The sequence below is a fragment of the Podarcis erhardii genome, assembly GCF_964252035.2.
Source record: "Podarcis erhardii genome assembly, chromosome: 3".
Taxonomy (NCBI): Eukaryota; Metazoa; Chordata; class Lepidosauria; order Squamata; family Lacertidae; genus Podarcis; species Podarcis erhardii.
In genome coordinates this window covers 99,666,175-99,769,007 of record NC_138507.1, presented here as the reverse complement: position 1 = coordinate 99,769,007, position 102,833 = coordinate 99,666,175, and the positions used below count along the sequence as shown (strand labels likewise).

At 40.2% G+C, this 102,833-nt stretch overlaps 1 protein-coding gene and 1 long non-coding RNA gene across 8 annotated transcripts; one reads left to right on the top strand and one right to left on the bottom strand.

The window, feature by feature from the left end:
• Positions 1-1,921: 1,921 nt before the first annotated feature.
• LOC309338050 lies at positions 1,922-14,655 on the bottom strand. The gene is made up of 3 exons (XR_014154629.1): positions 14,518-14,655; positions 9,095-9,231; positions 1,922-2,509 (listed from the first exon to the last, which is right to left on the bottom strand). It is a non-coding gene; the product is annotated as an uncharacterized lncRNA (long non-coding RNA).
• Positions 14,656-14,850: 195 nt separating this feature from the next.
• On the top strand, positions 14,851-88,960 carry SYT14 (synaptotagmin 14; the record flags this gene model as incomplete). 7 transcript variants are annotated; one of them, XM_081854665.1, is made up of 10 exons in its annotated part: positions 14,921-15,187; positions 20,393-20,440; positions 27,373-27,455; positions 34,751-34,915; positions 35,805-36,628; positions 37,787-38,005; positions 73,921-74,189; positions 76,424-76,873; positions 83,584-83,773; positions 88,136-88,960. In XM_081854665.1, the coding sequence occupies 6 exons, from the start codon at positions 35,944-35,946 to the stop codon at positions 88,447-88,449; spliced, it is 2,127 nt and encodes a 708-aa protein (XP_081710791.1). In that variant the 3' UTR covers positions 88,450-88,960. The 7 variants fall into 7 exon arrangements, 6 of the variants coding, with proteins under 6 accessions (XP_081710792.1, XP_081710794.1, XP_081710793.1 ...); XM_081854669.1 differs by lacking the exon at positions 35,805-36,628 and adding an exon at positions 86,902-86,958 and having other exon boundaries at positions 14,934-15,187; XM_081854666.1 differs by lacking the exons at positions 27,373-27,455; positions 35,805-36,628 and adding an exon at positions 86,902-86,958 and having other exon boundaries at positions 14,851-15,187.
• Between the last annotated feature and the right edge of the window lie 13,873 nt (positions 88,961-102,833).

Here is a 102,833-nt window from a genome sequence, read left to right as displayed (position 1 = left end):
GTTTCTTTTCTCTCTTATTACTATTTTTTCATTGACTTTTCCCAACTGCAAATGCTAGTTTCCCCCCAGAATGTCACAGGTGTGATGCCATGAGTAAAATGTCCCCAGATGATCCAAGGGCCTTTTGTGATTGGTGTTTTATTTAAGGTGTATTCTGCAACATGTTCTTCACAATAATAGGAGCCATAGAGCAACGGAAGTAGAACAAAAATAGAAAGTTGTGGGATTTCAGCAGGAAGCTATGAGATATGCACTCATTGGAAATACAGCTGTGTAACCACCCCAAAATCTTTTACAGGTGCAAACAGTATTGAAAGTGGGATTGCGTGTAAATGCCAAGATAGCGTCATGAACACAAATCATTATTAATACACAATAAAAAGAATGTTTGGAGGGTCCCTATGTGAACTGGATTTGATTTTAAATGTGATTCGAATTGTATTTTAAACTAATTGTTTGATTTTGTGTTTTTAATGTATTTTATATATTTGGTGTTAGCCGCCCTGAGCCCGGTCTTGGCCGGGGAGGGTGGGTATAAATAAAATCATCATCATCATCTTACAGATCTATACGGGGACAGGTGGTATTTCAGATAACCGAGTCCTGAGTTTTCAGGGCTTTATATATTAGAAGAAGAAGAAGAAGAAGAGTTTGGATTTGGTATCCCGCTTTATCACTACCCTAAGGAGTCTCAAAGCGGCTAACAATCTCCTTTCCCTTCCTCCCCCACAACAAACACTCTGTGAGGTGAGTGGGGCTGAGAGACTTCAGAGAAGTGTGACTAGCCCAAGGTCACCCAGCAGCTGCATGTGGAGGAGCGGGGACGCGAACCCGGTTCCCCAGATTACGAGTCTACTGCTCTTAACCACTACACCACACTGGCTACTTATTAGAAATAAGTAGCCAATCGGCAGCCAGCACAGTTCCCTCAACACAGGTGTAATATGTGCACACCCAGGTAGTGCACTCAGCAACCTGGTTGCAGTGTTCTGTACCATCAATAATTTCTGGATTAATCTCAAGGGAACCACCATGATAGTGCATTACTGCTGTCCATTTATGAGATTATGGACTCATGAATCACAGTTGCCTTCACAGGTATCTGAAGAAGTGTGCATGCACACGAAAGCTCATACCAAGAACTGACTTAGTTGGTCTTTAAGGTGCTACTGGAAGGAATTTGTTTTGTTTTGACTATGGCAGACCAACACGGCTACCTATCTGTACACAGTTGCCAAGATATACTTGTCATTTTCCATTGGTAAGAGCAGTAGCTTTTAGGGGAAAAATAAGGAAAAGGAGACTTGGATTTTCCAGCTTTGGGGCTGAAATGTTTGGGAACATTTCCGAGTTATAATTTTGGTAAGTGGGCTCAAGTTTCAGAGAAAAGGATTCAAGAAAGCAGTTTGGGCAATTTTCGAACTGAGTTGGATAGGAAAAGAGTGGGCAGTTAAGTGGTGGAAAGAGTAAGATCTGTTTAGTACATATGTAAGTACTAAAGTACAATGGCTCGATTATTTCGGATGTGTATGAGTCTTTAAAGATGTGGAAAATTCATGCAGAATGGTTGAAAGCTGAAACTATGAGGAATATTAAAACAGAACCATTTTAGGATTAAGTATTTTAAACCACAGTTGGAAAAATTGCAAATACATAAAGTTGTCTGGTACTTTAAAAGATCAGATACCCAACAGAATATTTTAAAGATACATAACAGAATTGAATATGGATTGTGGGGCATCTGATAGAGATTTAGCATCGGGTGAATAATCTTGAAGGAGAGAAACCATGGTTACCAGAGGTGAGGCAAGCTTCTTTAAGTCTGAAGTGTGGATTGGAAATGCACACAAAAAAATTATATTTTTTTTTGATACAGGGAAAATACTTTGGAATGTGTGGCATAAGCCTTGGATTGTCCAGCTTTTTGCACATTGAGAAACCATAGTTTCTAGTTGTGAACCAGCAGCTAGACCTAGTAAACTGACAACAAGGTGAAGGAAAGGTAACCACAGACAGCAAACAGTAAGAAAATGTTGGAATGTCCCATCATCTACAGTTAGGTTAGTAAATATTATTACACTTTTGGCTCTTGCTTTCCCATGAACAAAGAAGGAAAGATGCAGCACTGAAAGGACAGTGAGGTTTATACAAAATAAGATAAAGTTAGCCTACATGAAAAGGAGGGAATTTCTCCATGTAAATGGAAGAGGGTTTGGTCATAGTTCTATAGGTTGCACTTCCAATCACTTGCTTTATTAATCAGTATTGATTGTAGCACACACAGACACAGACATATTGGTATATACACACAAACTGTATTAGTTGTCTTCTTCGTCCCTGAGCTTCCCAGTTAATTTTGCCATTTCGGCATAGTCCATCAACTTGATTTGCCATTCTTCTTTGGCCGGGGTTGTTTCTTCCATCTCTGGGCTAGCAGCATCCAAGCGGCCATTGTAGCATACATGAACAGGTTTCTTCTGATCTTTTGGGATCTTGGTACCTATAATTCCTTATTAAAAATGCTTCTGATTTTTAAGGAAAGGTTAATTTAAACATTTTTTTTCCATTTCATTATATATCATTTCCCTTTTTTTATTACATTACAATTCCACCACTTATGATAAAAGGTACCCCTTTTTTCTTTGCATTTCCAGCATATATTGGTACTTATTCTATACAGTTTTGCTAATTTTACTGGGGTTAAGTACCACCAAGACATCATTTTCATATATAGTTTTCTTTCAATGAAGAACATACTATAAATTTCAGATCTGTTTTTCATAGCCTCTCCCAAGCTGTCATTTGTATATTATGCCCAACATCTTTTGCCCACTGTATCATCCTACTCTGATTATTGATAATACCCTCACAAACCCACATTACCGTTCTTAGGTGACATTAGTTAGGAGATTCAGAGTAATCTCAACATGTGGAATTTGTATTATCTTTCGATGTAAGTTTATCCTTCTCTCTCTCTTTTCTTTCTCTTTCTTTATTGTTGAATGTGTGTGTGTGTGTGTGTGTGTGTGTTTTTAATAACAGTTTAAGTTTTTGGTGTCTTTTTTTTTTAAAAAAAACTTAAATAAATACCTGTTCCATTGACTGAAATGGGACTGTTTTCACTTACACCACTTATTTTGCAAATTTATCATTATATCCTTACTGGAGCTGTTCCCCAGCTTCACTCAGTTCTCTTGTACAGTACTGGCAAGTCACACTGGCATAAAGGGTTCCATCAGCGGTAGTCTGCTGCTGGCACAACAGTACACACACAGATGAAAAGAACAAAATCCTTGTCCTTTGGTTTTCTGGCAATTGTTCACAAAGCAAAAAACAAGCCATGGTACTTTTTCTTTCTTACAGATTAGCAATAACTACTTACCTAGGAATCAGCTCCATTTAGTACACTTGGTTGCAAGTATATTTAGGAATGTGTTGCTTGTCTCTCTAAGTTCTGCTATATGCATGAAAAACTAAACCCTGTAATGATTTCAGTTCTCCCAGTGTCAGCCCAATGGCACAAGCTACAACACTCATGGAGCAGAGGGCTATCAAGGCTGCTAGCTATGACGGCTATGCTCTACCTCAACAATCGGAAGCAGTGATTTTTGGGAATAATGGGAGGGAAGAGTGCTCTTGAGCACATGTTCTGCTCCCTGGTTCCCCAAAGGCATCTGGTTGGTCACTGTGAGAACAGGATACTGGACTAGATGGGCCATTGGCCTGACCCAGCAGGCTATTCTTATGTTCTTACATTAACAGGGAGGAAACAGTAGGCTCAAGGGAGCCCCAGGGTTTGCATGAATATTTCAAATCTAGGGCGGGGGAATATGCCAGGAAGGGAGGGCATAAAATGAAATATTCTGGAAGAAGGTATGGTTGGTTGGCTGGAACCCTGAAGAGCAGGAGCCCTGTGTTTCTTTGCAAGTCCCACTTGTTTTCTGTTTACTCCTGGTTTGCATTTTGTATATATATAAAAAATGAGAAGGTCTGTTCTGTGTTTCCCCCTACGAAAACGTTAATCTATCTAATGACTTTGCTGGCATTCCATATGTCATGCAAAAAGAAAAAGAAGGAAGGAAAAGGACACAGTGTTTAGGCGTTTATGCCCTAATGCCAGAAGTCTCAAAAGCCAAGATGTGGGATCTTGGAGTGCTTGGTACTCAAAGTGAACGTAGATATAATGGGAATATCAGAATCTTGGTGGGATGAATATAAATGGTGGGACATTTATTTATTGAATTGATACTCCACCCTTCCTCCCCAAGGAGTCTATGGTGGATATAAAATATGTTGAAAGGGAAGTGTGTGTGTTGATCTACATAGAAGGGAAGCAAAGATATTCCACTGGCTCTGCTGAGACACCAGCTGCCTTTTGCTCTCTCTCTGGGGCCGGGGGCTTACTTTAGGCAGCCCATGGCACAGTCTGACTGATGCCCATCACCTCCAAACCCTGCCAATTCTCCTCTTTATAACAGCAACACCACTGCCCCTCTTCTTCCACCCTGCTCCCTCTCTTACACATAGAGTTGTTGTTGTTGTTTAGTCGTTTAGTCGTGTCCGACTCTTCATGACCCCATGGACCAGAACACGCCAGGCACTTCTGTCTTCCACTGCCTCCCGCAGTTTGGTCAAACTCATGCTGGTAGCTTCGAGAACACTATCCAACCATCTCATCCTCTGTCGTCCCCTTCTCCTTGTGCCCTCCATCTTTCCTAACTTCAGGGTCTTTTCCAGGGAGTCTTCTCTTCTCATGAGATGGCCAAAGTATTGGAGCCTCAGCTTCATGATCTGTCCTTCCAGTGAGCAATCAGGGCTGATTTCCTTCAGAATGGAGAGGTTTGATCTTATTGCAGTCTATGGGACTCTCAAGAGTCTCCTCCAGCACCATAATTCAAAAGCATCAATTCTTCAGCGATCAGCCTTCTTTATGGTCCAGAGCAGACAAATGGACAAACCATTCCCCAAAATATAGGGTAGATAAAGATACATGAAAATGGCATAATTTCTTCCATCCTTTTATAATACTAGAACCAGGATCATACACTACCCCAAACTGTTTGTCAGTAGATGGCAGTTCTTTATACTATACATAATTCACTTATGGAATTTGCTACTGCAAGATGAGGTGATGGTAATCACCTGAGATGGTTTTTGAAAAACATAAGAAAAAATCCAAAGGGATACTTCTAACAGCATGTATTAATAATGGTGCCTAAATGGAAACCTCATGTTTTAAAACAGTGTATCTCTGAATAGTAGTCACAAACAGGCAAATGTCAGGAGAGGGTTTTCTCAGCATGCTATCTCGCTTGGTGTTCCAGAGTCTATGCCACTGTTGGAAATAGGGTGCTGGATTGGTGGACCTTGAAATAATCCAGCTCATTTGGTTTCCTTCCACACTTCTGTAGATAAATGAGGTAGAATGACCATCAAAATACTCACTGTCAGTATTCTTACAAAGTTGTTGATATAACAACAGCTCCCAAAATATATTTAGTTTGATGAAATTATGATGTAGGCATTCTCATTATCCAAAGTACAGTCTAGATACTTAATGTGATTTCCAGTTACATCTTCAAATCAGTTAAAAAGATGTGATTTTACAAATAATAATAATGTTTGATATGATCATGTGAGACTCAGTGGTTTTAAACTAATTACTGCTAACTTCACCCTTAAGAACAGGATGCTTGAAATAAAACAAAGCAAGCACAAGAACATCAATGAACAGAACTGTTTTCTGGAAAATTGTGTGGCTAAGGTGTTTCTTACCAAAAATTCTGCAGGTGTAATAATTACTTGATTGCTGTTTTGTTCAGGGGGAAAAAAGATGGAATGTGTTTGTTAATGGAAAAATGCCTCTAGAAAACATGCAAAGTTTTTGTGTCTCTGTTATATGCTCAGTGGGACACTCACCCACAGTATTCCCACCATCCAAGGTTTTGCTATTTTTCCTTTTCATGCTGAAATAGAGTTGAAATGAGATGGAAATGGAGCCCAATGGGAAGCCTTTACTTTTAAGCACCTTTCACTCTCCTATAGAGCTACGACAATATCCTTCCTCCTACAACATCTGTACTGCGTTCAACAGTCGTGATAATTTCTCAGTTTCAAGTGTACACAATGAACTTTTGGGAACTGTATATAAATATAACTTAAATATTGGGAAAGCTTTGGTTTCAGCTGTGCTCAATAATAAAACATAGGAAATGTTATTTAGTGAAAAGGATCATCTTATGGATTTTTTTAAGTATGAAGAAATATATTTTAAAAGGGCAAGCTCCCAAACATGAGCACTTTTGAAGTGACAGAAAACAGTACTCACTGAAAATAATCTATTCTCATTTGCGAACACAATTGTTAATGCCACTCTAGTTGCATCCTTGAAAATAACACAGAACAGAAAGGAACAGAAACAGTGGAAATGATTTTTCTGTTTCCGGGCAACTATTGTAGTGTAGGAGTTCCTTATCAGGAATTCAGCAGATGAAATTAGTTTTTAAAACCTTTTTTATAAAAGGGCAAGCTCTCAAACATCAGGGGTTTCAAAGAGCTATGGAAATAAAACTTCTTTAAAGAAATCAATACACATTTGTTAATCCAATTCTGTCATAAATCTTACTGCCTAAATTATGCCCATGTACCATTAGACTGATGACTCCTCTGTGAGCTTTTGGAAGGGTAAATAATCACATCTTAAAAGCAAGTTTTGTCACAACTGCTAACAGCAGATTCATTTCACACCTGTTGATCTGTGATAAAATAATTCTCAGTGAAACTATCTTTATTTGTTTGTTTTTATATTATGTATTTATTAAATCTATATACTGCCCTTAATTACATGATCACAGGGTAGTGTACAACACAAAAACACAAAATGAAGACACAAGCATTTATTTATTTATTAAATTTAATATTTCTTCTTCTGTTGAGACTGCTATTTAAAGATGGATCCAACTTAACTAAATGAGGAGTGCTTAACAATATTGCGGAGGCAGTTTTAGGTACAATGGGTACAGATTCAAGGCTCTGCCACATATATCTAATGGTACGAAAGAAATGAGACTAAAATATTTATTTTTAAAAAATAAAGAATTGTATAATTGTATAAAGAATTGTGCACAAAGATAAGGATAATGGGATTAAGAAAGCCAATTCATTTAGCCCTACAAAGAAGGTGTTCTGAGAAATCCATAGGGGTGAGGGAGTTCAGACAGTTTATATTTTCCCCCTCCTTTTCCTTCATGTATTTCTCACCCATTGGGTAAGGGAACACGGGAAAGTTGGCCTCAGCATGGATTTGAGGGTGTGGGTGCTTTCTTCCCCTCCTTCAACCCTGTGACCATCGTGTAGCTGGTCTTTGGCTCGGGGATGAACATAGCAAAGCATACCCTGAATCCAAGCTGCTATAGATGTATTCAGAAATAAAGGGTAGTGCTTTAACAAGTTCTGCTCATTTAACCCCATATCAATTATGGGGACTTTTGTAAGACTGAAGAGAGGCAAATAGCAGACACTATTTATTTCTTTTAGAAAAATCTTTATTGATTTTTAATTTCAGTTAACGTTCCTTATTCATTTCTGAAGCAAAGCAGAAGGCTGCAATAATACTTACGGAAAACAGAAGGACAGATGTTGCGAGAGGCTTGCGCCCCTTTTCCTTTGCTTATTTAACTGTCACTGCAACTAACTTCTATGGAAGTGTGTACACTACTGTTACTGTTCCCTTTTCATTGATGGTATGTGATCATGTGCATGGGGCTTCTCTCTTTTTGGCTTGCTTTATATCTTTTCTCCAATATTAGGACAATACTCACAACACCATTCATATATTACAAGATATTCTGTTCATGGGGGCGGGGGACACAAAGTCTCTCTCAACAGCACCGCTCACCAGCCCTCTTTCTTTACTGCTTTCCCTTTTAAACTTATGTAACTAAATCCTATAGGTTCATCAATCCACTCATTTCATTTTTGTACTCAGCATTATGATACTGAACTGTTTTGTTATGATGGATACAATAAATTCAATATGTGGATAAAGTTTCTCTGTTTATAAAATGGAACCAGACGAATGAAGTGTGTGTTCAATGTAACTGAATTCTGTGCTGAGTTTCAGTGAGGACCATTTTGGAATAGTAATGAATAGCCATGATGTGCTGATTTTGCCAGTGTGGTATAGTGGTTAAGAGCGGTAGACTCATAATCTGGGGAACCGGGTTTGATTCCCTGCTCCTCCACATGCAGCTGCTGGGTGACCTTGGGCTAGTCACACTTCTTTGAAGTCTCTCAGCCCCACTCACCTCACAGTGTTTGTTGTGGGGGAGGAAGGGAAAGGAGAATGTTAGCCGCTTTGACACTCCTTCGGGTAGTGATAAAGCAGGATATCAAATCCAAACTCTTCTTCTTCTTCTAAAACAACCTTTGAATCTTAAATGGTATCCAGATTTTTATTGAACAAGCTAGTACGTTCAGTTGTTTAAAAGAGGATTCTTGAATAAAAAAATCAATGTATCAAAATATTATTTCAGTTTACCTTTATAGGAGTGGGAACAATCAATAACTCACCTGTTTCTGTGATTTATGTACAAAGAAATGATCCTAGCCCCTTCTCCATCAAAATCAGATGGTATTTTCAGCTCATTGAAATGATGTAATTTCCAATGATACTTTTAATATCCCAGTGCCCGGTCCCCTTGGACAGTGATTTTCACACTAAGGTGTCCTCTCCAAATGCAGGTCAACAGGGCTCTGACTTAGGGATCACATATGACAGTCTGAGGGACAGCACACACCACACAGAAGAGGATTTGATATCAGTGTGTGCCTTTGAGGCCAGGGGTTCAAATTACTAAAGTTAAGTATAACCTTAAGGAGTCCCACAACCACAGTAAGTGGCCAGTGGCCTTCACTCCCATATAAATTCAGAGCAGAGGGGGAAAACACACCTAGAGGCCACAAAGAGAGACAGTGCATAAGAAGAGCTTGCTTGATCAGACCAATGGCCAATATGGGGAGCCATAAACAGCTCTAAGCCAAGCACAGCAGGCACATGTCTCTAAAGTAGGGTTCTGACCTTTAGCATTCTTACCAGCTTTCTCCAGAGGCAGGCGTAGCCTGAAGGTACATTAGGAATTTGTAGATCTCAGAGTGATTTGCAGTACATCAGAAAGGGTCTCAAAGTACCAATTGTTTAGCAAACGGCTCTCACTCTCCAAAATAAGACTGCTGAAATAAAGAAAGCTAGTGGGTATGAGTCAGGAGTGAACATGAGAGAACTGAGCTAAAACCTGGGACTGAAAGCTAATTACTGGGCTAAGCATGTGCTCAGAAGCAGCCCGTTCCTAACTTCTGTGTATATCTACATCCTGAGCCATGATTTTGCACCTGGCTCTGGTTGGTGGTCCTTAGGATCTAGTAAAAAACCCAAAATGGATCCTGCAGGCCTGACATCTGCCTCAGTAGCCTTTGCTCTCAGCTAAATTCAGATTATTGTCTAAGCAACCTGTCTTGGTTGCTAAATTTGCTGGGAGCTCTCCAAGGTCCTGAAAGACTCAACCTCAACCTGCTGTTTGAATTCTGACTTCTGGGATCTTACATCTGTTGCTTTCTACCAGGTCTCTGGAGTGAGATGATTCATGCTCCAGCAGGAGCTGCTCCACAGGCTCTCAGTCTAGCTAATCCAAGTCAGGACTATGTCTAGCATCTATATTTCTGGCCAGTTCTTACTTTTCTAACTGAATATATCAAGTTCATATTTATTGCTTTGTAAGGTAAAGGTAAAGGAAAAGAACCCTGGACAGTTAAATCCAGTCAAAGACGACTGACTATGGGGTGCGGTGCTTATCACGCTTCAGGCCAAGGGAGGCGGTGTTTGTCCACAGACAGCTTTCCGGGTCATGTGGCCAGCATGCCTAAACCGCTTCTGGCGCAGCGGAACACTGTGACGGACATCAGAGTGCACGGAAATGCCAATTGCTATGTAGACTAGAAGTGTCAACCAGTTATCTGTGTAAACCTAGCAGACACATATGCCATTTAAAATGTAGTTGGCCTTCAGGTAGTGATAATTTCCTTTTGTGTCAACAAAAGATGCAAATCCATCAAATGAGAAACAGTTTGCATGATATACTAATTAAGGTGGACATTAGCTTCATTGGAACAGAAAGCATATGGTATTGGTGCCAAAATTTTGCAAAGATGTAAACATAGTTCTCAAATCAATTAAGGTCATCATACTGCTTTATAATTATCTCAACTTGCCCTTCATCTGCTGGATTAAGAAAATCCCTGAGAAGAAAATCACAGACTTTTGCTTGAACACCCTCTGAGTATCTTTATCAGTATTTGCTACTATTACTAATGAATCTTTTTTGTAAACTGCATTAAGGGTGTTTTTTGTGGGTTTTGTTTTTTGTTTTTACAACTAAGCAATGTATAAACTTTATGAAATAACTATATAATGAATGAGATTGTTAACATTCCCATTAACCAGTATTTTATATCAATTTGGCACTGTGGTGTAAACCACAGAGCCTAGGGCTTGCTGATTAGAAGGTCGGTGGTTTGAATCCCTGCGACAGGGTGAGCTCCCGTTGCTCAGTCCCAGCTCCTGTCAACCTAGCAGTTCGAAAGCATGTCAAAGTGCAAGTAGATAAATAGGTACCACTCTGACGGGAAGGTAAACAGCGTTTCCGTGCGCTGCTGTGGTTCGCCAGAAGTGGCTTTGTCATGCTGGCCACATGACCTGGAAGCTGTACGCCGGCTCCCTCGGTCAGTAAAGCAAGATGAGCGCAGCAACCCCAGTCTTCCACGACTGGACCTAACGGTCAGGGGTCCCTTTACCCTTTATTTTTAATCCAGCTGTGAATGTGTGTGTGTGTGAGAGAGAGCACGCAAAAGGACCAAGAAATTAGCTCCCAAATTTGGTTTATTATTACTGTCTTTTTCTGCTTTATTATTTTGTTGTGTCTGTCAGGTGAATATAAAATACAGGTGAAGACAAACATATGATTTTAAATGTTGGAAGAGAGGTTTGAACACAAATCACTAAAATGCAGAGAATGTGTGTTGGGACCACTTTCACTTTCAAATGTTTGGTGTACATAGGAGTAAAAGAGCAGAAAGAATAAAGAAATGACAAAATGAAAGGGAGCAGCAAAAGGGAAGGGATGGTAAGGAAATCTAATAAGAGACTTGAAGAAGAATGTTGCTGGAGGGCATTTGATGCAAAACAAGCTATGAGTAAGCAGCCACCAAGCATGGGGGGGGGGGGCGGGAATCAGTCAACATCCTGAGCTTTAATAACTGAATACAGTGGTACCTCGGGTTAAGTACTTAATTCGTTCCAGAGGTCCATACTTAACCTGAGACTGTTCTTAACCTGAAGCACCACTTTAGCTAATGGGGCCTCCTGCTGCTGCTGCGCTGCCGGAGCACAATTTCTGCTCTCATCCTGAAGCAAAGTTCTTAACCTGAAGCAATATTTCTGGGTTAACCGAGTCTGTAACCTGAAGCGTATGTAACCTGAGGTACCACTGTACAGAACTGTACTTGAGTTTTAGCTCAGCACCTTCATTGCTATATATTCTTATAATGGTGCTATGGCTCCTTCTGATAGCCCTGCCACTGTCATGGTAATGCCATTACATATTTATCCTAAAACCTTTTGCTCTTTTGGGCTTTCTACAGGTGAAAGACAACGTAAATGAAGTGTAGACAATGCAGTTCAAGTTCTGCAGAGCTCTCTTGTTATAGAAGCTTCCATTGCTTGCTTTTTGGAGTCAAGCTAAAACATTTTTAATATCCTGATGAAGTAAAATGTTATTTGACCTTGACATAATAAATTGTGAATTTCATTTTATTATGCATTGTCTTCAATATTTTTATGTGTATTAATTGTTGTACGCCTCACTGTTCTTTTATAATGGCCTATAAATGTTTAGTACAAATATATATATACTAATAAAAACTGGTCCAGAAATGAGTTTTCAGAAGACAGAGGAAAAGACATAGAAAACCAGACATATTCAAAATAAGGAAAAAAACAGATTAAAGAGAATCTGGATTTTTAAAAAGGTATAGATGAAAGGAGCTGATAGGAAGCATTAACTACAGCCACCCATAGTACTGGCACACTGAGTACCTGCTTCATCTGAATATCTCTGCCAACTTACACTCTTCTTGACCTGAAGCCACCCCTTTAATTCTAACACTGGAACACTTTCGTGACTAAGCAGCCTGCTAATTGGAATTAAGTGGCACGGGAAAATGGGCACAGGGATAACATTTTCAGTCTCCCATTTGTCTTACAAGTCATAGAAATGTTAACTTATCTACCTCTAGGGTGGCTCATTATTATTATTTATTAATTTGTTAGTTGTCTAATACTGACAGTCTCTATGAGCCATAGAACAAATCTAAAGCATGCAAAACACACAAATAGCATAACATTAAAAAGCACACCAGCCTCTAAAAAGAAAAATAAGTATTCTCAACAATTCTTCTATATGATTGAAATCCCCTCCATTAATTTTGTTGAGCTAAGATAAATTCATTTTAAACCCTCCAGGTATCAGTCATACATTCTGATGACAAGGTGGCAAGGTGGTTCAGCAGCAACCAAATGTTGGCAGAAGATAGCTTGTTGTTAGTTTCTGGTAGACCCCTAGCACCTGCTGGTTGTTTGGATTCTTTCAAATAACGGTGGAGTAAATCTGGCACTTCCCCCCCTTAATATAAGTACTGCCTACTTGTATCATATACCATAGATTAACTTTGCCTTAATTGTAAACACCCACTCTTGCTTTGTGTAAATAAAGGCTTATATTCCATCTTTCCACTATTTAGGCATTCAGTTCTGCATTGAATTTAATAAAATAAGGTTGTCAATCCCAGGAAATGCACCCATACTTGTAAAGTGACATGCAGATTAATGACACTAACAAAAGACCACAGAGGACAAACACCAACCCACCATCTTTGTATAGCCTCTGGCACATTTCTCTCATGTTATAGAAGCTTACATTGAATTAAGATGGGATTTAAATTGGTCATCAATTTTTCATTTTACACAGCAAGGATTCTGGGATGAAGCAGCAATGGCTCTGCCCTAAATAAAGACTGGCTTGTAACCCAGATCTTAAATGGGATTAAAGTTAGTTGTAACAAATTTACATCATGACTGACTTTAGTCCTATTGAATTTCTTGGGCTGCAACCCTAACCCTACTTATCTGGGAGTTAGTGCCATTGAGTTCCATAGGACTTACTTCTGAATAAGCCATGGTGTAATTCTATACAGTCATACCTTGGGTTACAGACGCTTCAGGTTGCATTTTTTCAGGTTATGGACCACCAAAACCCGGAAGTACCAGAATGGGTTACTTCTGGGTTTCGGTGGTCGCGCATGCGCAGAAAAGCTAAATCGTGCTTTGCGCATGTGCAGAACCGCTGAATTGCAACCCGCATGTGCACAGACAAGTGTTGTGAACGCTGCGGGTTGCAAACGTGCATCCCGCATGGACCACGTTCGCAACCCAAACGTTCACTGTATTTGAAAGTAATATGAAGACATATATGTATTTGAATGTACAATTTCTGTACCCCTGTATATGTTCCTGTAGCTCAGGATAACATTTCATACACTTGAAGACTTATTTATTTATTGCATTTATATCCTGCCCTTTTCTCCAGGCAGCTCACATACATGGTTCTCCCAAATCTTCACGTAATCCCCACAACAACCCTGTGAGGTAGGTGAGGCTGGAAGGCAGTGGCTGGCCCAACGTCACCCAGTGAACTTCAAAGCTGAGTGGCGATATGAAGTCCTAGTGTGACACTCTAACCACTACACCACGAAAACCTACGGTGTAAGAAATCTGTTAAGTCTTCATGCAGAGGCAAATTTAGGGGGCTGTGGCCGGTTTGGTTGCACTGGGTGCAAAGCCTTGTAGGCTATGATTTACAATGGAGCATGAGAGGCATAGGGTGCCACTGAAATCTAACACATCAAGACCCGCCACTGCTTTGCGGTTGCCACAAGTGCCCTTGCTCTGCTCAGGGTCGGCCCAAGACATTTTGGCACCTGAGGCAGACCTCGAAATGGCGCTCTTCTCCCCACCCAGGAAGACTGAGCAGTAGCAAACTTTGGGCTCTCAAATTTCAACAGCACCCTGCGTGGCACTAAAATTTGGCACCCACCCACCTCTGGCGCTCTGTTCTACATCATTGTTGTAGACCCTCTCTGGTACCCAGTACAGCCCAACCGGTTGTGCTACCCGGTGGAGCCCATGGGTGCAGCCAGGATTTTTTGGGGGGAGGCTTTTTATGGGGGTCAGAACCTCAGATTTGTATTGATAGGGGGGCACTTGCCCCCCTGCCCCCCCCCCCCGCTACGCACATGCTCTGGAATACGGGAATATCTACATCAGAAACAAGGCAGGGGGGTGAAAGATAGATCGACATGAGGATCTGCTGCTCGGGTGGATCCTGCTACCTGAGGCAGTCGCCTCACCTTGCCGGCCCTGGCTCCGCTTGCGACGCTGAACTAATGCAGCAACCCCCTCAGGAAGCTGGATGCGCGCGACTCTCCTTAGATAGATTGCCTCAAGCGCGTCTCTTTTCACATAAGGCCTTTTTATCCGGCGACGCCCGCGGCGGGTGAGGCAGGGAAACAACACCCAAGCACCCCACCTCCTCCTTCACACCCACGCCCGGCCTCCGAGAGAGGCTGAACAGCGAGGCTTGGCTCGCGTTGGGAGGCTGCAGCAGCAGCAGCGGCGTCGGCGGCCTCGCCGCGCGGTTTGACTGACAGCGGGAGAATGTGGGACGACCGTTGGTCCGCGAGATGGTGTCAACTGCCGCGCCGCGCGCCGGCAGAAACAGAAGACGAAGAAAAAGCCACCGCCGCACTTTCGAATCTGGGCGCGCGGAGCTGGGAGGGAGGAGGAGTTGGAGGGGGGGAGGAGGAGTCACGCGCAGGTCCACAGCCCTGGCACGCTCCGCTCTGTTTAACAGCCCCCCCTCCCTCCTCCTCCTCCTGCCGCTGCCTCCTCCTTCCCCCCCACCCTCGGGCGCTTCCCTTCCCCATCGCCGCTGTTCCTTCCCGGCTCTACCCGACAGCGTGTGCCTCCTACGTGCGTTCCACTTGGTACGGCCCACCTGGAAGATCATGGCGATTGATGGTAAGTAGGCCAATAACGGGCTCCTCTCCTCTCGAATAACCCCCCCCCCTCCTTCCCCCTACCTGGGCAGCGGGCGCGGGGAGCGAGGGGGAGGGGCGAGCAACGGCGCTGTGGTGCCGGGGGGTGGTGGTCGGGGGGGGGGGCGGCGCGCGCGGGCTGCCTGCCCCTGAGGAGAGGCGGCGGAATAAACAAACGCATAAATTAAAAGAATGAGAATTTAAAAACAAAACAAAACCCAAGGCAGAGTGGCGGGCGCGGGGGAATGATGCTGAGTGGGCTTTCCCCCAAAGTGAGCGGCGGGGGCGAAGGGGCGCTCGGGGCGGCTCTTCCCCCGCCCTGTGGTGCCAGGCGCTGCCTCAGCTCGACCCCCGGCAGCGGCGGCCGTTTGCTCCCCGTGGAGTCGAGGCTTTTTTTGTGGGCGCCGAAGACGAGAGGCAGCCGCCTCCGCAAACCCACGCCGATATAATGGTGGGGGTCCTGTATCGTCTGTTTACATGGTGTAGGTAGACTCTACCTCTGTAGACTCTCTTCGCTGACATGTAAAAATTTAGTCCCCCTCAGGAATAGTAGTTGCCACACCGTTATTGACCCGTTTTACTTAGAAGTTGTGTCTGTCTTAGCCCCCCCCCCCCCGCCCGCCCTGTGCCACAGGCAGCAGCAGCTCCTGGAAGGCGAAAAGGTGCCTCAAGAAGAAGTGGGGCGGAAGAAACCCGCTTTCTTTTTCTCACTTCGCCAAACGCCTTCTGGCAAGCCTTTAATAAGTGCCGGAGAGAAATAAAAACAGCCTCGCAAAGGCTGCCGTCACGCAGCTGGGTTTCAGGGGGGCTGCAAACAAGCAGGGTTCAACGTCCCCCCCCCCTTTCCCGCCGCCTGACCCATCTCCTAGAGATGCTGCCCTCAGCCTTGGATACAGCTGGTTGCGTGGAGTGTTTCCAAGTCTGTTGCGCTTTCTGCATCATTTGAATAAGAGGAGGGGGTAAATATATATATATATATATATATATATATATATACACACATTCAAATGATGCAGAAAGAGCAACAGACTTGGGTAGACTTCAGGCGGACTTTTTAATCAGCTGCTTCACAACTAAAAGTCTGCAAACAAAAAAGAGAGAGGGAGAGAGGAGCTTCTCTTTCCCCACTTCCCAAGGAAGGCAGTCATCGGTCTTTCTGAACTCCATTCTTTTCAAATATACCTTTTAAATTTTGTAGAGTGTGGGAGTATTCAGTGCATTTGGTTGACACTGCAGGAGGTGGGGGGGGGAATTCATTGCCGCTGATGAGATGGAAAATGTTCTTATTAATATCATGTTCAATTCTTAGAGAGAGGTAAGGATTTAACACTGCTAATGTCCGTTTACTTGTACTCTCTACATAAAACTAAAGTTTGTTTGAAAATCATGTCTTCTTTTCCAGTTTTCCTTACTTCTATTCTTTGAGAATAGTTGGTTTCATTCATTTGACATGCACATTTATCTAGTTTGTGTACTGGCAGTCTGATCCAATGCATGCTTCCTTGAAAATAAGTCACAGTTGCTTCAGCAAGTTTTGTTGTTGTTTAGTAGTTTAGTCGTGTCTGACTCTTCGTGACCCCATGGACCAGAGCACGCCAGGCACTCCTGTCTTTCACTGCCTCCCGCAGTTTGGCCAAACTCATGCTGGTAGCTTCAAGAACACTGTCATTATGCATCGGATCTTAGTCTGAATCAGTCCTTTCCCATGTAAGGTATATAAATGCAGACAATTATGGCAGAAAATAATCCATATGTCATCATTTATGGCAAGATTTGTTCCTTTTAAGCTTTAAGCATTGCGAGTGGTAATAGGTGTGATTATGTTCTTGGAAGTGCACATTGGGAAACAATATTTCACAGTTATTCAGTTGAATTACATACTAAGGTGGAATCTACACAAATATAAAAAAGCTGTGAAAATGCTGTTTTAAAAAACGTTTTGAAAAATACATTGAATTTTGCATAGCTCAGTGTCATCATCTAGTATTACATTTGTATATTGTACCTTACACTTCATTTAAAACATTTTATTTGCATCTGAATGGACAGAGTAATTTTCTGCCTAGCCAACTAGCTTGTGTCTGTTTTATAGTCTTGAAAAGTGTGTAACAACACATGACATTAATAGAGTAGTGCAATCTTTGTTGATCATTTCCAACTATGCTGTCTGGTGTTTTGGCCTGTCTTAGAAGACAGTTATTTGTCTTGATCAAATTAATTAGTAGTCATTGCCATCTTTATTATCCTTGTTTGTTTATCTTGTAGACATTGATTTACTTTTTTAAAGAAAAAATGAGGGAGATTACCATGCAAATATCTGAATATGTCTTATATCTGAAACTATTTTAATTATTTTTTCCAGTTCACCACATTTAATAACAAGAGAACACATATATTATCTATTAAATTTATATCCTGCATCTTCTTCCAGAGGTGCCTAACACTTAATATTGTTGGGTGTTTTATTGTCACTTTTTATTGATATATATCTTGCCTTCATTAAAGTGCACTTTTCAGAGCCAAAGTTACTAAATATACTTGTATATATTTGTTAAAACTCCTAAATGGAAAATGCATTCTTAAAGTGTTGAGAAGATCCTGTAATGGTAGAGAATGGTTCTAGATGTTAATTTTGTTACGTAGAATACAAGAGAAATATCAGGGATGGGACCTTCTGAGTCCCTGAGCCCAACCATTCTATGCCTGAACTGAGACTTAAGAGTTCTTCTTGGCACTTTTTCTCCTGTTTTCATGGTACAGTAGCCTCTGCAGATGGAGCAATGGTTATTACTATGGTCCGTCAATTCAAAACATGGATTGCGATTCTGCTTTACAAAACATGGTTCATCATTTCAGACATCATGTCAAACTATAGTTAAGCTTTGTAAAGCATTGTTTGCCAGGTGATGCTGGGATACATTCCTAACACATGGGATGGTAACTCCTTCATTGTGGAATAGGCAGGGTCCTTGTAAGTCTTCTGCCTCTTCCTTGTAGGGAGGAGCCATCCTGCCCTCCAGACCAGAGCTTTGATTAGGCTGGGTCTGACCTAAGCTCTGAAGAGTTCTGTCAGAAATACTTTCAAGTTGCTATGGGTGTTTTGGGGTTTGTCTTTCCTTTCACCTTCTGTTGCTTCTAAATCTTTTTCCTTGGTCTTCTGTCTCCATGTTGCTTTCTGTTTTATTGTCAGTGTTTGCATTTTGTTGGTTGAAATCTCATTTTTTCTTGTTTTTCACTTCATCTCCCCCCCCCTCTATCTTTGGAGGGCGAGTTACACATAGTTTTCATTGAGGGATATGTTTTGTTAGCCCTGGGGTTGCTGTTATCTACCAAGCAATCCTGTGATGTGAGTGTCTTCAAGCACAGAGCTTTTGCAGGTCTTGCTTCCAAAGTTGTCGGAAAGGCATTTTGTTTGTGGCTCTTGTGCTATCTCCCTTACAATCCAAAAGGATGCAGTTGGTCCAGTGAGAGCAAGTCCCACACCCTCTATAACCCAGCACAATTGCCTGGGTCAGTAATGCTTTTAGCAGCATAACATTTCTGCTTAACCTTGGTGTGGTTTTGTAATTATGCTTGTCATAATCCAGAGCATTAAAAAAAAGGTCCATGGTGCAAATTTGATTGAATAGTAGTGGAAATAGTGAGGTACTGTAAATTCAGAAATTCAGAAGTATATGCTGTAGGTTCGTTCACCGTACATCGATGAAGGGATTTACTTTACATACAGTGAAAAAACTTTCTTACACAATTTCTTGAAATATTGTTGAATCTCTGACTGCTAAAGACTTAATAAATAAACCTGACTGGTGGGACTGAGGATCACATTTTGTAGTAATTATATAGTATAATATTGTTGCATGCCACCCCAGTCTCCAAGCTGTGCAATATTCCAGGGGTTCTGGGCACTTTCCCAGGGTTTATGTTTCCTTTTGGAAATGAGGCACAGTGGAGACTGTGGTGTCTTTATGATATATGGTTCATTTACACATACAGTGGTACCTTGGTTCGCATATGTTTTGGATTACAAACACGTCAAACCCGTAAATGCGTGTCCCAGTTTGCAACCTTTTTTTTTTTTTGGATTACAACCCATTTTTTTGGATTACGAACAAATTTTGGAGGCCCCATTGGCGAAAGCACGCCAATGGGTTACAACCTGTTTTGGTTTACAAACGGACCTCTGGAACGGATTTTGGTTGTAAACCTGAGCCTACAATGTAGGGGTTCCCAGCATTAATACCCCAAAAGGATCTTGTTTCTCCCATAGCCGCAGCCTTAGATTCAAATAGAAATCAAACATTGCTCTCAAATGTATCTCTGCCTCTCTCTCCAGCTTGCTGCTTTATTTCTAGATCATATTGCCCTCTCAACTCTCTTCCAAACTCTGGCTTGTCTCTTGAGTGAGGGCCCCCTACCCATTTGCCATCTCACACCAAGCTCCTTAATCACCTCATCAGACAGCTAACTTGGCTTGGTTAGCTTTTAACACTTGGTGGATCCAGGGATTAGAAGGTTCTGGCACATATCTCAACACCACAAACTCCTAGCAATATAGTCTTGCATAGTATAGTATTACAGGTATCCACAAATCTATTTGCCAGCGACGAGTACACACAGCAGCCCACAGGCTCGTTTTCCATTGCAATTTTTAAGCAGGTAAGAAATAGCAGGAGTCCCTTCCCATCAGCATAAGAAAGACTGCTGCTGTTTCTTATTTTACCCATATGCTGCCAAAATGTGAGATGACCCTGCATCTCAAGAAATGGGAAGTGACGTGTCAGGCACTAGTAAGGGCTGGCTAGTAAGCCAAACCAACATTTTTGGACACTTAAGTATTGTAAATGTACAGATGGCTTATGACTGGGTTACTTGCTCTGGCGAACAACTCATTTTCATTAGCTTGAAATTTCATTCTGTCCAGTAAAGTACTCTGTATAACTGCAAAGCTTACATACTTAAGTATCAAGGTAAATTGCTCCAATATGAGTTATAATTATAATTTAGATATTTTGAATCTACTGTTGTCTATAGAGGATAGAATAAAAAACTAATAACCCCCATTTGATACTGTAAGTAAGTTTGAAGCTCTTTCAAATAATTAAAAATACCATTGGATGATTATTAAGCATGCCTAAGATAAGTTTATATATTGCATTGTTTCCCCACTTAACTCTCTTTCTATGGACAGGTGGTGAAAGACCCTGTGGCGTACATGAACTAATTTGCATTAGAAAAGGTAAGCAACTTCTTTGAATACTTTTAATTATGTAAACATTTTTTAAAATAGTGGAACAGCCTAGAAGAGTTAAGGAAAGAGCAATCCAGACCCTTATGTGCAGCTCTCCTCAGCTTAGCTGGTCTCCCACTGGCTGCTGAATGTGGGGGCAGCACACAGCCCTGGAATGGGGCATTCCAAGGTTGTGAAGAGGCTGGTGCTGAGCTGGCCCAAGATCTGCTGCCTCACGACTGTTGTATGTCAGCATTGGACCTAGCCATTGTGCTAGCTGGTAGGTGGCATAGCAATCAGGTCTGAATTGGGCCCAATTGTCCTGTCTCCTACTCTGCTGTTACTGCCATGAGTGTTAGGACTATGGATGCAGTGGTTGTTCCTTTACTCTGCAATCAGATTTCCAGGAAGTTGCTTCAAATTCAATCTAGTTGTGCTTAAGAATCATTTCTATATTTTTGCATGTAGTAAAGCCTATTTCAGGCCAACTATTCTCCTGCTGTCTTCATGTGAGAAATGCTTGCTACAGAGCAATTTGTATAGCCACTGTAGTGTAGTGGACAGAATCTTAGATTTGGCCTGGGAAGACCTTGGTTCAAATCTCCTTCTTCATGAAGTGCTGCTGGCAAAAATTTGGGTGAAAGATGACTGGTGGGCCATTTCAAAAGAATTGAAAGGCAAGACCTGGTCCAGAGATGGACAGTTTGTCACACCTCTCTTTAAGGAAGGACATAATACAAATGTGATAGAATAATAAAATAATTGATTTACGAATTGTAGGCTCATCTAGTCCAACCCCCTGCAATGCAGGAATCTCAATGAATAAATGGAACTTTAATTAAGCTCTTTTAAGCATGCCAAAGCACTAAAGTTGTCCAGTGGAAATTATTTTATTCTTTTCTTCTTCTTGCATGGCAAACTCCCATTCAGTATCACAATCTGCATTTGAAATTTTCAGTTTCAAAAGAGGCTTGCAATGCAGCATGGAAAATTGCTGTTCCAGAAACACAAGTCAAAAGTTTATTTTACTGCATAGCCATAGTTGTATGGTTCTTTGGATCCAGGCTATAGGCTATATGTGTCAAATCTTAATTGTACTGAAAGTTATTTATTTTACTTATATAATTCATTTATAGACCACTTACTGTCAGTAGATCTCAAAGTGGTTTACATTTAAAAAGTCCAAGTACATATGTATTCAGTAAGTCCATTCTCCTTTCAAGTTTAAATTAAAGTACTTGGAAAATATAATCTATTCAAAATATATGATTGATTTTGGTGTAATACATTTTACAGCTAACAATTTGAATATAAGTCTGGCATATCAATAAGAGCAGCATAGTAACATCCCTTAAATGCCTGAATAAATACAGGTTTATCTCAGCACCAAAGTGTTGTCAGAGTAGTATCAGACAAACATGGAATCATCACAAAACTTTGCAAAGAAGAATTTATTAGGAGTGAACCCTTCCTTATATACCTTGGCTGCTAATTAATTTACACCATGATACTATTTGTGGGTAAGGGACGCGGGTGGCGCTGTGGGTAAAACCTCAGCGCCTAGGACTTGCCGATCGCATGGTCGGCGGTTCGAATCCCTGCGGCGGGGTGAGCTCCCGTCGTTCGGTCCCAGCTCCTGCCCACCTAGCAGTTCGAAAGCACCCTTAAGTGCAAGTAGATAAATAGGGACCGCTTTATAGCGGGAAGGTAAACGGCGTTTCCATGTGCTGCTCTGGTGCCGGTTCGCCAGAGCAGCTTCGTCACGCTGGCCACGTGACCCGGAAGTGTCTGCGGACAGCGCTGGCTCCCGGCCTCTAGAGTGAGATGAGCGCACAACCCTAGAGTCTGTCAAGACTGGCCCGTACAGGCAGAGGTACCTTTACCTTTACCTTACTATTTGTGGGCCACAAGCATTCAGATGGCATCTTATGCCTATCTCATGTTCAGGCCTTTTAGTTTTCTGTTTTTCTTAGCAACAGAAGTGTGCTTATGGGGGCTGTTTTGCAAAATGTTTTGTAGAGATAACCCAATGCTCCACTGCACTGGAAACATTGTTCCTTTTGTTGGTCTATCACCACCTCTGACACTTGAAAGGGGTAAAGCTAATCTGCAAAGAGGCCTAAATTCCAATAACCTGTAGGATATAGAGAGAGTTTTGAAACTATTCCAGACACTCCTGCCCCTGTTTAAATAATTAAGACTGAATGGATGTGAGGAAACATATTTTTATCATTGTTGTAAGTTGCCCTGAGCATTGAGAATAGGAAGTAAAATGGTTAAATAAATATTTTAAGCATTAGCAAAATAACTTTGTCATCACCAGTTTGTTTTTTAGAAGGTATGAAACTAGATATGTTTTTTTCCTTTAGTCTGTTATTATCATAATGCTTGTGTTTTGAAAGCCATTTACTAGCTCTTTAATAAATCAAGATTATATAACCCAATGAAACTAGATAGGTACTTGGCTATGGTAGATTGAATTTCCATTGGTAACAATCAACTGAAATATTGTCTGGTGATTTCCAGCTTAAAAATGTTGCATAGTGTAGCTTTCTCCACTCATTTCCATATGACATATTGTTTTATTAGACAACTCTTAAAGAAGTAGTAGTAGAAGTAGTAGTAGTAGTAATAATAATAATAATAATTCTATCTTGCCCATCTGACTGAGTTGCCCCAACCACTCTGGACAGCTTCCAACATAGAATAAAAACACAGCTGTACATAAATACAGAACTAATTTTGTTATGTATTAATAGCAAAAATGCCATATCCTCCAAAGTATCTTAACAAATGAAAGTAGGGTCACACTTCTAATCTTTCATGTCTGTCATGTCCCTGCTTAAATGCCCTTAAAACAAACAAACAAACAAACAAACAAACAAACACGGTTGTAACCTTATGGCATAAACTGGGAATTGCTCTACCCACTTGAACATTTTGGTTACCCCCTTTTTAATCTCTCCCCGCCTGCCCCTAGTTCTACATAACTTTTTGAGATGGCATGCCCAGAACAATACAGTGTTACCTTGGTTCTCAAACTTAATCCATTCCAGAAGTCCATTCCAAAACCAAAGTGTTCCAAAACCAAGGCAAGCTTTCCCATAGCAAGTAATGCAAAATGGATTCACCTGTTCCAGACTTTTAAAAACAACCTATGAAACAGCAATTTAACATGAATTTTACTATCTAATGAGACTATTAGTCCATAAAATGAAAGCAATAATCAATGTAAGGTAAAGGTAAAGGGACCCCTGACCATTAGGTACTGTTGCGGAAGACTCCAGGGTTGTGGTGCTCATTTCACTTTATTGGCCATGGGAGCTGGCATACAGCTTCCAGGTCATGTGGCCAGCATGACTAAGCCGCTTCTGGCAAACCAGAGCAGCACACGGTATCAATGTACTGTACTATAAAATAAATAAGACAGTATTGTAGATGATAAAAATTAAAATTATTTTTTCTCCTTACCTGCACTGATGATAGTCATTGTTTGGATGGGATACTTTTATCCATTTCCACAGTCACACAGTCAACCAATAAGTAGCTGAATTCGGTTCCACACAGTCACAAAAACAAATTAACCAAATAAGCCTCAAAAACAAAAACGCAAAATAAATAGCAAAAACAAAAGCTCCAAACTTAATCTGCTCTGGAAGTCTGTTTGACTTCCAAAATGTTTGAAAACCAAGGCACAGCTTCTGATTGGTGCAGACCCCCCCGGAAACAATAGCCAACAGCCACATCGGATGTTTTGCTTCTGAAAAACGTTAGAAAACCAGAACACTTACTTCTGGGTTTTCGGCGTTTGGGAACCAAGGCATTTGAGAACCAAGGTACCACTGTACATAGTACTGTACTTCAAAGCTTGGACACACCATATATTTGTATTTTAATTATGTGTTGCTGGAAGTTTTATTTTTGATTCCTTCCCTAATAATAGCTATCATGGGATTTACTTTTTTCACAGCTGCAGCATCCTGGTCAGTTGTTTTCATTGAGCTATCCACCACAACCTTATTTGTTGGTCAGTCAGTGCCAGCTCAGACTCCAAAGTTGCCTTGTAAAGTTAGGATTTTTTTACAATGAAATGTATCACTTTGCTGTTACTTACACTGAAACACACTTTATGTTATTTATTTAACAAGTTTCCCTCCCATTTAAACAACAAAAACCTCTTTTGTTTTTAAGTTTTACATAAAGCAATACAAAAATTCATTAAAACACCAATAAAACAGTAGGCAGAGTAAGATGTATCAAAATATAAGTAAAAGTCTGTAGTTTTACAACAACTAGATGTAATAAAATTATATGTCTAGTAGGTTTACCTAAGCAAAAAAGTTTTTAGCAGTTACCAGAAACTACAGTGAGGTTTTCATCATTAGATGGCACTTGTTGAGTGGGTAAGATAATTTTGCCTTTTTATTGCCTGTTGAGCCAGTTAGGAGAGCTCTTTTTGGAGTTTTTTTGCTTTTTTTTTACAATTCTGAATAATTTGGTGTCATCAGCAAACTACCATCTTATTGCTTATGCCTAGCTCCAGATAATTAATGAATAATTTAAAAAGTTCTTGTTCCAATACAGTTCCTTGCCTCCCTCATTGTGAAAACCATCCATTTGTGCTTTGACCTCTTATCCACTGGCTTCTAAGTTTACTTTGGTGAAGGAATTAGTCAAACATTTTTTGAAAGCAGAAGGATAAAATGTGCTCGTTGTCACTGTCAAGGAACTCTGAACAGAATAGTGAGGCAGACTTATTTCTGCAGAAAGCACATGAGATTTTTCCAGCAAAACTTGTTCTTCTCAGCCCTTGGTAATTTTATCTTTAGGAATATTTTCAGTGTATTTAGAATATACTTTAAGCTAACAAGTGTGTAATTTTTTTGGTGCCCCCACATCCTTTAAAAAAAAGTTATTATACTGGGCGCTTTCCAGTTCTCAAGGATGGAGACTGCTTTTATTTCAAGATCAGCAATTTCACATTTGTGTTTTTAAAGAACTCGTGGATGGGATACCATTAGAATCTGCTAATTTTTAAGTTGCCAAGGTTTTGAAAACTAGCAATACAATTTTAAATTGCCTTCCAATCTAAAGGAACTAAATGTAAGGAATGTAGGACAGATACAATCTGATCACAGTTGCTTAGAGCAGTAAGTAACTATGCTATTCTGTTATGAACAATTTAGTGACAAAGCGGCATTACTGGAGGCCCATATAGGAGGAAATGGCAGAAACTGAGCTTTGTAACCACTAGGGACCATTGGGGCAAAACCACCACAGGACTAATAAAATCACAATTAGCACATCAATCTGAAACTCAGTATTCAAATTTTGAAGATGATGACGACCCACTTCCTTGATCCTTGACCCTTGACCCTAAATTCCTTGATCTGAACTTGTCAATGCAAAAGAAATTGAGGACATTAATATTGTGCCCTTCAGACCCTCATATTTCACCCTTCATACGTTCCCCACCAGTCTTCCCAGCAGGCCATATTCAGGATTTCTCCACGTCAGAGAAAAAAGTACTATGATGCAAAGGGGTAAGAGATACATTATGTTTACCTATGGCACTCTTAAGTGTCTGCTACTGAATCACATGGGTGTAGAACAGCACATAGAGGAACACATTTAAATCTCTTTGGAACAACACGTAATTGTTCTTCATTAGTGATTCAATCTCAGCTTGTGGATATAAATTTTGTAGGTATATTTTATTCAAGTTGGCTCATCTTGAAGAGACAGTTCATCTTCAGTCATTTCTGATGGGATGCAGCTGTAAGGTCCAGTGTAATCATAATGGCTAGCTGTCCTTGATCTAAACTCTTCAGCAGATCAGCCATGCCCATAGAAAGTTTGAGGTTACAGAATTAAAAAAATTGGGGATAGTAGGTCAGTGCACCTGGAATACGGCTTGGAGGCACCTATAATTAAGGGGTTAAAAGAGATCAGATTTGTGTACTAGTTATTGCCATGACTATGTGCTAGCTAGGGCTGGAATAGCTGCTGTTCCTTCTGAGGTGGTGATTCAGAAGTGGGAGAAAATTTGGCAAGGCTCATGCAGTGACCGCTCCCCATGTGTTTCCTCCTTGTACGTGCGGAAGAGCTAAATATACATGCCACCTCTGGCAAATTATTGTGGGTCCACTTGGGTCTTAGACCAACTTACCTGGGAGTAAGTCCCACCGAACTCGATGACATCATAACTGAAGTAACATATATGAGTGCATAATGCCCTTCCTCCCAATAAGACCACTAAGTTCAGGGTCTAAAATTACCTAGCTGCACCACTGGCACAGTTCCTTCCTGAAATAGACCATTCCTTAAATTGGCGCTTATGCCCTCTCAGTGTTCCCTTCCTCTCCCCCTTCTGCAAGCCTAGAAAGCCTTACTTTATAGTTTGTGTACATCAAATGAATTTTATATGGACTAGAGAAAATGATTATAACCACAATCCTGTAACTCTCACCAGTAAGCCAATACCAAGGAAATCAGTGGGTTTACTCAGAACTGAGTAGACATGTAGAAAATTGTGCTGTGTGAAGGCAGTCTTGATTGCGGTGCACACTTAGCCGAAGTAAGCCTCACTGAATACAATAAAACTTACTTTGAGGTAAAAATGCATAAGATTGTGCTGTAAATTCAGACTTCCACTTGTTTTGTGTTTATTTAACAGTAACCTTATTAATTAAAAAAAAAAAAATGAACTCCTAATTTATTTTCATTGAATTATATTTTTAGTTTTTATCCCATCACTATATCATATACTTTATAATACATATTTCAAAATGTATATTAAGGTTTTGTGAAAGTCTTAATTGCTTGATGGACTCAAATTTTATATTACAAAAAGGGCTAATTTTTGTCTAAATCTTTGTTAAACTTACGGACTTTGAAGCAAAAAAGTAATTCAATTTCTTCCCCTCCCCCTTTTCATCTAGTTTATAGACCATCTGCTGGGTGTAGTTAGAGCATATGAAAGTGCGAAGGATGATAGAGAACGAGACAAGCAGCTTTGACATAGGTAACATGTCTCAAAAGAAAAAAAGCAAAGTAATCAACATTTCCCATTGAATTTGTGGTTCAGATATATTAAAAGAGTAAAGATGACTAGGATTTCTTAGTTTTAAACTATGGATAAAATCTTTTCTGTGAAACCAAAATTATATAGCGTAAAGTAAGTTAGATATTGACTGTATCGGAATATTGCAGTAAACCTGCTGTTTTCCTAGCACAAATAGGAGCAACAAACCACAGTCCCTGGATTAGAGTTATGTCTGAGCTAGCAACTGTGGTTTGATTTGCTTCACACGAATTACAATCTAAAACCAAAATTCATTTTTGGCTTTCTGAACACGACTTGTTCAAGAAAAACAAACCGCCGTCTTTGGGTTGGATGTAATGCTAAGCCAGGGATAACGGTTTATTGCTTTTGTTTGTACTAGAGCAGGATCAGATTTGGAATGATCTGTGTCTTATGTGCAAAGAGGACCAATGTGTGTATAACTATAATATAAAAATTCAGTTTTTGGAAATATAATGAATAATTACAATATTTAGTGCTTCAGCAAAATTTGAGGGTAATGTTTTTGAAAGCACTGAACTTCACGGAGCTCAATATATAAAAAGTTCAACAGTGGGGAAAAAGCTTGCTCCTTTCTTGAAGGTTAAGGAATATGTCAGAGACACTTTAGTACAGTAGTACCTTGGTTGTTGAACTTAATCCATTCTGGGAGTCCATTTGACTCCCGAAACGGTTTGAAAACCAAGGTGCGGCTTCCGATTGGCTGCAGGAGCTTCCTGCACCCAACTGGAAGCTACGGAAGCTGCGTTGGATGTTCAGCTTCCAAAAAACGTTTGCAAACTGGAATACTCACTTCCGGGTTTGCGGTATTCAGGAGCTGATATGTTTGACAACTAAGCCGTTTGACAACCAAAGTACCACTGTAACAGCATTTCAACTTGGAGGATCCTTTTAAGCCTGTCATAATTTGTGGTGTGGCTTGTTTGCTTCCATTTTGTGGCTATTTTCATAAAACCTGTAATTTGTCCTGCTAATGTGGTAAGGGAATTGCTTCATTGGGTCACATTGAATACAAGTAATATTTGTTTACAGGAGTCTTCTGAAATCAGTGGATAATGTGGTTACTTCTCACTCTAGCACTAGTATTGTGGTGTTGATGTAGGTGTAATCATATAATCAAACTGTCCCATGTAGTTCCTAGAAATAGACACTACTGGTGTCGCATGTGAGTCATCTATGCAGAACCTCTCTCACATTTCAGTGGTTGGTTACATATAAATTGGTCCTGAGTTATGAATGAGGCTGAATGTAATCTAGAATGCATCAGACGAATACCTTAGAGATGTTGAATAATGTAGAGCATGACTGTTCCTGCTCAATGCAGGTATTCCATTCCCCAGGGTTCTGTGGTTAAGCAGTAGCAATGAAATGTTTCTTTAAATATTTTCATTGTTTTGTGGTCACAGTTTATTTGTTTAGCTAGAGATTTAGGTTGGACGTAATCAATCTGTCATTAAAGTTATTTTACTTAATTTATGTGATGCAATTATGTGCATTTGCATCTCACTAAAATAAATACAATAAATTCATGTAATTGCATCAGCTTGCTGATTTCTAGAGAGATAATTTACTATTTATTGTAATCCATTGATCATAAATAAGGATAATAATAACAAAAAAGGACAAATCCTAAATTTAGAAATGATGAGCCATTAGATGAGCTTGTTGCATGGGTCAGTGCTCATTACTTTTTATAAATCTAAAATTATGTTTATCTTCATAAAACAGGAAAGTATGATCCATCTTAAATGAAGCACTTTGAAGGCCTGTTCATTTCAGTTGGAGTTAAGCACTTGCTCAGTTCCCTCCCTTTGAAATTAATAGGATTTAAATATGTTGAGCTGTATCTGGATTCTACCCAATATTTGAGTACAGTAAGCAATCAAAGTTACTATCTGTGGTACTTATTTAGTGGGAACAGAACATTCAAAGTGTAGGTTTTGCACTTTGTAATCTAGTTGACCTATAGTGCCATCTAATGGCTAATTTATGAAATACGTTAAAAAATTCCCACGAAAACCATGGTCTAATGAATACTGTGCAAAATAATACAGTGGTACCTCGGGTTACATACGCTTCAGGTTACATACGCTTCAGGTTACAGACTCCGCTAACCCAGAAATATTTAAATAAATATTTAAATAAATACCCTTTGTTTAATGAGGATCTTTAGAAGCAGCTAAGATAAGAACTTTGCTTCAGGATGAGAACAGAAATTGCGTGGTGGCAGCAGCGGGAGGCCCCATTAGCTAAAGTGGTGAATCAGGTTAAGAACAGTTTCAGGTTAAGAACAGACCTCCGGAATGAATTAAGTACTTAACCCGAGGTACCACTGTACTCTATATGGGTTGTTTTTGGCCATCATAGAAACCATTTAGATCAGTGGACTTAAGTTAGTAAAGACAAGCTTATTTCTGTTGATTCTGGGATGGCTGTTCTGAGGATGAGTTAACCAGATAAAGCCTATTTTTCATTGCAAATTATATTTAATAGATTTTCGCATCTGGTTCCCTGAGCTTAAGTGAGCACAGAAGTGAAAAAAATACTTTTAGCTGTGTGTACACTGAAATTACAGTTGCAGTGTAATGTTTGGAGTTTTCACCTGCTGTCTCAGAACTAATACCTATAAGAATGTGGGAATAGCCTTTTTAAAGTGAGCAGTATTAATTGACAATAATCTGAAGTTTTTAATTATTAAAAACTTTATTTTTTCTATGGGACAGTGGATGTCACTGCTAATGTGAACTACTAAACTATGGTTGTCATAAAGAAGCTCTCCCTGCCATGTTTTTAAACATGTGTTTTTAAACATGTGTTTTAAACGTAGAAGCCCAGATTACCCATGAGCTCAGAAGGCTGCAGAAATTGTAGTAGCCCCATACTCATCTCTCACAGGTTGAGGTGTGGGCTAATATAAAGTGTATCAGTAAGCCAGCATACTAGGATAGTTGGCTTATGTGCCTTCACCTGCTGTCACCACTGCCTGGTCAGTTAAGGACTTCATAAAAAGAAGAGAAAGGAGCTGAAGTGGGGAGTTGATGGGGAGGGTTCTTTGGGGACCAAAGAGGGCTGACTAGAAGGAGGAATATTTTCTGAGCCTTGGTTTATTTCTGAATCAGTTAAGGCAGTGGCCCACTTGCACATCTCTGCTGTGGACTTCTGTTTGTCTGCTTGCTGTGAGCAAGTAACATTAGCTTCTAGGAATATGCCTCTTCCATTGAAACGGACTGCTTTCTTGTGCCATAGTTTCAGTGATATCAGTGCTACCCCTTTAACACTGGGGCTGGTCTCTGGGATAACATTATGGCAGATAATGATTCTGTCTCTGTCTTAAATGGTCACTAGCCTATTAAGCCAAGAAAGCAAACAAAGAGGTACACATACAGTGGTACCTCAAGTTACATACGTTTCAGGTTACATATGCTTCAGGTTACACACTTCGCTAACCCAGAAATAGTGCTTCAGGATAAGAACAGAAATCGTGCTCCGGCGGCCCGGCGGCAGCAGGAGGCCCCATTAGCTAAAGTGGTGCTTCAGGTTAAGAACAGTTTCAGGTTAAGAACGGACCTCTGGAACGAATTAAGTACTTAACCAGAGGTACCACCGTATTGCCAATAGTGACTTTGTTTTTTTTTGTTGCGGCATGTATCCAGTTGGTAAATGGAGCAAAGGTTGGTTAAATACCCTTTGTTTAATGAGGATCTTTAGAAGCAGCTAAGATAAGAACTTTTTAGTACTCCTTTGTTATATGCCTATTTTAAACTTTTTAAATTCTATACTATTGTGAAAGAAATGTATTTACAGTAGTTATAGTGAATTAATTATTATACAAATTAAATACCAATACTGTATTTGATACCTTAACACTGTAAAAACAGCATAACGTTTAATACTAAGCAGTATTCAACTAAATAATTCCACAAGCAGAATGAGTTCCATTTGTGCAAAGGGACTTAACTCCTCCTTACATCCCATGCCATTCCCAAATCTGCTCTCGAGTTCTGGGGTAACCCCCAAAACAGATTTAGGGAACACGCAGGTGAGAAGAGAGAGGGTGAACATTCCCCTGTGCAAGGAGAAATCCTTGCTCTAATGGAACACTCCCCTTAATGCTACTTTGAATACAGCCCATTGAATTGTGTTTTTAAAAATAAGAGTATGTTCATTGACCATCATGGGGTTTCAGATCAAGTACCAGTTTGGCTTGTACACAAGGCAGATACTATTCCATTGACCACATTAATAATTAAACTGTCTTGACATGCAGTAAGATAAATATATAGTTTCATACACTATTGGAGCAATTGAACAGCCAACACTTTATGTAAGTAAAAAAAGAAGTTTATAAATGCTTTTTTAAAGTAATTACCCTTCCTTAAAATTAAAGTTATTTGTTTTGGTTTAATGCTTGTGATACTGCTACTCTTCAAAAATACTTTTCCAGTATGTTTGAAATTACTTTTGGAAAGAGATAAAAACAAATTTAAATATACAACCTATGTTGATTTTTGTGACATAGAAAACAAAAGTCCTAATATAATGACATTTAATTTATGGTAAGCTGCCAAATACTAATTTTGTTAGCGTAATTTATAACCTTTGAATTCATTGCTAGTATTTACAGTACATTACGATATTAATTTCAGTGAATTTCTTTCACCTGGTATTGAAATATAATAATGTTCCTTGAATTACTTTAGTTCATTAGATAGAACTTACATTCTTTTTGTCATTGTGCATCTGCTATGTTGAATAAAACTGTTCAGCCTCATAAAAACAGTTCTAGGATAGTCTTTACAAAATCTGTTGTATTTTGAAAGTTGTAATACTTTTCAAGAAGCAATTAATATTATTGTGGGTCATTAATTAAGATATAACTTTAGCAATATTTTTAATGGAGTGCATCCTCTGCATAATTGTGTTACATTCCTTATATTTAATTTTATGAGAGTTACTATTACTATCTGTCCATAAAATAATTGTGCTTAATAATTAATTTAAGAGAATTAAATGCTTAATGTTAAACAGTGGAATGCAAACAGCATAGTATACTGTACTGTACATAATCTCTCATGGGGTTATAGAAATATTGGTTACAGGTTTAAGAAAACTATCAGAATAGTCATGTCTTTCACATGTGATAAAATCAGGCTGCTTATAGTCCTAAAGATGGGTTCATGTATGCAAATTGATACAAGATAGATAATTCCAAATACTTGCATTTGGTGTTAAGGTAGATGAATAATTAATTAGTCTAGCTGAAGCTAAGGTATCATTCTTTCGTAAGGTATTAATTGCTGTATTCTCTTAACCTCAGAAAATGACCTTAGATCTATAATTGATATTATCATATTAAACACTAAATTTAACATTAAGCTAATAAGCAAACCAGCTATGCTCAGTGGCTGAAAAAACTGTCCTATTGGGACAGTGCCCTTGCAGAAGAACTATACAGGCAGGAGTAATTTCTGCAATAAAATGGGGCTAGTCACAAATACAAGAATATGTAGTTAATCGCTTCCATTTTGACTTTTACTTTTTAAAAGCCCTAATAACTATTTTATGCATTTGGGTTCTAACAGACTCCAAAGATTATGAAATATGTACCCTTTTGCAATAAAAGGGTTTGAATTCAATTGTTCTGTGATCTTTCAGTGCTGTTCACATGATTATGTTGTTGTTTTAATTGATTATTTCTGTGCTGTGGCATTAAAAGTAAATGGGGGCAAATGAAACACTGCATGCTTGAAGGCATTGGCCACAACTTGATAAAAAGTCTATTGAAACAGCAAGTATTTTTCATAAATTTGATGCAGCACTTAAAGCAAGGCATTGTTAACAATTTAGAGATGAAAACAGGGCTGCATGCCAGTGGCAGGCATAGCTAAAGTGAATGTGGAAGTACACAAGTTGGTGTGGCCAGCCCAGATTCACAGTCTCTTGCAGTCACAGACTTGCAGACATACAAAAATGCATGCAAATCCCTCTACAGTGGTTGCTCTGTACTACAAGCACGAATCCTTAATGAAACTTCATACAATAAAATTAGAATTGTGTTTCTAGACTCAGAGGGTGTTGGATGGCCACTAGTCAATCTGGAGGCCAGCAAAGAGAACAGGAAGCTAGAGTGAGAAAGCAGTGGCTTCAAAACCAGGTCCAGATTACTGACAGGTGTGGGATCCAATCAACACATTAAACATGGCTGTCAATTTGTTAGCTGACCAAATTGTCAATTTGTTACCTGACCAAGATTTTTACTATATATCTGTAGTGGACATGAGAAAGCATGTGTTGAATTCATTCACAATGACAGGTTCCACATAGATCTCCATGTGTGGTAACTGTTTATTTGCAGCAATAAATAAATAAATAAATCCTGGTTATAATCCAAAAGGATGTGATTTTAAACTTTGATTTAAACATTATGTTCATTAATGGGCCACATTGCTTTTATGAAATACAAAAGTAAACACAATTCATAAAAGTAGACATAAAATTGCTGTCATATTCAGCAAAGCCATGTAGAATTCACAGTTGGCAGGACGGGGATATAGAATCATAGAATCATAGAGTTGGAAGAGACCACAAGGGCCATCGAGTCCAACCCCCTGCCAAGCAGGAAACACCATCAGAGCACTCCTGACATATGGTTGTCAAGCCTCTGCTTAAAGACCATATACACACATTGGTCTTGACAGTAGATCTGTGATTGATGACTTGATTGAAAGTAGGCTGAAAAATTATATTGTAATAAAATGATGGCAGTTAATATTTATTTATTAAGGGTTTTATTTTATTCTTTTAACTCTACAAGGAAAATATACAAACAATATGATAATATAATAAATGTTAGTATATAACTTATATGGCAAATAAATAAAACAAGGTAAACGAGTTAAATAAAACATTCAAAGCGCCAGCAGTTGAATTCTATTCTATAAACTCTGTTGAGCCTAAAATAAAACCATCTTGGCCTGATGCCTAAAAACTAACACAAAAAAAACCAAAGCAACTTCCCTGGGTATGGAGTTCTACAGACTTGTTACCACCACTGAAAAGGCAGTGTGCCCATGCAACCACTTGAATGAAGGGGAATATGAAACTAGGCCTCGTGTTTCATCTTCTCCCTATTATGTACTTGCATGGAAGTTTGGGTCTGGGTGTGATTTACTAACAATCTAGTTTAATGAAATGTGTTGGCTTTCCATTCTGGTCATTGTTTGTGTTTTTTCTAGTATCTCCTGAGGCAGTTGGATTTCTGTCAGCAGTTGGACTGTTTATTATCCTGTTGTTGATTCTTTTTCTATATATTAACAAGAAGATGTGTTTTGAGAATGTTGGAGGTTTCCCAGACCTCAATTCACGATACAATGCCAGAAAAAATTCACAGGACAAACTTTGTAAGTATCATATTCTATGGTCTATGGCTTTGAAAGACAGCAAACCCCTGGTGTAATATCATATGAATAATGTTATGTAGGCATAAAAGTTTGACTTGAATAAAATAAATATCTTATATAGTCCAAAATACTTTTACTAATCCATCTGTAGTACTTAGTCAGAATTTAATAGCTTTGGGGTCTGTTGAATGTTGTGTAAGGGGTTGACATTTTAGATAGTAGAAAGAAACAAATGGTTTTATATTTCCCAATATGCTTAATAAGAATAATTAGATCACAGCTTTATATACCAGGAAACCATATTTTCTCAATTATGAGGGAAAAAATCTTAGATATTTCTGAATCTCAAAAGTGGTAGGACGAACCTCTTTTATTTGCAGTGTATCATTCATTAAAAGTTAGAGGGAAAACACACAATAATCATATTTGAACTGAATTATATTCCATGACCGCAGTTCAACATAGAACTTAGACTGCATAAACTTGTTGATTTTACTGGGGTTGTATGCTTATATTTGTACAGAATTTGTACAGACTGTTGGTCATGGGTACAGAATTATTGTGGTCTGGGTGAATACAATGTTAAGAATGTAGTCCAATGTTAAGAATTATGTTTTATGGTTTCTTAATAACCGATACAATGTGGGGTATATGCTAGTGTTTTGAAACAATGTAGTATATCTGTCTTTATAATATATTATTTAAATACGTTTAAACTTTTTCTTTGCAGGTGTAGAGTAAATTCAACAATTTACATATAATATTTAAAATGTCTGGTTATGTTATACAATACAACATACAACACAACATAAAAAACAGAATAGATTTTTATCAATTCATTTTGGCTTCGTGTAGTAGAAAACACTTGCTCCTATTTATTGCTTTTAAGGTAACAGAATTCAGAGAATGACTAATCTGCAGAGTCCACAATTTAAAGGATAGGGTTTAGGATACTTGAAAAAAATACAGTAGCAATGCATTTGAGGAATAACGTATTTTCAAAGCAATAATGTACTAACAATCAAAACATGGCATTTTTCAAAAACTTTCAACAAAATCTGAGCCTTCCTTCTATGTCTTCTCTGGTTGACACACTCAGTAATGCAGTAGATGATCTAACCAGTGCTGTTGGAGATGTCAGCTATACAGTAGCTGACTCAGTTACAGAACAGGTAACAAGTATGATCAACAGCCTCCGGACAGATGATACTGCTACTGCCCAAGAAGATAAATCTATAGTAGATAAAGAGGAAAATAAAGAGAAAGAAGACTTGAAAAATATTACCTTTCCAAAAAATACTAGGCAGAACTGCAATACATATAGAACAGATGAGTCCCTTAATAAAGAACTAAATCAAGAATTGCATGCTGTAGTAGAACAAAATGAGGGCCCGTTGCATAAAAAAGCAAAACAAAGATCACCAGGACTTGACTTCAAAGACACCAAAGAAGTGCACAGTTTTGATTCCAGGAATTCAGAAAAAAATGAAGAGCAAACTCCAGAATTGCAGAAGTTAAAGTCTAAAAAAGCTCATGGGGTTCATGAAGTAAAAGAAAAGAAATGCAAACCATTTTCGGATGGCCACAGACAGTCTGTAACAAAGCAGGAAGAAAATGCACCATCTATTCTTTCAAAAGAAAGTAAAAAGGAAAAGGCTAAGCAATCAGAATGTTTTTCAAAAGAAGTGAGTAGTAAGAAGACACCAGAAAAAGGTGAGGTGTCTTATATCATACTTTATCCATGTGGCCTTTCCTGGATCTTTTACTACATACTTCTTTTCCCAACTGTTTTTTAGATTTCATTCATAATGATCTTTAAAACAGTCTCCTTAGTAGAAGCTCTTTGTGATATGTATATTATTTTCTCTGAAATTTGCTTTATCTAATTTTATTCATACTCCTTGAAAACTGGTTACATATTTTATTTCCTGATTAATGCTACTAACTTTTGAATAGTGATTAATCAACTTTTTTAAAAAAAATTCTTTCTGTTCCCTTAAATTTTGCTACATCTTTCAATGGATTGCACTGGATAACAAGAATATTTTGTACATGATTCTTGAATTCTATATTTATATGCGTTTTTTTACTTGGTGCTTCAGGACATAGTGTGCAGATGTTGTTTTATTATAAGAAATAATATCTGGGAACCTAACATATTATAAGCTACATATAGCTTTTCATGAGGAGTAATACTAAAAGAGAGAAAACTAACATACAAATCATGAAGTGGTAATGCAACAAGTCTAAAATATATATATCTAAAATAAATAAATATAATTGAAAATATATTTTCTCTAAAATCAGTCAATATATAAATGATAAAATAGGCTATTTCACATCTCTAATAATTGAAGGAAAACAGACATCTAAAGCTACTGCTAGCGAAACCATGAAGGTATCCCAAACTTTGCAGTTATACACGAAAACAAATGCTGACATAAATGTATCTATCTAACAAGAAGGATAAACCCCCTATATCAAGTTACAGAAGAGCTTTCTGAATCCACTAAGGGTGATAGGGCAAAGAGGGAAGACAAAACAAAATGAAATGCTTGGGGGGGGGGGCATCTTCCCCATGGGATGCATGTATTTAGGAAACAACCTTGGTTCATCCCTTTAAAAGCCTGCTTATTTCAGGCTAAAATAAATATTTCCAGGAATAACAGAAAGAAAAAATAATTATGTTAGGGATAATACATTTATTGTGAAGTTTGAGCTCTTGCCTAAACTGGGTTAAAATGTGAACTATATTACCTTCTGTTTAGGAAAAAAATGTATTAACAGTTAAATGTTTACCCATTATAATTTTAGCACTCTCCTTTATGGTGCCATCTGTTATCATTCCCCCCTCCTTTTTTTCCAAAATAGACAACTCATACATAAATAAAGATCAGCATGGTTCATCATCTGAAAGTGAAGATGAGGCACTGGGTAAATATCACGAAGCCTTATCCAGAACACAAAGTTCAAGGCCACCAGCAGGCGATAACAGACAACAGAAAAACTATATTTGGGAAACCAGACAAAAATATAGCCCTCTGTCTGCAGAGTATGATGGGTACAGTAGTGAAGCCTCAATAGATGAAGGTATGACATTATTTACAATAGTTTTTACTTCATCTTATTTCACATTCATCAAAAAACACCATAGGATAAAGATACAGCAGTTGCAAGATATTATCTGTAAAGGTGCCAGTAAAATCTAAAACCCTGACTGAAATAGTTAGGGATTTAGGGGGAAAGACTGGATTTCTTTTATTGATCTTTTACCTTCTGAGTGCTTAGTGCTTTCCAAGCATTTCCCCTATATTCATATGGGAAACGTTTAACGAAAAGCATAGCAGTTTACAATTTATTGTTATGTATGGAAAAGTTTGTAAACATTTCCTGATAATAAATTGCCTTTGGTATATGGTGGTTTTAGGGTGACTAGATGAAAAGGACAGGGCTCTGTGCCTTTAATAGCTATGTAAAAGAGGAGTTTTCAGCATGTGTTACTTGTCATACAAGCAACACCATCCCAAATTTACCTCCTCTGTGCAGGTCTTAAAGGTGCGCTCCTCTTTTTCATCTGGTCACCCTGGTTTGTACTGACTCTGTTCATAAATGAGATTGTTAAGAACTCACTGTTGTTGTGAGATAAAGGTACATATTCTAGCCCCATTCTTACTGGGATACCAGATAAGACATCCTCTGAGACTTCTATACCAGGTAGATGGTAGAAAACTCACATTTTGAGAACTCTGGTGATGATCTGGTTCAGTTGTGTAACCATAGCAGAATTTATTTACAGAGTTTTACATATATGTGTCAGTTTATTTAAGGACCTATTCTGAGACAGAAAAAAGTTAGTTGGGTAAATTAGGAAGAAACACATAATACTGATGACCTGTTGGCACATAATGTCTGTAAATCACCTTGGAAGATGATTCATAAATGTATTCATCATCATTACCATACTATAATGTCCAAGGGAAAGCCCAGAGTGTCTAAGGTACCATACCATGTGTGACGCTTATCTTTTCTGTCTTAGATGACTTCTAATAAGGTAGTGGAATTCTGGTGTGTGCTCAGAGTTTTGGTCAGGAAATCATCATCAAGTGATTCATCATCAACAATGGACATATAATTTTGGATTGGGGACTAGTTAAAAGGGAGATATACTCTGTCTCTGAGATAATAAAAGTAGGGCATAAGTTTATTTGAATAGTCTTTTGTTTTGTCTTTCATCTGAAAGTCTCAGCTTCTCAACCAATAATGTTGTACATCCACTGTTGGATGAAATATGTATTTGACTGCCAGTTGCTGAGAATCACTAGCAGGGATAGTGCGGTTGTGCTCAAGTGTTTCTTGCAGGCTTCCCATAGGCATCTGGTTGGTCACTGTGAGAACAGGATGGAACAGATGGGTCATTGGCTGATCCAAAAGGCTTTTTCTTATATTAATTAATATTTCCTGCTTCGTTAGGGCATATTGTGTCAACTACTAATTAATGAAGTGTTTTCATAAGATATTTTTTGTAAATCCACATTTCCCTAACAAAGAGTCTTACCAACTTTGGCCTTGCCAAAAATTAGAAAATGTTTGGGTGATGTTAACGAAATGCTTTTTCTTTCCACCTTTGAGATAGTTCCTTCTGCTTTTTCTTAAGGTAACTTAAGTGTTTTGCGACCCTTTGGGGGCAGGCATTACTTCTTCCCTTTCTAAAGTGGCAAATAAATTTAAGCTCATTTTTCATCATAGTAGAATAGTGGCAAGTCTTTAGTCAGCTTGTCCTTGTCCTCAGGCTTCCAGTCTAAAAGATACAATAAAAAATAAAAAATAGATTGAGATAGAAGAGGGGGGAAAGCAAACCCAGGCACTGATGTTTAATTACAAAGAGTTCAAGGAAAAGAGGGATCCAAAGTTGCTGGTCTTTCAGCCAAGTCAATGGAGTGACTTGCTTCTTTCTGCTGTCACTTGATGTAATGGCTGCTGCCCATTGACAGTTGATTGGGGGAAGAGCCTGGTTATTTCTCTACAGACTGATGGTGAGACACTGCCTCCCTCATCTCCCTTTGATGTAGCCTCACTTTTAGGTAGATCATTGTCTTATGTTCAGTCAAGTTCCTAGCATGCTTTAATGATGTTACGACTATCATTGATCCTATTAGAACTTTAGCAGATTTTGACATGATGTAGTGTTGGTGCTATGGCTGGAATCCTTATGATTTTTCATAAGACAGTGAAATAGGACATTGCTGAGTTGATCTGCTCATTCCTGGAAGATCAAGGATGAATGCCTACTCAGTACCTCTCTGGCTTCATGTGAAGTTCTCTAAGGTTTCATAGTATTTCCTCTTCCCCCTCACACTTGCCTATTCACTATATAGAGCCGGGGTCAGCAAACTTTTTCAGCAGGGGGCTGGTCCACTGTCCCTCAGACCTTGTGAGGGCCGGACTATATTTTGGGGAGGGAAAATGAACGAATTCTTATGCCCCACAAATAACCCAGCGATGCATTTTAAATAAAAGCACACATTCTACTTATGTCAAAACACCAGGCAGGCCCCACAAATATCCCAGGGATGCATTTTAAATAAAAGGACACACTCTACTTGTGTAAAAACACACTGATTCCTGGACCGTCCACAGGCCGGATTTAGAAGGTGTTTGGGCCGGATGCGGCCCTTGGGCCTTAGTTTGCCTACCCATGATATAGAGGCTGTATTGAAATAAATGGCAATTTGCAGTTAGAAGTATAGTGGTGCCTTGCAAGACGAAATTAATTTGTTCCGCAAGTTTTTTCTTCTTGCGAGTTTTTCATCTTGCGAAGCACGGTTTCCCATAGGAATGCATTGAAAATCAATTAATGCGTTCCTAGGGAGACCGCCTTCAGACCAGACTGTCCCCGGACCTCTTCTGAGGGCTGGCGGGGGGAGAAGGACTTTTCTCCCCACCGCCAGCCTTCAGAACAGCCTTCTGAAGGCTGGCGGTGGGAAGAAAAGCCCTTCTCCCGCCGCCAGCCTTCAGAAGAGTTCCTGCAGGGCTGCCTAGGCTGCGGATAGCAGCCTGCTGTCCGGCGCGAGGGGCGCTCTGAAGCAGTCCATGGGACTCTCAAGAGTCTCCTCCAGCACCATAATTCAAAAGCATCAATTCTTCGGCAATCAGCCTTCTTTATGGTCCAGCTCTCACTTCCATACATCACTACTGGGAAAACCATAGCTTTAACTATGCGGACCTTTGTTGGCAAGGTGATGTCTCTGCTTTTTAAGATGCTGTCTAGGTTTGTCATTGCTTTTCTCCCAAGAAGCAGGCATCTTTTAATTTCGTGACTGCTGTCACCATCTGCAGTGATCATGGAGCCCAAGAAAGTAAAATCTCTCACTGCCTCCATTTCTTCCCCTTCTATTTGCCAGGAGGTAATGGGACCAGTGGCCATGATCTTCGTTTTTTTGATGTTGAGCTTCAGACCATATTTTGCGCTCTCCTCTTTCACCCTCATTAAAAGGTTCTTTAATTCCTCCTCACTTTCTGCCATCAAGGTTGTGTCATCTACATATCTGAGGTTGTTGATATTTCTTCCGGCAATCTTAATTCTGGCTTGGGATTCATCCAGCCCAGCCTTTCACATGGTGAATTCTGCAAATAAGTTAAATAAACAGGGAGACAATATACAGCCTTGCCGTACTCCTTTCCTAATTTTGAACCAATCAGTTGTTCCATATCCAGTTCTAACTGTAGCTTCTTGTCCCACATAGAGATTTCTCAGGAGACAGATGAGGTGATCAGGCACTCCCATTTCTTTAAGAACTTGCCATAGTTTGCTGTGGGCAACACAGTCAAAGGCTTTTGCATAGTCAATGAAGCAGAAGTAGATGTTTTTCTGGAACTCTCACTAAAAATTGGCTCACACTATCAGTCTATTGCTTGTGCAATGTCACTTCAGGTATCCGAACTCACCTGTGATCTCAGCATTTCAGTCAAAACAAAAAAGGAGTCATGATCTTACATGACTTTGCAGCTTTAATGTTAACAGTGCTGAAGTACATGGACCATTTAAACACAAGTTGTCAGTCAGGGTATTGTTAGAACTGACTCTTATTGTTAGAACTGACTCTTATACTAGAAGCATCAGTACATATTCTCCTAAAATGTATGAACATATTTAGGCTATTTCTAAATTATTTCCGTTTAAGAAACTTTTGAAATATTACTACAATATCACAAATAAATTTACTTTGAATGCAGGAAAACATAATGAATGACGTTCACAGTTGCATCAGATTCGTGATGGAGAAAAATCTGCGCGGCATAGGACTATAGTGGCTGAGAAAGCAGGAACCAGCAGGCCAAAAAGAAGGCTAACAAGCGCTGCCGGCCTGTATAACTTTTAAAGAACTTTTAAAAAAAGTTTCTATCTCAGATTAGAAGTGATGGACCTCAAGGGACATTTTAAACGTTCAACATAAATTATATTGAAACATATTTAGGTTTTAGAAACATATCACTGCAACCTTAATACTGAAGTTTTAAATAGATAACAATCTGTGTAACTTTATATAAAACACATATGTAAAATAATAGAGAACTATTTTTCTTGTTTACCAAGAAATGTACTTAAGGATGGTGCTGGATGAGAAATAAATAAATTACTCCCTTGGGCAAGGATATTGATTTGGATCATTGAGCCTGAAACTCTAAAGCTAAGTAAAGGATCTCCTCAAAGAGTTCTCCAGAATGTAAAAAGAAAAACAGAAATAATACAGGGGATATGCTTGCATTGTGAAAATAAGACAAGATGTGGTGAATTGCATTCACATCTGCTATAGTGCATGGGGCAGCAGCAGTTCACAGCCCTGCTCCTATTTTGCCATTTCATACTATTTCCTGTCAGGAGCATCAGATTTCTACTTTTTTGTATCAGTTTATTATTTTTAAATTTGTTTTTTTAATTTCAAGTAACAAACATACCCATACAAAGAAAACAGAGCATAGTATTTGTATAGAAAAGAAAAGAAAAATAGTGGATGCTGGTTGTCGTTTTAGATGTTCCAAGAAAGGCAATCAAATTAAAGTGTCTCTCCATAAGATTCCATGAGTCAATGGAGGGTGAAAAGCAGATTTGATTGTCTTAAAAGTATTTAAAAGGATACAATGTTGTATGGACGGTGTGTGTCTTTCCCCACCAATCAATATTCCATTTGTGAAATGATTGATTTGTCCATATGCACAATGTCCCATTGGTAGCCAGTATCCCAGTGTTGATGAAAACTGCAGTTTCCACCTTGGAAACCTTTGTGCTGAGTTTGAAATCAGCACAGTTATACCCATCGCACCAAAAACCAGATGAAGTCACACCAAAGTCACATTTCAGACCAACATCTTGATTCAAAATGGTGGCTGGATGCCCAACACCAATGAAAACCAGTGCCCTAGTCTCAGAAACCCTTGTTCCAAGTTTGACAACAGTATCTCACGAGGTGGCCAAAGAAATGGAAAAGCCATCTTTCAAAATATATACAGTGGTACCTTGGGTTACAGACGCTTCAGATTACAGATGCTTCAGGTTACAGACTCCGCTAACCCAGAAATAGTACCACGGGTTAAGAACTTTGCTTCAGGATGAGAACAGAAATTGCCTGGTGGTGGCAGCGGGAGGCCCCATTAGCTAAAGTGGTACCTCAGATTAAGAACAGTTTCAGGTTAAGAATGGACCTCCAGAACAAATTAAGTTTTTAACCCAAGGTACCACTGTGGTAGGTTCTCATATCCCAAAATAGTACTTAATAGTAAATAGTATTTTTAGCTAATAGAAAGAATTAGGAAGATTATTATTCATTGTGAGTTTATATATATAGTTTTATACCTATGAGAATTCTGCCTAAACCACACTGAATTGTTTGAAGTCACCTTGAGGAATGAAAGGAATATTTTCTTAACTGCACCAGTATTAACATGATTGATAGGATCTGATCCACTGGCAGAATCACAGCTTTGGAGTAAGGAGTACACTGGACCCTGCATGGTACTCATTGCCTCTGAGATAGGGAGAAACACACTCAGCTTCAGGCACCAGATTCTACTATACCTTCCTTCATCCCTGACAATGGCAAGTCCAACATCTAGAATGCCAGAGGTTTTCTGTTCCTACCCTAGACTCCACTGCTCTGTCATACAGCCTAGAGATGACCTCTTTAGGATACACTGCTATCTATAGCTTCTGCTTCAACTCCCATGCAAGGTCAGTATAAGCATAACTGATATGTAGTAGTGCATAAAGTTTTTTTGTGTTTTCTACTTGCAGCTATTTTTTTAAAGGGCATATGACCTACAGATTTGAAATCTGTATAATTTTTGTTACTCTAGTGGCAGGATTCAGAGGGACCTGCGAAGATTACTGTTTTAGAAAGTATGATGAGATTTCAATACCGCAAATGCTCAATTTTATATATTCAACTGTGAATGCAACCTATTTAAATTTTATTATAGAAAATAGTTAAGTTGGGCTTGATCTGTCTCTGCTGGGGTAACTTGCATGCTTTGGAAAATTGGTGCAGGAAGAAAAGTGCCCAGCAAACCCCAACTAAAGATAAAGATTCACTGCTTTGCAATGAATGCCTACCTACCCTGAACACAGATCTGGATTGTTTCACTATATTATTGAGCTTATCTTCTACAAGCTGGGTAGCGTAACCTCACTGCTGCTACAGCAAGCTCACCGGGATTTTCTCTAAACCTCAGGGATTGAACCTTTCTGGATTTTATATTGGAGCACATAGGGTTATTGTTTTCGTTTTCGTTTTTTTGTTTTTTTGCATGCAAAGTGTGTGCTCTGCCACTGAGCTTTGTCCTTTCCTAAGGATATCTGCTAAATAATGGATTTTAAGGAATGAAATTTTATGGAGCACTTTCCATCTGAATTGAATTTTACACATCAATCACTGCCAGTCAGTGCCTTAACATTTGGCACATACATATACCGTGTGGAGAAAAAAAGATTCCTTTGATTGAAACAGAGTTACCACTCCTAGGATAATTTCATTAGGAACAGATGTGTGCATAATACAAAAAATATATATTATAGTACAAGATGGATATGATACACACAAATGGCTGTGTGTATATGGATAGATACCGTAGATAAGGGTGTGGGTGTGTAATATCATGCCTTAATGGTCTGTGTGGTAACTAGATGCATATCATGGGTTTGTACCCTCTCTCCGACTATTGATTGATATGATTGATTGATTGATTGATTGATTGAATTTAACTACCCACGTACAGCACATAGAATGCAAGTTATCTAATTCACAGTTCCCAAAATAATATGCAGTCCTTTTGAGGAATTATATTAATTTTTTTAACTTCATTGCTGCTGATTTAAATTAAAATTATGGGAATCTTTGTATTGAAGAGCAGACTGGTATTTTCCTACCTCATTGAATACTGTAAAAAGCACAGTTTTGTAAAGTCATGTTTCACCATAGTCTGAAAAAAAAGACTACAAGTTTAGCTGGCCAAACCAATCAGAAAGCTTGCGTCATTATACTAGGTTGAACTATAGTAATAGTTATGCTAGTAAAACAAAGTACTATGTACCAGTGCATTGTACTGATATTTTTCTGGTGTTCCCTGGCAGGCATACCAGCTCAAGATACACTTGTTTCATGATTATTAGTTTAAAATACCCAGAAACAAATATGGGCTGCTTTAGGATTATTCTTTTCACCTCTAGGTGGCCATATTAATCTTTTTTCTTTTCTTTTTTTAGCATGATGACTTACCAATATGGGAAGATCAAGCTATGATTAAACATGTTTCGACATGCAATATTTCCTATAATCTTTCTCTTATTTCTCATTTTACATTTTATATAAATAATGAAGTACATATATAAAACTTAAAATATTACAAGAATGACAAGCAGATATGGCACTTCAAGATACTATTATTCTCCTTTTAGAATAAATAGCTCTGAATCTAATAAATTTGCACTTCTATGCAATGCAGTTCTCCAGCCAAGTAACATGTAGAAAAATACATAAACTAGTGTAAGATATGCATATAAATGTATATATTATTGAAAACAAATACAAAAATGCATGTTGTTCAGGAAAATTGCATACAAACATGTATATTAGGAGAAATTCGCACTCAAATGCTGATGAATTTTAATGAGGACTTTAAAAAAATAATTTGCAAACAGATGTGAATATGTGAAGAACTGAGTTTAAGGTTGGAATAACTGAAAGAAACAGAAATGGACATATTTGTGCATCCCTACTGGCTACTCAAGAAAAATTAAAACAACTGCATAGGCTTGTTGGCATAGAACCAGTCTTCAAGAGACACCTGAAAGTCAAAAGCGCGAATGCCTGCTGAATCTTCTGGAAGAAATTCCCTTCGTTGTTCTAGTGCTTTGTCTTTCAGTTTTCATGAGCTAGTGGTTTTCAAATGTTATGCTTTCAGGGTATGTCAGTTTGTCTGTTGAGGGATCTGGTGCACTGCAGAGGATTCTGGGTTTTATTCTAGGATATACTGTACATAAATCAGAAGTGTTCGGTCATAGCATTTAAATGCCTTGTGTTCTCCCCCCCCCCCAACCCTCTACTGCATATAACACCAATGTCTCACAACAAATGTAACTGAAGAACCTGAAGAAAGAAACAATGTGTGTGCTTTTGAAAATGAGGGGAAATTATTAGTTTTTTAAAGAAGAAAAGGAGTGTGTAGCAGCTCCCAGTATTTAAAGAGCCCCACCCCTTTTACATCATTAACCTATGAAACTAGAAAAGAGCAAAAAATATCAGTGTTTGGTCCAGATTCTAGGTACTGCATCCTCATTAAAGTAGACTGTATGGATGATTCACTAAATGATTGTAGGATGATGTGTGTACCTGAGCTTACAGCCTCAAATTCTCTTTATCTTATATGCTGCTTTATTACAAAAATGGTGACTAGACTACTGATCCTAAACTGAATAGTTAGTTGCCCAACCACCCCCTCCAGAACCCACCGCTCTCAACTGACTCTCAACTGCCTTGCATTCAAACTCCTTTCAGATCCTCATCCAGTCATCACTCACCACCAGAATTCCACAATCTCTCTTTCCCCCTCCCTCCCTCCTCAACCTTCCCATAATAATTCTGATACAATTACCTTAATAACCCTATTACATTCAATATTTTATCCACACTGCTCCCTATAACCATACTGTTAGAAGCACTTGAGCTTCCCATTCCTGGTACCTAGGAAATGGGGGTGAGCAAAATGCAGGTTCTTCATCCCTGTTCTAAAAAGCAGATGTCTTCCCTCAAATGATCCTGGGAATTGTACTTTGTTAGGGGTTATGGGGATTGTAGGTCTGTGAGAAGGAAGCCACAAAGGCAGGAATCCTTTCTGGGGAAGTCAAGTACTTTAAAGGCGCATTGGATGCTCTTTAAAACATAGCATCATAGAATTGTAGAGTTGGAAGGGACCCCGAGGGTCCAACCCCCTACAATGAAGGAATCTCAACTAGATGATCCATGGCCGATGGCCCCCCAAGCGTTGCTTTAAAATGTCCAAGGAAGGGGAGTCACTGCTTCAGGTCCTAAGGACCTCTGGAGCAGGTGAAAATAAACTTGTTCCATCCTCCATGTGACAGCCCTTTAGACTTTTATTGAAAGGGCTGCGTGGTGTGGATTTCATATCAGTATTACAAGAGTGTAAGCAACACATTTCTCTCTCCCCTATCCCCACACCATGCAGAATTGCAATGGTAACCAGAAGGTTGGAACAAAATAAAAAAATTTCTTCCAGTAGCACCTTAAAGACCAACTAAGTTAGTTCTAGGTAGAGTTTTAGTTCTAGGCAGAAGGTTGGAGTTTGCAGCCCAGCCAAGGCTGGCTGTGGGCAGGATCCTTGCATTGCCGGGGGTTGGACTAGATGACCCTTGGGATCTCTTCCAACTCTGCCATGCTATGATTATATCAAGCAGCTAAAGGAACAAAAAGATGCTTTTGAAACATTAAGGAATCATAGGACACTCTCCCCACCAGTGGCTTCCAGCAAGAGCTTGGATCTTTCTTAGGAGAGAGGCAGTCCAGAACAAGGTGGGAAAGGCTCAGAGTTCAGGTAGGTGGAAATGCCAATTGAGTGCCCTATACTATAGGAATGCTTCCTTCCTGTGTCCCCCACCCTCATGCGCCAGACTGGTGCTAGCATGGCTGGGAGCCAGGCACTGCTGATTCCTCCATTTTCTTTGCAGGGAGGGAGCCTTTCCCCAACATATACTTTGTTCTGGCCAAATCCCTGGAGAGACGTGATGACCCTCAGGTACTGGGGCAGAGGGAAGGAAGGGGTCCTTGTGGAACACATTTGGGGAGTCTGTGGCTTCCAGCAAGTGCTTTTCAGAAGCATTGCTCTCTCCAACAGGTGAGGCTGAGCATAACCATCATGGCTAGTTGCCTTTGATAGGCCTCTCCTCCATGCAATTGTCTAGCCTTCTTTGAAAGCCATCCCATCCAAGATGCTCTTGTGGTGCATCTGATTCTCCTATGCTTCCTTGCTCCTGCAAGGAGATGACTATTATGAAATCCTTTGGTTAACATCTATCTGGGCTGGAAAATATTAAAGAATCAGAGGTCTGGTGAGCTTCCCTTGAAGCACAACTGATCAAAGGCAGATCTGTTAGCATCTTGATAAAGATGTTCAAACGACAAAGGATGCTATCATACCCCTCAAGCGTCTCAGAAAAAGCTCCCAAGCTGATGGAGAAGAGAGCAGTTAAGTGCCCAGTGGGGCTCCAGGTTGCTGTTTCTGGATCCCACTGCAGCCCTTCCAAGTTGCGAAAGAAATCAATGTCACAACAGTTTTTTCCTTGCACCTCCTCCCCATGATCCCATGTGGGGCATTCTCAGACATATGCCGTGTCTGAACCAGCAGAGCAATCAAGGACCCAGTCAGAAAAGGAGTGTGCACAGTCATACCAGAAATAATCAAAATACCTAAACAGGTACTAGACGTTACCCCAGAACTGGCCCTACTGAACACCTTCCAAGATAACAATGCCCACTCACAATAGAAAGTGCTCATAACCCACTGACAGCATATGATTCAATATGGCTAACTTAATCCGACAACCCCCTTACCCACACACAAGCAAATCCCACTGCAGCCAGCCAAAGATGATCCACCACATATAACAAGCGAATAGAAAGAGAACTTCCCCAAGTGACACTGACAGAAAACCCCCAAGCATACAGTAAATATAAGAACTTCAGCTTTGCCACCCCAGTCCCTCTCTCCTGCCCCTGCCCCCTTCCAGGGCTGGATTTAGATGAAGAGAGGCCCTAGGCTACTCCACTTGTGAGGCCCTTTGCAATCCCCCACCCTCACAACTACAAGAAAATGGAAGAGTGTTATAAACAAAATTGAAGCCAAGGATGATGATGGGTATTTACAATTCTGCAATTCACAATTTCTCCTCTAAAGTACATCAGAGAACTTCATCAAAATTTGTTTTTCTAAGTTTGTCACTTTCATTGTACAGAATGCTCAGTGTGGACAATCTCTCTTGAGACATCGAGGACCTTAATTCATTTTCAGTTCTTTTGAGTCTTGAAAAACTCCTCTCTCCCGAGCAGTTAGTGACCATAAAGCTAAGAAATAGTCGCAGCTGATTTTTTTCCTTGTATATAATTTGATAAAGGTCTGTATGAGACAGAGTGCTCTGTCGTAAGCCTATAGCTATGTCTCACAGGTAAAAGTGCAGAAGTTCATCGGTAAGTTTCAGGTCTCTATCTTCTGGGTATGCTTCCATTAACAGTTCAACACCTTGCTGAATTTCTTGCTTAGATGTTATCAGAATAGCAAGAATGGGAAAACAGTTGTGCAACATCACTGTATACAGTACTTCTTTTAAAATTGGCTTCAAATGCATAAGGGATTTTATCCTAAACTTATCTCTTGAAGAAAGTGCATCTTAAGGCATCAGGTGCACTTCTGTCATTTCTTTGCTGTCCCCTCACTCTTTGTCTTCTTGTTTTGTAGTTAACATTTGGCAAGGTGGCTTTTGTTTGTTTCTCAAGCTCTTCAAAATCTCTTTAAAAAATCCAGAAGTGAACTGCACAAACTTGCACAAGAACTCAATAACAGGTCTGATTTCTGAAGGGCTTTGCTGACCTTGTGAAAATGACCTAGCACATGGATTTATATCTCTAAGATTCTGCAGATTTTGGCTGTGAACTAGGGCCCCACAAATATTTTCCAAGTTGGTCACTAGAGTTTCAAATTGGGACCCACTGGCTGGCCCCGAGTCTCATAGTTGCTGGGCTCGAGTTACCCTGCCCTCGCATGAAGTCTTGAGTTTGCAATTTTGGGAGAGGGGAGTCTGCCCCCTGGGGGGGGGCTGGGGAGCCCCTCTAGATTTAGAGGCCCTAGGTTTCAGCCTACTTGGCCTATACATAAATCCGGCACTGCTTGTGTAACCTCATGGTGCATCCTGGAACTTAAAAATCTATGACCCATGGTGTGTTGGAAGATCAGTAGTAATGCGGGAAAGCTATATTTCAGGAATTTTCTCTTCTGCTACTCATGTTCTCATTGACATCCTCTTAATAAGCTTCTGAGGAGTATCACAGGCCACTAGAACACAGTTTGCAATTCACTGCTCTTGTCTTGCAATCTGTGTTGTCCCTACCATCCCAAGAGGCCATCTCATCAACCAGTAATCTAGTTAATTAGATTCTCGAGTTTTCATTTTGAGTTCATTTATTTATTTAATAATTTTATGACTCATCTTTTAGGGCAAAAATGCTCCTAAGGTAGTTTTCAAACAATTAAAACAAGAATGATAATATTTTGATAGGTAGACAGACAAAGCCAATTTTAGGGAGAGGCTTCCAAAAATGTAGAGCCATCACTTTCTCTGATATCTCCTAATCTAATTAACTTTCATTGCAGGCCAGAGAGCAGGACCCATGCAGATTCATATGGGTGTAGGTAGTCTAAATACAATTCTCATTTAATTTCACATAAGCATAACTGTTCCAGACATAATCATGGCTCGACTATAGCTTGCTGCTGTGGATCTAGCTAAGTGTTCAACAAACTAATTTACAAGCAAATTAGCAAATTTACTATTTAGGTGAATTTGCACATGATGTTTTGGTTAGTTTTCTTTGGAACTCTTAAGGGAAATCATTAGTACATATCTTCTATAGCCTTTCTCAAAGGGTACATTAGTGCTCATCCACACTTCCTTCTGCACCATGCTTTGCATGGAAAACCTGTTTGCTGTTTGCTCCAGTTCAACAGTAAAATACAGGTTTTCTCAGGGAATGCACTGGGTCAAAAAATTCCACCCTGCTGTGACACAGAGCTTTAAAGCCCAGACCTGTGCCTAGAAATATGGCACAAAAGGAAGGCTGGATTAGCCCTTAGTATAGCCTTTTTTGAATTAGCTTTTTTGAGGGTGGTAGAAACAACATCAACAACAGCAACAACAACAATAATGGCAATTAAATAACATCTTTGCCTTTTCAGCAACAGCCCTTTCAGCCGTATCAGTATTACATAGAGTCTAACATAGAAGTGGGCCTGCTTAGAAAAGATTTTATTTTTAATAGTGAAAATAAAAGAGTGCAGGGGAAGATGTGAAATGCTTTTTAAAGCTGCTTTCATGAGAGTTTTATTTTATTTTTTTAAAGCAGGCTGACAAAAAGGAACAAACTGAAGCATTTTTGATAACCTAGTGTCTTGTTTCTTTCCAGATGCCTTTCTCCCTCCAAACAATTCAGCATCAGATTCTTCCAGCTACAAGCTGCCAAGTTAAAAGCAATAACAGACTGTAGGCTCCTGGAAAAGGCTGATGTTTGTAATGTGTTTATAGTTAGTGAACATTAAAATTTTCCTACCATACTGTGGGTGCAAACCCACCTTCTATCCAAGTCACTGGCAAAAATCCCATTGATTGTAATTGATCTGAAGGTTTTGAAGATAGGGTTACATGTTGAATTGTGCTGCGTCCAAGCGGTTTGTCATAATGTATGCTGTTGTGGGGAGATTAAAGACTGCATCAGCTTGCATGCATTCTGTGGTGAAGGATGGTTATGTCTGAAATCATTTCCCCTCCTTTCTCTTTTACTATTAAGTGAACAACACGACTGGAGTTAGTACTTCTGTTTAACTCTGCATGTTGCTGCCTAATACTACTTATTCAAGGAGAAGAGGACACGTGCCCGTTAAATCCTTAAGATACCAGAAATAATTTTAGGTTTATCGGCTAGTGTTGTAGTGTTTTGCAGTGATTTAGCTGTTCACAGGATCAGGTGTACCCTAGTGATGAGGCATGATCCCAGTTGTTTATTGGCAAGGATTTGCAAGTAAAACATGGTGTGTGTCTGTGTAGTTTATCGAGTAAAATTGCTCAAAGAACATTCTTCTAAAGGAGGAATGGCTGCCAAACATCTAGAAAACCTGATTTCACACCCACAACTTTTACTGGATTTGTCATGGATGCTGGCCTTGTGAGGCACAGTACTCCTCCATAACCATAAGATCCATGGTTATGGTTCCTATTTAAGGAAGGACTGTAGCCCAGTAGTAGAGCATATGCAGCCTCCCAGAGAGGCTTTGCTGTAGCCAGTTTTTATCAAGCAGAGAAAAACAGGGTTGAGGAAGGGAGAATTTGAGGTTCAGCAACTGCTAGATCCAGGGCACTGTTGGAGCAGAAGGAGTGTCCTCCCCTTATCTTTTCCCTGTATGTGGCCTTTAAAAAATGTTTCAATGTAATAGAAAACAAGTATCCCACCCCAGATTGGCATACTACCCACATTCCAGAATGAGTTGAAATGACATCTGATCAAGATGCAACAACAGAATGCCACATTTTTTGCCTTGTCTTCTAAGGAGGTATTGATGGTGAACCTTTTTTATGGAGGTTGGGAGAAGGTTTCCAAGGGCAGGATTCCCCCTCATAGGTAGAGAAATTAATTTTACTAGTTCTGCTATTATGCGATTTTGAAGAATGTTCTACTGTTTTAATATTTTGGTTTTGATGCACAGTTGTTTTAATTTATTGTTTTAATTATTCTCTGCTCCAGAGCCCTTTGGGGTTAAGAAGTGTGAGCTACAAACAAAACATCTCAAATAAGAAGAAATTTTAAAAATTGCATTGTTGAAAAATATGCACATATTAAAAATAAGAAAATACAAAGAATAAACATTTAGCACAACAAACTTGCATATCAATGGGCATACATAAGCATAATAAAAGAACATTGCTGTTTTGATATAATTATCATAAAGAAGAACAGAATTGTCAGCGCTTTTACATAAAATATAATTCTAAAATACTCAAGGCATGATGCACCAAGTAGTGATGGGGACCTGGTACCTTCCAGATAAAGATGGAAACCAACTTCCATCAGCCTCAGCCAGCATGATCCTTGGCCAGAGATAGTGGGAGCTCCAACCCAAGATTACAGATTTCCTACCCCTGTCATAAAAAAATCTTTTTTACCCAAGTTTATCTTTATAACTAACTTGATACACTTTTTGCCTTGCACAGAATTATCAAAAAATAGGATTTTGGTATGATACGTGTGCTCCTGCCAACCTAGCAGTTCGAAAGCACGTCAAAGTGCAAGTAGATAAATAGGTGGGAAGGTAAGTGGCGTTTCCGTGTGCTGCTCTGGTTCGCTAGAAGCGGCTTAGTCATGCTGGCTACATGACCCGGAAGCTGTACGCTGGCTCCCTCGGCCAATAAAGCAAGATGAGTGTCGTAACCACAGAGTTGTCCACAACTGGACCTAATGGTCAGGGGTCCCTTTACCTTTATGATACATGTGATGAGCATATAATGGGTTTGGATTTTGTTTTAATTTGTTTTGTTGTCACTTAAACTTATGTAAGCTGCCCTGGGAACTCTTAAAGAGTGGGTTATAAATCCCTAAAATCAATCAATCAATCAATCAATCAATCAATCATAAAGAGGCGGTGGAGTTTGTTGTGGTGTCTTTTGAGGGTGATTTGAAGGAAAAGGCAATTTGCAGGATGCAAAATGGGTGGGAACTCTTCCAGGTATAGAGAACCATATTGTAGAAAGACAGTATTGGGAGAACGGAGCAAAGCTTGTATGTAGGTAGCTAGGACTGCTTCATTCAATCCCCCTACCCTGCCAACCCACCAGTCTGTGGCTTGAAGTCTAAGAAGGAAAGGAAAATAAAGTCCTTAAGATGACCTTGAGTTTATGTACTTGGAAAATATCAGAGACACAAACATTTCCAATGAGTGATATTCAATAAGTAGGAAACTGTCTGATCCTTCATCTGTCTTTATATCTATTTCTATAGAGGCGATATACCACTATATTGGTAGTAATGGTAGAGATATCCAAACCTTTTTTTAAAAAAAAAAAATCCAGGGAACCAGAATAACACCCATTCAGTCTTTCAAATCTCAACAGCTGTTACCCATGTGCATTTCACTCATATATCCCCAGCAGCAGCAGAAAATGGCTTGCAGGTGCTAGATTTGGGGCCTGTGAAAGGTTTTTGGCTTAGCAGGAATTGAACTAACACAAAGATGATTATGTGGGAGTAGGTTACCAAACCTTCCCTCCATGTCATGTTTGCTTCCAAAGTGATTGCCGGGGTTTAATGGGTACACTGAGGTGGGATGTTTCCAATGATCTCTATCTCCACTTGCACCCATTGTTTTGTTTTGTCTTCTAAGATGTATGGGATTATGTGGCGCACATGGTTGGCGATGTATTGAGATCTCCTTCTGAGGAGGGGAGATGCAGAAACTTGGAGTTTGTTCGTGGCTTTTTGTATGAGAAGATAAATGAGTGTAGTTTTTTCTGCCACTTGGGGATCAAAACTGGGAGGATTTCTGAAAGCCTTATTTAGACATTCAGTGCCAACTGGAACTGATCACACAAGGCTAACCCACCTGCTTAATCTGAGTTCTCATCCACACGATGGAAACCTTATGCATGTAGAAAGGGACTCCTTCAAACTGATGCCAATCACTTTGGATGGAAAAGTCTGACTGGTGCATGTGCCATCTTTGAGTTATGTTCCTGCTGGTCCCTTCATGTGTTTCGTACCCACGGGTACTGAGCACTTAAAGTTGCAATTACTCTCTGCTCATTAAAGAGTAAATAAGTGCGTCTGGCTTGCATACATTACCTGGGGAGAGCAGCATTGGCCTAGGGAGGAATCATGTAATTAGCCCTATCCAAAGATTGGTTCCCAAAAGTTCAGACCCTAAAACAATTCATTTTTCTTATTCCTCCCTCCTTTGCTGGAAAGAGAATTCAGTATGAAAAATAATTTCTGAGGAACTTAAAATCTTGCTCACTAAATTTTGTCGTAATAGAAGGTATTACACTACTGTTGCTCTTGGATTAACTCCCCCCACCCCAATGGACTTACATGGCTGCCTGCAGTTTTAGATGCATCACGTGACCTTTCTCCTTCTATATAAAAATAATTATGTAAATATTTTTTTCTCACGTATCTGGTTTACATATTTTCAGAATTGTGGATTCTCACTTTACATTTGGTCTGTGAGTTTGTGCTCATATATATTGTCGTCTACTACTTTGACCTGATTTTACTTGTAGATGAAGCATTATAATTGTACATTCTCAGAACAGTTTTTTTACGTGGATCAGTACCTTCTTCCTTCAGCTCAAAGTTATTTGATTTTTGTCTTTAGCTAGCTTGCTCATCTGCTTTGAAAACCAACAGGTTGTTTTTTGCTAACAGAAAAGAAAGTATTATCTGGAAGCATTTCCTTTATTGTTACATGACCAGATACATATTTAGAAATAAGTTACAGTACTGAGACTTTAATTCTAAATTTACGTAGTGTCATGGCTTTACACACCATGTTTGGCATTCATATCCTGTTTCCTCACAGATATTCAGTCTCATGGTTCAACAACGGTAGGTGAGATGCCATTTGTGCAATTAACAATTGTGTGGATGTTGTGTTGTATTAAATTTGTATACTGCCCTTCATCTGTAGATTCAGGGCTATTCACAACATAAAATTACAATATAAAAAACACAAAATGCATAACAAAAACAAACACAAACAAACCAACAACCCCCTCTCCCTTCCACAAACACATTTCAGCCAAAAGGTTGAAGGGAAACATTATTGTCTGGTGCCTAAAGATATATACAGTGGAACTTCGGGTTGCGAACGTAATCTGTGCGGGAGGCACGTCTGCAACCCGCAGTGCCACGTCTGTGCACGCGCATGAGACGCTTCTGCGCATGCGCAAAGCACAATTTAGTGTTTCTGCACATGCGCAAGCACCGAAACCCAGAAGTAACCCGTTCCGGTACTTCCAGGTTTCAGCGCATCAGTAACCTGAAAATGCGTAACCCGAAGTGTCTGTAAACCAAGGTACCACTGTAATGTGTATAATGAAGACAACAGCTGAACTTCCCTGTGGAGAGTATTCTGCAAAAGGGGAGCCACTGCAGAAAAGGCCTGTTCTTGTGTTGCAACCCTCCAGAACCTCTCATGGAGGAGGCATATGAAGAAGGGCCTCAGAGGATGAATGTGGGATTTGGGTCAGTCCATATGGGGAAAGGCAGCCTTTGAGCCTTTAACCCTTCCCCCCACAAATAGAAATCCAATAGAAATAACAGGCATGATCAAGACTGGGACTACAGCAAGTGCTAAAGCCCTGCGTCCTATCCCCTTGCTAGCCAGGGTCCTGGTCCAGATCGGACCCTTCTTGTGCTAACTATTTAAAACAGCAACACTGACACAGTTGCTAATGGCATCTTGTCTAATTTACCCTCGGGGACACCGAAATAGTTTGCTGAGATTGATACAATAGTTTCTGGGCCATCTTCCTCTTGTCTTTGCAAAGGCCTTTCTCAGCAGTTCCAGCATGTTGCCTTTTTCCATGGCTTGTATAGAAATGTTTTCAGAAACCTTCTAAAACCTATTTTTCCTTTCCATTTTGTGAGCTAGTTTATATTTTTAGTATTTAGAGTTTATTGACTTGGTTTTACAGTCTTCAGGTTAATTTTGTTTTGTAGTAGTTCATCCTTCTACCAGTAGTTTACAAATGCACTATTATATGGATGCCGCACATTAATAGCATTCCTTTGCAAAATGCATCAATTTGTCAGATAAAGGAAGAAATTAGCTACACTTTCTTCATGTTAAAAGTCACACCCTATCTAATTTAGAGGCATCTTTGACTAGAAGTTGCAAGCCTTAGGATACTGATTTGAATTATGCATGACTGTCTGGTTTGCAGTTCCATTAGCCTGCTGTTTGGATAATGTAAACATGCTCTGAATTTTAAGTATACTATATGAGTGGCAGGTTAAAAATAGAGCTAATAAGAGTACATATTTGGAAGATGTGAATCTCAGAACAGAAGGCTGATCACTCCCAGCAACTTGAATTAGGATGGAAACACATGACCTGCAGCATGGTGATGCTAACAGCAAGGGGAGATGACCATCTGTGGCCTTTGCCATGTGGTAAGCGAACATAATCACTACTGGAAATACACTGATGGAGCTTGTTAATACTGCCAGAGGTATGTAAAGCTAAACTTACTCACATACCGTATTTTTCGCTCTATAACACGCACCTGACCATAACACGCACATAGTTTTTAGAGGAGGAAAACAAGAAAAAAATATTCTAAATGAAACAGTGGATATATGATTTTTGTGGTTCATGCTGTGGTCACAGACATGTGATCTGACGGTGAGTTTGGGGTAGCCCAATGCAAAAATCCTGAGGATCCATGTGGATCCATGCTTTGTAACCACGTTTTTGCGCCATTGCGACCCCATGAAACAGTGGGTGCGTGTGTGTTTTGGTGCAGGCTGTAGCCATGGATATGCTATGTGATCTGATGGTGAATTTGGGGTGACCTAGTGCAAAAATCCTGAGGATCCATGTGGATCCGTGCTTTGTAACCACGTTTTAAGTGGGGAGGGAAGGAAAAGAACTCAAGGGACAAGGAGCTCGCGTGGGGGGTGTGGAGAAGGATGCTGCTGATAATGCAGGAGAGGCTCCTCTCCAGCTTTGCTCCTTTAGAACAAGCAGGCTCTGCGTCTCTCCCTCCTCCCCGGCAAGGAAACCATGATAGTAACCACTCTGAGACAAATCAAGAAAAATTGCGACCAACACTCTCCCCCAACAAGCGCAGTGAGGTCAAAACACACACACACGCAGAGAGGGAACTGGCCCTAAAGTCGCAGGGCGCTGGGGGAGTGAAGGGGAAGCAAGAGAAGGAGAAGGAGCCCTCACACACAGAGACACACAGAGTGTCAATTCTAAAGTCGGAGGGACAGCGCAGGGAGAGTGACGGGAAGCAGGAGGAGGAGAAGGAGCCCTCTCTCTCTCTCACACACACACACACAGACACAGAGTGTCAATTCTAAAGTCGGAGGGACAGCGCAGGGAGAGTGAAGGGAAGCAGGAGGAGGAGAAGGAGCCCTCTCTCTCACACACACAGACACAGAGTGTCAATTCTAAAGTCGGAGGGACAGCGCAGGGAGAGTGAAGGGAAGCAGGAGGAGGAGAAGGAGCCCTCTCTCTCACACACACAGACACAGAGTGTCAATTCTAAAGTCGGAGGGAGAGTGCAGGGGCGCAGGGAGAGCGAAGGGGAAGCAGGAGGAGGAGAACTATAGCTCAAGCACACACACACACAGCCCCTACAGTGGCTAATCCAAAATCGGACAGCAAAAAACTGCAGGCAGGGACAGAGAGTACGGTTTTTTTTAAAAGCAGCCAACCCCGCTCTGCTTCTCTCCCTCCTCCCGGCTAGGCTGGCTGAAAAGCTTCGCTGCTACTTAGCAGCTCTGTGGGGAGGAGAGAGGAACATAGAGGACGGGTTTTTTTAAAGCAGCCAAGCCCGCTCTGCTTCTCTCCCTCCTCCTGGCTCGGCTCGCTGACAGGAGCCGCTTACACCCGCTTTGCTGTTTCAAAGCAAGCCACGGACTGCTCACAACTGCAGCAGATTCCCCCGCCATCTGTAGGCATTCGCTCCATAACACGCACAGACATTTCCCCTTACTTTCTAGGAGGAAAAATCTGCGTGTTATGGAGCGAAATTTACGGTAGTTTGAGACTACAGGTAGTCATGGTTCTGGGCCTGAGAACAGGAAGTGAAAGAGAGAACACCACTTACTACCTACAACTTTTAAATGGACTATCTCCCAACATTTAATCAGTTGTCTACAGCCCCTCCTGGACAATAATTGTAAATAATGAAGTCAAAAGGCCAAGGGGATTCAATAATAGATCTGTTGCTGATGAATAGCCATTATAGTGAGGATAGACCTACTACCCAAGGCCTCAGATGGAGAGAATGTGTATCCATGTACAGTGGTGCCCCGCAAGATGGGTTTTCCGTTTTGGAGGCGCTTCGCAAAACGAATTTCCCTATGGGCTTGCTTCGCAAGACGAAAATGTCTTGTGAGTTCCTGCGGGTTCCCCCCCTTTTTCTAAGCTGCTAAGCCGCTTATCAGCTGATCCGCTAAGCCGATAAGCCTCTAAAAGCCTCTAAAAGCCGCTAAGCCGCTAATAGCGCTAAGCCGTCAATGGGCTTGCTTCGCAAGACGAAAAAACCGCTAGACGAAGAGACTCGCGGAACGGATTAATTCCGTCTTGCGAGGCACCACTGTACACAGGTGGGGAGGGTGATTTATTTGCTGAAATTTGTCACAAATACTTTATAGTGCAACCATAGCCATATCTATTGAAGTCCTGTTAAGGGTTAGCATTTCAACCATAGATGGCAATTCTATAAATACTTACCTGGGACTATGCCAATTGGACTTGCTACTCAGGTGCTAAGGACACGCCTACAAATTTATTTTGATTAGCAGGCCACACTTCAAATGTGAATTTAGAAACTTTTTGGTAGTCTATAATTTTTTCTAGTACTGATTTTTTATGAGGTGGATTAATATAAACTTAGGGCTTTCACTGAAGTATAATTTGCCATACTTTTGCCTCGAACCTGGATTTGGTTATCTGATGGTCTGAATTTACCTAAGTTAGCGTGATGACAGGAGAAATCAGTTACAACTGTGCAACGTATTTCTCAGACTTCTTAGTTTGTATAAAATCACTCTGTCTAATAGCAAACTCAGGTGTCAGTGCAAACAGGAAAGAATCTGAAACGGAGACACTGAGGCGAGGCAGAAGCAGCATTTTTGGAGGGAATCCTAAAGTTTGCAAAAATACAAAAAAAAACCTAAGGAGATGCTCCTTCTTAGAGACTGAAGACTGAGCTGAGGGTCAGTTGTTAAAGGAAAGTGAAAGACTTAGGAGGAAAGAAGAATGGATTGCTTTTCTTGAGCTCCTTACAGCTAATAAAATCCTGGAAGAAGGCATGGCAGGCTTGCCGGAGTGTGGCGATATATTACTACTACAAGGTGCCACTTGTTGCATCTAATAGCAAACCCAGGTTGTTGAGTGATGCCAACAGGATTGGAGCCCAAATGGCCACGGAGAAATGAGAGGGCTGTATTGGAGTGCTTGAATGAACCACAACCCAGTGAGGACTGAGCATGCTTAGTGACTTCCAGGAGCCACAGAATGTTGAGTGTCAGCTGGAAAGGAAAACAGAAAATGGGGGTGGGATGAATTGTCCTGCCTGGGCAGTTTACAGTTTATAATACCCTGTCCATCTGATTAACTTTGAACAGGAGCACTTCTGTTAAGGGATGAAGAGGACACACTGCAACATTTTGTTGCATGTCTCACTTGTTACTCCAGATAATATTTATAGGGTTTTTTTTGCCTCAAGTGTGTTGAATTGAGACCCAGCATCACAATTATATGTGTATCAACCTGTGCCCTTGTATGATGTCCAGTTACACTGATTTTGCAGAAGTATGTACAGTGGTGCCCCGCAAGACGAATGCCTCGTAAGACGGAAAACCCGCTAGACGAAAGGGTTTTCCGTTTTGGAGGTGCTTCGCAAAACGAATTTGCTATGGGCTTGCTTCGCAAGACAAAAATGTCTTGCAAGTTCCTGCGGGGGTTTTTTCCTTTCCCCCCCCTTTTTCTAAGCCGCTAAGCGGCTTATCAGCTGATCCGCTAAGCGGCTTATCAGCTGATCCGCTAAGCTGCTAAGCCGCTTAACAGCTGATCTGCTAAGCCGCTTATCAGCTGATCCGCTAAGCCGCTAAGCCGCTTATCAGCGGAGCCGCTAATAGCGCTAATCCGCTAAGCCGCTAATGGGCTTGCTTCGCAAGACGAAAAAACTGCAAGACGAAGAGACTCGCGGAACGGATTCTTTTTGTCTTGCGAGGCACCACTGCAGTTGGTTTCAGGGTTGACTAGCAATTTTTAATAAGGGGATTTGACTTCCGTAGAGAGTGTCAGGAGCTGGAGTCAGGCGTAGGTCAGCAATAAAATAATAGAGCACCCGATGTCAGTGAAGTTAACTTTTTATTCAAGGAAACAAAACAGCTCAGTCCTAGTGGTCACAGCAACCCTTGCCCCAATGAAGCAGTTGTGAGGACTGAAGGTCTCTGCCTTTCCACTGCCCTCTAAAGCTTCTTCCCCGGTTCCTTCCCCAGCAGCCATCATCTTGTTTCTCATTTCTGCATTCTCTTCATTTCTTTGTTCTGGGAAAGGGGAGAGGAGGGGGAGCTGGTCACAGCAGGAGGGGGAAACTCCCTGGATTCTTCTGCAGCCTGCCTTATCTCTTGTCTCCTGGGCCCCCTCTAGGGCTGTGCAATAAATCACCACACCCTTGAATATTGAAATATCATTTTGATAAGTGTTTCAACAAGGCAGGTGGACACTTAACAGCTTCCTGGGAGTAGCTCAGCTGAACTGATACTTTAGTTACTTTGCAGATAATTTGCAGGCCCGGTGTTGCCAGCTTTGCATGCTCTCTCCCTCCTAACCGATAAGAAATTAAGATAGTGTTGGTGCTGACCTTTAAAGCCCTAAACAGCCTCGGTCCTGTAAACTTGAAGGAACATCTCCACCCCCATCATCCCGCCTGGACACTGAGGTCCAGTGCCGAGGGCCTTCTGGCGGTTCACTCGCTGTGAGAAGTGAGGGTATAGGGAATCAGGCATAGGGCCTTCTCGGTAGTGGCACCTGCCCTGTGGAATGCCCTCCCAGCAGATGTCAAGGCAATAAACAACTATTTTACTTTCAAAAGACAACTGAAGGTGGTCCTTTTTAGGGAAGTTTTTAATGTCTGACGCTGTATTGTTTTTAATATTCAGTTGGAGGCCGCCCAGAGTGGCTGGGGAGGCCCGGCCAGATGGGTGGGGTAATAATAATAATAATAATAATAATAATAATAATAATAATAATAATATCATCAAGATAAACCCTCACACAAACCAGCAAACTCTTTCAGCTTCACAAGTATCTTTCCATTTAGAGCTCTGCTAACTATGCAGAGCCTGCTAACAATCCAGAAAGAGCCCCCCCATGACTCGACAAGAAAGAACGTAAACAAAGAACTGGAAAGAACTTATTTCTTTTTTCTTTTAGAAAAAAGAGGGGGAAGAGTTTTTATTTTCATTTTCTGAAGGTGTTTATGCTGTTTTCCCCCCATAAATAGTTTCCCTCCATATCAAAAGGGAAGGTTTTATTTATTTATTTAAAGGAGACTTATCTTTTTGCTTAATTGCTTGCTTGCCCTACCTCCCTTTGATAAAAAGGGAGAGATTAGTGGGATGGGGCCTTTGCGGGGGCCCTTCTGGGGGGACATGGAGGGGAGAAGATTTATCTGGCCGCCTTATGCTGAAATGGGAGGTTTGGTGTTTCGCAGTAAGCAGTACAAGCAAATGTATGTCTACTCACAAGCAAGCCCTCCTGAATTCAATGAGGGTTCCTCCCAGGAAAGTAGAAGTAAGTTTAGTTGAACTCAGTGGGGCTTATGCATGCATAGAACCCGCTTAGACCTCTGAGTGGGGAAGCAGATGCAACTTGACTAGTAAATCACTTAAACAACTCTTAAATTAGTTGAAAATATATTAAATATATTATATGGAAGTTATTTAATATTTTTATTAAATTTACTAGTTTACATTTTAAGGCCCTCCACCACCACAGGGAGCCTCGTCAAGGCCCTCAGTTGCTGTGGGGAAGCGTGGCACACCCAATGCCACTGTGGGGTGGTACGGCAGGATCCTCTGCTGTCATGAGGGCGTCTTCAAGGCCCTCTGCTGCTGTGGGGAGTTATGGCGGGACCCTTTGCCATCGGAGGGAGGCCTGGCAAGGCTCTCGGCTGCCGTAGGTATATATTGTGATATATCAAGATATCATGATATTCAGCTGGTGATATCGTGATGTTGAAAATTAGATATCGCCCAACCCTACCCCCCTCCTCTCCTGCCTCTGAGTCTGCACTGCTCTCTGCCACAGTCTCTTCCTGCTCACTAAATCCTGATACCTCTTCAGCTTCCAGCACAACCTCCTCTCATTCGGCTCCCTCTTCTCCCTCCGACCACTCATTGTTGTCCCACCACCAATCCCCAGGCTCTAAGATTGCCCAGGAACCTCGAATATGCTCCCTTAAGTTAAAAGAAAGGCAGGTTATAGTTAAAAATATAAGAAATGAGTCCCTAAATTTGGTCCACTGAATAATTTTTGAAATGTCTCACAATGCCCCATGAGCTCAGGGCCAAAGCTGAATGTCAGCTGTTCTTTCCTTGAGAACTTGTGTTATTTCTGAAACTCTCATATCATCGCTACTCATTGCAGCAGCGTTAGAAACTGAAACCCTAACCTTTTTTTTGGACACTTTTTTCTTTTTCTTGGAATGCAGTCAGCTGGGTTAAGTAACTCCTCCCCCCCCCCTGAAAATTAATCTACGAATTCATTTCATTTAGAACTCAAGTGTATACAGTATTGTGCAGCTTGTTTCTAAGGGTGGGGGTGAGAACCTCAAGGAACAGTACCAAGAGATTAGAAATTCATCCTATATAGATGGCTCAGATTCCTACTGTGTCAGTTTTCTGGTGTTTGATAAGACACACAAAGCAGTTGCAAGAGAAAGCATGTCGTTGGTATCCATGGCGACGCCAAAGATACTTTGGAACTCTGGGGGATAGACTGTGCCACAGTAATGGGTCGCATTATGAGGGCAAAATGCATAAAAGGCTCAGACATATGCTTGTAATTAATTGCCATAAATAGCTTAAAACAAAACGTAATGGTTTGTTTTGCTGGTAGAAATCACTAACCTTTGAGATTTTAAAGATATGTTTGAACTGATTTTTTTAAATAAAAACCTTGTTGTCCTAAAAAAGTGCATGGTACCTTGAATACTAATATATTTGTGAAATCATGTGCCAGCCATGAGAGAGTACATGCTGATAAAAGCTTCTATAAATCTCATATGTCCAAAGGTTTTAGATGGTGCATTTCAGTTTTAATTCCCCAGTCCATCATGCAATTTCTTATGATGACTTTGGACTGTAAAGCATTGCCCATATGGTGCATTGTGTAAGGAATTACTCAAAGGTATGTTTAATATATGCCTTTCTTTCCAAGAGAATGATGTAACAGACATTGTTGAAAATGATAATTCAGGTTAGACTAGAAATCCTTTTTTTTTAAAGGACATGTCTTGAATTTATTTATAGGAACAGCAATTGCAATGTAATATTTGTCCAAGCACGAGGATGCAGGGGGATTCAACATGCAACATTTTAAGATAGGAAAAACAGAATAATTATTTAGAGAAAATGTTTTAATTTGAAAGGGGGGGGGGGAGGCTAAACTTTTAGCAAAATAATCCTGTTTGCAAGGAACCCATCTTTGTGTATTACAGTGCAATTCACCACATTATTTCTTCTTGGTTGCTATAGAAACTAATTCTGGTGCAGCTGTGATCGCCTATCAAAATTCTAACATTACCCTATGTTACAATACACATTTCTTACTTCAAAGTAAATTGCAATATGGTGTCTGGTTAAACCATGTACTTCATCATTCAAGAATTGTTGAATGGCCAAAATGATAATGCAATTATGTTTCTGAAAACTGTCCCTGCCTACTTTTTTTTGCAACTTTGTACAAGAAAACAAGAGTGCTTACTTATGGTTGTTTTTAACTGAAATTCAGGCAGTTCGGGGAAGCACATGACACTTTGCGAGCCCAATCTTTGTTTCATTTCATGGTCATACATTGTTCAGCCACAATTGTTTCTAATGGGAGTTAATTTGAAAGTATTTGATTATGCTGCGACTTCTATTCTGGTTTATAATTCTATAAACAAACCAGCCTTCTATGATGACAGTTTAAAACAGCTGCTTTGGTGAAGTGGGACAAGTACCATAACAGTGGTATACATGCTATGAAAACTTGAAACAAAATAATCTTACTGTGAGCATTATATTCAAACCATTTTCTTTTAGAATCTTAGAGCTGGAGAGTTGGAAGATACACCAAAGGTCATCTAGTCCAACCCCCTGCATTGCAGGAATAACTGCTTTCAAGGTAGGGGGCAGTCAGCATCCCTACCGACGTCCTCTGATAAACATTTTAAGATAAGTGGATTTTGCATAGAGCCATGAAAAAAATTTATTCCTGTTATTGAAGCCTTAATAAAAAAATAATTCCAGGCAAGGGAACTTTATAGCAGGGTTGGCTGTTGAATTCATGGAAGTCTAATGAGATTTGCAAAAAAGTTATTTACCTTCTGATGCAACCTATCTTATGATGATAGGAAGGAGAAGGAAGGGAAGCATGGGCAAATAGGAAAAGAATCTGCGATTATTTCAATTGCATGTGCTTAAGGGCTAACTGCATATTGCATTTAAAATGTTACTAGCCATCATATTGTGAGTTTTTTAAAACATATACTGCCGGGCACAGAGAGGTGGTGGTCAACATGTGGGTAGGGAAGGTTTTTTTTTTTAAAAAAAATGGTTAATGGTCCCCCCCCCCAAGTTTTATATTTAGATCATATTTTCATCATTCAATAATTCTCATAGAGTTCCCCACCCAGGTTTCCGTGGCAGTTCAGATGCATCTGATTTAGCTACATATCTATTAATTTATCCATTCTATTTTTACCCCCTTCCATATCATTGTTGTTATCAACTGTTGATCATAACATTCCAAGTGGGTAGGGAAGGTTTCAAACCTTCCCTCGCCAGCTGTGATCTTGGTAAAAAAAATCCCCTCCCAAGCACAGTGATTCACAATAGGGAAAAACTCCCACTGGTACCTAGCCAATTCATGCTTAATTCATGCAAAATCTATATTACTAATGTTTTGATTGGGTAGGGGAAAGAGATGAAAAATGAAACTAAATGATAATTCTTTTCTGGTGCAGGTGCAGCATCTGTTCACGGAGCAGTCCCCACAGGGCTCAGTCAAGCTCCATTTCTCCTCCTCTAGGCAGTGCATGGGAATATTATGGGGCCTTTCCTCCCTTATCCCCATCCAGTCTTCCCTTGTGTGAGTTTTTTCGTCTATGAGACATGTGCAGGTTGCATACAGCCATGATAAAACACTGGATGGAGATATGGAAGGCATGCATAGCTCTTTGTTCCCCATAATCTTAAGGTGGGCATACGTGGGAGGTTGCGTGTGAAACAAAACAGTTTTGCTGAGATGAAACGGCTCATAGACTAGATCAGGGGTCAGCAAACTTTTTCAAAAAAAAAACCTTTTTTTTTTTTACTCGCTGCGGGACGACGACGACTGAGGAGGAGGCGGAGCTGGCCCCGCAGCATTAAGCTGCTAAACACGCCCCCCGGAGACACCTGGTTGGCTGCCTCCGGTGGGCGTGGGCACCAGCCAGGTGAGGAGGGGCGGGGGCTACGGCCCCCGGCCAGGAGGTGGAGCTTGGGCTCCCGCCCACAACCACTCCCCTCTCTTCCAGGGAGGAGAGTCTTTCCCCATAATCTTAAGGTGGGCATACGTGGGAGGTTGCGTGTGAAACAAAACAGTTTTGCTGAGATGAAACGGCTCATAGACTAGATCAGGGGTCAGCAAACTTTTTCAGCAGGGGGCCAGTCCACTGTCCCTCAGACCTTGTGGGGGGCCGGAATATATTTTTTGTGGGGGGGGGGAATGAACGAATTCCTGTGCCCCACAAATAACCCAGAGATGCATTTTAAATAAAAGCACACATTCTACTCACGTAAAAACACGCTGATTCCCGGACCATCCGCGGGCTGGATTTAGAAGGCGATTGGGCTGGATCTGGCCCCCAGGCCTTAGTTTGCCTACCCATGGACTAGATGCTACATTTCTTGTTCTTAACCGTAAACTGCCTTGAGTCCCGTCAGGAAAAAAGGCGGGGTATAAATAAATATACTATTATAATAAGAAGAAGATGTTAGCTACATATCTTTGCATTTAGGTACCTTGTTTTCCATTTGGAGACCGGGGTTCAAATCCCTGTTCAGCCATGAGGCTGTGTAATTTTGGGCTGGTCATAATCTCTTGGCTCTCGCACAGGGTTGTTGTGAGGAAATAGCATACGCTTCAACATTTCTCCGATGAAAATAGGGACACCCCATTCCATAATGATAATTTTACTATTTATACACCACACATCTTACTCTGCTGCCCTAGCCACTCTGGGCAGCTTCCAACATATATAAAAACATTTTTTTAATAAAAAAAACTTCCCTGAACAGGATTGCCTTCAGACAGCTGGGGGGGGGGATGTGTCGAATAATTCCATACCTGCCAACATTTCTCCAATGAAAATAGAAACCAGGGTGGCTTTTCTAAATCATCTACATCCCTGGAAAATAGGGAAAGTTGGAGGGTCACTAGCTGAGAGAACGCTTTTCACAGTTTCTATAATGCTTTTTACTATTTTAAGAATGCTTTTACTACTACTACTACTACTATTACTACTATTATTGACATCTTTGCCAGCTTGGTCTACTTCAGGAGGAAGAGTGGGATATGAGTTAACTGAATGAATGAATGAATGAATGAATGATGGGCAGCGGGAGAGCTTTGTATGTCACCTTGAGCTCCTTGCAGGAAATATCAGATATAAATGTAACAAATAAATAAAGTGTAGCTTGGGAGAAGGGGCTTAACCATTTGTCCTCCACTATGCCCCCACTCGTAGAAAAGCAAATGACAGTCCTCCACCCCTCTGCTGTGCAAATCGTAAATCTGAATCGGGACCAAAGTGTAGGAGTTAAATGCAAATCTCCCTATTTATAGGTTTTAAATTCATACACTTAAAATCACCGATACATAGGTGTTGTAATATATAAACCCCCTAATATCTTTTTTTCTGATTTGCTATTAAATAATTTCCACACCTTCAAAACAGTGCCCAGTTAATACATGGTTTTAAAGGATTGGCTGTACACTTTTTTCCCTATTCTACTGTGCTGGCATCGAGGGCAAGAATTATTATTTTCTTACTTGCTTTTTATTGACTAAGCCGTCCCAACATGCAACGATTTTCCCCGCGTAGAAGAAATCAAAGTGGTCTTTGTTTGTATCCCTGTAAGAAAACATTGGAATGTTTTAATCGTGTTTTTTGTTTTCCAGATAAGTCATTTAGCTTCTGAATAGATCTTCAATAAACCATTTTCAGTTTTGGAATTATCATACAAACATTTTGCAGCTGTAGCTGTCAGATTTGTTAGTAATTAGCTACTTATCTGCTACCTTCAAATGGGTTGTTTAACAAGCTGTATAAAACAGTAATTTCAAATTAGGTATCTAAAATGTTACATTTTATGCCCATGAAAATGTTGAGTGTGTAAACTAATAACTGTAAATAGTAAATACATCAGCATTCTTTTGAAATATGTTTTTACAACTTCCATTGTGACACTATTGACTGTAACATGGTAAAACCAGCACTTGAGAGTAGATTGTTCAGTACTTGTGTCTCCCCACAGTCAGATTGTCTTCTGATGATTAGCTTTCCATTAGGAAGGAACTCACTCTGGTTCTTGAATTGGCATAATAATGTTTTCTCATGTTGGTGATAAAGCAGTTTGGGTCGAGCAATTTGGGTCGAGCAATTCTGAGCGGAAGCATCCTCCTGCAGGATCGGGAGAAGATTAAATCTCTGCCCACATCTCCTTCATCCACAAGCAGTGAGGAACCTATGGCCTTCCAGTTGTTGTGGAATTCCCAACCCCCATCAGCCCCAACCAGCATGGCCAAAGATCAGGATGATGGCAGTTGTAGTCCAGCAATGTCTGGAGGTCCACTGGTTCCCAAACCCTGACTTAGACGCACAGCCTGCCCAGGCTACATTGGGTTAAAATAAATAGTGCTCAGCTGAAAGTTAGCTTCAGCAATGTTTGACGCCTTTTTGTTTTGACAGAAGCCTCTCACATAATGATTAAATTGTGTTGTTCCAAGGAGAAATTCTGGGGAAATAAAATGGTAGTCGCAGGGAAGAGAGCTGGTACTAGGAAGTTTCCCTTCTCCCCATTTCACTACTTCTCCCACCTCCCCACATTTCTTAGAAAGAGAGAAAAGAATCATGGGTTTGGTTGTAACGTTGCTTGCCATGGAGTGACAGCAGAGAAAACAATGGGGGGGATGTTCGGTGGGGGGGGGGGACAGGCATGTTAAAGGAGGCTTTGGAAACATTGGGTCTAGGCACTCCTGTGTCTCCAATCCTAGAACAGGGGGAACAGATACCCCAGGTGTGCTGCATGGAAGCAATGGCATGGATTTAATTTTTTAAAATGTAGCAGGGAACCAATGAAAAGGAGGAAGAACCCAAACCACTGCTTTCGGCCGTACTGACACAAGCCCAATGGGGCTTTGGATTAGGTGGTTTGCTCGCCTTCGCTTCTCCTTTCCTTTTGGATTGTTCTGCCCAGCAAACAGTTAAAGGGAATAGGTTGTGTAGGTAGCAAACGAGAACTGGGTTGTCTGATTGATGCTTATTTCAGCTTTTGAGCAAGACAGCTGAGCTGTCTTCAAGTGAATGTAAGTGCCACTCCCCGCTCCTTTTTTCTTCCCTCCTTGTTCATTCATTCTGTCAGACTGCCTTTTTCTTCTGCTCCTTTCTAGTACAGAGCTGATTACCGATCGAAAATCTTGTTATGACACATTTCTTTAATAGGTTCTTTAATAGGAGTTTCTTGCTTTTCAGTGGGATTCTGGGGGTGTTATTTTCTAAACTGAATTTTAGTTTATTTCGTTAAGCACAAGAGAAACAAAACTTGCTGTGCTATTTATTGCTTTTGGGCTCCAATGTCAGCATGGTTCACCAAAATATGGTGGCATTTGTGTGGTATGGTGACAAAGTATAGTAACTTAGTGGAGGCAGGGGCTGGCCAAAAGGACACAGTGCAGGTATGTGCTAGCCAAATAGTCAATGGTGCCCAGCATGGGTGTGCGTTATGCTTGCATTCAGCATAACTCCCGGACCCAGCCAGCTCAGGGTTAGTGCTTGTTTTACTGCTCCCTGCTCTCATCAAAGCTGCCTGGTGCCATGACTGCAGTATTCATGCAGAGGTTGGGTGGCCATCTGTCATGGATGCTTTAGTTGGGATTCCTGCATTGCAGGAGGTTGGACCAGATGACCTTTGGGATTTCTTCCAACTCTACAATTCTGTGATTTTATGGTCTGATGAAACCACCCCATGTTTTTCCTACACATCTAGCAGAGCAACCCACAAGTGCCATCTCCTTTCCTCCATTTTGTCACCCAGCACTAACTACACGTACATAGCATGATTAACAAATTTACTATTGTTGCCATTACTGACAACAGTAATAATAATTTATAAAGCACCTGCAGCTTTTTAACCATTCTCAAAAGTTTTTTTAAAAAACAACAACAATCAGAGTTCCTGCGTGCAAACATATTGTCTAATCAACGTGATGCAAAAGGAAATAAGATTGGGGAGAAAAGAGGGGAGCAAGCCCACTTGGGCCCTAGTTTTTGGAGTTACTTAATTTTTCTTATGATACCAGCTAGAATGGAGACAGTCCAGGGAGAGGAGGAGCCAAAGCAGGCTTCCTCAACCTCGGCCCTCCAGATATTTTTTGGCCTACAACTCCCATGATCCCTAGCTAGCAGGACCAGTGGTCAGGGATGATGGGAACTGTAGTCTCAAAACATCTGGAGGGCTGAGGTTGAGGAAGCCTGAACCAAAGAGAAGTTCATTTCTCAGATGAGCTGATGGGGTGAGCCTCTCCTTTCTCAACCTTAGTAGCACCAAAGGGTTTCAGCAGTAGATGAAAACCCAAGGGAGAGGAGGATGCGAATGGCAACTGTGAATTTTCACTGCATTATAATGCGTTTGAATGCGCGTTCCCTGAGTTCAGCTTGCTTTCAGAATTTAGGAATGTCCAAAGTAGCAATTTATTTGGAAATGAAATCAAAATGATTTGTCTTCCTCCCAAACAACCCAGTAATCTACTCGTAAGGTATATTTATTTTCTCGCTGCACAAGTTACCCTTCATGTTTAATATATGTTGTTTCCATTTTGGTAGGCAGGTGGTATAAGCCGAGATTCCTCTGTAGCAGGATGCTGAGACAACCCACTTCATTGTGAAATAACAATGTTTGCGTACGCTCGTGTAATCTCTCTGTTTTAAAAGGGGGGGGGGAGCGCCCCAGGTCTTCATTAAACATTTATTATTTATCTTCTATACTCTCTTTGCGGTGCAGGGTTATTTGGAGAGATGAACTTTTCCCAGCTCAAAAATATTAAAACATGAAAATTCCATTTGCGCTCATCGGAGTAGCATAGCAGAAACCTCTGTGGGTATTTAATCATTCAAAATAAAGGGTTTTCTTTAATTTTTAAACATGTATTTCATTTTATGTTTTATTTAAATTGTTTTAACATTTGCCGAGAAGCCCCTGAAGTACTAAAACTTTTGAAACTTAGGTTAGCTTAAAAATAAACATGAATAATCCTGCATGTGGAGGAATGACAGGAGAGAGGGAGGGAGGGAGGGAGGGAGAGAGAGAGAGAGAGAGAGAGAGAGAGAGAGAGAGATGCAAGTATGTTGCTGAGAAAGAAACCATTACAAAGCATTACTTGCAAAAATTATCAAGCTATACAAGGAAGCTGGAATTGGGTTGCTCATTGATAACAATAGGCCTTTTTCTGAATATTATGAATATTTAAAGGAGCTCATGAGAAGCTCAAAGCTAATGTGCAAAACCAGATTTTGGTAGAGCAGTTCTCTGGCTAGGGATTTTGAACCTCAGAGATAAGGCAGCAGTTTCCAGATGTTAATGAGGCAGACAGTGTAGGCATGGTTCGGGGAAACCAAATATAGAACAAGAAGAGTTGAGATGATGAAGACCTGTGGGAAACTGCAAGGCACGCAATGCAAAAGAACTTTACTAGCAAATGCTGTATTTTTGTGAGTAAGTAGCATGTAAGGCAAGGGACCAAACTTGCAACTGAAACGAAAAAGTTGAATGTTTCAAAGGAGAGAAAAAAAGAAGGAATAAGATGGAGCTTACAGCTGAAACAGTAATGGTTGCAGTTAATATGGATTCAATTTGTTTCCTTCTACAGGAAATTTGCAACCCACTTAAATTGGTTAGTAGCATTAATCACTTCTCTGCTTCTTTCCTGACTCCAAAATGCACCTTTCTTTTCTTCATTATCTTATCCAGCTTTTAGAAGCATCCCATATACTCATACACTTTACTTCAAACTTTACTTCATATAAATCCTTGTTAATGGAAAACACTAATTTGTTTCTGTTTTGTCTTATGCAAACGCAGTGTGTTCATAGGTTCTACTTGACTATTTCTTCTGTATGTACTTTCCATCTGTCTTGAAATATATTAGGGCTGTTATTCTTCTTCATTTCTTAAAGTTATTTAATTAATTGTTTGAGGTTTACAGTGCAATCTTATACGTATCTGTTCAGAAGTAATCCCTACTGACTTCAATGGGACTTACTACCAGGTAAGTGGGTATAAGATTGCAGCCTTCATTAAGTAATTAATCAGTTTTAAAGTTCATATGAATAAGACCCTTTTTGGGGTGGGGGTGGGGAGTGCCTCCACAGAACACACAGTCTTAGATGTGGAGGGATCCTGTGTCATAGAAAAAGAAGTTGGAATCTTCTTTTAAGAGATGCCATACGTCCAGAAGGGTAGATTATGGCAAATTTTCTTTTAAAGAACTCAACAACTTTGCCAACTGTTGTGTCTGGACTTTCACTTTTTAAAATATGGCAACCCGATTCTAAGATGCTGTTGACCCTGTGCCCTTTTTATATGTGTTAATATTTAACACAATGTATTTCCCTATTAATTGGGGGTGCCTTTTGATCAATTAAAAAGCTTTTAAAGTGATAACTGTTTAATCAGCTAAATGGTGCAGCCCCCTAATAATATTTAAAATATACTACAGTACTTGCAAAGTTAAAATAAAGATCCATTTAAAAGAACTTGGCTATATGTTTTGGAAAACGTAGCCGCAGCATTTGACACTCTTGATGGTCTTTGCAGGATCAGGACTGGGACTGAATACAGAATCAGAACTGTAGGTGAGCTCTTAGACTCAGAACCAGGAGATGAACTCAACTATAGCAGTCAAGCAATCACATGCCTCATAGTGACAGACTCATGGTTATGATTCAAGTATCAAGCTAGGAAAGTTAGGCAAGGAAAGAAGCCGCAAGAATTGTCAGAATCTTATCAAGGACAGAAGATCACACCTAGGAAGTACTTTTTATGAGAAGGCACAGGTGGCAATTTGAGTTAGAATTTAACCCGGTGCAACCCAGTGCTGCATTGTTGGATAGCAGATGAGGCAAAAACTGTGAGGATATTGAAGTTGGGTCATTTTGGAAGTTCAGAATAACCAGGGCAGGGCAAAAGAGTATCTGGAGCCTGCCGTGGGGCAGGAGTGGTAAGAGAGCATACCTAGAGATGAGGGATACAGTCCCTTCTAAATGCACCAAGCTCAGCACATAACTCTTTGGATCCGGGCCACCATGTTTGAATTCCTTGTAAAGCACCACCTTGCTAAACAAATGATGTTTTTCTCTTCCAGCCACATTTCTTACAGAATGAAAGCCTATGATAACTGTTATTTATTCCTAGCAAACTGCATTCAGAGAATGAGACAAACACCTCCTCTTGATGAATTGCAGCCCCCACCGTACCAAGATGATAGCGGCTCCCCGCATCTCTCATGCACGCCCTCCGAAGTTGGTGACAGCAAATGTGAATTCTCTCAGTGTAGCAACAGTCCGAGATGCTCATATAAATGCCCAAGCGAAGGGAGCACTGGGCATGAAATAGAAAGCTTCCATAACAAAGGATATGAAGAAGATGTACCCAGTGACAGCACTGCAGTCCTTAGCCCAGAGGTAAACACACGCTTTCCCAATTGTACTAAAATTATTGAGGATATAATGAAGCAGCATTGGTCCGGTACATTACAGATCAGTCGGGCCTTGAAAGATGGCTTTCCCCATTGACCCATACATGCACCACCTGAGACACAGGCAGAGAACTCTTTAAGCTCCTCCAGGTGGCGCTGTGCGTTAAACCACAGAGCCTAGGACTTGCCGATCAGAAGGTCGGCGGTTCGAATCCCCACGACGGGGTGAGCTTCCGTTGCTCGGTCCCTGCTCCTGCCAACCTAGCAGTTGGAAAGCACATCAAAGTGCAAGTAGATAAATAGGTACCACTCCGGTGGGAAGGTAAACGGCGTTTCCATGTGCTGCTCTGGTTCGCCAGAAGCGGTTTAGTCATGCTGGCCACGGCATGACCCAGAAGCTGTACGGTAGCTTCCTCAGCCAATAAAGCGAGATGAGTGCCGCAACCCCAGAGTTGGCCACGGCATGACCCAGAAGCTGTACGGTAGCTCCCTCGGCCAATAAAGCGAGATGAGTGCCGCAACCCCAGAGTTGGCCACGGCTGGGCCTAACGGTCAGGGGTCCCTTTACCTTTTACCTACTGAGCATGAAAACTGAGACAATGTGGTAATGCTTCTTGTTTGCCTGGACAGAGGATCAAGGAGTGTGTGTGAGAGAGTATGTGGAAACTAGCCTACTGTAAGAAGGTAAAAACCACCTTTCCCTCTGGTCCCACTCATCACTTCCCTGTGGCCCCCGGAAACTTGCCCAGAAGAAAAGGTGGCCCCCAGGCTGAAAAACACTCCCCAATTCTGATATATGAGAAGACTACCTCAGGGCCTGAAGTTAACTTCTCCTTCCCCATCCCTGCCCCTGAGCCGTTCTTCCACCAAGTACCCTGTGGGAAGAATAGCCATGACTTTTTACTATCCTCAGTAAAATATTACGTACTTTAAAAAAGTAATTTAATGTCACTAATAAGCCTCCGTGGAAGGATTTGTATCCTGAAAGGTGGGAAAGAAGTAATTGCAACAAATAAATATATAAATGTAAGTCTATTATAGTTAGACTTGCTAACTTTTCAGTGGAATTCTTTGACTGGAATCTTAATGTTTGGTACACAGATAACACCACCGTCATCCACCACAACCATAATTATTAGCAGATTTGGCTACACATGTGAATCTCATTCTTACTTATAATTAATAATGTGCTTGGATAGTTTAAATGTACAGAATGCAATTAGGAAGGTGTTTTATTTTTAATTGAGTCTTTCTTCTCACATACCAAATGTCACTTTGACTGGTCATTTGACCAGTCTGGTTGCAGGGTTTTGGTTTTCTTTTTAGTAAAGCACAGGGTGAAATAGGTGGGAAAAGGCTGTGGTGTCAGCATATTAGCACCCTCATGCAGGGATTACTTATTTGCCCCTTCCTTAAAATAAATCTGGCACTCTGAAAAATCACCAGGTGTTTTGAAACAGCTATTATTATTATTATTAATCACCAATGGAAGTTCTTTCCCCCAGTAGACATAGCAGGTGCAGAAGGCCTAATCCTGAAAGTGACTATAGTAGGGGGAAAGGAGTTAGCTTACCCACCCTGATCCAGATCAGACCTGCACATGCTTTTAACTTTTAAAATGCCATGCCCGCAATTGATAATGTCATGAACGGCATCTCCTAGTCTTACCTTTAAAAGCACGATTTCTACAGCCCCTGCTTCTATGTATCAGGCTGCACAATCCAAAAATTGTCACTTATTTCTATGTTTTATTTCTGTTTTATTCATTTTTATGCAAACATTTCAAAATGGTTTATTATGTCATTGATGAATTAAATCGTCATTTAATTCTCCAGCTCCTCCCGACCCTTTCAACATTGTCCTAGCCAGTTCTCCCAGCTGTTTCCAAACACTTTGACCTTCTTGCTATGAACCTTTTATTCTTGCTTTTCTTTCTTCTGATTGGCTCTTTTCACAAGCAGTAAAAGAAGCCCTCTCATTTTTTGTTTGACTGCCTGACAGCATGCTGTCCTTCCTTGAATATTCAAATACCTTGTGTGTGAAATGAACGAAAACATCATACTCAGTCACTGAGGACAAGGATTTTAATTTTAACAATTTATGTAAAGACACATACTCGCGAAATCACTTTTAACAAAGTGTATCACAGAGTGTATCGATACAGTTATAGATTCTAAATGGGCGTGAATGTATGTAAAACCTCTGCTCCGTTTCATTTAGGATCTGTCAGCTCGAGGATCATCATCACAGCTCCCTAAATCTTTTGATCCTGAACCAGAAGCTAAGTATGGCACCCTGGATGTGACTTTTGACTACGACTCGCAGGAACAGAGGCTTCTGATAACAGTGACAGCTGTCACAGACATTCCAAATTATAGCAGGACAAGTGGAAGTTTATGGCAAGTACACCTGGTTCTTCTTCCTATCAAGAAGCAGAGAGCAAAGACCAGCATCCAGCGGGGTCCATGCCCTGTCTTCACTGAGACATTTAAATTTAATCATATTGAGTCTGAGATGATTGGGAATTATGCAGTGCGCTTTAGACTGTACAGTATACGCCGTGTAAAAAGAGAGAGGATTTTGGGAGAAAAGATATTTTACTTAACCAAATTAAATCTTCAAGGGAAGATGTCGGTACCAGTGACATTGGAGCCAGCGTACCCTATTTCCGTGAGTATTAAATCATGCAGAAAAGTGTACAACCAAGGATTCTGATTAGAACAGTTATATGTGCCACAAAGAAATATACTTCTCTACAGCAGGAAAATCGTTACAGCGGGGCGATGAGTAGTTGGTTTATTTAATGAAATTCACTCACCCCTTCTTTTCTGGTGGGGAAGGAGAGCATCCATTTTGGAGTTCACCTCAGGAGCCGAAATGTCTTGGACTAGCCCTGGTAGTAGCCCTAAAACTTTGTAATACCCTCCCAGCAAAGGTCCATGTAGCATTACCATTATTCAGTTTTTGTCATATGCTAAAGACACACCTCTTTATCTTGGCCTTTGAGGTGTGTGTGTGTGTGTGTGTGTGTGTGTGTGTGTGCGTGTGTGTAAACTACCTGAAAATAGTAAATTAATTAATATTTTTTAAAAAGATGGATGCTATTAATTGTGCTTTGAACTGTATTGCTTTTGCTGTTGCGTGTCAGCCAAGATTCCTCTGTAACAGGATGCTAGCAGAAATACTGGAAGGTTTACTCCATTGGAGACCAAGACAGAAAGAAATGTGAGATCTCTGATAGTTGTTTCTGTAATAATTATCATCTGAGGGGGTGTTTTCAGGAAACGTTAAATCTGAGCTAATTAATCCAGCTCAATGTGTGCACATCATTTTATCCTACAATGTAACATAAACAACATGGCTCTCATTTGTGTAATACAAGATGAGTATTACTAAGTTGGGGAATGTGTGAGCTCTCTGAAATAATGTAAGTGGCCTGTCTGTACAGGTCCACAATGAACAACTGTTGCTCAAGTCTAGGTTTGAAAATCTGGTGGTACTAGAGATAAACATGGGTAGGGGGACAGAGGGGTGAAAAAAGAAGAAACAGAATGATTCGGCTTCCTAAGCTCCAGTTAGTTTTCCCTGCATTTACTACACAGTTTCCTCTGGGTTCCTCAGATATGTGTTTATTGTATCACCTTGTGAGAAGTATGGCAGGATTCTGCCAAATGGCTTGAATCACCTCGTGTCAGTTGTAGGCAGCACTAAACCAAATCTTTCCCAACTGAATTTGCAATGAGACAGGGGAGCATCATATGCTACATTCAAGAAACATCTGTCTGCCGTCAAAAGACTTGAAGGACAATGGAGCTATCTATCGCTTACAGGTCATATAGGGACGCAGGTAGCGCTGTGGGTTAAACCACAGAGCCTAGGACTTACTGATCAGAAGGTCGCGGTTCGAATCCCTGCCACGGGGTGAGCTCCTATTGCTCGGTCCCTGCTCCTGCCAACCTAGCAGTTTGAAAGCACGTCAAAGTGCAAGTAGATAAATAGATACCGTTCCGGCGGGAAGGTAAACGGCGTTTCTATGCGCTGCTCTGGTTCGCCAGAAGCGGCTTAATCATGCTGGCCACATGACCTGGAAGCTGTATGCCGGCTCCCTCAGCCAATAAAGCGAGATGAGTGCCGCAACCCCAGAGTCGGCCACAACTGGACCTAATGGTCAGGGGTCCCTTTACCTTTACAGGTCATATGCTTTCTTTACAGAATGGATTCCTCAAAGAATAGTGGATCTACACACACACACACACACACACACACACACATACCCACACAGGCAATATTCTCTGAGGGATATTCTATAAAGCTTGCGGAAAAAAATCATGAGGTGGCTGCCATTATTTTGCTAATGGGCTGTTCTTTCAGAGTACTCACAGCCATGAATTAACATTTAAGACCATGAATTTTAGTGGGCTTAATCAGTAGCAGTGTGTGTTGTGGCCTCCTGTGACTGGCATTTCTGCGGCTTACCTGGACAAGGCAGGGCAACAGTGAGGTTAGGGCTACATGGTTGCACTGGTGGGACTGTGGCCTGTTCCCACCCCTGTCCAAGTAAGCAGCAGTGATGCCAGTGTCATGCTACTACTGACCTTATGTGTGGTTAACTCTATGCTAGGTTGTGATTTTTGACTTGGGATCCCTTTATCGGGGATGCCTGAGGAAGTTGCTCTTTGTGAATTCTGATAGAAACTGAGCTGACCCACACACACCTCCCAAGCTATTATGCAGATTGGAACCTAGTTATTCTTTAGATTTAGCACTCCTCTGAATTTTCTGCTGCAGTTTTTCACTCCAAAATATGTAAAGTATCTGAGGTGAAATACATTTATAAATGCATATTTAGAGATAAAATATGTTCAAAAAGTATTTATTTAAATTTGACTTTTAAAATCTTGTAGACTAATGCAGAAACACAATTAAATGGATTTATGAAAGAACATTGCTTGAAAGAGGCATAAACCAGAAATAGACTGATATGTGCCTGCTTACCCTTTAATCAAATGTTTGAAAAGTTTTTATGGCTACATAGCTGTGAAGTATGTTTGTCAGTGAAAGATGCCTTGCATATGACACTATTAGACCCTAATGTAGACTATAAAAAGGGTATCTAGGCAATAATTTTAATGCTCTGTCACAGCACATTCCAAACAAATTAAATAATCTATCTTCTCATTTTTACCCACTAAGATGTACTGCATAATTTTTATTATAAAACTTATAAAGACACTGCATTGTGCATCAAATGAGAAAAGTGGCACAAGGGTGCCATTCTTACCTTGCCAAATGTCTGTTGAGGAAGTTGGAACACTGATTTGCCAAAACATATAAATTCTGTTTTGTCATTTCATTTTGAGAGTATATTATTCACAGTAGCTTAAGTTTGGGAACAAAGCTGATCTGTGAATAGTGTGATACTTTTGTTCTCAGAATAATTTGCCTATGCATATATTTCACGTGTTATTTATGATTTGCAGAAGGAAATTTGATATAACTTTATAGACTCTGTAGTAATAAATTACAGCTGTATGTAATAATTTTTAAAGATTTGAGTCTCTTGATTATACCCAGTGAAGGAATTATGTTTTTCATTTGATTTTACTTTAATCAGTGTTTTTTGCCCAAGACAGAAGGAGATTTTTAATAGTGCATCTACCAGTTTGCCCTCTTGAGATTGAAAAAAACAAATTAGAAGCAAAGGCCTTTGAGAAGTTGTCTTTTAACCAATTCTTCTAAAACTCTGATTAGGTGCTTCATGCAATTCTATAGAGTCTATGCCAGGGGTCAGCAAACTTTTTCAGCAGACCTTGTGAGGGGCCGGACTATATGGGGGGGCGGGGGAATGAACAAATTCCTATGCCCCACAAATAACCCAGAGATGCATTTTAAATAAAAGGACACATTCTACTCATGTAAAAACACGCTGATTCCTGGACCACAGGCTGGATTGAGAAGGCAATTGGGACGGATCCAGCCCCGAGGCCTTAGTTTAGCTATCCATGGTCTATGCAGAATTAAGAACCAATGAGTTCTGTGTGGCTTTCTCCTAGATAAATGGATATAGGATTGTAGAAGAGCAGAGCAATCCTCTGCACTGGAGTGAATTCAGACGAGGCTTCCAACTGCATGTGACTGAACTATAGGCATGTGGAAGCTACCACTGGCAGTGTCAGCTGCAGCTTGTGTGTGCCTCACAAACAAGGCTTTTTAGGGGTGAGGAGTGGAGAGTTTTGGGTTGGCAAAGGAACCACTGATCCTAAGCCAGTCCATTGACAGGCCCAATCCAGGTCTCTCTGCTGTGTCAACCTGGAGCTGGTCCAGAATGGTATTTTCGTGCCACCCACCTTCTGCTCTGATTGTCATGATTTCCAGTTGTACCCTCCAGGAGTTTGGATTGTTCCCTTAATAAAACAACAGTCTATTTTATCATTTTTTACTGTACCACTAGAATGGCATGTGTCTTTTACTGTACCACTAGAATGGCAAGATTTTTCATAAATCAATAAAAGAGCTTGGCTCTAAATTTTATTCAAACTAGATCTCACCCCCTCATCTTAAATAGAAGCTATACTGTGATTAAAATAATAATCACAAATATTCTGATTACATATATGGTCCAATGGGGCTTTCGGTCCCACCTGCCTTAATGGACGCAGCCCCCACGACAGCGGGGGATCGCCAGCAAATGAAAAACAAGGATAACAGAGGGTAAATCACCCTTGCAAATTCCCTCCAGGGACAGGGGGAATGGGCTTCACTCTTAGTTTGACTCGGTATCTGGCTCTTGCTCCGGTATGAGACAGCAGACCTTTAATCTTAATTTAGCAGCTTGCTTTTCTGTCTCTAACCATGAGTCAACCTGGGAAGCATGTAGAATTGTAGAAATAAAGTAAGTTACCCTTTCAGTGCAAAAACAGGAACATTCCTGTTCAAGATAACCTTTTCTAAGAAGCCAGAAGCTTTTCTTTTAGGAATCCTAGGTGCAAAGATTCCAAATGACCAGAAGAGACTATTTATGTATGTGACTACAGCTGCCCGGACTTTGTTAGGTCAAAGGTGGAAAGAAAATACAACCCCTACCAAGAAAGAATGGCTAGTAGATTCTTTAACATATTGTGCATGCCTACTTCTTCCACTGGAAAAAATGGAGATGTTCTAAATGTGTGCCAGAGATGATAGTTGCATATAAGACAATCCTAGCTTGAGGCACATTCACTTGATACCTGATTCCTGAGAAGGCAGGAGGACACCTCATTGTAGCACTTCTCCACCCCATTAAAGCCTCACACCAGTGTTGAAAAGAGGATATCCTGAGTCACCAAGAAGCCCCATGCTGACGTTTCCAAAAAGTAGAAAAGATCCTTGAACAATCTGGTCCAAATATATTCTTGCTATCTTGGGTAGTTGCCCTCACCTTGGTATTAACCCTGGAAGAGAACATCTGCTTCACACATCCTCTGATACCCAGTTGCACCTGAAGTAGAGGTGACAGAGTGTAGAAGATAAAAGTGGCATCTGGAAAGAAGTGAGAAATAAGAAAGTATATTTACATGGGACACAGGTGTGTTTCTTGGTAGCCAAGAGAAGGCACAAGGAGATGGAGGTCAGGCTATAACTACCTTACCCTTCTTGTCAGAGGTCCAGCTTAACAGGAGTTGCAGGTCTCCAGGGCCCTTACTATTGTTTGAAAAAGAGTTGTTTAGTGAACTTTCCTCAAAAGCAGAGGTGTCTGTTAGGAGAGAAATCCAAGTGGGAAGAGAGGTCTCAGATTTCCTAGTTTTCATGCATGGGATGTGGTTGCTGCCAGAAGAGGTGCCTACAAATGTCTACCACATAGCAAAGATGGACCGACATCTGATATCTTACATCCTGGCTACATTGTTTACTGTCCACTACATTATTTACTGTCCCAAACAAAGGCAAATACAGGGCAGCCATTTTGAGTAGCCAGTGTGGTGTAGTGGTTAAGAGCAGTAGATTCGTAATCTGGTGAACCAGGTTCGCGTCTCCGCCCCTCCACATGCAGCTGCTGGGTGACCTTGGGCTAGTCACACTTCTGTGAAGTCTCTCAGCCCCACTCACCTCACAGTGTTTGTTGTGGGGGAGGAAGGGAAAGGAGAATGTTAGCCGCTTTGAGAATCCTTCGGGTAGTGATAAAGTGGGATATTAAATCCAAACTACTCCTCCTCCTCCTCCTCCTCCTCCTCCTCCTCCTCCTCCTCCTCTTCTTCTTAGCAGCAAACACATGCTTGCAATTGCTTTCTGGAAAAGATTCCTAATTTATATGAACACGAACCAGGGTTTTGAAAAGGCAGGTCCCTGGTGGAGAGTTGTCTCTTCAGTTGAGATGCAATACACCTACATACACATTTCAAAAACATAATTTTACATTTGTGCCTGTGCTTGCTTCCTTGAGTGTTAGATTTGTGCTTGCAGCGATATTTCGTTTACACAATGTGGGGTTATTGGAGAACATTTGCCGGTATCTTGCCGAGTCATTTGAATTGCTTGCTGCTTTGTTGCACCCAACTGATTTGTAGAAGGTTGCACTTGGCTTTCCACCACACTGAGTGTCGCTGATAGACCCTTGCCTGCAGTTATGGGAAACCTGCAGAAACATACCTTTGATTTCCAGCAACCAGATTTATCATACTGCGTTTCTGACTTAAGGCAAGGTAATTCCGGTTCTTTGGGCTGGGATGGTAATGTAATCCTGGCTTAGAATGTATGTGATGAGATTTAATTGTTTTCTGGGGTGGGTGAATTGAGCATCGAATTTCACAGCTTGATATTTTGCCTCGGCTTTGCTCTGAACATGGGGGCCCCTGGAATCTTGCCTTGCTGCATTCTCCTACAGCTGTTATAGAAAGATAGAGGAAACAGCTTCCTGACATTGATCTCTCTGGTAGAAAGTGATCGGGGCTGGTCCTTGGTTTAATGTTGTATGAATGGTGCAGGGACACTGTGTGTCTCTCTGCAGGCGTTGAGCATGGGAATTCATTCTTAGACCAAGAGGGTAGTGAAAACCTTTCTGTGCATGGACTTTCCCTCCTGACCCATAGTTTATCACATGTAGCTCTGTTCGAAGTGCAAAACTGAGCATTTTCCAGCACTTTGAGAACTTGTTATTCCTATTTGTGATACTGGTTCTGTTGGCATAGAAGGTGGCCTTCTTTATATTTTGAGGAAGGTTATATTTCACTCTTATATGTATTGTTCTTTCAGATCCACACCCCCATTTTTTATTTTCATTAAGCTGTCATGTGCTGTTAAGATCAAGTTAGAGTCAAAATCTAGGGAGATATAAATATTGGGAATGGGTTCTTCAGTATCTTGGCTGCATAAAATGCTTGCAAACGCTTTGCTTTTGCTTCTAGGGCTGCGACTCCCAAATGAGCATGTCAGAAATGTCCTGCAGTGAAAGTACCTCCTCCTGTCAGTCTCTGGCACATGGCTCAGCTCCAGAAATCCTCATTGGACTGCTTTATAATGCCACAACTGGAAGACTAGCAGCAGAAGTGATAAAAGGCAGCCACTTCAAAAACCTGGCAGCAAACAGACCACCCAGTGAGTGGAATATATTTTTTTTATCCTAATACTTCTGCACTTGGGGGGATTTCACTGGTGGGGACTTCAATCCTATCATTTAGCTTTATCCAGTCAAACTGAAATACTGCAATCATCAGTTAATCTGTTTCATGTTTTATATTTCCAGTCATTGGGGAAATGGCAGAAATCTAAAATTCAAAATATTAGTTGTGATTTGACAAGATCCTTTTAATTTTTCATGACTGGCTGACTAATAAATTGCCTTTATCATAATGATTCATTGCTAAACTATTAATGCCTCACATCACAGAGCCAATATAAAAAGTTATAATGTATTTTAAAAGTGTGTGCCAATGAATGTTTATGTAAATGTGTTGATGCTACTGCGGTTAAGGATCCTCTTGTAAGAGTTTATCAGTCTGTGAGAGTTTAACTGATACCGACATGTATAATTTAGATTTTATATTCTCATAGTATAATATGATTTATATAATATTTATTCCTGATACCAGATATGAAGAAATGTTGCACACTCTAGAGATAGACAGATAGGAAGACAGTCATACAGTTTGTTCTTGGCTTCCTGCTTCTTCTTTGTATGTGGTACTCAAACAACAAACCTGAGTTCAGACATAATGCTAAGCCAAACCATGGGGTAGCATTGGGTTGGACAGCAGTAGCAAGACCAGGAAGGAGCAAAGTGGCTGTGATTTCTGCTGTGAGTACCCGTGCACTTGAACAGTCATGCTGAGCCATGGTTTGGCTTGCTGTTATGGATAAACTGGGCAAATAAGGGTGCAATCCTAAGAAATTGCAGGCCTCTCACTCCATGGGTGGAGAGGGAGATCTGCAGGCAGAGGAAATCTACCCCAGAGGGAACTTCTGTAACTGGAAGTCTCTTCTGCATCCAGTGTTTCTGCTGTGTTGGTAAGGGAAAGGGGGCATGTCAGGGAAGAATGAAAGAGACATTGGATCCACATGATCTCCCATGCCCCTGGCATGCCCCCAACAATAGATGAAAAGTATGTCTTGGAACTTCCACATATCTTCTCTGCAGTGGCCTGGCCCCCACATACCAACCTAGTCATCACAAGACTGTCAAGGCTCTGTTCTTCCACTGTCCCCACTTTCCTGCCCCCACTAGACTGCTCCACCCCGTAGCCTCAGATGGAGCTAGGAATGTATTTGAACTGGGCATAATTGAGTTCCTTTTGTTCACTTGTCGGAACCAGAATGTGCAAGCGGGCCCAGGAATCAGATGTACATTGTGCTAGCACCCAAATTTAGCCCCTGGGAGCCACGCATATATAAATCAGTAAAGAAAAAAGTAAGCGGTAGAAAACCACAGTGGTAGTCGGAACCTAGGGAAGAGAAAAGACAAACTAGGTACGATACTCAACAACCATTGCTACCAAGATGTTAAGTTGTAAGAACATAAGAAGAGCTTGCTGGATCAGGCCAATAGCCCATCTAGTCCAGCATCCTGTTCGCACAGTGGCCAGCCAGATGTCTGTTGGAAGCCTGCGAGCAGGACCTGAGTGCAACAGCAATCTCCCCTCCTGTTTCCAGCAACTGGTACTCAGAAGTATTACTGCCATGGAGATAGTCGTTGTGGCTAATAGCCATCAATTGCCCTCTCCTCCATGAATTTGTCTAATCCTCTTTTAAAGCTATCTAGGTTGGTGGCTATCTCTGCTGCTGGGGGAGTGAGTTCCGTAGTTTAACTATGTGCTGTGTGAAGAAATACTTTCTTTTATCTGTACTGAATCTTCCAGCATTTGGCTTAATGTCCTTGAGTTCTAGTGTTATGAGAGAGGGAGAAAAACTTTTCTCTATTCACTTCTTCCATGCCATTCATAATTGTATACACTTCTATCTATCCGTTTGGGTTGCTGCAAGCACTATTTTTTTAAAAAAAATTTTAACAGTCTTGAACATCCAAGACAAGAAAAAAAGTTATACGTGTTCTGCCCTATACAGTGGTACCTCGGGTTACAGACGCTTCAGGTTACAGACTCCGCTAACCCAGAAATAGTACCTCGGGTTAAGAACTTTGCTTCAGGATGAGAACAGAAATCGTGTGGTGGTGGCAGCAGGAGGCCCCATTAGCTAAAGTGGTACCTCAGGTTAAGAACAGTTTCAGGTTAAGAAAAGACCTCTAGAACAAATTAAGTTCTTAACCCGAGGTACCACTGTATCTTCTTCCATTTTGTTTGAAGTGGACCCATATTACAGCCATGAGTTTAGGAATCTGGTGCCCTGATCCAGAATCTCCTTGCACATGCAGGTGTTGTGATCCACACACCAAATTTTTCTGTCTGTTCATTGCAGTGTTGGGAACAGATCTAGGCACTAATCTCCACTGTGTTTTTCACTCAGGCTTCCCTGACACTGTAGTTTGAGTAGAAAGCCTATACTTAAAGGAGAGCTTTATGGGTGCATTGAAGCAGCCATTAAGCTTTAGATAGTCTGTAATCACATGATTTTGCACTTTGGTGTAATAATTTATTTCAGATGAATGATGATGTAAAGTAGCATTAAATGTACAAATTAGTGTTGTGGTTGTTGTTTTTTTAAAAAAACAAAACACCCAACAACCAGTGTATTGATCAAAGTAATGTTTAATCCAATTAGCTTTCACCTTATTGTTTGTAATATATACAGGATTCAATTCAGTGACCACTTACCCTTTTGTAATCCCATTGACCTCAAATGAGGCTCCACTAGTTTGAGGTCATTGAACTGATCCTTACTCAAAAAGCTGGAGTTTGCATGAAAAAGAGGATGGTCCGGTAAAGGTGACACTATTATTTCTGTAGTTTTGTAGTGTAATCTTTTGCATGAATCTGTGTGTTCTGTGTTAGAAACACAATAGAAATTAATACTAAAATATCCCATTACTTGAAACAGTGTAATTTTTTTCCCTGTTAAAGATTACACAGTGACCTTACAGAATTCATTTCATTCAATTGTACCTGCCAATCCTTTTGTTTGGTCCCTCTCTCTAAATGGATTTGTTAAGGTTTCATTTTCTTCCACTCTAGTGAATAGTGTTTCCTCTTAAACTTTAACCTTTGATCCTCTCTCACCCAACTATTGACATCTGGTCATTATTTCTTTTACTGCTTTCCACCCCCTGTTGTCAGACGGACTGTTCTGTTGTCTAAAACACTTGATAGGTGGACAGGTTTATATAATACGAGGTGAGTTCCTGTAGAGACTAATTGGATGTTGTCTTTTTCATGCAAAAGAAAGTTGCCAGCAGCAAAGCTCTCCACCACTCACCACCATGTTGGTTTCTGACAATTTACCTTAATTAACTATTTCACTCTTATAATGGAGATAGACCAAATCTCTGACTGGATGATGGTATTTCAAAGATCTGAAAATTAAAATGTGAAGTCTAACGGGTAAGCCAAAAAAGAAGACACAAAAACTGTCTGTTTCTAAATACCGTGAAATACAGATAGGGATGCAGCATGCTGCATTCAGTGGCCGTGAGTGTATTTTCCCAGACAAAGTGGAAAACACTATAATGAAACTGATAGTTTTTGGTGTCAAATGTTGTATTAATGAATTCATGTCCACGATTCAGTAGCTCTGGTGCACAGATAGAGGCTTTCCTGTTCTCTTCTATCAACATTGGAATATATCACCCTGTGCAGATAGGATTTTGGATCGTGGCCTGAATATCTGAGCTATTGTTATAGCATAGTACTTCTTAAAAGCACTATAAAGCAACTGTGCCCAAATAATTTAACAAAACAACACATTGAATATAAAAAATTAGACATGAAGAGAGAGCATTACTCAGATGAGTAAACATCAGCTTGTCAATGCATTTTGTTTTTTGGCATTTTAAATATTCACAAATGAAAGAAAAAACTGACAACCCTTGAACCACATCCATGCAGAGAATTTTTCCCTAGTAAACATTTCATTCTGAGCACCCATGACGTCATCACTGCACTCCACCTCATACATATATTTTTACTTGTAAATTATTTGTTTATTTCATTTCTCTTTTTATCCACCTGTTTACATTATCTGAAAACTCTGAAATGCTTTACAGTGTTGTGGCCAGTTGTAGCTTGCTGAGTGTTAATGCTACACATGTCTGCTTTATGCAAGTGAGCAGGGGGTGAATGGATAGAAGGATTATGAGGTATACCTTTAAGTAAACTTGTTATGTAAGGATAATGCAATTAAGTAAAAGTTGAACGTCAATGTTTACTTCCTTTTTTAAACATGGCTTAAGTTTAGTCAACTATTCAAAATCCAACATGGTATACGCCATAACCTTAAAGATAGACTGGTGTATTTTCGTAGGAGAAATCCTTTGTCTAAAGCATCTTATGCATGACATTGTTTATTTTGTAGATACGTTTGTTAAGCTGACGTTGCTGAATTCTATGGGCCAAGAGATGTCCAAATGCAAGACATCTATCCGAAGAGGGCAACCGAATCCAGTCTACAAAGAGACCTTTATTTTCCAGGTGGCACTGTTTCAGCTTTCTGATGTTACACTCATATTGTCTGTGTACAATAAACGCAGCATGAAACGAAAGGAAATGATAGGCTGGATTTCTTTAGGTTTGAACAGTTCTGGCGAAGAGGAACTACATCACTGGACTGAGATGAAGGAATCCAAAGGACAACAAGTATGTAGGTGGCACTCGTTGTTAGAATCTTAATGAGTAGTTGCGGCTCCACGTAATGTCAGGATTCCACGAGGCTGCCCCGCAGGTGCAACCAAGAGAAAGTGTTGCAGAAGTTACAATTCAACATTCCACTTTTACAGATGCACAAAATGCCATGGAGCAGAATTTACTTTTGCATCTTCAGTTGACACCACTGAGTTCAGGTGACATGCACTGGACGCAGAAGAAAGAGCAATCCCAAGTCCTTATTTTGACGCTTTCAGGATTGTTTTGGTTCACATCTCAGTTTTCCATTTAACGAATAGGTACTTTGTGTAAATCATCTACTATTGCAAAATTCTCTGATTGTGTTTGTTTTCTTAGAGGTGCTATGCTGTGTTATATATGACTTGTCAAGAAGCAGATTTAGAGAGCTGGGGGAGTAGTTAAATAGTGGAACACAAAAATTAGAATGTTGGCACACAGTAGTTGGAACATTGCTTCCCCACCCCCTTAGGAACTTAACATTTCTTTAACGGAGTTTAATTTTGAAGAACAACATGCAGGAACATAGAATCATAGAATCATAGAGTTGGAAGAGACCACAAGGGCCATCGAGTCCAACCCCCTGCCAAGCAGGAAACACCATCAGAGCACTCCTGCATGTTGACTGCTTATCAGATACACAAACAGCTCCTCTGTGGTGCCTGCTTTAGGCTGGGGGTTGTAACTCCAGATTCGCTCCCAAGAGCGGAAGTTGTTAGAATGATGAATCACTGCTAACGGTGTGCATAAACCCATCACAATTCATCCCTGGCAAACACCTTTTTGTGTTGTTTCAGGAGCTTACAGACTTGTTTGACCGGTGGCAGCAGTGAGAGAAAAGAAAAATGTGTGTACACCATGGGAAGGGAAGCCTCTCTCAAAAAACTTTCTGCTCTCTTGAACTATTGTGAGAGTGCCAATTTACCATGCAGGATCCTCTTACGTGTCGTTTCCTTGAATCTGTCAAATCAGGTCTCAATATTTTTGGCATTGATCAAATTGGCTTTGAGTCCACCTCAGGAATAATCTCCACTTTATGTCAAGCAGCGATCATTTTTTTGTTTTACGGATCCCTCACAGGCCTATTTAGACAGTTTGAAAACACAGGATCTAAAGAGCTGCACAACCAATTCAATGCGCCTAAGGGAGCTTTAGACGTGTGTTTCTCAAATAGCAGCCCTCCATGCTTTGAAACTGAGAGGAATTTTCACAGTATGGAGGTCGAGTTTTTTTTTAAAAAAAAGTTTCACTGCATGAACAGAAGCACCAGGACACAACTAAAGTCACCCTATTTCCCCCAGTAGTAGAGCATGGTTGAAATCCTGTATGCAGTTTCTGGCAAGTCTCACTGATACCAGTGGTATTTTTGTTTAGGTAGCAGACTGCAGGACTACAGCTAATAACTTTACTAAAATTTCTTTGTCATTAAATCAGTTGGTCTTTATATGAACCTTGTATTACAAACCTTTGAAAATTCAAAGGTGATAAAATCTAAGGATTAAAACAGCTGGGAATAAGGACTTGGGTAATCTTAGATAATAAATAAGGGAAATAAACCTCTATGACATCTGTCAATTTATTTAACCTCAGCAATGTGTTAATCATAATATAAATCTTGGAAAGGCAGCTTCATGAATTAAGAGATTTGAAGCACAAAGGAAAGTATGACTAGAGTTTTAAAGTTCTTGCAGTAAATTGTTTCACCACTTTCTGTTTCAACTACTGGTAAATTTCAGGGATTCTGTGTGATACTGAAGCTTTCCTTGAGGATGAGGTTGGCATCATGATTAAAAATTAGTACAGTTTAAATAAGCACCTAGAACTTCTATTATGCATATCTGAGGATGGAATCTTTATCTGTTGCAAGTGTTGTCAGAGCTCATGAATTCCTAGTTAAGTGCCAGATTCAGTTAAGATTTCTGGATGAGGTGAGTCTGTGAAAAAAGATTCATGTTTCCTTTATTTATTTAGAGTGAGCTGATTGAGAAAGTGCATATTTATCACTGTTTTCTTCACAATATTTTTGAATGCCGCTAAGTTTGAGATCCAGTTTTTGCATGAATGGATACAAGTGCATCATATGAAATATGTGCAATGTTCCCAGTCTCAAAATTCTTAAGAACCTCCTTAAAAATTCCCAGCTGTTGTCTTGAAATTGTTATTCAGTGCCTTTCATGTTTCACCACTTAAATTTGTAACTGTAATGCGATGCTGAACTGGATGATTTAAGTCTTGATTGATTTAAAGATTTACCAAATGAATTTTCCTTCCTGTGTTGCATGAAGAGTATGGCACACAAAATATAATTTGTTAAAAGAAAACCATTCAGGAACTTTTGCAAACATAAATAATGTTAATAGTTGTTCAGTATAGTATAATCTTTCCAGTTTTGTTTCTTATTGATTTCGCAGTGCATTCTTATACAAGCCTTATTACAAGATTTTTTGTTTCAGAAGTCCTCACTTTACAACTTTTTTGTTAAAATGGAGACACTTGGGATCTACTTGTAGATCTAAGCCTCCAGTTCCAATAAGGCTTACCAGAAAATAAGTACTATAGAACTCATTTAAACTTCTGAGTAAGCATATTTAGGATTGCTCTGTAAGACTTGCACTGTCATAGTGCCTTGAAGATTGGATTATGCATTCATACAGAGAAGGAGCAGACGAATAAACTGTGGCTTCATAACAATATTCCTAATTTTAAAAATGTATTACTTGGTTGGTGATTACGACCTAAGAGATTCCTAATTCACAAAGTTGTCTAATCAGGATTGTACCTCTGCATATTCTTTGCTTTTTAAAGTGCAGTATAGATACAGGTATTGAGTAATTCTGCTAAAAGATAAGATAGACGTGAGCAGAGTATTATTTTTTTATGAACGTTGTTTGTCATATTAACACCTTTGCCCTAATTTTCACATTGGTTGCCTTGTTTGGAAATTACCTAAAGCATTTGATGGGTAAGAAACATTCAAATATTCTTCCATCTTTCTACAGGATTATTGTACAGGTATTAACTGAAAATTCAACTTTTGTACCATAAGACTTTTTAAAAACAACAACAAACATATTTGGGTATGTATTTAGAAAGGCCTAAAGGGAATTCAGCAAGTCACGTTAACATAAGCTCCTATTAATAGAACACTCCTTTTGGTGGTTCTTATTTTTATTTTGTTGTTTGGGATTATCATTACTGTATTAGTTACTAGATCCCCCCCACCCTTCTCTAACTAGCTCAAGGCAACAGATTAATGTCATTTTCAACTGAGTGGGGTCAGATCTCCGTAGTAGAACACTTTGCATAAATGGTGCCCTAGGGTTAATAATTAATATGTTCAGTGACTCCTTTTAGTGCAAGAAATGTCCTAAATGCATAGCAATTTGATGTCGGAAAAAATCATATAAAGTCTGTGTAAATTGCCACGTGCAATAACTGCATAATGTGTTCACAAATTGGAAATGGCATGTACATGTAGTAACACAGGTACAGGTTTTAAAAGACAGTGTATGTGCAGTTTCCAGTTTTGTGCACACAACAAAATAGAGGCTAGTACATGTGAGTTAACAGTTTCTTCCTATATGGTGGAGTAACATGCTTAGGAAAGCAGTATGTGGTTAGCTTTTCCACCACCATGATGCCAGAATATAGTGTGAGCTAGGGCCAACAGATGTATAGCCTTTTCAGTGTAGTTGCTGCCATAACACTGCCTCTCTAAAGCTAGTTCCCATGTTGTACTAGATCACAGAAGCATTTCCCATGCTACCTAACTTTAGTGTGGGAAGTATCTACATGGTCTGATCCAGCCTTCACTAGCCTGATACTTTCCAGATGTTTTGTGCTGGCTAGCGATGATAAGAGCTGTAGTCCAAAATTTCTGGAGGGCAGCAGGTTGGCAAAGGCTGGTCTGCCTTAACAACAGGATATAAATACAAAATATTATCTGGGGCAGGAGAGCCTGCCAGACACAAGCAACTTTGTGACGCAGCTGCACCCAAAATACCATATGGATTGCCCCCATTTTTTTACCCAAACATGGCAATTTTTCATGTGAAAGTACTGTGGGTTGTATCCCAGTCTAGTCCTACTCAGAACTGACCCATTGAAGTTACCGTATTTTTCGCCCTATGGGACACAATTTTTCCCCTCCAAAAATGAAGGGGAAATGTGTGTGCGCCCTATGGGGCGAATGCAGGCTTTTGCTGAAGCTTGGAGAGCGAGAGGCGTCGGTACGCACCGACCCCTCTCGCTCTCCAGCCTTCAGGAAGCTATCCGCAAGCCTGGGGAGCCCGGCGGGAACTTTGCAAGGCTTGTGGATAGCAGCCTGTTCTGGGGGCTGGGTTCCGGGAAAGCTCGGGCTTCCCCCGCCCCCAGCCCCACAAGCAAGCTCCCGGACCCCCAGCCCCTAGGCTAAAAACGAAGCCAGGACAGCGAGCAGGATCCATCCCGCTCGCTGTCATGGCTTCTTTGCTCTTTGGGGCTGGGGGGGGGGAATATTTTTTTTTCTTTATTCCCCCACCCCAAATAAGTGCGTCCTATGGGCCGGTGCGCCCTATAGGGCGAAAAATACGGTAATAGACATGGCTAACTTACTTTCATTAATGTAATGGGTCTACCCTGAGTAGAACTTAATTGGCTACAACCCTCTTTTTCTTTGAGTGCAGAAATTATATCTTGATTTGTATGTTTAGGGAAAGGGCCTTGTGGTGTTGAGGACTCTCGCAAGGGACTGTGTTGCTTCAAGTTCCTGTCTAGCAAGTCACCCAGTGATTAGCAGGGCTCTGTACTGCTTGAGAGCGAGGCATTTTAATGTACTCATTTTGGGTGTCTTGGAAATATTCTTGCTTGATTGCTGTTGGCAAAGGGGCCGTCATGCTTTTCAAACTCTGACTTGGCATATTCTCTGTATCGTTTCCAACTGTTCCAACTGCTTTCTTGCTAATCTGTGGATTATTGCTGAATGCCAGCAAGCCTTTTATGCGAGGGATATGGCTTTTATGGCAGGATTTTGCCTGCAGAAGATCCCCGGTTCAATCAGTGGCATATGTAGTTGAAAGAAACTCGGGTAGCAACGTTGGTGAGGGTCTCTTGTCCAAAACCTTGAATGCCACTGAAGTACTAGGATAGACAGACCAGTGGTTTGACTCAGAAGTGGGAATCAGCCTCATGTGATCAAACTCATTGGGGCTTTTGTTTTTGCTCTTGATTTTAGAAGAACAGAAATTGCATCCTATGGGCAGGGCAAAATAGTGTGGTGCCTGGTTCTTTTTCTGCAGTTGGTTTTACTCACTGTCCATGTTTGGATTCTCTTACATTGTTTTAAATCGTGGTGATTTTTCATTTTTGTTATGCTCAGCCGTCTTGTGTGTTTTACACAAAAAAAACCCTGGACAGGATATTAGTTTTTAAAATAAATGAATAAATGATGCCACTAAAGGCAAGTGACATTAGGCAACCACGGATGCTATGTGAATGACATGTAAAGTATAGTACCCCTTTTAACATGGATGAGTATGATTAAAAATTGCCTGTCTTCATTTTAATATCCTGTTCATCCTTTAGCAGCTTGGAATTTGTCTACTTTAAAGCTAAAAAGAAAGGGAATCGTTTGAGGAACACTTCATTCAAATAGCAGTTATAGAATATCTGTCCTCGTGAAAAGAGAGATTAATTATAGATTCTCTTTTTGGCAAATTGCTCGGTTCAAAGTCTGTAAGGCACTTACCAGGAGTGGGAAGGTAGGAAGCAGCAGATTCACTGCTGCATCTTCAGCTCTACCTGCTGCTGCTGGACACAGGGAAAGGAGTATTTCCTCCTCTGGCTTACTGCTGCTCCAGCTCCAGGGCTGACACAGGATTGGGCCCTTGGGGGATCCATGGGGATTTGGATTCCATCAGTCCATAATCTGTGGTGCCCTGAAATGCCCCACATAACCACTTGCCCAGGCATCTTCGTGGTAGATCCAACCAGCAGACACAAGTATGTGCCACCCTGGCCTCTCCCCCTGCCAACAACATTGTGGGGTTAGGGTGGCAGCCTTAACTCCTGAACAAACCACTGAGAGCACTTGCTTTTGGTTCTATGTTGACTGTGTGTTGTTCTCCCACTTGTTGTGATTTCTATGTGGCAGTCCTTTCATTTTCCTGCTGCAATAGAGAACGCACTTGGGAGGGAGAGTGTTTTATCTGATCTTTAGCAGAGTTCATATTTCTGAATGACAAATTTAAAACTTGCCTTTTGATAAGTTTGGGAACATGTATATCCCTTCAGGACTCTGGATGTTGTGCACACCTAGTTGCTTATGACTAGAACTGGGCTGGGACCTGTTGCATTAAGATAATTTCTCTGTTTGACACTGGCACCACTGCTTATCTTTTGGCCTGCTGCTATTTTAAACCAAGTAGAGAACTCTTATTAATTGCAAGAGGGTTTTCAACCACAGACAGAAATTCTAGGTGTGGATTAATTAGATACTGTGGTGATTTATGTATATATTTAGCCTCCCTTACTATGGGAGCCCTTGGGACATGAGCTGCATAAAAGGCTCTGGCATGAGACCACCTCCATGGCCACCAGACTCTCATTAAAATCAAATAGTGATTAAAAAAACAAAACGTGGTGGCTGGAGACTCAGTGTAATGCTAGAACCCTTTTCTACCATGATGCAGCACAAGGGATCCACCACAGGGTGATTGTGAACACTCACCATGGAGTGAACAGATTATTGTCTCAGTCGATCCTGGAGCTTTATGTCCTGCCTAAAGATTTAATCTTGTCAGTTGCAAGCCTTGTTACCCCAGTAACTGCTAGACATACTTCTCGTGAGCACAACATTTCTCACACATCAGCATGAGAATAGCATCCCTCTGCTTCCCCACAATAATAGAATTGGTAGGTTGGATAGTCCTGTGGACTAGCGCAGGAAATGCACAGCTTCCTAGAGCTTAAAAAAAGAAAAGAAAAACAGCACGATCATCAACGATGATGTTTTCTGCACAGCTTTCTCTGAGCAGTGCAGAGTTTTTCATTCTTTTTCATGATATGCATACCTGCTCCACAAATTTTAAAATCCTCCCTATCAAGTAGGCACATTTAAACACAAAAATTGAAGCTTGCAAAAATTTGGTTGAACTCTAGTATTTGCCTTTTCAAATTTCCCTATATTTTAAAGTTGTACCTTAACATTTAATAAAACGTTACTCAGTACTACCCATGCATATTTACTTGTATTAAGATTCTTTGTTTTAAAAAAAAACAACAACCACCACCCTGAAATTCCCTATAGCAGCAACAAGATTTGGCATGTATCTCTTTAAAGCTCGCGTTAAGGTTTTAACATTCATCAGAGGGGTGAAAAGGAGCCGGGAGTTGTTATTTGGTGAGGTTTTTATATGAAATGTATTGTTTGCAGCTGCGGTTTTTATTTTTTTTAAAAACTAGCGAAGAAAAAGTAAGCAGCAACTTTTCAGTTTGCATGAACATTGTTTCGATCAGCAAATCCAGTCAATTTCTCTGTAACGCAGAGGCTCTAAGCAAATAGTATCAAAATCTCCCCTTTGATGTAAAATCAGAGTTTGTATAACTCCCCATTTAGAAATGGCACAATCAAATTCTTTTGGATACTGTGGCAGATTGTACTACAATGCAGAACAACTTTGTTCTTAGGCTGTGGCTGCCAACGTCCTACCCAAGGTCCTAGTTCCCTAATGCAGTGGTTCCCAAAATTGACAGACCATGCAATTATTTGTCTGCCTGTATCAGCAATTGTAACACACTGTGCTAGAGGCTATATCTTTTCAGTTGTATTTTATTGCTTGTTTTATTTATTATATGTTGTACATATATTACATTGTGTTTGAATTTGAATTCCATAAGAGATAAAAGAAGCAATAAAAAACTTCTGGTGATCTACAGGCCTCAGGTTGGGAACCACTGCCCTAATCTTGCACTGAGTACCTGATGCCTCCCCCCTTTGTTCTTCTGTATGCTGTGCAGCCCAATCCTTACCCCACTTATATCCATGGCCTGACAACCTCCATGGCTACAAAGCAGCTTATGGGTCCAGTCCCACTCACATAGCACCACAGCATGTGCCCCCAGCATCAGCGCCATGGGAAACTTGCCTGCTCTTCCTGCCTTGTCTCGCCTCACCCAGCTGATAGATGCAGACATCAGGTTCAGGCAGCCCAGGTTAATGTACCTGGTACGTCTTTGTAACATTTTAAGCAACTATCTTGTAACTTTGGACATTTAAGAAAATATTTATTAACAATGCAAGTCACAGGCTACGCTTCTGAGGGCAACATCCAATAATGCTTTAAAAATATCATTTTAATAACAATGTGTGATAAATGAAATGTTATTTCCTTTCCTTTTTTAAAATTAAGGCAAGATTCCCCCTTACTGAATTTATGAACTTTCCTACAGAGCTTTCTTAACTATTTTTATAACTTGGATCAAATAATATAAAGTTAGATGCTCCATGAGCAATACTGTATCATAATGGTCCTGACCCATTGTCCTTACTCAGAGACTGATTCTGCAAGGTTTCTTCATGCTGAACCACGCCCTATACATTATATGATTCAGTTGATTTCAATGAGAACCCATTCACAGAATATATACTACCACGCAAAAACAGTGATAGAACTGCACCACTCAGGACCAAATCCATTTTCCACTTCAAGTCAAAGGGATCTCAAAATGTAGTATTAATACGACCAAGAAGGCACATATCTATACATTCAGAAAAACCATGTAGTACATGGTTAGAATTCAGAAACGTTAGAATTCACAAGAGGGTTCATCTAAATGCCCAAAACTTCCTGCCTATAGAAACAATGCACATCAGACAGGATTTTAATCTAGCCATATTTCTGATGTGCAAGTTTTCTATATATAGGGACTTGGATGGCTGAATGTGAATTTTCTCTGCTTTCATTGAAAAACAGCACATTCAGGAGATCTGTACAATGTGCTTTTCTGAATTCCTATATTAGCTCTTAGATTTATGATCCTTGAACTATTTCAAACATATTTATTGGTGATGATAAACTAGTAAGTAATCTTAGAGCATTCACGTAAGCTGTTGTGGCATTATAAACAAAGTGTGTTTATGTGTTCCTTTCACTTGGTTGCAAATTTTTATTGTATTGAGAGATAAACCTGGCCCTGTGATGCTGTAGGTTATGTGAAGAAAGCACATGTCCACCAGATTTTTAAATGTGCGTATTAAAGACTTACTATATTACATATTATTCACATAATTTTCTACTGCTTACATACCACCGATACACTCGGTGCCTTGTTTCTTTGTAGAAAAGCAATATGGAGGACAACTGATGCTATCCTACTCCTTAGTGTCACTGTAATTGTGATTATTCTGGCCACAGGTTTTACACATTGTGTTCTTTTTCACATAATATAAAGGGCAATTTTGTTGGAAGGCATCTTTTTTGCTGGCTTGCTTTCCAGTAGAGTTGTCCAGATTGCTTTCCAGATTGGTTGTATTTTGCCTATTTATGATTGTCACATGATGGGAGCCAAAGAACAAGCCCCATTTCTCATTTTTATGGAAAGGCAATGTTGTTTCCATGTGATCGGATTTTACAAATATGAACTTGACATGTTGAAGTATGTTGGAAAGTATCTTAACAAGTTGCATAATGCTATGTTAAGAGCAAGAATGTTAATTTTTTAGATTTCATTGGTCAGATCTGCCCACACAAGACAAAAATCTAAATGAAAAGTGAAATCTGCTTTACATTTTATTCCTTATTCATTCATACGTTAGAACTACACAAATTTATTACTGTTAGAAGCTTATTAGTGTGTACTGATTTATCTGTATGAGCTATCCCAGGCATAGGCAAACTCGGCCCTCCAGATGTTTTAGGACTACAACTCCCATCATCCCTAGCTAACAGGACCAGTGGTCAGGGATGATGGGAGTTGTAGTCCTAAAACATCTGGAGGACCGAGTTTGCCTATGCCTGAGCTATCCAGATCACCATGAAAGAGGACATGCATAGAAGAAGTGAGACTCCACTCGCTTGCACCTATCCCCTCTGCATGCAAGGTCATCGCAGGGAATTAAAGACCTGTGTGTCTCCATACTGCCATTCAGCAGCCCCCTACCCCCATTCTCCATACAAAGATGCCCTCCATATGGTTCTTAACCAGATGAACTGGTTGAAAATATAAATGGCCTTTTTCACAGACCTCCCATTTTTGTTCTTCTGCCTAATTTCATACATCCAAAAAGCAGTCATCCTTCACAATTCACACAAAGCTCTGAATTTTGCAAGGTCACAAAATGTTTTAGAAATTTACTTGAGTAATGTGTGCATAAAAATGCATATATTCATTAAAATAATGTATACGCAAATATTATATTGGGGAAATTGCTTGCAAACATATGTACATTGTGGAAAATTGTTTGCAAACATATGCATATTAGGAGATATTCACACTAAAATGATGATGGGGACTTTAAAAACCCAATTAGATGATGTGGAGAACTGAACTTAAGACTGGAAAAATGAGGAGCAGAGAGATTCAGCCATGATTACATACTTTATGAGAATCTCTCTATTCATAGTTGCTGTGCCTACAGAGGACTGGATTGAGCACTGTTTACATTTACAGTGAAGAATGGATATTTTATTTACTGTACATATCTTATGGATAATAATGTTTCTTTAGAACAGCTCTACATTTTGTTTTATTTCTTTAAATTAAAAAAATGTTCACTGGAAAATGTTAATTTTTTTAATACTAAGGTTTTGTTTTCATCTTCTGTTTTTCTACTATCACTGCAACTTGTTTAGGAATCTTTAATGAAAAATTGTGTTAACAGAATAGCGGTTAAAAAGAGGATACTATTCTGCAAAATGGTATGCTGCACATTTAAAATATGTAATTTGAACTGTAAAGTACCTGGAAATTAAATCACTGAAGTTATGACCAAGTCACCAACAGCCTTTAAGTCCATAAAATATCCATGAGTGGACCAGAATCTTTCCTGAATTAACTTGGTTGACCTGAAACATCAATGTCCAGTTAATGTACTTTTTTCTGATGATGCTTAGAATGGAAATGTAAGGAACTCTCCTTTTAACACTTTGATATCCTTTGGAAAGCATGGATCTCGTAACTGATTCCTGCTGTTGATTTAATGCATTCTTACTGCTTCTCCTAGCTAACTTCCCTTTTGCTGTTACTGTACTTTCAGTTGAATAATCAGCATTTTCTATAAATAAACTGTTCTCTATTTTTAATACTCCTTTTCATTCGTTTACCTAATTTATTGTCCAGTATGAATCTTTTTCAATGTCACTGTTGTTGAGCTAAATGTATTGTGGTGTGACCATTTAGATGGATGTTGACACAAGTGATAATTCTAGTAGCAGTTCTTGAAATCATTGCTCAAAATGTGGATCGTTATCTAATATTAAGATGGATTCATAATTAAGGCAGCAATGTTATTCACACTTTTTTTAAAGCAGAATTCCCCACAAAACTCAACGGGACTTTTGACTAAGAATGTGTGGAATTGGGCTGCACATGTTACTTTAGCACAATGGTTCAATTCAGATGAGAAACCATGATACAAGAAATTCTTGCTACAAGAAATTGTCATGGTGAGCCTATGGCTTGCCTCCTTCCCCTCCCCTTCTTTCTTTCATGCCAAAGAAGAGCTCAAAAGTTTCCTTCTTTAACCACAGTTCCATCTGATGCCCAACTTTGGCTAGTGAACTATAATGTCTCTGGCTTCAGTGTGCTATGCACACACATGGCAGAAGCTAGACAGAAGCTACCCCAAACCATGCAACCCAGAAAAATTAAAACAAACAAATAAATTTATTTTTTAACTTAATACTGCCTCTTCCAGTTGTTCTGAGATTACATAGAAAGAGGGGGGACACTTCAAAACCAGAGGGTGGGGGACACATGGGGAAAGAAAGAACCTGAATGGAAAAGAAGATGGAAATTTCAAGAGGTGCTGAGGGGTATATGAGGCCCTTGAACTGCAAATTGCTTTCCTGTGATATAACAGTTATTGCCAAAATTTCCACTGGCCTCCCCCCCCCCCCCGCCCAGTTATTTTCATGTCCCATATTGAATTCATTTTGGTGGTGTAGACATGATAAACAAATCAGTCTTCAAAAATATTAGGCCACTAATCTTTGTATTGGTACACCTGCCCATTCATTTTTGGCACATAAATAACCTGGAAGAAGGATGAACATATTCTTTCATTTATTTATTTTTAAAAGAAAAAAATCTCTGTGTTTTGGTACCCGGAGGCAAAACTTACTTGCCATAGGCAAGTGCCTATTAACAAGCCTGATCTTAGCTAGCATAATTTTTTTAAGGATCATTTTGTTCTCTGTGCGTAAATCCCATCCTTCCTTAATTATATGGAATGTACTTCTGGAAGTTTTTTTTTCAGAAGAATGCACATATTACATGAGATCTGTAACAAGAGTGTGAAGTGCAGAATACATTTAAACAATTGGTTGTCATTCTAGGCAATCTAAATTAGATGTGATGTGTAAATGCTGCAATCTAAAAGAACAAAAGCTGTAAAGTGAAGCAGTGGCAATTAGAAAGCACATATCCAGGAATACAAGCAGAAGGAGTTGCTTTGAGGGGAAAGGAAGTAAGCATTTATATAAACAGCGAATGGGTTATATAAAAAAGAGGAACACTATTCAAATATCACCAAAGGCTATATACAGACAACAATTCTAGCCAACCAATGGAAGCATGTCTCCAGTCTGTATAATTGGCAAAACTACAGTAATATTGGAAAATTAATAATAAATTTATTTATTTTTTAATTGAATCATCTCTCTCAGCTGTGGTGGTGATGCTAACCCTGAGCTGACAGCTTGATCACTATCAAGGGCAGTAAGAGTCTTGCTGCAGAGGGAGACGCTTGTTCTTAATTTCTAACTGCAGTGGTGTGAAATTAAGGAAGGTGGCATTTCTAACAGAGTTGAAACTGGTTTGAGAAAGGTTTTGCTTCTCACGGTTTGCATGTATACCACACAGGACTTTCAGGGCTTGGGGAACTAAAATACTGCAAAGGTTGTTTCTCCAAGACAAAAACTCTACAGGCAGTGAGTGATCCCTCCTTCAAACAGTTTTCATCTCCAGGAGAAAAATTTCTCCCTCAAAAGGCTTCTGGCCTAGTCAAGTTCACTTCCACAGAAACCTTTGAAGAAAATGTTGTTGAATATGAAAATCATAGAATTGTAGAGTTGGAAGGGGCATTGAGGGTCTTGTAGTTCAAACCCCTGAAATGCAGGAATCTCAGCTAAAGCATCAATGACTGATGGCCATCCAACCTCTGCTTGAAAATATACAAGAAAGGAGAGTCTACAACAAGCAGCGCTTACTGTCAGAAAGTTCTTCCTGGTGTTTAGACAGAATCTTCTTTCAAGTGGACCCTTTTAAAATATATGTTTTGTTTTGTTTTTAATTTAAGCAAGGAAGCATTCTTGACATGGCGGAACACTGCTAAGTTAGAAGAATGTAACCTGGTTCATTGTTTTTTCTTTCTTTCTAGGACTACATGATAAATAGTAGATACACACGCATCCTTTGTTGTACTAAATAAGCCTGGGGTAGGGATTGCTCATCACAAGTAATCTCATAGACACTATTGAACAAGTGCCGGCAGCATTCATACATATTTGTAACACCGCACTGGCTTGGGCTGCTGTGAGCCATCTTACATTTTCTCCAGGCACCTTTTGAACATTTTTAGACAACTGTAGTACTGATGTGACATGACAAACACCATGACTTGAGAGAAATACAGGTATGTGTGCTACAGGAAGTGCCACTTCCACATATCTGAAAAGTTATCTGTACACAACCTTGGACTTGCCCAGATTGTCTCGGATACTAAATTTCTCTTAGGCCAAATGTAGAAATTATGGCACTCCAAGTGACGTTTGGGCAGCTTGCCCCCACCTCCACTCTTATGTTTAATATTTGGCTACCGGAACTGCATATTCCTCTGAAGCAAAGGAGCCAATTTCTAGGGGCTGTGGGGTCTTCGGCCCCCACAATAAAATATTTGAGGCTAGCTGGGCCCCTGCAAAGTTGATATGTGCGCATTGTGTCATGTGATCGATTATGTGGGGCAGGGCTTACCTGGGCCCCCACAATATTTCATTCAGGTTGGCACCCCAGTTCTGAAGGTAGTGCTAGCATGCAGATAGCTGCATCTGATTGGGATGGCACATGTGGTAAAGAACTTTGAAATGTTCATTTATGTACTGTGGTGTCACAGGATAGGCTTTTGAGTGACTCCCGTATCGGGAATAAAACATTTAAAATAAACTCTTATGGATAACAATAGCCCTGGCTTCTTTAGA